Source organism: Drosophila novamexicana, unplaced genomic scaffold (genome assembly GCF_003285875.2).
Source record: "Drosophila novamexicana strain 15010-1031.04,08,12 unplaced genomic scaffold, DnovRS2.1 tig00000817-arrow-arrow-pilon, whole genome shotgun sequence".
Classification (NCBI taxonomy): domain Eukaryota; kingdom Metazoa; phylum Arthropoda; class Insecta; order Diptera; family Drosophilidae; genus Drosophila; species Drosophila novamexicana.
In genome coordinates, this window is record NW_020824827.1 from 848,894 (window position 1) to 970,230 (window position 121,337).

The window sequence follows — 121,337 nt, forward strand, 5'->3', positions numbered from 1 at the left end:
CGACTTTTAGTTGCTCAATATAATGAGAATGTGAGATTTATGCATATAAAATAATTTGTCAAAAATGTAAAATGCGGCAAACTGTTTTTACTATGCCTTTTCTCAAAGCCGATCACCAACAACGACGTATCACGAGAAAGAATATTTCAACATATTTCTATTATTCCGTTTGTCTTTTTCACATGAAAGAAGTCAACCTATTTTGCATTTTCCTCAATAATTTTCAAGTTTATTTAAACTTGGAACCCGCAGGATTTCCCGTCTCGAAAACTGGATGGTAATTAAATATTTGCAAAAGAATCTTGAACGGATATTGCGAACTCTTATAAATTCGCAACATTAATTAATGTGCAAATCCAAGGAGAACACACGCTGACTTCTCTCCAGAGCTTCCAGAGCTGGTTGCAATATAGAGTAGATTATCTAATTTGTTAATCTGTGCGACACGTAACTGGACTCGATGTCAATTACTTGGAAAGCCCCAAGCACGCGTCACAGTTAAAAGCTGCTCGGCTGCTGCCCAATCTTTGACTCCGACTAGAGCAGGTGGGATCTGGTTCTGGTTGTGAGTCTGGTGCTGGCATTGGAGGAGGCATTCAATCAAATGTAACTGTAACGCCATAGCAGTGTCTTCCACAGTTACTGCTACTGCTACTGCGACTGCGACTGTGTTTTGAATACAAATTAGCTAAAGTGAGGGCCGCCCACGACAAGCAGCAGAATCAAATCGACACCGACACGCCTCCAATCAATGCGCAGGACAACAACATTCTTGTCGACGCTGTCATTGCCGAAATCGACTTAATTTAAATTCAAACTAATTAATCAGATGCAGCTGCAGCTGCAAATGCTAATACACACGCCTCCCAGCAGCCAGCAGCCAGCAGCCAGCAGCCTGCTAAGGCACCTCAATGAAGCCATCTGTCAACTAGCTTAACCTGAATAAATATAGGTCTATATATGTGCTATGCAGCATGTTGATTGGGGCTGCGATAACAACTATCGCTGCTTAAGCTAATTAAACGCACAATTTGTAGGTCTGGGGCCAGCCCCATAAAGCTCTTAACATCTACCAAATGCTCAATACCATGTATCAATGTCTCACACCAGGCAGATGCCTGGCCTCGCTGCCAGGCACAGCTCAGGCAATGGCAGTTTCAATGATTTTGTTTAGCTCAGTGAATCGGAGAATTGAGTTCAACACACATACGAGTGTGTTTATGCGAGCGTGTGTGTGTGTGCTCGGCAATGGCACACACGAACGCAGCGAGACATTTGAATGTCTGTCATGAATTGATACCAATTTGCAATTGTTAATGAAACGCTTTGTGCTGTGCCGATTGCATTGCAGCACCACGCCCCCAGGCTAACCCAGGCCCCCAAATAAGTATAACTGAAACACACACACACACACACTCACCCACACGCACAAACATATATATGTGTATGCTGTGCGCCTCTGGCTGCTTAGTTGCACTTCAATCTTCTGCGTTCATTTCACTTTCCTGTGTTTTCTTTGACAGTCGAGTTACATTTTGGCCAAGTTTCGTATGTGTGTGGGAGGCAAGGTTGAAAGTCTCCAGGGATAACCACCTAACCCCCAAGTGTGTGTGTGTGTGTGTGTGTGTGTGTGTGTGTGTGTGTGTGTGTGTGTGTATGTGCGTGTGTGAGTGTGTGAGTGTCTGAGTGTGTGTGTCAGTGTCCAGCGCACTCGTGTGCTTTTGCTCATTTCAATTTTGTAATTGAGATTAGCTCTTGGGAATAATGGAGATCAGATCATTTAATTAACTTTGTTTTCGAGCACATCGAATCCTGCAGCTCCTTTATGCTTCTCCTCCTTTTATTCTTCTTCATATTCTATCTCTGCTTCTTGCTATCACTCTGCCACAGTGTCAAGTGCCTGCAATTGTCCGTGTGGGGGCGTCCTTTCTGCTGTCCGTGCAACTGATTGAAGCTGGCAACGTCCAAACGCAATAATTTTACGACTCCTCCTTGGCAGCTGCTCCTCCACTTGTTGTTGTTGTTGTTGTTGTTGTTGTTGTTGTTGTTTTTGTTGTTGCTGCTCGTCCATCTAGTTGAGAGCTGCCAGTTAATTTTCTGTGGGCCAATTTCATTTGATAATTTGCATTACGAATATTGCAAGCATTTTGTGGCCAATTTTCAGTATGATAATTTGTTAAAAGTACTCGTCTTTTGAATACCCTGTACACTCATTCAATTATTATATGAAGGGTTTGATTAGACTGTGCAAGCATATGTTTATTCTAGTCTAGCTATATCCACTATCATCGGCAGCCTCAGAGGCTATGAGAGCTTTAGCCATTTCGTATGCTGACCATGTTTTTATCCCAGTCAAAAGTGCCTTGTTTGTTTTCCAATCAAAGAAGAAACACAGACAGTTTAGTCGCAAGTTGAAATTTAAAAATACATTTTTAGTCGCTAGAGCCAAGATCTATTTTTATTCTGCAGGATATAACATATTCGTCCTAAAAAGAAAAACGCACAGAATAAGACATCTTCCACCTCAGTGTACATATTCTTGTCTGTCTGTTTCCCTAAAACTAGCTTCTTCTTCTAAAGAGTCGATCAAAAAAATGAGTTTTTGTTGGAAAATATCTGTTTTTCAAGATATATATATATATATATATATATATATATATATAGTATACAGATACAGTTCTACCGTTGTGGGCGTGACAAAGGCAGCCTTTCTTTTTTGCATCATAAGAAAGGACCTGAGTACAGGGTATTTGCTAGTCCCGCTCTGTCGACCCAAAACTTATTATTCGTTTAAATGCACTTCTTGGTTTCCTTTGACATGGGAATGTTGAAAATGTGGTTTGCTAGTTTCAATTAGCACTTGATGTGCTCGTCGAGCTGCTTAAAAATATTTCGGGTCTATGCATCTCATTTACATCGGCTAAGCATTGTATTTTCTCAGGGCCTTTGTTGGCAGAAGCTGTCTCAGTTTTTCAGTGTTATTGTGAGCCGCTTTTCATTCTCTCATTTTGAAATTGCATTCAGCTGTTTGTTTTTAAGCGCTGTCATGGGAATTCAAAACTACTTTTTGAATAATTTTATTTATTTATTTTCACTCCATAGCCTGCTGCAAAAGCAGAAGTTTCCCAAGCACCCAACCTCTATGCGGCCCTGGAGTTGCCTCGACTTTTGCCATTCACTTATTTATTTAGTTTTCCTTCTTTGCTTCTGCTTCTGCTTCTGCCTTTCCGACTTCTTGCGATATGTCAAAAGTACAGTGAAACGTCCCTCCGTTATCCTCCGCCCAGCCAATTGATGTCTCTGTCTGTGTATTGTGTAGGATACATTCTGCCACGGCTTGTATTTTAATTAAAACTGGCTTCACGCTATGGCAAGCATTTGTGCAACACACAAAGGCCCCCTGCAACACAATATAATTTGCAAGCCAAAGGTGCGGATATTTGTTTGCTTTCAGGCCCAGCTTCAGCTTGCCAGCCTCCAGCCTCTCAGCTATCTTTCTGTTGTTAAAAATACCAATTTAATTTCAAACACTCGACTTTATTAAAGCAGTTGGAAACAAATCTGAATAATCGCTGTTAGCTGAACCTGTAGGAGAGCTAAAAAAAACTCGATTTCTGATCTGTGTGGCTGCTGAAGGAGCAAATTTACAAGGAAATAAACTCCACACGATAGTTTCGTCAGCAGTTAGTCGTTCCCAATGCTATCGATAAATCGGAATATTTCTATTGGAAAACTCAACTCGTATCTCTTTTTATGCTAAAAATAATGAGGATCAATAAGCGAATGTTGCACTCGATAATTTCAGTATTCGATAGAACGTTCCAACTAGCACAGCCTGTGGCATTTGCTTCCACTTTTATCGATAAATCTCAAAAAGGTGCCTTAAGATACCTTTGCATCTATTTCTTTAACCATCATTTTTCTTGTTTGAATTAAATATGCAACAATAGATTTTTCTTATTGGGATCGGACGAGTGTTTGGCATTCCCAATGCAATTAATAAAAAAAAGTTTAAATCTGTCGAAGTCCCACCATATTCTCTTACAGGTCCAGACAGAACAGAGTGGAGCCAACAACTTTTTACACTGCAAACTTTGATAAAATGTCTAAAGCATTGCCAGCATGAACTTTGAATACATTTTCAGTTATGTAAAGGACAGCAGTTGGAATAATTATCGATACAGACACAATAGGTATTGAGAGCCAATCGAAAGCTGTGCAACATGCACTGAAATGTTAAGTTAAAATTAGATCATGTGTATTTCGGAGCAGAGACGTGTATGAAATGCGTTTTTATTGCTGTTCAAGGACTCGCTGCACGCGCCACAGATTCAATGTCCTTTGTTAAACAGGCTATTTATCTGCCGGCATTTGGTTAGGCCTCGTTGGAGTCATGGAAAGGGGAAGGCAGGGGGAGGAGGGGGTGTGCATTGGTGTGGCGTTTACAGTTGAGTTGTGCAGTCGAATGCATTTGGCAGATCAAACGAAATGCGATTACGCATACGCAGCGTGCGCCGCGTGCCGCTTTGTGGCGGGGGATGGCAAGTGGGTGGGGGCGGGGCTGGGTGCGGGTGTATGTGTGTGTGTGTGTGACTGTGACAGCTGTGCGGTTAATTAGGCCCTCAAAACGTAGCACGCCATTTTGTTGTCAGCATTTTGTACCTGCAGCGCTGGTTTTTGACAGTTGGCCAATTGGTTGCTCTCAAATTGCACGGCTCATTAAATTTCAATGGGTGCTATCGTTGGGCGCGTGTGATGTGCACTTTGGTGCCTGGCTAGAATTTACCGTTGCCTACTTCCAGGCGTCGAATTGTGCGCGGCGCTCGCGTGCGTTACCTACTTTCGGGGCGGCGGCGGCGGCACGCCCACAGCGCGGCGCGCGACATGCCACTGAGAGAAGGCGCCAAAAAGTTGTCGCAACTTTTTGAATGCCTCTGCGTTAACTTCTTGGCGCGAAAAGTTTGCTGTAAAATACTTTGCGCAAATATTGTTTTCGCATGCTTTTGTTGCGATAAGCGCTCGAGGAAACAGTGTGGAAACCACCCCCCCCCCTCTTACTCCGCTGTAGCCACGCCCCTTGTTGCACAGTAATTCAACTCTCTTGCAACGTAAATTGTATCAATGTGCGTTGTCTTTTTTAAGAGTTTGCAGCAACTTCTTGTTGTGTCTTCGTTGCGTCGCTCTCTCCCTCTCTCTTTCTCTCGTGCTCGTGCTTTTGTTTCCGCCCTAGGTTTTGCCATGTATTGGCATTTTCAACGCTTATTTGTATCGTTTTCGCTCACTTTGTTGTTACTTTTGTTGTGGCTTGAGCTGTTGTTTGTGGCTGCCACTGCAACTTGCAACTTGCAGCGTGCAACGCGCAACGCGCAGCCCTTCTTTGCCACAGATTTTTGCCATTTTGCCTGATGCTCTTTTCGACAATTTCCTTAAAAAGCAAACTTGAAAAACTTGCACGAAATATTTGTGGTGCCCGCCCGTTGCCTTTTTTCTTGTCTTTTCTATTTTCCGAAACTTTTCAAATCAATTGTGGCATCGAGTTTGTAACAATGACAAAAGCCTTTCAAAGCTTCTACTATCTATATGCATCATATTTAATACAACAATTCGTATAACATGAGATCGCATTGTGCAGGGGCTTCACTGTACAGCAAGCTCTAGCGACGGCGCACCACAGGCTTGAGGATGCCCTGGGAGTGATGCAGCCTTTAAATACCTAGGCCAAAGAAATATTTGAATTAAATGCAACTCACATGCGCCCGCTTCAGTATGGAGTCCTTGTTGACATCGTACGGCTGCTGCTTCGAGGGTATCTCCAGCACAGTGGGCACAGGCAGCAGATGCTTGTCGATGGTGGCGCGTATCATGTCCGCATATATCTGATTGATCATTATGATGGCGATATCCTCGCGTGCCACGAAGCGCTTAAAGCACTCGTCTATGGCCGCGGCGCTGGTGTCTGCCAGGCAGAACAACAAGTTTCGGTTTAGTTGGGAAACTCAAAATGAAAATTATTCCACGGCTGCCAAAGTTACCTTTCTCGACAACCATAAAGTTGGACTGACGCTCCTCGTTGACTTCGCCAATGCCGCCAAGCAGAAAGCCAACGCAGGTGTCCTGCAGGAAGAAAGAGATGAAAAAAAAAAAAACGGATTCAGAAAAACTTAAGCGACAAACGCGCTTGGACTGCAGCCACCTCATCGCCTATGACAGCCATTAGTTTACCCTCTTCAAATGAACTATTTGACATTTTAGTTGGATGAATATTTCTCTGCGTACCGAGTAAAAATTGCTTATCTATTTGTACTCAAAGCAAATTCAATGATATGTTGATAATTCCCTTTTTCTAAAAATATTTATATTGAAGTGGGAATTATTTATGCAAAATTAGAGTAGGCTCAATCATATGCTCGAATCCGACTTTTACAAAATTGTAACTATCATTCATTTTATATTGATTATTATAAAGTTTAAGATTTTCAAATTTGTTACGTAATACGATTTTAAGTAATTATATAGGAAACTCTCTTTTTGTAAGCACTTAATTAAAATTAAAAAGATTGAAAATATAATTTTATAAAATATATATCAAAAACGGAGAAATATAATAATGTTATAATATATAATATTTTAAAAATATTAACAATAAGAAGAAAAATAATTTTGATTATTCTGATAATAAAAATGAAAACGAAAATGTTCCAATTTGAGAAATAATAAACTACTAACTAAAACCGCATCATTAAATATTTAAAACAGCTTTTAATATTTGCTGAGCGCGCCTTTTGATAGCTCATAATACTAGTTTCCAATTAGAGCATATGAAAATTTAGATTGATAATTTGCAATAAAACTATTAGCTTTTTAGCAGAAAACCTGCTTAAAGTTCAACAACAAATGCCATAATCCAAAACATAAATTGAATAATCGCCTGGACAGTCATCAAAATGTTGAAAAATGAACAGCATCTATTCAGCGTTGATTTGTGAAACATTTCCAGCGAAATGCGAAACGCGCCATTTCCCAAAAACCCATTTAACAAAAAAAAAAAAAAAAAAAAAAAAACTAAAAGAAAAACAGAAAGGAAAAAAAAAGGCGGGCGTCGCTGCACTTGACAGCTGCGGCGCATTTGATGGCAAATCGTTGGTTGCACTTAGCTGTTGCAGTTGTAGCTGGTGCTGCATTTTTTTTATTACATTTTTTTTTTTTTTGTAGTTTTGTGAAGCGTAAAACAAGTTTTATAATTGTTTAAAATGTTTGCTGCCAACGTCCATTGCAATGCAATTTTATAACGAATTTTGTCAGTTGGTGCACGAAAACTTAATCGAGAGCAGCAGCAGCAGCAGCAGCAGCAGCGGCAGCGGCAGCAAAAACAACAACAAATTGATGCCAAAACGTTTTGCCCAGCTGCCCTCGATGACCCCTCGCACACCCCACCCCACCCGAGCCCCTTACCAAATCCCGCTGGCCGTGCCACGCCCATTGTGCTCTTTACGCAATGCTGCGCTCGAAAACTTTAATGCTGCGACAGCTCCTAATTGGATTAGATAACTTCTCAAAAGGGTTAAACATAACACAGCAAACAACAAAAACACACACACACACACACACACACACACACACACACACACACAGACACACACATACGTATGCGCATTCAGCCACATTACGCATACGCCGCATTGTCTCTTTGGCCAAGTGAATCGCTTAAAATCCAAAGCCGGTTATGTGCACCATTTTACCTTTCCTTTTAGCTGTTGTTGTTTATATTTGTTGTTGTTGTTGTTGCTAACTCATTTGCGTTACGTAGATGCCCAACAACAACAACAATAACAACAACAAACCCTAAAAACCTTTGCGCTACATTTGGCTAATCGTTGTACAAAACTTTCAACAATAACGCTTTGCCCTCTGTTGGCACTTTGTGCTCCAAAATTTTGAACTCCAATCGGTTTTTCAAATCAGCTCTAATTGTTAACATATCATTGGCCAATTTGGTGTTGTTTTCGTTGTTGTTGTTGCTGTCTGGTATTGTTTGCCGTTGTCGTGTGGCATAACTAATTATGATTAATGTATCGCCGTGAGCCCCTGACATTTACAGTTAATTAATAATTGGCCCAAAGTATTGCTTGGCTATAGAGTATTTACATATAAATCGTCGATATGGCTTGCAGTAAATGCATCGCACTGAGGTGCATTGAACCTTTTGACTTGTCAACGCGCTTTAACCTAGCGGCAAATGGACTTTTCAAGTTGCAGACTAGAGACGGTTCCGAATTTTTGGAGGCATTCAATTTTTCAGAAAGAGAGAGACTGAGAGAGGGAAAGAGAAGCTTAAAGAATTTTAATATCGATTTTGCCAACACTTTTTATATATTTTTTTTGTTTGTTTTGGAAGTCTCTTCTATAACAATCTTCGATAGCACAGTCTATTGCTCTGACTGAAAAGTTTACATTTCTGTAACCTGACTACGAATCTTGTTCTTCGTGTTGGAGAGGCTCACAGCAGCACCACGGCACAGGCCCATCTCTATGGCAAACTCAAAAATTGCTATCAATTGGCCGGCGCCATTGCAAATTCAATACCAGCGAGAAAACCAATCGAATGCGCCAATTTTTAGACCCCAAATCCATTTCAGCGCTGGCCGCCTGACCTTTTTTTCTATTTCTTTTCTTTCTATATACCAACAACACGTTGCAGTAGCTAGTCATTCAGCTAACTAGCCAGACTTTGTTGCTGCACAGCAAGCGGCATTTTATGCTACCGGTTTTTGGTTTATTAACTGACAACAGCAGCGAACAACAACAACAACAACAACAATCTGTGACTTTACTGGCTTTTGGTTTTTAAATATGGTCATGGTGACATCTAATATGGTGCTGCCTAGAAAATTTTCACTTATGCCCGGCACGTTTTGCCTATTTTCCTCTTAAGCGCTAAATGCTTTGGGTCAAGCTCTCGAAATTGTTGAAAATTGTGCTGCATATGCCAGGCAAGGGGAGACGGGCAGTTTGGGTAATGTGTGGCGAGGGGTGACGACAACAACATGTTGTCGATGTTTTCTCTTTTTCCCTAGAATAAACATGTGCTAAACGTTGATGTAGAACCGTAACTTGAATGTTTGGCTGGCCATGTTGTTTGAAATAAAATGTATCGAAATACTAAAGTTTAATTTGTTTGTTAATCGACAGGCCGAGTCCTAATAGGCATAAGAGCATCCATTGCATTTTATCGATAAATGATAGCAAATGATAGACAAACATAATATATAAAAATGATAGACAAACACGAATATATATATATATATATATATATATATATATATATATATATATATATATAATGCGTCTTTTCTTCTTTAAAGTATATATTTGTTGTTATTATAAAGCGATATATATCAGTTGAACTTGATCGATAAACGCCCATAGATAAAAGGTAAAGAAAGAAATTAAATAAAAATAAAAACTAATATATTATGCATTGAAGTAATAATCATCGCATTGATAAAGTTAATGAGCTCAATTTTCAATTTTCTTCAGTGTGTGTTCTTCGAGTTATTTTGCAAACTTGGCTCTCAGTTGTTAGGCTGAACTAAGATGAAGTCCTACTAACTGTAATGTGTAGCATTAATATACAAGAGTAAGTTCTGCTTATGAGTAAACCATAATCTAGCTTAAGGTAGTTAGTTTGGCTATTTTCTGCCATTTTCGATGGCTTCCAAGAGATGCAGACGTTTAAACACATTCAAGCAGCCACCTGTTAGCCTCCCCCCCCCCCCCCCCCCCCCCCCCCCAACCACCCACATACAATGCAGTCAGGTTTGGGCCTTCATTCCGGCACATTGCTCTTGTTTGTCTATGCCTTTCGCCCTTTCCTTTTTATTTTTTGAACTTTTAAGGCACACACGCTTGTTATTTATATAGTGCTTGAAAATATCATAACATTTGCGGACTTATATAATACGAGGTACAGCTGCCATGCCAACTGCCTTTGCCTTTGCCTTTGTCGCAGTTGTTGTCGTATGCACATCACGCAAATCAAGTCACACAAAATTCGCAATACGCTTTCTTCTCGAGCCTTTCAATGCGCGTATCACGCTGCCGCTGCTGCTGCTGATGGTTGCTGCTGCTGCTGCTGCTGATTATTCAACAATTTTTATTGAAAGGTAAAGAGGCGTGCAAAACATCAACTACAACAACATTAGCAAGAAAGCAATGAGCAAAATGTCAAATGCAGGCACCGACCAGAGAATACATAACAGCAAAGCGACATTAGCCTCAACAACAACAACAACAACGACAGCCTCATCAATATGAACGGAGATGCCGGCCTGCCATTCACCTGGCAGCTCAGCTAAAGTCTATGTGCGATATACACAGTATTCACCCGGCTTTGTTTTTGCACTTCGATTCAATTGAACTGTAAAATTAGCATAATGACATTAAAATAAACCAACGACAGCAACAGCGACAAATGCAACATTTGGCTAAGTGGGGAAAGGTGGCAGCCGCAGCGGGTAAAACCGTTTTAAAGCCAATTCTGAAGTACAGTAAAAATCCGGTGTGTGGGTGCGTGTGTGTGTGCATGTGTATAGTTAACTGTATAGACATTACTTATGGGTAGGTGCAGTTGCGTGCGTAAGCACATGGAAATCATCTGTAACCGACTAAGCAATACTCTGCTCGCAGTGTTCGACGAGCTTAAAGAATGTCAAAAGACAGCTATTGACTAGGGTTAAGAGAATCTATGTGAATCTAAAACTTTAATACTCAAGACATTCTTTTTGAGTATGGTAGTTTCTCGAAGACTGTAAGTTAGAGTGAATGTTTACAATGTTGCGTCTCTGTACTTCTTAAGATATCTGCCTTGATTATGGCCCAAGGGAGTGAACCCAAGAGTGTCTCAGGAACCTTTTCTCTGAGAAGAACCTTCTGTAATGTGGGTGCACTGATTCTTAGACTGTTAGCCTGATTAAGTGAATCTACAAATAGGACCTTCGAAACATGCTTCTTAACTATGAAAAATTGTATTTCAAGTTAAGTCGCCAGACATTATAAACAAACTGGAATGCCCCTTTATGAGCAGTGTATACAAATTCTGCATACAGCTGGCTGTCGGCCAAAAATTGTGTCAAAATGCATTGAACGCAGTTTTATAATTCGTTGGGTTGATAACCTCAGCACCGTCCAGGGAGTACCGCCCGCCCCGCTCGAGCGACGATTCATTCATTTGGCTGTCGTGTATTTGTCGATTCCATTGACGAACTGGGTCAGCATGTGGCGGTGCCAAACCGTTAATAGAAAATGCATTAAAGCCAGCCAACAAAAATAGGCAGGGAGACATATGCTAAAGCGTTTGTTCCAATTCTGAGAGCATGCCGCACATTAGTCTTAAGTAATGGGGCGCTCTGGCCATCACGTGGCGAATCAAAATTGATCAAAAACGTCACGTAATTACGAGGCAGCCGTCACCAATTGACAAACCTAAGCACAAGCTAGCAGATACAGATACAGATACACAGCCAGAGATACAGATACACACTGCGACTTCTTTTCAAATTCCCAGCCAGCTGCCTGACGAATTCACCAACAGATGCGTTTGATTTGTGTTGTTGCCCCGTGTTGCCGCCTGCCACAGCGTCTTCCACAGATTCTCAACTCTATTGTTGTCGCACACATCGTCGTCGTCGCACAATGTATTGTATCTTATTTTATATTCCAATCACAAAAGGCGTTGTCAAAGCGGCGACAGCAACGCCAAAAGTTGTTGCCAGCTGAAGCCGTACCCGAACCCGTCTTTATACTACGCATGTGTGTGTGTGTGTGTGTGTGTGTGTGTGTGTGGGAGCAGGAGAATCTCAAGAAGTGATCGCCACGTCACTTGCTCTTGGGTTTGGCTGCGTGCGGGGGCGGCTATGGGCACGCACTTGGCAGGGCTCAGCTGCTAATGGAGTGTTTTGCTAGTACGTTGACAGCATCTGGGAGATTGAATGCTTGACGCATTAAAAAGGAAGGTTTAGATAAGCATCATCCTGAATATTTCAGCTACTAAAGAAATTGATAAAAACTATAAATACCCTGTCTATACAAACAATAATGCTGATCCACCTTTGCAAATATCTGATCACATTCCCGATTCAGACCCGGCACGGAATGAGTATCTGCCAGTCAGGCTTTAACGTTGCGTGCACGTTTATCTTATTTATGGCATATTTTGGAATTCTAAGCTATATATTGTACTATTTTTTGCTTCCTCAGATGTGAGTCGATGTGTCTTATAATGAGAAATCACTTAGGCAACCGTACAATATGGGCACGGCTTCAAATGGCAGGCTAAGTATTTGGATGCCGTCAAGTTTTGGCGGAAGTACATTACGTAAAAGAACATCGAATCATGATGTTTCAATTTTAATTAAAAGAACATCGAATAATGAATGTTTTAATTTTTAGTCAAGCTAGTTTAAATGCTCTTAACGCGATATGATTTTTCAATGTTTGGTTGTCAATTGCTCGATTTGTAAAGAAATATATTGTAAGCAGTTGATGCCATAAAAAATCTATCGAAATACCTCGAGGTAAATCTGTTAGTCTTTGCAGCTATTTTTCTAAAAAATAAAAATCTACTTAATGTTGATTTATTGATATCGATGATTCCGATACATAGGGGAGTCGTATTTTTCCTATTCCATCTAAAATATGTATGTTTATTTCAGACTTGCATAACTGGGCATTAAATTTTTTCTCATATTCAAAAAATTAAAAATATATATGGTATCTATAACAAAAACTCGTGTTATTCATATCTTAAATAGACTATAGGAAAAAAAATGCAATTATCTTAAAATATCATCAATATTTGCAACGCTCTTGACAATTTGTTGCGCCTGTTGGCCAAGCCCTGCCGTATACATATTTGTATATATCTGTGTATATCTATTTTTTCTCATTTCAATGCCTCAATTACTTTGACTTTCGATCGGATGACACAGCAGTGTCTGTGGTTTGAATTTTATAGCCCATCGTTGGCTGTCGGGTGTTGGCTGAGGCGCAGCTTACGCTAAACCTTTTTCCAATAGCTGCCGCTTAATTGCCCATTTAAATTAATATAAATTTCAATTTGTGTGCAGCGGCAACACACACGCCCACACTGTTTTTGTCGAATGGCTGGATTGGCAATATGCAAAGCACTATGCGCATACCACATGTTGCCATCGCCGGCTGTCACACCCCCACTCCACTCACTCCCCCACCACAGCACAGCCTCACCTAACCAAGCGCATGGAGCGCGCGCGACATGCGAGCTGTAAAAGAAATGTGAATATCAGCGCTTATAATACGCATGAAAATGAAATAAAATCGCATTTTTGTGATTGATTGAAGCATGAGTAATGAAAAATTGAGCGCGCAGCAGGCGAAAGGTGCTGCCAGCGTGTAGGGGTAGGGGGCAGGTGCGCGACGCGTGTTATGTATATGTCTGCATGACTCTGATTTTATGCACTACATTACCTTTGGATTTCAATTTGAATCAAATCAGGCAGCAATTTACCTAAATAAAAAGAAAATATGACGAAAACTGCAAGCACATGGGATCAACATAAAAACGAGCGGGAGGCCAGAGTTTTCTTTTCCTTTTTTTTTTTTTTTATATGAAAATTGAATAAAACTGAACTGAATTGAATTAACTCTGTCTGTGCAGCTGCAGGCAATATCTTCAGCTGTTGTCTATATACAAATATCTCAATCTAAATACAAATCGCTGGCTGTTGCCTGATGACACGCACGTAAGCTGAAGGCAGGAACAACAAAAGCAACAACATATATAAAAATCGGCACAAACTTCCAACTAGCCAAACAGCAATGACAACATCAATACAAAAGACGCTGGCCAGAAAGTGGGTGGGATGGACTGCGGCTGGATGTGCGTCTAAGCTAAACAAAAGTTACGAGCCATATTAAAATGTCATCGTGTCAATGGTGCAGACGCTTGACCAGCACACACACAGAGAGAGAGAGAGAGACACAGAGAGCCCTGGCAACTCTGGCAGCAACCAGCAACTAACGACGACATGATGAAGCGTAAACAAACATGTTCAACTAGCAGACAGACGGCGGGCTTCCCGAGCTAGGGGTTGGGGCAAGTGTGTGTGTGTGTGAGTGTAAAGTAAAACAAAATGAAATTTTACTTTGCATTTGAAATGATTTCCAGCAGCTGCAGCAGCAACGTCTCTCCTCCACACTCACACACACGCATGCTGCAGATTTTTATTTGTATTTCAAATGTTTTGTGAAAGTGCCAGCAGCATTTGAGGCCAGAGTCCATTTGCTAAACGTACTATGCCAACCCTCCACCCACCCCCTGTCCAACAGTATTTTTTATTTGTGTGATTTTTGCAGGCTCTCAACTCCGACTGCGGCCCAGCCAGACTGCTGCCCAAAACTTACCTACCTAGGGCAACACGCTGCGAAGGCTGAGAAGCTGGCGACTGCTCTGCCAAAAAAAAAAAAAAAATTGAAAAAATAAAAGAGAAAACTGCACAAACTAACATTTTGGGGCGACGCCCAGTGGACACCTAGTGGAAGGGAGCGGCACATGACTTTCAAATGCTGCAAGTTGAAGCAGGAACTGAAAACTGGTAACTGGGCATTGGGAACTGGGAACTGTAGCCGGGAGTAGATGACCCGCATGAAAATGCTGGCCCTGGCATATTTTTATGCCGCAAGCATGCAGGACAAATGGCTGAAATTTTTGCCGCTGCTGCTGCGTCGCTGTTGATGATGATGATGCCAACGACCAGGCAGAGGAGCAACAATGCCACTGGGCAATGGGCAATGGGCAGCAACGTGGCTGCCAACGTGGCTGCCTGCAGTTAGTTCTCCGACATGTGTACGTGGCTGGCCTGCATCAGTTCTCCATTTTGGGGCACGCGCGGCAGGAGTTGAGCAGGCGAACAAACACAAACACACAAAAAAATACTGACTGCTCCTTAGCAAGCTCGGACATATTTTCTTGCTTCAACATTGTCCAGCCCGGGGGGAGAGGAGCAGTGCGAGGGGGCAGTTTAGGCAATGCCCGGCAAAAATATGGAGAAATTGAACAAGTCGTTTGTCGGCGGCCCTAGAATTTATGTGTGTGCAGCGCGCGCCGCTGCCGCTCGAGTTGAAAATTAAACATTGCGTATACGCCTAGGTGCATAATAATTCATGCCTGGTCCAGGCAGGCCAGCCAAGCAGGCTGCCAGGCTGGCAGGCAGGCCACCAGGCGACCAACTGCAACGAAATTGTGTGTAAAATGTTTTAATATGAGCTCATAATATACGAGCCAAAGACAAAGACCACGAGACAGTCAGCCGAGGGGCAGCAGTGGGGTTGGGGCAAACGCAGCTCAATTTCTGATTTATAGGCCAAGCAAACAAAATACATAGCAAAAATGTTGCTACACTTGAGATGCAAGTAAGTGTGTTTGTAGTCGGCTTGAAAAAATGTTATTGTTTAGCTTTTGGCTGTCGCAAGGCCCTCGATATGCCTAAAATGGCTGCCAGCCGGATATCCTGTGGCACACAGCCTGCATGCATGCGATGTCCAATTGAATTTGCATTTGGTTTCGGCTATCAAAACAAAAACAGCAACAAAAATACCAAAAATACCAACAAAAAAAAAATAGAAGAAGAAGAAGCAGAAGCAGAAACCAGAGTATGCTTTTGCATGCAAACAAAACACAAAGCATCGTGTAGTTTTCGCATGTAACTTTTTGACATTTGTTTTTTTAATTGCACTGGCATCTTTTTTTGTTGTTTTTTCTTGTTTTTTTTTTTTTTTGTGTGCAGCAGAAAAACAATGAAATTTTATGATGCTTACTTTATGCATCTGGCCACTTTGAATACTTTTGGCAAAGTCCAAACAAGGTTAACTGCTTTAAATGTGATGAAAATGCAAGCTAAAGAATTTAGAATTGATTTTGTTTGGCAATTAGTTAACAAGTGTCTGTAATTTAATATTTTGGTTTACCTACTTATTAATTTACCTGTTTTTACTAAACATTGAAATATTTTATTATATGCAGGGATTATTACAGCTTCAACATTTCAACAAATTGTCGGTGTACACAGGTTTATGTACTATATATCACATACATACACATATATGTATCATATATCTATTTATATGTATAAAACAATTCGAGTATCAATTATCAGCTGCAGCTTGCTTTTAATTCAATATGCTTTTCTACGTTTTCCATTTCAGGCTTTTCAGCTGCAACAATCACATTCGACGCATTTCCATTTAACATACATATTTTCAATAAATGGCTTGACAAAAAATGCATTTGTGAAGCGTTTTGCAAATATTTTTGAACTGTTGAATAAATACTACACAGCATTCAGGTGGCGGGGGCTGCACCGCCAGCAGTTTGTTCAATTTATGGGAGCAAAGGTTAAAACGTTAACTGGAAATGGTGACCCTTAAAAAAAAGTCACAGCCCCCCCGGTGTGTGTGCCCAACGAAGTGACATTTCAAATTCACATATTTTTTAACATTTTTCTATTATTTGCTCTCTTTTCTTTTTGGGGAAAAGCAGTGGCTGGCAACTACTTTTTCTAAGGGGATCTCAGTGGATATACAACATTTGCTTGCCGAAGTCAAGAAATCAAGATATTATAAAAAAAAATTAATTAATTAATTAATTAGTATGCGAATACCCAGGCTAACATATGGAACTTAAGAGTAGAGATACGCTCTTTGAAAGTAAACGAAAAAGAAGGAAAATATATGGTGTACCCCAATTTTTAGATAATCTCTATAAAATATAAAATTATTATTATTAAAATATTCTAGTCACTTTTCATGCTGTGGCTAATGAAGATTCTACTGTTTCTACTTTAAAATTAAAAAAAAAAAACAAATATATTTGATATTTAAATATATTTTATATCAATTTTGTGCCTTCCGACCTCTACCAAGTGAATAACTTAGGGAAGAATGTAAAGTTACAAGCATGTAACTTGCTTTAACAACTTTCTAAACAGTTCCCGTAAAGCTAGTCCCAACAAAGCAATTGCTGTCAGAAATATCACATGTCCCCAAAGAGCACACCGTAATAGGCCACGGCAGATGAATTCGTTTTGAAAAGCTGTCCGCATCATGTGATTGCATCAATACAAAGATTGGCATCTCATTCTCAAGGCATGACCCATAAATATGCCGACTACGTCTCTGTGTTTTTTTTTGTATCTACACATTGGGGTTAAGAACCCTGCACCAATATCGGTTGCAACAAACATGCCCCTGAAGCCATTCGGCTGGTGGAGTTGGCAATCTGTGCATTGTGTGCACCGCCTGCCGTTAATTACACAAATGCAAAAGTCCGCTGGGCGACCAAATTGGTTGGTAATAAATAAATTCAATTGAATAATTTATTTAATTTATTTGTGGCGCTGCGCAGTTCTGCGACAGAAAAAACAAAAAAACAACTAAACCATGAAAGAGGTTCTAGTCGGGAGCTCCCGACTAGGGGATACCCTGAACCCTCTTCTTCCAACATCAAATGCATATATATATATATTTTATTTTAGAAGCTATATGTCAAGTTTCGGGACTCTAGCTCTTATTATTTACCAGAATTGCCCAAAAAACAGGATATAGATATCGATTTTTATCGATTGCTTGGAAACGGAGTATGTTATCGATTATCGGAAACAAACTCGATCTGCGCGGGAACTAGGAGCAAGTCTCTAGCACTTCAAGTCTCTAGCTCTTATAGGTTCTGAGATCCTTGCGTTCATACATCCGGACAAACGGACGGACGGACGGACGGATGGACAGACAGACAGAAGGACATGGCTAGATCGACTCGGCTATTGATGCTGATCAAGAATATATATGGCATCTTCCTTCTGACTGTTACATACATTTGGATTTTGCACAAATACAATATACCCTTATACCCATTTTTAATGGGTTCAGGGTATAAATATAAACAAAATATTGTTGTTGCTTCCCTTTTTTTTTGCTGCTGCTGTGTGGCAGGTAAAAATGGCTGCCAGGCCAACATTTTCATGGCGGAAGTGTGCAGCAAACTACCGACGAGGTGTTAGAATTTGCTGCAAAAAAAAATAAACCACAAATTTTTCAGCGTCAACAAAAATAGCGACGAGGCGCCAAAAAAAATTTGGTGTGTGTGTGTGTGTGTGTGTGGCAGAGCCCCAAGTAAATTTGTGGCACAAAAAAACAAATCGTTTAATTGGCTCAAACAAAACGTAACCACCAGGTACTAAAGCCACCGACGTAGCCGTTGGTTATATAACACCGGGCCAAGCCAACGCGCGGCCCAAACAATGCCGTTGACAGCAAAGTCGCACTCGCAGTCGCAGCCGCAGTCGCAGTCGAAGTCGAAACCCAAACCCAAACCAGTTTGGTCGATGCCGCTGCTACAGTTACCCGTTTTTTAAGAGCAAAATTGACGCAAGGGTACCAACAGATCACCTCCAGCACCACCGCACCGCCGCACCACATGCACCACCCGTCCAGTCTGGCAACGGGTTTGGCATGTTATTCACTTTGGCTTTCAGTCGGCAGCTCGCGCGTCTTGGTTTATTTTCTAGTCGCAGCCGATTGGCCATATACAAAAATATGGAAAATCTTGGCTCGCCAGTTGGCACATTCGCACTCAGGCCCTGCCAGAAGTCAGTCCAGTTCCAGTCGCAGTCACAGTCGCAATCGCAGTCCAGAGATGAAACTTAACGCCTTGTTGCTCAGCCTTGCCGTGGTGGCAACTGCCACAGTTGGCCAGGTAACTGGGGCTTGTGTCCTTGACGCACCTCAACTGGGAACTACATAAAGGTATTCCTCTGCTCTTCTTTTTTTTTTTTTAGGTCAGCGCCAAGTTTCAGATACGCACTCACGACGATGCCGTGCAGGCGCACGAGGAGTGCCTCGAGCAGTATCATGTGCCCGATGATATTTACGAGAAGTTCCTGAATTATGAGTTTCCCGAACATCGCCGCACGGCCTGCTATGTGAAGTGCTTTGTGGAGAAGATGGGCCTGTTCACGGAGCGCAAGGGCTTCAATGAGAAGGCGATTATAGCGCAGTTCACATCGAACAATTTCAAGGATCTGGAGCCAGTGCGTCATGGCCTCGAGAAGTGCATTGATCACAATGAAGCCGAATCGGATGTCTGCACCTGGGCCAATCGTGTCTTCTCCTGCTGGCTGCCCATCAATCGCCATGTTGTGCGCAAGGTTTATGCTAAAAATTAATTTCATGTGATAACAACTCTCAAAATAAAAATTATTGTTGCCGAACAACAACATACAAAAAACACACAAAAACAAATTATGTTAAAGTGTAGTCGGCAGATGTGTGTTAATTTATCCTAGAGATCCTTAGCAAATTGTTTTGAAGCGAACCGGTTTGGGCCTGGAGTTGCTCAAAATACAGCTGATCCAAAACTGGAACTGAAAAAAGGTGTTTTCTAGGTTTCAAAACGAAGTTAGGGAGAGAAAGAGAAAGGGAGACTCTTTGGGCAGATATCATATATAGTTCACGAGTCCATTATGAAAATGCGTACTACATGCAAAAATTTCATTATACAATTTTTGTAGGAAGGGTGTAAAATCCTAAAAATTTAATAATTCTGGATGATATTCGCAGTACCGTATACGAGTATCTGCTTACAACATTTGTTGCCGCTACTTCTTTAAAGCTTCTTAATACTAAAAAAAAAAGATTTCGATACCGATTTTTACAGATTCTATACATACGGGGCAAGTTATCGATGATTTGGTTGAGAATGTATCTTATCTTATATATCTGGTATCGACGCGATCACGCATCAGGATAATCGAATGGACATCGGCTTGGCTGTAAGCTTTGATTGAGGGCATATGTACTTCAAAGAGTCGGCGGGTTTAACCGATTTTTATCGATTTATTGTTTAATGTATTTTATTAAATAGAGAGTAGTTATCGATGATTTGGCGAGCAACAATAGAAGCTACTTCATTTCAAATGTCTTATATTTCGTATTTAATATCTTTGATATCAACGCGTTCACACAGACGGAAACTCGAACGAACGGACATTGGAATTACTTATAGTTTGATGCTTATTCTTATCGATTATATAAAAGCTGGGCGACTTATCGATGATGTGTATTTTCTGACTGTTGCATACATTTGCACAAAGCAAGTCTACCCATTCCGCCCTTTCCCTTGGGTTTAGGGGGCATAAAAAACGAAAACTGACCTAGTCAGTGCTGGTTCTAGTGGTTCAAGCTCTGCCCTTTCAGTTGCTGCCGCGGCTGGCAAACATTGAACTCGCTTAATCTGAGGACGCAGCTGATAAGCACAGCTGCATGTTTACAGGCTGCGATACGGGCTGAGCGCGGCGACTGGCCGCAGTTGAGATTGTGCATTCCAAGCGTTAAGATGCGTCTGACCGTCAGCCTGTTGGCCTTGTGTGCTGTGGTGCGTTCTACCCCAACCTTTCGAAAATAGACAAAAAAAAAAAAAAAAAAGCAACCCAACATTTTGCAGACCGTAGCCGATCTCACGGGCGATGCGCAGATATTGGAGAAGTGCCTGAGCGAGATCAGCAGCCCGGAGCGCATCGACAGCGATCTGAGGAAGCTGGCACGGTATGCGAACTGGACCAGCGAGGAGCTGCCCTGCCTGATGCGCTGTCTGGCCAGCGAGAAGGGCTGGTTCGACATCCAAGCCAACAGGTGGCACAAACAGCGCCTGGCCGAGGAGCTGGGCGCCGACATCTACAACTATTGCCGCTACGAGCTGCGCCGCAAAACCCGCGACGGCTGCACCTATGCGCATCGCGGCCTGCGCTGCCTGAAGCAGGCGGAGCTGCATGCAGGCAACAGCCTCACGATATTGCTGCTCTGCAGCAGCCAGCTGAATGCCACCAATGTCCAGCTGCTGCAGTACAGCCAGCTGAAACCCAACGAGTCCATACCCTGTCTCTTCCAGTGCTTTGCCGATGCGCTGCGCCTCTACGACGAGGCCGGCAACTGGCGTCTGCTCAACTGGCAGCAGGCCTTCGGACCCAGCCGCCAGGAGCCTCAGCCGGATTACAGCGCCTGCCGCACCAGCGACGAGCAGCGGCGCCTGGCGGCCAGCAAGTGCGCCTGGATGTACGACGAGTATCTGTGCTGGGAGCGACTCAACGGCAATCTCAATGTAACGAACGTGGTTTAATGTGAGCCCCAACTGCAAATCTTCATTTCAGCCCCAAACATGTTTCTCTTCGTACCACACTTTGCACCTCAAACGCTATTTACAGTTTAATAGGCGTAGCCAGTTAAAAATACACTCAAAAAAATAATTGTGGTTTCAACTTATTCAAAGCTCACAATAATATGATAAAATTTCCTAACTTATAAAAGTTTTCATTCACAAATATTCTCTATATTTCTAATACGCTTTAAAACATTTTGATATACGAAAAAAAGTTTTATGCACTTTCCAAAAATTTATATAAAATTATTTTTGAATGCAGTTTTTACAATATGCAATGATATTGCCCTGCAGTCATATATGCATATATTAATTCAGGTATCGTATTTCTTCTTGATATGACCACAGAACGGAGAAAAAAACAATTTCGGGCTGATTCTTTCTATATGATATATGCAGTTGATAATATATGGATCATATGTAAGAAGTGTGAACAAGATGTTATAGCAATTACTGAGATTGATTAATTTATCTTTCGAAATATAGCACCTAAAAAAGCTGAACCTTCAGTAAAAGTTTGATTACCGAAAAAAAACACATAAATAAGAATGCATTAACTATATAGTAATATATTAAAGGATCGCAAAAAATGGAGGACAATACTTCGTTTTAAATATTAAGCATTGTGTGGATTTACTTTCTAAAACGAGAGCTAAGATATTAAAAAAAATTAAATTTTTTTATCAAAATGTTTCATTTGCAATTTATATTTGAAAATTCGCGTTCTTTCAAGTTTTCAAATATTTAAACGTTCGCCTTACTTTGGGATGTGCAGACATGACGCGAGACACACGTTTTATTCGCTCAGTGTAACTAACAACTGCTAATCGGCCAGCACAAAGCACGTGAATTGCTGGTAAAACGTAGCACAGGGATTCCGGCCACGGCGCTGGGCACAGCCAGCCACACGGGCGCCCACCAGGGGCACGCCCAGCACTTGCCGCATGGCCGGCAGACGCCAGCGGCGCGTGCGCTCATCAAAAAGCTGCAGCTGCGAGATGAAGCAGCGCGTGAAACAGGGTATGGGCTCCGTGGGCGGAAACTGGGCGTAGTCGGCAATGCGATTCCACTCCACCTGGTCGACCTGCTGCAGGCATTCCTTCATTGCCGACTTGGCAACGCGCGTGGCATTCGGCATGTTCTCAATCAATATGAATGGATCATTCTCCAGCTGCAAATACATACATAACATCAGCTTATCAGCTGGCTGGCTGCTCGCGGTCACTGGCCCGGCCAGCAGCTCTTATCACTCGACACTCACGCTGACAATGCAGTGAAAGCCCGCATAGGCGTGCTCACAGCTGCTCTGGTTTTGATCCGCGCCCAGCTGAAGCCGCTCTTTGCACGCCTCGTAGACGGCCTCGCCAAAGTGTTGGCGGATGCGGCGCTCCTCGAAGCCCGCCTGATCGTGATAGAAGTCGAACATTTCGCTGAGATAGCACTGCGTGAAGCAGGGCACCTCCTCATAGTTATCCGACCATTGCGTGTACCGCTCCAGACGCTCCGCGTTCGCCGCACTGAGTCCTCCATAGTTGCGCAGACACTTCTCAATGGTGCGCTGCTCGCCGTTCAGCAGCGCCGAGCTCTGCAGCTGGAACGTGTCAACTGATTAGCTAAGATCGGTGAGAACTCGCATTGGAAAGAGGTGCACAATTCATTTCGGGTCCATAAGTCATAGATAATCCTCAAGCATTATCTACAGCAACTAAATCGACAGACATTCAAAATTCCGCATATGATAAATACGGCTGACATAGGAATAATAATTGGCACGTTGAGTTTAAGTAAGGAAAGGAAATATGCTAGATGTTTGTACCAAACTTTGCCAATGCCAAGTTTTTCTTACTACTTTTTCAGTTTTTCCCCCATTTTCCGCTTGTGAGAAATGTAATATTATTTACATACATGTTTGTCAATGTTGATCTCGTGAAAAACAGGAGTTGTACAAATGTTAGGTAAACTTCACAAGTCTCGAAAACACGGGATGAATCTTCAACAATGAAGAGTTTAGAATAGCGAGAAAATTCACCATTTGCTTTTATTTTCACAAACAAACCATTTTTCACGAATTTTTCACTCTTGCAGGTGAAATTAGAAAAATTGAAACCATTAAACGTCTTCGGGCTATGCGCCAGTTATTAATCAGTCAATCAGTTAGCTGAATCAAACTGTTCCCATCAATATCCATCGACTATCACTGACTGATCACTATATTACACATATACTCTCCCATAGTTGCTGTATTGATAGCCAGTTGCATTGTACAGAAAATAAGCATGATTAAGTAATTGATTAAATTTGTTAATTGACGGACAACCAAATCAAATAGTTATTAAATCAAATTAAAGCAACCGGAAGGTCTTTTTAACAACATATAGAAACTTTTCACAATTCTGCTTTCTCCCAGGGTATTTTCACGTCCACTCAATGAATTGCTTTCGCAGCTTCCTCAGCTCTTACCACAGTCAGCCAGAGGCATGTTGCAAGCAGCACTAGACGCATGATCTATTCGGATTTTCGGATTTCCTACACCTTGCAAGTACGAGCAAATACTGAAGCACTGCCAAATTCTAAGCAGCATCCAGCATAAATTTCGGTTTTCTTTTCGCTTCTGCCAGAGCAGAACAGTTGATAACCCAATTTGGGCTGCCTCAGGTTCAATTGAATGATAAGCAAGTCGCAAGTCTATCAGCGCAGCGTCATTAAGTTCAAGTTTAGAGCTTGCGCAAGAGTTAAAAAAGTTGTTGAGAGATTCTCACTGGGATTGCCACAGAGCAGGGCGTGGCTGGAGGCGAGCAGAGAGCGTGCGGCTTACGCAATGGGCCAGGCCCAAAGCTAGTTGCATTTTGTTATTGATCAATTGATCAACACCTGCCAATGAGGCCACAAACAAATCTACCGTTTTTTGTTTTGTGTGTTAATTGATCTGATGTTTATTTTGTTGTGTTTTGGCATTTTGCCCGGCCAGTTGTCAGGCATTTAATAATATTACAGACAGTTGTTGTTGTTGTTGTGCTTTGTTTGTAAAGGAGCGACATCGTCCCACTTTACGCATTTTTGAGCAACCGGATTTCTCGCGAGCTGTTGATGGTTCGCCAAAAACGAAACATGTTTAACACGTCGCACAGTCACTTCTGCCTATCTGCACATGGAGATCTTCATCTTCAATCCTCTTCAATCATCTTCATCATGATGATCATGATCATCTGCTTCATGCGCTACCGTGTCTCGAATAATTGCAATCGAAAAGTGGTTCTGCCACTAAAAGTTGAAGCCACAAGTGCCTCTGCTGACCAATCCTGAATGTTGAATCGCCAGCCACGTTTATTTCAACACTGGGCGAAAAAAAAAACTTGTTGTACAATGGAGCATATTCGATTTCAATGAGGTCTGCAGCTAATTCTGTATGTTCTTCAGCAAAGTATCTATTTACCGCAGTGAGACGAACTGTCGGGCTGAGACGAGCTGCTAGCACCAAGTGTATAGATGTTGAATTGCCATAGCCAAAGCATACATTTACAACAAAGTTGTGATAGTTTATAAACATTTCTATAGCATAAATAAATCGAATGACTGTGCTATAAACAATCAGAATGAAGCGCTACACTCAGGAGATGATTCAAGTAAATGGGTTTCTACATTTATGCAAATGAATGTAACACACTAAACCAGATTTTTAATTACTTTGAAAGGCCAGCTTCATGTACAGAGACTTTTAGAGCCTCTGCATAGCAAATGTGTCTTGATTTTTAGAGCTGCAAACCGATTTTGAATGGAAGATGTTCACGCCCAAAACTGTGAGACCGCACCTAAAACCTAAACAGTTGCTCATAAAACAGCTGAACCGAAATCCGGAGCAAAAAATCTTTTACTCGAAAATGATTCGCATTAAATAAAAAAAAATCTACTTTTTAGCCAGACTTAGCGCCACAGAAGAAATCACTTGTGACCACGGAACTTAACAGAGAATACTTTCGTATTAAATATGTTCGACATGAAACAGTTTCAGAAGATTTCTAAAGTACATGACACACCAAGGTTTGAACCAGAAACTGGTGTTGAGAGTATGGAAAAGCCAGCTTCACGAACTGAACCAACAATCATTAGACCTGGTTTCAACTTGTTTATCATCTGGAGCTTATTTTGTAAATATCTCTTTCATTAAGTTCTCCCCAGACTCGGATACTCTCACTGCCGGTTCTCGATTGTCGCATTCTTCTTGGTGATTCTGCTCAGTGTAAATGTTATTCCACATGATTCCACAATTTCTTTCGCAGCTTGGCCGCTTCGCAATGACCTTGGCTCGTTTTCTTGAGTGTTTTTTTTTTTTCTTTAGCCATTGAAATTATAAAATCCAGTTTTTTATGTTTTTCTTCTTCTTTTTTTCACTCTTTCAGCTCGTTTCCTCTCTTCTTTCACTCGCGCGTTGTCAATTTGTACAAATTTTCGTTATATGGTTAATTGCTGTACGGTTTGTTGTTGCCAAACAACTTTTTGGGATGAATGCAGCTTATGTAGCAATGCACATTGTGATGATGATGATGATGACACCGTGGCTGACTGGCGTCTGGGATGCGCTTGCTGCCCCGCTTGGCTGCGTCGACTCGGCCTGACCTTTGGCAATTTCAAATGCAAGCATCGAGAGGCGGCTGGCCGACCCATTGGAATATTTTTCAGTTTCTGATGCGATTGCGAAACGGCGCAGCCAAACAGAGACTTTGGCTGTTTAGCATTTTAATGGAGCTTAGCATGGATTTGAATATATATATTTACGTCTTTTCTGTTTCTGTTTATTTTATTTATTTTTTTTTTTTTTGTGAGGCTTTCTTTTGATGTGCTGCCCGGCTTTGTGTTGCAGCGTCATGAATTTATTGATAAGTTTGAAATTTTCAACGTTTCTTTTGTGGGATTTCAAGGTTATAACCTAGTTTTTGCCAAAGGCGCGTTCAGCAAAAAAAATCAAAGAAAAAGAAAAAACAATGCATATTTTATGGGTGAGAAATCGATTCGAGTTCGGTTCGTGCATGTTTAATCCATTAAAAATGAAATTGCGAGCGCGCTGATAAAAAGCCAAACGATATGCAGATAACAACAAAATCGTCCTTGATTCACTTTGTGGCAGCTGAACTTGGCCGAAAAACAGACAGGATGGCCAAGCGAAACAGGTGGACACTTTGCATTTATTTCTCTTTTTGATTTTGCGATTTAATTGAAAGCAGGCAAGCCTCGGCAAAATGATGGTAAGCATAATTAAAAATACATCAGCTCATTGGGCAAGCTGTGCGATTTGCAATTTGCGTTTTTGGCCAAAATGGAATATGACAGCTAGCCAAGCCGATTAGTTTTGGCCAACAAATATCAAGTGCTCGAAATGTGCATAATTAAATATACATCTGTGCGTGTGGCAAGTGGATTTTATATGCTGCCCGCCCAATGTGACAGCTGCGGCCAATTGCACAGACAATGAATGGAAGCAGCCGAAAACTGAAACCGAAAGTGGCTTCCACTCCTCCTCCTCCTCCTCCTCCTCATTCACCGTGTGGAAGTCAACAACCTGCGCGTGTTTGTTGCCTTCAATTTTCGAGCCAAACTCATTAACTCAACATCTTCGTTAGTGGGAATTAATTATGCAGATGTATTCATTGTATTGCGATTTCAAGTGTGGTAAAATGCAGCGCTCCATTGTCGTGATTCGATTGGGAACGACGGGCTGGGTCTGGCTAATGGCCACAAGGTGTGGGCAATGATCATCATAATGAGCCTGATGATGATGATGCAGATGATGCTCACAATGATGATAATGATGATGAAGTTAATTGTAATAGCTCTTGTCTTTGGTTATGACAAGCAGCGACAGTCCGGGGCGTTGGCTGTGCCCTAGTTGAGCATAATACACACGTCCCATTAGCTGAGCCGCATTGCAAAAGCTTTTAAAAACATATTTTATGGGCTTAGGTTTTTGTGAGTTTGGGGCCCAATATTATCCACAAATTAATCTAAGAAACGTTTAGGCTTCCGCGAGCAATTTTTTAGTCAACAGAAAAGCTGAAAAGCAGATTTTTGAAATTTTCTTTTCGTTTTTGAAAGTAAATTTCACTGATCATTGACCTCGGACTCTCTGTGTGGTGGTTGCGTGTAAATGCCGTCGTTGAGGCCTGAACGCTTTGGGGATTACGTAAATCCGAAATTAGTTAATAAATGAAAACTGTGAACTGTGAAATGAGAAATGAGAAATACTACTATTGTACAATATATAGAAATCATGCCGTTACGTTTGAATAAAACCCCGCAATGTTGCAGTTCCAAGCTGCAGTTTTCCATTAGCCCAAAGGTTATAAATACTAGCCACAGGGTCTGTTGGCTAAACAACGTTATAAACTTACGTAAATTGTTGTAAACATTATTGTCGTCAATATCTCACCCGTATAATTAGCTTGAAGTGGTATGCTGCACAGTGGTAAAAAGTTTTGAAAAACATCTAAATCTGTCTTAGCCGGGTTGTTCGACTCTGTGGGGACTGAATCAACAAACCAACTGTGTGTCTCGGCAGCTTATTAATATTTATATTAATTGATCTTAAGATTCTCAGTTTAATGGTGCGAAGAGAAACAATCCGCCACATGTAGCCCAAGTTTTCTATACACCCTTCTCAATTATCACTTTTGCCCTGAAAGGAATCTTTTATAGCCAAAAATGAAACTATATTATGCCTATATAACTTTTTCAGATAATATACCAAAGATTCTCATCTACAATGTAATCAAATTAGCATACATCCCATTCTCAAAATACTCAAGCCAAGTTGTTGTCCAAAGAGTTATCATCAAAAGATACATTTAGATTACGGAGCAGACAATAAAGTAGTCTAAATATATCCTTAGTCTTATTTTGGCTGTTGCTATTAACCGGAAATCTTTCTTAGTATCGCATAAATCTTTGAAGAACTAATTAAAACTATTTTTGGCTTAAATGTATAGCACGTACTGACCAAAGAACGCTATCATAGATGTTCATCAGAGACCTCTTTTAAGATTTATTGCTGCTCAAAAACTGTGCATAATAAACTAATGTTATATAAGTTACCTCGTTCTGCATCATGTACGGAATATTTATGTTCTGTTAACAATGTCAAAAAGATAATGTTGGCTTTGGGTATTGTTCGACCGTCTGTCTGAATGAATGACTTTTTTCCATGCTACTTTTAAGGCAAAGAACCCATAATCTAAATGTAAGAGACGAGGAAATCAGCATGCTTCACATTCTCAGAGCTATAGTCTACAGGTAGATTACTAAAATAAATATTTTACTAAGCCTAAAAACCAACAAGACTCAGTTTTTCCTCAAGTCACAGTTCCAATTCGAGACCCTTGGAGTCGGGAGCCTTGAGAGTCACACGCAGACATTTTTTTCGACCAGTTCTTAGCTGTTGTTTCATTGTAGACATAAGACAAAGCAACTATAAAGTATCTTCAACCTATATTGTGTATTTTGACATCAGTTAACAAATGCCGCAAATCTCTTCAGGAGATGGCCCAGCACTTTTCAGTTTGGCCAAGCCACGGGGAAATCAATTGCAACTGTCGAGCAGGTGAACTGCCTAGGCTGGAAGCTGCCGATGCATTTCCTCATACGACTTCTGCAGAAATTGTAGCGATGAGAAAGAGAAGGAGACACAGCCCGGAGCCCGGAACCTAATTTCTTTTGGATACCAAACGCATTTTTTAGACTTTATCCTTGCCTAGGGTACATATTGCCAAACTGTTCCTTTGGTCTTTTGCAAAATGAGAGTTGGATCAATCAACTGCAGCTGGATAATCGTCCAATTGGAGTCGGAGGCAAACTGCATGACGTCTGCTCTACGGCCAGTCAGACAGGCCGAGTATTTGCGAAATTTAAAAACCATGTGCCTTAAGTCTCACAAAACTGTGTTTCTGGACAGACAGACTGCTGCCGAAAGAAAATTGTACATATTGTTATTGCAGGCAGATTTGGCTGGCAGATCCGGCTCTGTGGTCAGACAGAATGTCATAAAATATGTGGCTAAACGACACTCATTCAAGTTTAATAAATAAACGACAAGATCTTGGAAATGAAGAGCTAATAGCGAATTCTAACGATGTTGCTAATCAGCTAAGCGCCATATCTTATAATTAACCTTACGATTCTTGTTACTCTATTAATTTATATTTTACCCCATTTGTTTATATTGCAACTATTTGCATTAATTATGGTCACAGACAAATGATCTTATAAATAGCACAGGCTATGGCTATGGCCTTTGGCTATGGCGAAAACGACAACGCGGCCCTAGTTAAGTTGCTTTAGCCACTCGGGTCACTTGCTAACGAGGTCGTTATTTAATTTAAATATTTGCATTCAGCCTTAATTTGTTAAGTTATTAACGACAACATGTCAATGCTTGACCTTAGCCAGACATAAGCTCAACCTCCCGATTGACTAATTTCCGACTGGCACACAAAAAAATATATAGTTGGCAACACCTTTGCTGCGTGCGGGTGTTGAATGCAATAAAAACCCGTTCTAACGGATTTTGTTTCATATTTTTTATATCATTTACAATTTTTTTTTTTTTGAGCAATGACAAACGAAAGATTCCACGCACGAACCGGCGGCAGCCACAGTTAACGACAAATTACCGTTTCGAAATGCACTTGCTAAATACGAGCTAAGAACTTGCCAACGGCCAAATCGGACGAGCCCCAACTACCGGTCAAGTCTTCAGCGTTTGGCTTAATTGAATGCGACTCACACACACACACACATGCATGCACACATGCTCACATGGTATTCATTGCATGGGTGTGTGCGACGAATCAGATAGCATACGAATGGCATGCATTGAGCAAGGTGAGCGGAATGGGGCGCCCAGCTCGGAGTAGGCCAGTTCGAGCCAAACCAAGCCAAGCCAAGCAAGCCAACTTTTCTTCCGCGTTGCACATGCGACGTCAACGTGGCAGCGCCGCACCCACCCACAAACGGTCGCTGCTAAAGTCAACAATTAAAAACCACACGGCTCACACAATCTGCGCAAAGTGCTGCCAAAGCGCTGGCTGATGCAATTGTTGCATTTTTCAAATACTTGCAAATTTCTTGTCTACAAATTACTATGAGCGAGCGCCTGGTGTTGGCCAATCAGTTTAGTTGGCGACCTGCGACATGAGACTTGCGACTTGCTGGCTGCAAGTATTCTCAACGATTTGGCATTCAATTTAGATTGGACCCCCGTCGCCGCAAACACACACATAACTCGCCCTGGGCAGCACACTACCCGAAATGCCAGGCAAACCAGCCAGGCAGCCAGATCTATAACGGGCCAGACGCCAGTCTGACAGCTGCATGGCAAACAAGTTTTTGGTGCCTTTTTTTTTTTGGGGGGGCTAGCCAAACAAACCCTAAAATTTGGGTGCAACAAATAAAACAAGCAAGACACTTCAGCAATCGGTATGACGAATAATTAATACCCTTTCAAACTGGAATTGTTTATTATGCATAGTAAAGAGACGAACTGAAGATCCTGACTTTAATACACCCGGCTTTTGCTATAAAGCTCATTTGTCTAGCGAGAGGCACCCATATTCAGGTACTTATAGGGCATTTAGGTCAACCGCTACTATTTTGAGTAAAGTCCTTCCGAGAATAATAATAACAAAAATGAGAATAATAATATTAATAAGCATTATAATTTTCATAGTAGTATTATTATTAATAATAATAATAATTATCATAATAAAAACAATGCTAATGCTAATGCTAGTGATAATGGTATTGCTAATGCTAATGCTAATGCTAATGCTAATGCTAATGCAAATGCAAATCCTAATACGAATGATAATGCTCATGCTCATGATCATGCTCATCATTATGATAATGATAATGATAATGATAATGATAATGATAATGATAATGATAATGATAATGATAATGATAATGATAATGATAATCATAATGATAATGATAATGATAATGATAATGATAATGATAATGATAATGATAATGATAATGATAATGATAATGATAATGATAATGATAATGATAATGATAATGATAATGATAATGATAATGATAATGATAATGATAATGATAATGATAATGATAATGATAATGATAATGATAATGATAATGATAATGATTATAACAATGACAATGATAATAACAAAAAGAATCAACAAATTTGTAAGAGTATAATCAAAGTTTTGACTTTTAGATTTTCAGCTCTACGACAATATGTTTTAACTTAAAAAGGCTATAGGCAGTGGCCTTTTATTTATGCGGTATATATACTATTATATGCATGCATACTTCAACTATAAGCAGCAGCAGCAGCAGCGCGGCAGCAGCTACTAACTGCATCAGTGGCAGCTATTGAAAGCGAAAGCATAACTGACAAGGTAGCTTAGTTTGTGTTTTTCTGTTGTTGTCGTTTTTTGCACTTCTAAAACTGGTTCGCTGTCTGGCACTGTGGGCAGCCGCAAGTTTTCTAGAGACCACTTCAATAACACAGTGAAGCCAGCCCGGGCCTGGCCCGGGCCCGGCCACAGACCGGCTCAACTCTTGACTGCAACATTTTTGCAGTAGTCACAAGTCGTTGGCAGCTGTAATTGTTCTGCAAAGCCGCCTCTTGTTGCTGTAGTCTCTGACTGTAATTTCATATTCTTCCTGCATTCCGAAACCTTGAATCACATTTCTTGCATTTAATTGCACACATTTACAACAATTTTTTTTTGTTTTTAGCAAGCGGCGCCGTTGAGTGGCCGTCGTTGACCGCCGCGCTGGGTCAGTTTTAATAGCCGCTGCAGCGGCTGCTGCTACTGCTACTGCTGCTGCTGCTGCAACTGCAACTGCAACAGTGACGGCGGCGACCGCGACGGCGACTGCGACTGGCTGGCCTACCTTTTACTTGCACGCATCGACAGTTGACGGCCTGTTTTTAATGCCAGCCCCGGGCAATGAGTGCGTATTTGTTTATATGCGAGCGTGGCGGCATATCAATTGCATACATTGCACCGGCCACCGGTTGACCATCACATTGCTTTTACATTAAGAAATCATGTTAATTGCATTGATTTACATTTAATATAACGCGCCGAGTCAATTGACAGACGCATTGAAGTCAGCTACATCGGTGGGCCAAAGAATTATTACCCTCCTTGCCGGCAAATGGCCAAACACTTAATATAGAGCACTTTAAGGAGCATTCCTGAGTAATTGATTCGATGAGAAAGTGATTGGACTTAAACAAAAACTGCTTTTACTATAAATATTAATGATCGTCTGTCTGTCAATTCCTACAGCACCAAAGCTTCTTTCTGTTTTTCATTATGTTAAAGACTTTCAAGTTTAGTTTATGAATCTTGAAAAATAAATAGTTAAACATTATTTTAGATCAACGTTAGAATTATGAAGAAATTCGTAATAGATGTATTTGAAGAAGGTTTCTGAAAAGATTTGCTTGTACAATAATTATATTTACGGACTGTTTTTCTATGACAAATGAATAAGAGGTCTCTGATCAGAAAGAACTACATAATGCTGCAGAACTACGGCTCGTCTAGCTATCTTCAAAATTGAGAAACTAGTTTGCACGAAAACAAAATATTCCTGTTCTCCATTTGCCTGTTGAAACTGTTCAATAATATATAGATACACTTTTAGAGTCGTTTATATGTTTGTCTGAGTGTATCATACAAAGCGCTCGCATTTCGTGACCAACTTTTGGATCGCTCTGCAAGGGTATAAAAGTAACATTCTACACAGACAACGCGGCGTATGCGCAATGCGCCTAGAGCTTTTGCTAGAAATGCCAGGCGCATGACTCAGTCGCAAGACAGACAATGCACACGCACACACCCACAAGCACACACACACACAAACAATCTATGCAACCAATGAGGTGAAGTTCAACTATGAAATTCGGCTTTTTTGGGTAGGTAAATAGAAGCCGTGCCCTGAGGCCGGCAGCACTCGCCCAGAGTCCCAGGCCATAATTAGCTACAAGCGTCAACAACAACTCGAAATGGATGCTAGTTGCCTACACACACACACACACACACACACACACACACACACACACACACACACACCCGTTGAACTTTCAGGTATAAAATTCCATTTGCAACCCCCGCCTCAAAGCGCAAAACGTAACGCCGCAGATCAATTGAACGCCAGCCGAAATACAACAATGCTTGGCTAGTGCGACGCTGACGTCGACGTTGGCAGCGCTGCCAACGACGCTGGCGACGCGACAGTGCGCTGCGTGCATACAAAACAAGCAACTTACAGTTAAAAGCGACGCGTCGCTTACAATTACAATTACACGAGCGCACACATAGGTAAAATAGTGTGAGAGCGAGGGAGAGCGAGGGCGAGAGCGAGTGAGCGAGTGAGCCAGCACGCCAGCGAAAGGAAGAGAGATGCCCACGACGCACGGGTGCGACAGAGAGAGAGAGGTAGCGATTGTGAGTAACACACAACAAAGCTGACTGCTATGAGCCCCGCCGCTTGCTGGGGGTACCGTTGCAATCGTCGGTTGTCGGTGAACGTGCGCCGTCGCTGCGAGCGGCGCAGTCAGCGCCAGCCGCCGCCAGCGTCGCTGCCGCCGCCAGCGTCGGCGTTCTCTGGATTGTTCGCGGCTGGCGCGCATGCGCAGCGGTATAAAAAGCTCCCGCAACAGCCACAGCCACACACAGTTTCAAGTCGTCGGTCCAAGTGGTGCGCTATATCAAAGTTTTGTTCAAGTGCTGCGAGCCGCCTGCCTACCCTCCGTCTACATTAAGATTCGGTTACGTTTCGTCGAGCAACGGTTAAAAGCGTTATTACCAAATACACAACAACAACAACAACAACAGCAACCACAACAACAAAACACAATGAAGAAATTTATAGTTGTATTTGTGGCATTATTCGGAGCCGGTATGTATTAACTGTTAGTTATATGATGTTGAAGAGCAAGAGAAAGAAAAAGTCAAAAGAGAAGAAAACACGCTCGACGAGCCCAAACTCTCGCTCACACTCTCGCTCCCACTCTCTCCCTCTCTCTCTCTTACGCAATCAGCGTCGCGCTGAAGGACACTTGACAAAATGCTCAGCAGCGCAGTGTTAAAGAAGAAAGAAAGATACAAAATGTGACTTTTGAAATCGAGTGTGTTATAAAAGCGGGCGCTTGTGCAACAGGTGATCGGGTGGCTATGATCAACTATCCGGCCCAGCTTGGCCCACTTTTACCAACTTGGCCAATAGCAGGCGGAAAATACGAAATGAAAAACCCAAAAAAAAAAAAAACTAAATAAATAAAAAATAGCAAATGCAAACCGTAAGCGTAATCGAGCTGGAGTTGGCCATGTTGCAGCAATTCCCGACTTGACGTTTACTTGCATTTTCTGTACACACACACACACACACACACACACACACACACTCGATTGGTGTATCTATGAGTGTCTATCTGTATCTGTAGCTATTGTGTATCTGTATCTATTGGTTCGCTTCGATTTACCTCATCGCGAGGCGACGCCTTAAAAAGTGCACAAGAAATTACAACAGAGCCACGGCTCAGGGGTTCAGCTTGGCTGCATCGCTTACATCATCAGCATCATCATCATCATCAGCATCATTATCATCTTTGTTATTAATGATCTTTGGGCAACTTTTGCCCACATTTGCATGACATTGACATTGAAATGCTTTTTCAATATTTGCGCAAAAAACTGACAATTTTTGAAACACGTTCCAGGCCGGCTAATTGAAAAGATTGTTGCGCGAGATTATTTTTTTGTTGGCGCAGGAATTTTAAATACGCAGCAGCAGCTGCTGTGGCCACGCCCAGTTGGCCCATTAACAAAACTCGTTTCAACTGGGCCATCAAAGTGATTTTAGCCGCAACATTGTTGACGCTTTTTTCCAACAGGCGAACAAAAGAGCAGGGGAAAAAACGCTTTTGGCCAAATTGCGTGCTATGCATTTTGTTGTTGTCTCACTTTTTTTAATTGGCCAAAAACAATTTTAAAGTTATTAAACTTAACAAGAGCAACATTTAATGGGCCTAAGCAACGCATTGTCAAGTTCAAGTTGTTGCTGTTGCTGCTGTTGCTGTTGCTGCTGTTGCATAACAGCAGCAACTGTTGCTCGGCGTAGCACTCAAAAGCAACTGGCCAAATGGGCAAACACTTGGCCCAAATGTTGCCACAAGCATGCTAATCACAGCGATAAACAATTTAAGCGTTCAAAAGATTTCCGAAAAGCGACGCAAAACACAATAAATTTCCGCATTCGGTTGCGCGACTTTTTTAACCCCCGTTGTTGTTGCTGCTGGATTTTTGCATTGGCTGGCTGCTGCGGTTTAGTATCAGCAGCAGCAGCAGAAAAAGCGTAACAAATGCAAACAATATATATGTGTGTGTGTGTGTGTGTTGCCATTTTGGTATTGCCACACCACAGCAGCGGCAGCAACAGCAACAACAGCAGCAGCAGCAACAGCAAGTCACGCTTGAAAAGTTTTTATTTTGTGGCAACAAAATCAAACGAAATGGCCAAAACACACACACGCACACACACACACACACACAGCTGCGCGAGCTATGGCTTGCATTAGTGGCACAACAAACACACACACACGCGCACACACACACACACACGCACACATTAGCTGGATATCTGCGCTGATTTATGGGGCCAGGCAAGTGTAGCGCGCGGGTTGGCCCAAACAAACTAAAAACAACAACAAATACGAACAGGAAAAAAAAATGTATATATAAATAAAAATACGCCACTCGAAAGTCAATTTGCGTGCCACATTTCTGTATTTTTGCTGCTTTTTTTGGCCCCAGCTCAGGCTGTCGTCGAAGCGTTAAATTTAAAAAATAAATCTATAACTTTTTTGGCGCGCGGCTCACATGGGCTAAGACGGATTTGTGGCTCAGTATGTGACGCGTCAGAAACTATTCGAATATATGACACGGATGACGCACACAAGACACGCGCCAGCTCTCAGCAACAACACACATAACAACAACAACAGCAATAACAACAACTGCAGCAACAACAATCAACATTAGGCAAACAATTGAAAGGCAGATTAACCCACATATGTGGCATGCCGGCAGCAGCTAGGTGGGCAAATATTTAAATATCATTATGGCGCTATAGGGCAAAAACTGTTTTTGGCCAAAAAGAACAAGCGTCCCAAGAAGGCAACAACATTTAGCGGAAATGCCGCTAAAAGAGCTGTTGTTGTTGTTGTTGTTGCTAGGTAAATACCAACAAAGCAGAAGTGGGGCCAAAAACGAAACGAGACGAAACGAAATGAAATGAAACGTGCTTGAATGTCAGCAATTTTCTTGATTTATATGGCCGGCAATGTCTTGGCGCTAGCAGAGCCCAGACAACAATGCCAACAACAACAACAACACAAGCAACAACAACAACAACAACAAGCCCAAATGATAGATAGTTACAAGTGCCACAAAACACCTATTGTTGGTGGTAGCAAAAAAATACAACCAAATACAGCTCTTGCGGCTAACGATTATGAGTCGGAGCACATATCTATATATATATATATGTATATATATATACATACATTGGCAGCGGTCTGGCAGGGAAACTCTCAGCAGTTGGCTTCAAGTGTTTTTCGCTGGAATTTGTTGCCTTTCGAGTGGGTGTGCGTGTGTGTGTGTGTGTGCACTTCTAGTTCATTGAACTGCACTCTGTTGATATTCATATTTATGAGTCAGAACTGTAGCTGCAGCAGTCTGCATGCAATGAAATGCAAATTTGTCATTATTTGTCATGATATCATTTGCAGGACACGTAGCCATAAAAAAAAAAGTGATATGCATCTAGAAGGAAATGCCATAGATGACAGGCCAATTGATGAATGGCTTGATCAAGCCAAGGCTTAGCTCAGACCTCGCTGATCCTTAGCCATAAAATGTTAGACACGCCCAAAGCGGCGGCTGTTTGGCACAGAAAAAAAAAGACAACAAAAACCAAAAGTCGCCAATGTAACCAAAAGTAATTTTGTCTGAGCTCCAATTAATTGAGAAAACATCTTTGCAGCTGTCTGCGATATGTTTTACTAACTGAAATATCGTTTTAGCCTAAACGAATATTAAATTCGACTTTTATTTTTCTTCTTTGGAAAAAGAGTTTGCAGATTTTGCAAAACGAAACAATTGTTTTTTGTGCAGCATATCGAAATTGTTTTCGATTTTTAAATCTTTATACAAAAGAAAGCTCGAGAAGCATTTTTTCAGTATTATGGACTACCCTTAATGCTTGATTCACTGCAACAGTTAAAACTGTGTGGGCATAGACTTGACTGCCTTTCCCATCGAGATCAAAATGTTTCAAGATTCATTCATTTTCTTTTAAAATTCGACTTTAACGAAGCAAGATATATCGCATTTAGATAAAAAGTGCTGAGCAAATCGTTTCAATCTATATTCTCAATACTTTTGTGATATTATAGCATAGGAAAGCTAAAGGATCGAGGCTAATGCCCAGCTAAAGATTTATCGTTAAAAACAAGTGACATAGAAAAGGAACGGATATATATATAGGAGAGGTACAGTGCCTGCAAACTCTGGGATTGGCGAGAGCCAAGCGGGAAAGCCTTGACTCTCCTTGAAAAGCCAAGCATATTTATGAGCTAGAGATCGTTCAGTTCACCTTTCCAAAGGATTTACCTTCATACAACTAAAAACACAAACAAATATATGTGTATATTTATATTATTTTCACCTTGGCTGGCCTGCGATATGACGTACGACTAGTTATTTAAATAAATTGCGCAATTATGACTCTCACTCGCCGCCCCATTTGGGAATTAATTGACTAATGGGCGGGGGTCTGTAATAATAAAGATAATGCTCTGCCATGTGCATATCACATATCATTTGGCATTGTTGTGAAATAATAATGTAGTTGCAAATTGTGAATGTATTCATTGCTTAAGTTAAATTATTCATTTATTTGTATTATTTGCATCTTGACAATGTCTGTCATTTAGGTGAAACATAAATTAATTCAATTTCATATATATATATACACATTTTTTTTGTCTTGCGCTTTTTATTTATTAATTTGTGCATTATGAGGCGCTTTATCAGCCTGTGTGTGTGTGTGTGCGTGTGTAGTTTTGGTTAATTAAATGATTATGTTAATGGACGACCGGATGAACAGCAGTAGATATAAACAACAACAACAACAAGAGCCAGAGGAATGATATGCATTCAACCGACAAGACCAATACAATTGGCGGTTTGACTGTTAAAATGTCAATACAAATTTATTATTAAAACAAACACACACACACACGCACGCAGTTATTTTGTTTGCAAAAAACTGTAAATAAAAAACGTAATTAAGCGCTCAAAATTGATAGATAAAACAATAATTGCAAACAGCAAATTAAACAACATGCAACATGCAACATGCGGCAAGGCAAGGCAAGGCAATCAGTCTGGCCAAGTAAAGCCCGCTAATTTACGAGATTGACCAATTGGCCAGTTAAGGCGTATGCCATACATAAAAAGCAGGGCGTGCCAACCGGAAATGTCGCCCAAAAGAACCCAGACTAAGCACAGCTCAGACACCGGCGAGTGGGTTAGCAGTAGTAAGTATGTGGCAAATGTGCAAATGTGCAAATGTAGCGGATTCTTGTCCAACCGGTTCTCAAATGCGGCCTAGAATTGAGTTGCTTTGCTTTCGTTTTCATTTAGCGGGGCAGCTTCTAGAACGAATTAATTAGCAGTTGAAATATTCCAGAAATGACATCAGTTCTTCTGTCGATTGTTATTTATAAAATCAATCAAGGAAATTCCAAGGCAAATATGTTAAAAATGAAGCAACCAAATTGGAACATGGTTTAATTTAATTTAGAACAGAACCAGAAAAAATAAATATATATTCAGAAGCATTTCCTAATAAAACATAAAATATTTATAGTAGGTGATATTAGATAAATGCAATTTAACACAATCTAATTAAGATAAATATATTTTTGAAAAAAGTAAGAGGTTCTAGTCGGGAGCTCCCGACTAGGGGATACCCTGAACCCTCTTCTTCCAACATCAAATGCATATATATATTCTATTTTAGAATCTATATGTCAAGTTTGGCGACTCTAGCTTTTATTATTTACCAAAATTGCCCAAAAAACAGGATATCGATATCGATTTTTATCGATTGCTTGGAAACTAGGAGCATCTACATCTAAAATTTCAATTTCAATTTTGTTCATACATACGGACGGACGGACGGACGGACGGACGGACGGACGGACGGATCGACGAACAGACAGACGGACATGGCTAGATCGACTCGGCTATTGATGCTGATTAAGAGTATATATACTTTATGGGGTCGGAGAAGATTCCTTCTGCCTGTTACATACATTTGGATTTTGCACAAATACAATATACCCTTATACCCATTTTTAATGGGTTCAGGGTATAAAAAGACTTTGCATGATAGAATGCTTGATAGAATTTCTTGAGAAATAAAACATATAAAAAATAGATGCTTATGGATATTCAAGGACCTTAAGACAAGGGCCAGCACTTAGCGCCCTTTAGCAGCACTCTGATCAATGTCCGCTTTTCTACTTTGGTAAATGTTACAAATATATTGCGTATACGCCAGTTGGGCCAGCAGCTAGCAGCAGCTGCTCAAAGGTAATTGTTTAGTTAACATGTGGTATTTACGCTGCGCGACAAATGCACACACCCCACACACACACATACATAACTGAATGTAATCATCAGTGTGGGCATGGCAGTACAGTGTGTACATATGTAAGCGCATTAGTGCTGCGGTCTGCTGCTGTGGCTGCCACTGTTGCCGCCAGAGGCCATGCCATGCCCCTTCGCCATGACGCATTTCTATTGCCTGTTTGCCTCAGAGGGCTGCCAGTTGTGGCTGGGATTGGGGCTGGGGCTGGGACTGGGGCTGGGGCTGCACTTGGTTTGAATTGCGCTTTTTGTGCATTGCTTCAGTTGTTGCAACAACAAAACTAAATTATTATAACTGTTGGCTGCGTACACTCCGAGAGTTTGGCTTTGTTTGTTAGTTGTTAAATGTCGTGTGTACATATGCGAGAGAGTCCCTCTCTCTCCATCTGCCCCTCTCACTGTGTGCTCAGCTGCTAAGTGCTTGAAAGTGCCTGTTTGAAATGGCATTGCGTTTGCAGGCACACCTGAGCTGGAGCTGGGCAGCAGCAGCATTAGAGCTTCTGTTGTAACCAAAAACTGTGCCCTGAAAATTACTCAACAAGTTGTATGTGCATAAAATCTTTATTATCTTTGGTTTTTCCCAAAACTCATAAACAGGCCAAATTGCAAAAAGTAAATTGTTATTATATTTCACAATAATTGCTGTCCGCCAAACTCTTGTTTTAATAGTTTTAATAGAGCCGCAAAAAGTCTTCGTTTTTCTTTTATATTAAAAACTTAAAAGCATAAAAAACTGGCAAGAATAAATAAAGTTATATGAGATTATTTTACTTTATTTTTACACAACGTTAACATTTTTTTTTGAAAAGTTTTTATTTATTTTGAAGCAAAACTCAAATTTAGAGAAAAAAGGGAAAATAAATTGTTAATATATATATTTTCTATGCTCAGATCTGCTTTAAAATTATAGTAAATTTATATTTTAATTGTTTTCTCCTTAAACAACACTTATGTGGCGTAGTGTTGGGAAATATTGTAAAATAAGTTCATATACAAATTGATTGAAAATTCATATTTTGACCTAAACTCTTGCTAATCATAAAACTGACTACTGACTATAACGAAATATCTCCATAATTAACAATATTAGAGCAAACAAGTGAAGGGTCAGGGCGAGAGAGAGAGGGGGAGTGCATGTTTATTTTATTTTATAATGCAATTGACTAACTGCTCCCAACTGACCCGCTGACCAAAAGTTCAAATAATAAATATAAGCCCAAATTTATCAAGGTATGTGTGTGTGCGTGTGCGTGTGCAGTTGATGAGTGTGTTTACACACACACACACAAAATAAATTCCATATGAAAACAAAGTTTTTAATTAAATTCTGCAAATAATTTGATAATCGCCAACGGTTTTGATTTCTGTTCTGTGCACAACAAACTTTTATGTATATTAAATTTGATATTTGATTAGTTTACACAACATGAAAATTGCATGTTGTTTGGTTTATCAAGTGTTGCCTGAGGCTTAGTATCCTTTTTTTGTCCCCTCCCCCCCCCCACATATATTTATTCATTTATTCTTTTGCCAATCTTTTTGGCCCCATTCATGTGGTGACGCCCTCCTGGGTAGGCGTGGCAGGTGAGGCAGGCTGCACTTCTGATTGGGCATTTGTAGCCCGACCGCAGTTTTGCGGCTTTGCAATTAGATTATCACACAAGGGCGTGGTGCCGGGGAGGTGGAGGAGGCGGCCCAGGACACTTGCATTTGTTCATTTTGTTGCGAATTCGTTTGGCAAATGTTAAAAACGTGAATAATTATTTGCTGGCCGGCTGCTGCTGCTGCCATTTGATTTCGATTTGCAGTGAAACGAAATTAAATAAAATAAAATAAAATCAAATGCATTGCCGAGTGCAGGCTAAAAAAAATACCGCATTAGTTGGGGTATATAAATGCAATTTAGTTCGTTACGCTTTGCGGTTGCACTAAGCTCGGTTGGCGAGAGGGGCGAGGGGCGAGCGAGAGGCGACGATAAGTCCTTGGTGGCGCGTTTCAGGTGCTTCAACCCAGCCGCACAGGGTTCGGCATGGATGTCGATACCGTCGGCGGTGACGCTGTAATTTCATCGCCAAAAAAAAAAAGAAGCACAGAAAACAACAAAAAAGAGAAACAACAGCCAGCGCAAAAAGTAAATGCAGTTGGCCCTGAGCTGTCAACGCAACACACACACGTGTGTGTGTCTGTGTCTGTGTGTGTGTGTGTGTATGTGTATCTCAGATCTCTAGAGCTGTCTGTTGAAAGTTGCCAGCAAGATTTATTGGCAGCCATCGTCTGGGACGACTTTTTAAAGTGAATGCCTTTTGCACAAGTTGACAAATTGTTGTGTGTGTGTGTGTGTGTGTATCATGTTAATATGCGCCTGTATCTATATATATATATATATATATATATATGTTTATGCGTGTAACAATTAGCCGGCCATTTGGCATTGGCCATGCAATTACTCTGGGGGGCCACTTTGGGGCCTATTAGTCGCCACGCCTCGCTCGCATAAATAATGCCAACAAATTGATTTCAATTAGTTTGAAATTTCTATGCACTTTGGTCTAATTTGTGGACTTTCTCCACTCTTTCAGCTGTCGCCCAACAGAGCTTCAAGTGTCCGGATGACTTTGGCTTCTATCCACACGAGACGTCCTGCGACAAGTATTGGAAGTGCGACAATGGCGTCTCCGAGCTAAAGACCTGCGGCAACGGTTTGGCCTTCGATGCCACAGACTCCAAATTCCTCACGGAGAACTGCGACTATCTGCACAATGTCGAGTGCGGCGAACGCACCGAGCTGGGTGAGTTAACACTCAAACAGATCTAGTCCAATCAGAAATTTTAAATGAACGGTTTTTTGTGCAGAACCTCCAATTACCACGCCGCATTGCTCGCGTCTGTACGGCATCTTCCCCGATGAGAACAAGTGCGATGTGTTCTGGAACTGCTGGAACGGCGAGCCATCCAGATACCAGTGCTCGCCCGGTCTGGCCTACGATCGTGATGCACGTGTCTGCATGTGGGCCGATCAGGTGCCCGAGTGCAAGAATGAAGGTGAGTTTGAAAACTGAACTGAACCAACATTTTGTTCTCTTTAACTTAATGTTAAATGCTTGCAGAGGTTGCCAATGGCTTTGCCTGCCCGGCTGCTGGTGAGCTGGCCAATACCGGCTCGTTCTCCCGTCATGCACATCCCGAGGATTGCCGCAAGTACTATATTTGCCTGGAGGGCGTGGCACGCGAATATGGCTGCCCCATCGGCACAGTTTTCAAGATCGGCGACAGCGATGGCACCGGCAACTGCGAGGATCCCGAGGATGTTCCCGGCTGGTAAGTTGACCATTTATTTGTTTTTTTTTTTTTTTGCTTTTTTTATCGACCTTATGCGTGTATACACTATATTAAGCACTTGGGTTTTGCTTGTTTTTTTGTTTTTGTTGTTAATTGATTTTGCTTGGAAACGTTGATTTTGAGTTTCGAGTTTACCTTGCCACGCTTGCACCACAGACCACAGTCCACAACTCAAAGCTGCCTCTCGTTAGCACCCATCACAACAGACTCGATTCTTTCACTAACCTCTTATCACACAAACACACTCAGTCATACACACACACACAGTCACACTCATTTACATACATTTCTCTTGGCCTATTCTCACATATGTCTTTACCTCGTCCCTTTACAATTGCAGCGAAGACTACTATGGTGATCTGGACTTGAAGAGCATCCGCAAAAGCGAGCTTCTAGCTGGATTGAACACTGAAGGTCGCACTAAGAGCGCGCCCAAAACCAAAGCTGCCACCTCATAAACATAACAACAACAACTAAAAAAATAAACCAATTAAAAATGAAAAAGAAATACTATAACAAGAACAAAAAGAAACTACAACAACTACAACAATATCAGCTCAACTCCTTTGCCCCCAACTTTCCTACTCTCACATATCACAAAGTCACCTCTAACAAATTGAAAAAAAAAAAAATTAGAATGAAAAGAAAAGAAATACTCAAAATCAATCTATTTTCTACTATATATCACATCAGTTTTCGTTCTATCCTTTCGTTATTTTTTTTTTGTTTAACCTATTCATGAGTCAAATTGTTGATATATATATATATATATATATACATATATATGTTCGGTGTCTTCCAAATTTTTGAAAATCTTGAGAACATGTTGTGTAATCAAATGTGCGAAAAACAAAAGTGTAAACAACATCGAGAAGAGAGAGAGAAAAATATCTTTCAAATTGAAGAGTAAAATTGAGAGATTTGTACATTTAAGTGATCTTTGTTTATAAGCTTATAATTTTATTTTATACATAAAAAAACAAAAAATATACACAAAAACTAAAAAACAAAAAACCAACAAATTTAGTTATTTTTATGCGACATTTATTTCGTTAGATTGCGATTAAATAGAAAAGTGTTTTCTGGCGTTTTTTATACCCCGAACCCATTAAAAATGAGTATAAGGGTATATTGTATTTGTGCAAAATGCTAATGTATGTCGATCTAGCCATATCCGTCTGTCTGTCCGTCCGTCTGTCCGTCCGTCCGTCCGTCCATCCGTATGTATGAATGCAAGGATCTCAGAACCTATAAGAGCTTGAGACTTGAAATTTTAGATGTAGGTGCTCCTAGTGCCTGCGCAGATCGAGTTTGATTTTTAGATAATCGATAACTGACTCCGTTTCCAAGCAATCGATAAAAACGATATCGATATCATGTTTTTGGGGCAATTTTGGTAAATAATAAGAGCTATAATATATATATGCATTTGATGTTGGAAGAAGAGGGTTCAGGGTATCCCCTAGTCGGGAGCTCCCGACTAGAACCTCTTACTTGTTTTGAATTATTTTATTGATACTGTTTAAGGACTTTTGCCTAAGGCATTATGTAATAGCCAAATTGTATCTGTTACCAAACCTTGTTTTTCTCATATATATGGAGATATTGTTCAGGTAAATACATGAAAGAAGTTATATTTATTCTACTTTTCCTTATTAGAAAATCACACAGAATTTGTATTACTTCTCGAGTATTTAAAGGAGAATCCAATACCCTTATATATATCATCTTCAACAGTTCATGGGCTATGATAGTTATTTCGTTAGGCTATTGAAGTTAAATTGACAGTAAAAAAAAATTTTTTAAGAATCGATATATTCGAACTATCTGAAATGTAGCCTTTAACTTTCATACCACGCATCACACCAACTAGTCCAAAATTTAACAGAATTTGTACTTCTCTCATGATATTTATTTCATGAAAATGCTTCACTTCGGAATATAGAAAGAAGAGTGTGTGGCTTACTAAGACTTTAATTCAAGATCTTGATATTTATCAGCATTGATGGGCTATGAGAGTTATTTCGTTAAGCTGATGCTGTGATACTGAGCATCGAGTTAATAGTACTTAATGTGTTTCCACTCTTAACTTTATCAAATCTCAAATAGAGTCTTTAAGTTTCATATCTATCAACACTTCAAATAATCCAAATCATTGTCATATTTACTAACTGTGCCTCTTGAGGTCCCACTCTGCAGACGTACTGAAAGTAAAACCGAACAGCACCTAGGCCAAAGTTCAGCTGCCCGAGCGACCCCACGATTTAAAGCTCTATTTGAGCAACTAGAAGTCGAACAATTTTTGGCTGGGAAAAGTACGAGCAAACTCGTAAACACTCGTAAATTATTTATAATTTTGCCATTGGGCTGTTGGCATGTGAGGCGGGCTCGGGGTGTTGGAGGTGCTGTTTGGGGGTGTGTCTGGGGGCTGGGGGGCGTGTGTTTTTGCGCTATTTCGTTTGGCTGTGTTTGCCGTCTAAAGTCGTAGAGTCTGCAAATAATAAGTAAACAGAAAAGTTTGCGACGCCAGCCATATTTGTCGCAAATGAAAAGTTGGCAGCTATTTCGACTGCCCAGGAAGTCTTTGCCAACGGGCGTCGACAGCGGCGTCGACTGCGGCGTCAACTGCGGCGTCAGCGTCGTTGACATCTTTTGAAATGCACAAGAACTTTGTTAATTATTCATTAGATTCTATAAACAAAAACGCGATACAAAAACTTTAAATGAATTTTCAAATTATCAACACAATTGCAGGCAGAACCAACACACACACACACACAGACACACACACGCACACACTAGCACGTGGGCAGCGACAGCGAGGCAGGCGGGCGGTTGGTCGCCCCACTAAATCATAAAAGTGGGCAAAACTTTACTATGCCTTGACTTTTGGGTGTGTGTGCTTAAATGTGTGTGTGAGTGTGTGTGTCGTGTGTGTGCATAGCCACACACACACACATTCGCATACACTTGCCACATTTTTGAAAGAGTTTTAAAACTAATTAAATAAAAATTATAAAACTGCAGGAACTCAAGGCGCAGCCAAGGCAAAAGGAAACATTTAGCTAGGCTGTGTGTAATAGTGTGTGTGTTGTGTGTGTGTGTGTGTGTGTGTGTGTGTGTGTGTGTGTGTGTGTGTGTGTGTGTGTGTGTGTGTGTGTGTGTGTGTGTGTGCGGGGGTAGAGCTTACTGGCAAATGTTTAACAGCGCGCGCAAAGGACTGCAACATTTTTGAAAATTAGTACAAAGTGACCGAAATGCACATAATTCGCTGTTGGCGAGAGAGAGAGAGGGAGGGCGAGAGAGAGAGAGAGGGGGGGGGGGGGGGGATATACGCACACAAATCCCGGCAAAGAACAGAACTCTTGTTATCATATTTTGCTTTCACCTGCCTTAAAACAGTCGCATGCAGTTGTTGCAAATCTCCAATTAAAAGTTGTTGCACTGGCAACGAGTCCTTTGCCCTGCCGCTGCTGCTGCAAGCGGAGCAGAATTTTTGTGGCGACGTCAAAATACACCAAGCACATAAAAGTGTTTTATAAACATAAATGATTAAACAAAGTTGGACAACCCCAGCTGCCACAGCAGCAACAGTTGCTCTGCCACAAGCACAAGATATTCCGCAGCAAATAGAAATATAGTCGTGTCCGGGTCTAGGGCTTACAGCAGGACAACTGCTGCTGGATCTACTGCTACTGCTGCTGCTGCTGCTACTGCTTTTGCTACTGCAACTGTTGTTGATGGATAATAAGCGCGCTTTAGCTTTCGCCATCTGTCCGCTTGTCTGAGTCTGTGCTGGCTATGAAAATCCTTTTAACGTTTTGACTCTAATTAATTTTAATGATCTTATAAACGCACAGCAAGCACACAAAACTAACAGCAGCCAACTGCCTGCCAATACTAAGCAGCACGGACCACATAAATACACAATATGCTGGCATATATACAGACCAGCTAACCATGCGAGAGCGCATTAGCTGGAACACAGAATAAACAATGTGCAAAAAAGTAAACTAAAGTATGACCATCTGCGTAAGACTAACGCCGAAGTTTAGATACCCTTTTAGTTAATTGCTGAGCTTGGATATGTAGGAACTTGACTACCGACCGATAGTTTATATGACAGCTATATGATATAGTGCTTCGATTCGGCCATTTTCGACATTTGCACTCTGCCTTCAACCGAAAAGTGAACCTAGGCAGAATTTTATGTTCTAAGCTTGACGAACAGACGTATATCGGCTGATTAATATAAAAACGATTTAACACTTTACTTTACTCATTGTTTGACAAAATTGAAAATACCTCCACGAAATATATTTCAAATTGTTAAACTGTTTTGCCCAAGCTAAGGTTAAACATTGTTAAAAAGCGTTGGCTCATGGATTAAAAGCGAGGTTAAGTTGGATATCAGGAAGGCCAACAGACATTTTCTATCTGACATTGAAACTCGCTGCTGAACACTCTTTTGACATACGACAGATGCATTGTTAAGATCGTAGCTACTGAGTTTTGCTTAAATATATACAAAGTCCAAAAAGTTGTTCATACTTAAAGTTAGTAAAAACATAATATACTGATCTTCTCTGCTTGAAACTGACATATAAACTGCTAGAAATAAAGTGAAACTTTGCCAACTTTCTCAAGAATTGTTATACATATGTATATAGTTTCATATACATATTGTTTATCTTTTCTGCCATGCGTCGCACATGCCTCGACACTATTGTAATACTCTTTAGCCGGAGAGTATAATAAATATATTTTATATAAAAAACAAACAAAAAAACACAAAAAGATGGCCAAACAATTTCCGTTCATATTTTTGTTAGCTTAGAATGCCATGTCCTGGGGTTTTGCCCAATTCCATTTAATTTAATTTAATAGCTTTGCGCATTTTGTCATTTGCTGGACCAGACCACATCGCGCAGTTTCTATGAAGAGCGCTGCGTGCATGTCCTGCTGCTGCTGCTGATGCTGCTGCTGTTGATGCCTGACAGCGTCTGCCCATTGCCGAGTCCGTCGCTTTAAAGGCAATTTGCTGTTTCCCTATGGTCTTTCTGTGTGTCTGTGTTTGTGTGTGTGCGGTTGATGTTGTTGTTATTGCGGGATGCTAGGAAACAAGCGAGCATCTTCTTTTAATCCTTGATGTCCTGTTGCTTTGACCTTGCGCCATCCCATTCATTCAGCTGACTGTGACGCAAATCCTTGTACAGTAGCGTTCGCCTTTTCATCAGAGCCTCGCCACTCACCACTCGCCACTCGCCGCTCTCTTAACAAGTTTTTAACAATATTATTTTTTATAATTATGGTTTTCATAAAAAAAACCTTTTGTTGATTTATTAGACAAAGGACGGGCACTTCAGGCGGGGCATAGCTTTATAAAAGTAGCAATCAGAATGTGCCAGCATGCCACAAAGCGTCGACAAAAAAATATGTACAAAATCCTCTCTCTGTCACTTAAAATAATTTTGGCCAGCTAACCAAACACACACACACACACACACACGACACTTGTGTCAAGCGTGGCAGTCGCAACAGCAGAAGAATTTAATTAAACAAATCAACGCAAAGCCAAACCAAAAATTAGTGCATATTACGTATACGCAGCGTTAAACAAACAAATTTCCTTTCATTCCTTTCTTTTTTCCTTTTTTTTGTTTTAATATTTTGTGTTTTCTTTTTTCTTTATAGCGAGGATTACTACGGCGACGTAGACCTCAAAGCTTTAAAAAAATTGGGCTTTTAAATAATACAAATAAAAAATATTAAAAAAAAAAGAACAAACAAAAAAAACAAAGCACACAAAAGCCAAGGCAGTTGGGCCATCATCCAGAAATCGCGGCGTAATGAGCAAGAAGCCAGCAGCCAGGAGCCAGGAGGAGCCAAGGGAGCGAGAAGCCGCCATAACGGCGGGTTGAAAAGGCTTGCCACACAGCGTTAAGTATGCACAAAGAATATTAAGAAATACTTAGACACACACACTCGCACACACACACACACACAGTTGACTTTAAAGACTGAACAAAAGTAGAGACAGCGAAGCCTTAACAAAATGTTACAGAATGAAAGCCCACAAGCCCGCATAATGAACGCGAATCGAACAACATTAAAGTATTTAGTAACCAAGACAATAGCTTAAAGAATATCTGTACAATATATTATTTTGCTCACATATATTTGGCTTCATTAGCATTCGCCAAGAAACCTCATCCCCCCCGACAAAAAAAAGCATAAGCAAAAGCAAAGTCGTAGTTATTAACAGAGCAAAGCTAAAACAGCAAATGGAAGCAAAGTCAAATTTAAACTTAACTTATTAACCAAATGTCAAAGAAATACATGAACAAATACACAGCCGAAGCACATAATTATTATATGCAATGTATATAGCTGCAATTTATATATTAAGTTTCATACAAATAAAGTTAAACATTAAAATAAATATTGAGCAACGCATTTCTTTTAATTGGAATTTATGATATGTGTAAAAAAAAAAAGAGAATAGCTGCATATGAAATAATTTTTACTGACTTACCGATTGGTAATTGATGCGCATAACGAAAGGAGCTGAGCGTCGGACCAACACGCGGAAAGTCGCCGGTTCAAAGTATGAAAAAAGAGTTTTGCTTTATTTTTGTTTCCTTAATTGCTGATGATTCACAATGAATAATCTATAAAGAATATTTAAATTATTATTAAATATTATTATTATTAAAATATGAAAAATAATACAAATAATAAAAATTGTTGTAGGCGAGGGGACGCTGAGCACAAAGTTTAGGGATCGAGTCGAGTTGTATATCACTTTATCAAAGAAGAATCGATTAGATAAACATATCCTAAATTGGGAGCACATTTCTCATCAAAAAAGGTTTCAAAATATTGAAATTCTGTAAAACAAGATTCAAAAGAATTTTACTTAATCTAAGAAATATTGTAGGTCCAATAATAACCTTTGACACCCATTTTTAGGAATGCAAATAAGTCCTTGAATAAGTATTTGATACCATAGTGTAATCATTTTATATATGCCGCATGCAATACCTGTGCTCAATGGAGTCTTCTTTGAGCCCTTTGAAGTAACAGACTTCACTCTAAACAAAACTTTATATGCAATCGATTCGAAGAAAGCTCGCTCAGCTCTAAATTTGTATGCACAGCTCTTGGGCTAAGCTAGTTGCATGCAACAAAAGTGGAACATAAAACAAATATTTTAATCAGTCGAACAACAAGCTACGCAGATTGCAGCTGTCCAGAGCTTAGGGCGCATAGTATTAGTATCAACGAATGCCAAAGGCTAGGCATACAATTTATAGGCCGAACTTAAAGGCACAGAATATACTGAGAAGCAGTGAGAGCAAACAACCACAACACAGTAAAAACACAACACGCATACGCACTGTTTGCCCAACAAATGCCTTAAACCAAAAAACAAGTAAATAAACAAAACATGCCAGATCTGCACACACTCACACACTCTCACACACACACATACACACACAGGCACACAAATTGATAATTATTGAAAGAAGAGCAGCAGCAGTGACCTCTTCCATAGACACACACGCACACACGCACATGGAGCACACACATGCTGCAAAATTGTAACGATGCACAAGTGTAACATTAGCCAACGAAAAGATTGAATAGCAGCAGCAGCAGCAACAGAAGCCAGAGACGATGCCAGGCAGCGACAACAACAACAGCCACAACTGAATGTTGCATGCCGCACGACTCGTGCAACAATGCAGCCTGCTATCTATAGACAGTCTCCGAGTGTGTGTGTGTGTATTTATACACAAAAGAGACATGCTGTTGCATGTTAATTGAAATCAATAAGTGCAACACACACACTCGCACACCCTGCTCTGTGTTCAATATGTGTGACAGCGGCTTTAATGGCAGCCAGACAGCAGCAGGGGCAACATCAAACTGGTTAGATATCGAAGTAAATGTGGTAAAGTAAATTATTTGCACAACGGCTAATGACAACGACAACAACGACAACAACTGCAACAACAGCAACAACTAGGTCCTGCGGCCAGCATTCGCATATCCTTTTCTATTTATTATTTAGACAGGCGACAGTTAGTTTGCCCATTGCCAGCTGCTGCAGTTGGTAACATTGCCTTGACTTCGGCCAAAACGTAAATTATGCATTGTTATTTTTAGAAAATTTTTACCTAAAACTGACTTTTACTTGCCGCCTGGCAGCACACACACGCACACGTATACACACAGCGTTGCAATGGCAATTACCGTGCCACCAATGGAGGCAACATAGCAATAGCAAATGGCAAAGGCAACGGCAACTGCCGCAATGCAGTCGCATGTACTTGCCGGCTGCAAATGGCTCGTATAACGTGCAAAAACTGCAGCTGCAACAACAGTAGCAGCAGCAACAACAACAACAACAACAGCAGCAGCAACACACACTCGGCTAGCTAAGAAAATTATGCTTGCAATAACATTTACATGCTTGTAAGAGTGTATGTGTATGTGTGTGTGTGTTTGTGTGTGTGTGTGTGTGTGTGCGCTCGAAATTTATACGCCAATTGCTGCTTGTAACAGCCGAAAGCAGAGGTCAAATTTTCATTTCAGCCCCAACGCAACAGCATCAAGTTACTAAAACTTGGTTAATACCAAAAACTGAGCAGCTCAAATTGCAACAAAAATTTATTTCAAATAGAAAGCAGAAGGTTTAAGTAAAAAGCATCGAAATAAATTAAAAAAAAAATAAATGATTTGAATACAAAAATAATTCTTTTCAGAATGCGCATAAATGTTGCCACAACAAATTTAGAAGAAAACTTTATCTTGAATAATGCAGCCTTGAAGTTAAGGAAAAGCAGGAACTTTCTTTTCTTAATTTGAATTAATATTAAATATTTAATATTCCAGAAATAATAAATTGGATTTAAATTTGAGTAGGGGCGAGATTGTAAAAATTTAACAAAATAAAATATATATTCTACAAAATGCATCAAATAAAATATTTAATCATTAAATTCAAATAATTAAGCATGTTCCAAAAAGTCACTAGAATCTGAAAAAAGATTTAGTTAAGATATATGTAGCTAAATTTAAAATGTTGGTTTTTTACTCGGATATGATTATATATATTTAGATCCAAATTATTCACATGAATTTCAACAAAAAGATAGATGGAAAGTCAGCAATAATTGTAAATTCGTAAAATCGGAATTAATAAAGCACTAAATTTGAAATAATTTTGAATTGAAAACAAGAGTAATCTATTTTTATTCGAAAATTACAAATCAATTCTGGTTTAAATGCATATTTTTTTTTTATATGCCAAACAAGTCTGATGCGCAAATAATATGCAAAATGGTCTGGGGCCGAGCCATATTTTCTCAAACATAATAAAATAATTTAGTTTCTGAATGCATTTGAAATGCAAAATCAAGTTAAAGGCCGCATGAAAGTGCAAAATGATCTCAAGCAATCAAATTGGCAACAATAAATTGCTGGAGCAGAGTTTTCTGCAAGCACTTGAGTTGAGACAAAGCAATTGCATATTACGTTGCGTATACGCCATGTGCTCATATAAGCTCTCCTGGTTTCATTTAAAGAACCGCCCACAAGTGAGAGCTGAAAGCCGAGCTTATCAATGTCACAACAGGCCAGAGCCTGGGCCAGCTTCAGCCCCAGCTTCAGCTCTGCAGGGCATAAGCTGTCATTCAAACTGGGACACTTGAGTCGGATGACGCCTCGATTCAATAAAAATTGGCCTCTGCCGGTCATTGTTAAAGTGGCCACTAATGCGCTGCAGCTGGCAAGTGCCTTTCGTACTACTTTTATACATAAGTGGCAAAAGCAACAAAACCAAAGGAGAAATGAGCCAAAAAAAAAAAAATGAAAATAAGTAAAGAAACGAAAGGAAAATTATATTCCACTTGCAGGACTGCTCGGCTGCTGCGAAATGCAATGACAATGTCCAGTGCTCAGCGCTTGATGTTCAATGTGTTACGTGATGATGTCAAAAACAACAACAACAACAACAACGACACCAGCAAGTCAGCGCGCTTAAGTCAAAAGAGGTCGACTGGCAGATACCCTGTAACTATTAACTAATGGCTTTTTTTGTGTAAAATTCTATTTTGAATAGCTTTTGTGAGCTTTATTCTTATCATTTTCAGGTATTTTAGAGCATTCTGATGTCAAAAGCCTTAATTATTCGGCCTTTTTTGTATGCCTATAAGAAATTGAATAGAACAATTTCAGGGCCTCAAGCTCTTGAACTCTCCAAGAAATAATCTACAAGTGGGCATCTCTTTTGGGAGTTTCGCTGAGGGGTATCCATTTATACAATAATACCGGGTATACCCCGGGCTTACCTAAAGAACGTATAAAATAAATAAACAAAGAGCCAAACCTCTAGGAAATCGGATGGACTTTGACCGAGTTATAAGGATTGGAAATTTTGACCTATGTCTATATAGGATATTTTGGTCTACCTTTTTTACATAAATTTCGACCAAGCATAATGTTGTCAGATTTCGATGCCAAATTGATGTATAGGTCAAACCATGAACAAAAAGATAAACCTTATGAAAATAACTTAAGTGTTGACCTAGTTATGTGGTTGGAAAATGTTCGACCTATTTCACGAGAATTTTGAGCAAGAATAATGCTTTCAGATTTAGATGCCTAATTTATCTAGAGGCTCTTGTCCTCTTTGATACATATGAAACCATACGAGCCATGCCACAAGAAGCTGTGCTGATTCTATCGAAATTCTAACTTCTTCAGTTTGGCTGAGAAGTATGCTCAATTGCAGTATGCCCTAGTCTTGAGCATTTGTCGTAGTTACAGGGCATAACAAGAACAACAGCAATGACAAAGCGCGACCAAGCATTGCTTATTTTTATTTGCCTGGCCAGGACTAATGCCCAACACCAACAGCAGCAGCAGGAGCAGGAGCTGCAACAGCAACAAATGCGCTCTAACGCCCTTATCCCTTATTCTTGCAAAGACTTTGCCGCTGCGACTGCTGCTGCGCTTTTGCGGTTGACCGCATTTGCTGTGAAAAAAAACCCAAACAGAAAAAAAATCTGTTGCCAACATAGAATCTGCTGGCGATTGGCTACTGGCTGCTGCCCCAGCCTCTGCTGTGTGGTCCAAGCTGGGAGCTGCTCTTGACCGAGTGGAGGCTATAAATATCTGCGATAGCGAAATGCAATTACGTGGCAACAATGAATACAGCAGCAGCGATTGCTCGCTTGGCCGCTGTTGTTAGCCCCCCTCCCCACTCCACCCCTTTCCCCTTTAGCAGTTACCCCTTAGCCATTGCCTGTGGCCGATACGAATCCAGCTGGCCAGGTTCTGGCCCACATCCGGCAATTGACAATGATGATGTGTACGTAGTTTTTTGTCTTCGCGCTGCTCTTTATGCGAAGTACAGGGACATTGGCCATCGCAAGGGGATCGACTATTGGAGGGGCAGGGCCAGGGGCCACTGTCTATGGCATTTGCGCCACAACATTTTGCTGCATTGTTCGCAGCACATCTCGAAGAAATGCCAGGCACTGGTAGTCCCAGCAGTCCCAGTTCTAGTTTCAGTTTCAGTTTCTGTTACAGTTTCGGGGGCAGCTACATTGGCTACGTTTTGTGAATTTATGTGCGCTTTATGGAGAGTTCAATGGCAGCCATCATAAAATATTGAAAATGACAAGCAGCAGCTGAAGCAGGCGAAGGGAGAGAGGCGGCGAGAATTGACGGGCGAGTGGGGCTGATTCCAAGTAGCATTCCATAGAACTGTAGTTGGGCAGATTGACATAAGAACTGCGAGTGTGCTGTGCGGTATCAAAAGCGAAAAAGTACAGGCTAATCTATGCTGAGATATCAAATAGTTAAGTATTTTATCTAAACAACAAATGTGAATAAAAGATAAGCTTGAATTTGAGAGCTGGCTTTAAAGGTAAGTAGACTTGAATATGCCAATGCTGCAAAGCTATCTTACAAGCTGAGTTAGTGTTTATAAGAGCTGTGAGTTTGTTGTGCAGGATCAACAGCAAAAAAATAGAGATATCAAAAGCCAGTGTTGCAAAACTATCTTAAGTGCTGAGTTAGTGTTGATAGCTGTATTTTTCAGTTAAGTTTTTATATGGATTATTCTACAAACTTTTTCTTACTTAAAAAGCCTTGTCGAAATAAATAATTAATCAATTTTATACAAAATTATTTGAATAAATGACATCAAGGCCATTGCAAGGTTAAATTATTAATAGCTTTCCAACACTATCATTTAAATCATGCAATATTATTGACTGTCAGGATTCTCGAGAAATTCCATAATATATTGTTTTTAAGATAAATCAACAATACTTGACATATAACAGCTATTGACTATTAAAGCCATTGCAACGTAAGATTATTTAGAGTTTTCCAACACTTTATTTAAATTATTCTACGTTATTTGTACAGAACAACTGCTGACTGTCATGACTCTCGCGAAGTTCCATAATTAATAAGCAAAATTGCTTGAGTTAATTAACACTGTATCCATCATTGATAGTTTTCCAACCCTGATATTTAAATTCGACATGGCTCTTCGTGCTTGTAACAAGCATAATTAAGTAAAACTTAATTATATTCTCTGAAAATCGTTTTACTAGGCGAATCGAACACTATTATTATGCAGGCCGTATCATTTGTTTTGTGCAATAATACCCCTTGTGAAACTGTAAATATATGGTATATTTTATCTACAATTTGTGTTAGGTAAGGCAGAGGGCGAACAATGGCGCACAAAGTAATTGCCGAAGGACTCTGCTAGACCAACCCCACACTTACCGCTTCCCTCTAGCCGTTGTCGGGGCAAATAATAAAAGTCGGTTGGCATTTCCACGCTTTGCTATTAACTCAACGCATACCGAAAAAACAGCAGTAGACAAGCTCCAATTGTCGAGCCCGGCGGAGTGGACACATTCCATTGAGTTGGAGTTGGCCCCTCCAGCTCCTACGCTACGTACCATAAAAAGGCAATTTTTCTAGTTGTCAACGGCAATAGCGTGGCTTAAATTACGGGCCCTGCAAACGGATGCCGATTGGCTGACAGTTAACACCCCAGCCGCATAATTACGTACTACGCCGGACTGCCTTTTCGGAATGGTCTCTGGCCTGGCCCCAATCGCAATTGTAAGTCATTTGAAAACAATTTTGATTATATTTTTTCCAAGCGATTTCACAAATCCGTTTTATGCTAAGGCGTACAACAGCAGCAACAAAATTGTGCGTTTGCTTATGGGTAGTTAACAACATGCCCCATAATAATAACATACATTTGCTTGAAACAACACACCCCCAGCCCCCCGCTCATAACCCTCGCCCTCCGCCATCCCACACTAGGCATACGCACATTCCCCGACGAAATGTTTGCTGTAAACGACCTTAAAAAACCGAAGGCAGCAAAACAAACAAAACTGCCTGCACAGTGTATAACATGTAAGAGTGTTCTGTTCGGTAGTATCAGACTACGAAATACCCTGAATTTAGCGCCTATATTATATCAGCTTCCTTCTTTGAATAGACAAAAACAGACGAACACCGAAAGCTATCCACTTGTTCTTCCCTTTCACCCACTTCCATGAATGGGAAATGAGTTCTAGTTGAACTTCGGCGCTTTTTGTCCGATCTCTAAGGCTTACAAAAGAGTATGCATACCAAAGTGCATGGCAGAAGCTCTTATAATTATCGAGCTATGCCTTAAGCAAATGAGAGGAGATCCGGAAAAAAATTAAAATTTTCTGATATATCGGAATACAAAGTTTATATTGCAAGTCTCTAGTTCCTGTTGTCTTTCAAAATCGAAGGCAGGTACAGGCAGACGGCTTGATCGACCTATGACTAATATACCCTTTTAGCTTACTGTCAATGAGTGCAGGGTATGAAAAAAAAAATCAGAGGCTGTTGCCATTGCGGGTCGTTGTTATTGTTGCTGCTGAAGCAAATTGCAAATAACAAGCAAAAGTTCACAGGATCGGGCAAAAAATGTGCGTAGCATTAGCCGTAGTCGACTTGATTTTGATCGCTTCAATGAACATTAATACACTGGCAGAACACCGAAACTGGGTAGGAGGGGACAGGTCTGGGCAGGGCAGGTGTAGCGGGGGGCGTGGCAAGCTGCTTAAGTAGATGCCTGTTAACATGCATATTTGTATTAAGCTTTGGCGGCAGCAACAACAACAGCAACAGCAACTAGTACTACGTAGTTAGCCATGCCCCAAAAATGCCCTGTACTGAAAATGGGCGGGTAGCTTAGGCTGCACTATAGCTAGTTGTATTTGTAGCATCTATAAGTACTGCTCTTTTGTTTTAATAAAGTTTTATTTTATTTTATTTATTTATTTTTTTAATTTATTAATTATTTATATATTTTAAGCTTCTTTGAATTGAAGTTTATGCGCGTATTTACAACAATTAAAATTATAAAAAGCTTTTATCCGGCTTTACTCGGCTCAAATTAATAGCGTTTAAAACGCAGATATTTGTATTGGAATTGAGCTTTTTATCAATTGATTCAACAAAAAAAAACGTATTTTGCTAAATGCTTTTGCTTTCACAGGCAAACGTTTTGCTTTAACTGTCAATAATATATATATATATAAATTTATAACTGACTGAATTCGTCAAAATTTTTATATTCAGGCGAAAAATAAAATATATTTCCCTTCTATACAATTTTATTAAATTTGCAATTTAGTGTTTGCTTGTTAGAAACCTGACGCTTTTTATAATAAATATAAAATGAAATTAAAATTTAGTAAATTTTACAAATTCCAATGCGAATAAAATAACTTAAAATCACAACGTTTTTATGGTACAAAATTTGTTTCATTAATTTGTCAGGATATATGTATTATATTTACAATTCTTGATCATTGTTGAGCATCAACAGTCGAGTCCTTATAAACATGTCCATCTACCCAACACATCTGTCTTTCGCTATGGAAACTAATATTTCAGTTTTCAAGCGATCTACTTGAAACCTAATGTATATTCGTCTTTCGGTTGGTGGTATATATATAAGTATTTATTACATAACTGCACGGATCGGATCACTATACCATAAGCTGTCAATAAAAATAAAAATAATCAGCTTGAAAATATGTGCTAGTAACTATTTTGGTATTTATTTATTTTAGTATGCTTCTAACATAATATAGGAAATATTAATATCGGTATACTTTATCAGATTATATCTCTTTAAGAAGAGTCAGTTGATAAATAAGCTTTTGCACGCAAAAATATTCAGTTTTTCGAAACGTCTTAATCAGACTCAGCATAAACGAGTTTCGCAATGCTGCCTCATTTATCTGCCGAGCTGTGAGTCATATGCCCGCAAGAGTATTTAAGCTATAGCTAGCTGTACTTCCTTGTCATTATATAAATATAACTTGACTTATGGTTATCATACGCCTGATAAAACTGGCCATATTTCGTCATAGGGTATCTAGTAGTCGTGCTTAGCTCTAGTTGTTGCATTGATGTGTGCTGTGCTGTTTTTTTCATTCTTCTTTTTCTCGTTTGCCTGGTAAATGAAGCCTACTTGTAGGGAATCTTGAACTGGCAGTATGTAAACAACACAGAGTCTGTGCCAATGTGTGTGTGTGTGTGTGTGTGTGTGTGTGTATTTTTTGGGCTACTATATGCGGCGCTTATTTCCGGCGTGGCATATCTCGTTTTAGATGCGTGCCAGGGCAATCTCTTTTGTTGGGTTCTGCGCTGCGTTTCGCGTTTTCCTGTCATAAATGTTGCTGAACCTTTGTTATGTTTCCGTTTTACTTTTATTTTAATAATTCATACGGCATTTATGGCATGCACACAGATACTTTTATTTATACACATTTGCTGTTTCTCCACCTTCCTACGAAATGATTCCGGCACCATCAGCACCTGTACTTGCCACCTGCCTGCCCGCCCCATTGCCCATTGTGCAGATCATAAATCTCATTTTTCCGCTTCCGTTAAGCGTCCATTGGCCATTGGCTCTTTGGCGCGGCCCAGCTTTTATAACGTATCAAAATCATTTTAATTAAATATTTGCTTAAATATCTGACTTTATTACGTTAACCCTGGGACATGCCTCATTCGCATATTTGCGCCTCACATTTTGCTGCCCCGTGTGGCAACAAGTGAAAGTCGACAGCAAGAAAACGATTTGAATTACGAGCCACGAAATGTACCATCGAAATTTCCCCTGCGTGTGGCGCACTCTTATACGCACGCTTCCAGTCAGCGCTGTGCCCTTTGCTGCTAAGAGTAAATTTCCCTTTTACTAGCATTCAACTGCCAACAGCTCAGCACAAGCTACAAAATGTACCAAATGCAATTTCCCTGTGCGCACTCTTATACGCACGCTTCCAGTCAGCGTATTTCCCTTGCTGTGCATTTGCTCTTTTTCATTGATATTCACATGACACTCTGTGCTCTCTTTGCTTGTGGTACTTTTGCTCTTCCTCTGTGCATGTTGTTGTTGTTGCTCTGGGCTATTGGCATCGTTTGCGGCCGCCAACAATTGTTTGAGATTTTGACTTTTTAGTGAGTGGGAATTTTCGCCCAATTCTCTCCCCCAATTTTTTTTTGGGCAGGTGAGTGGCAGCCCCACCCGGCCAGGAATTTCAAAATATCTTGACGCTCATTACGCGACTCTCACACACACACACACACACACACACACACAGAGCTGGCCACAAAGCTGGCAGCTAAACGATGTCATTTCCGCTGCCTGTTCAATGGAATCCGCACGGGGCATGCGGCAAATGCGATATATAAAAATAGCAATAGAAATAAATGCCTGAAATCTATTAATTGCTCGACAACTATGCAAATTTTGGCTGCCTTCTCTGGATATGATTGAGTTAAATGTTCCAGCTGTAAGTTTGAATATATGGATAAATAAATAATTCAAATAATGTGCTTATAGATTGGGACATAAACAAGTTATGCGCAAGCAGCAAAAATAGAACATTAAAACAAGTAAGACGTTCTAGTCGGAAGCTCCTGACTAGGAGATACCCTGAACCCTTTTACTTCAACACTAAATGCAATAAATTAATAACAAAAAAACTTCCCTTGGCAGGGAACTACTCAACAGCCACAACAATTATTAATTCTTAATGTGAAAAAAACGAATTAAAATAGCAGCACAGAAAACAATACATTATACCCTCTTTACCCATTTTCAATGGGTTCACAGGTAAAAGTGCGGTCTTCGTCGTGCCGAAGATAGCCTTTCTTTCTCGTTAGCATTAACTTACACAACAGTCAAATTTGTAATGGTAATGGTTAAATTATGTTTGAATTTTCCACGGGGGAAAAATGGGTGGAACATTGATATTTAAAATGTGAATATAATAAAAATACCCTACCTTCTTATATTCCATTTCGCGGTGCCAACGAGCTATCCAGCTCTTCCTAAAAGAGGGAAAATTAGTTGGTATGGAAAGCAACTGCCGGAGCGAGTCTATTTACCGGCTGCTTGTGCTTCTGCATACACCTAAATGTGTACCAATGCTCGTCAATGCCAAGCTGCTCGCCATCCTCCAGTGAACTGGGTAGCGTGCGATCCAGTGTCTCCGGCAGCAGCAGGATCAATCCGGCAAGCAGCAATGTGAGCACGCCTAGAATGATTTCCGGCAGCGGGAAGAAGATTTTACGCATGTTCAAAACGCAATTTTCACATACTACGCTCGCGAAGCTTATGGCATAGAGAGACCCCAATGCCTGACCACGCACACATGTTGGAATCACCTCTAATGCGTACTGTATATTTGAGTCGAAGGAAAGGTAGCTAAAAAAAGCCGCAATAACATAAAACGTAAGCTGCGTTTTGGGGGCTGTGGGCGAGAATACAGAATGTCGGCATAGTTTTGATTGTAGGCAAGTATTGTGAGCGAAACTAAAAAACGAATTAGAATAGCATATACAATCATATATAATATATATATAATCGCAATTGCAATGTTGTTGACAGAATTCAAAATAGACCCGCGTGAATGTGTGTTTGCAGATGTATACAGAAATTCTTGCAATTTGTGCGTGGGCAGCCAAAAGAATATTCTTGTATTCTCAAACTAAGAAGTGCATAAAAATTGTGGCTTTAATTGGTGACAAGTTCAATTGGTGTCTTTTTCGATAACTTTATCGATAGCTTATAAACGGGGCAAGTTATATTTGTACTATTGTATTAAGACGAAGTTTTAAGCACGTGCTATATTAGAAATAAGCTGCTGTATTTAAACAAGCACATGTTATGGCATCGTACACGGATGTCCTATCGACATGTGGCCGTTAACATAAAGACGAAATGGTAATTAGTATGAATAAAACAAACTGGCTCATGCATCGTGCCTGAAAGCAACTATTGAAAACTGTTAAGTAAATTCAACAAAATATACTGGACTTACAGCGATTAGCATAGTGTAAGAAGACGACGCCCTCTACCAAGACGGAAATGCACTTGATGAGTACAATTGTAAAAGCCAACGTCTTGCGTCCGATACGATCTTGCAGGACAATTGCTGTCAAGCTGGAAGGCAATAAGGCAGTTACAGACAGTGAGATAAGTACAAAAGGCGAAATCTCAACCCCGCTCAAACGATAAGTGACGATACTTTTGTAGAAAGAAAATACGAAGCTATGTAGGTGAGCGTATGAGGGCATAGAAAGAGAGTGATGTACATTAGAAAGTTCATTCAATGAGATGTCTACTCACTATTCAAACAACAATATTAACAAGGTCCGGCGTAGGCGCGGCATCCCGAAGAGGTGCAGCAGATTTGGATTGGTCTTCGTATTTTGCTGACTTAATTTGCAGTCCTCAATGAATTCCTCATATACGCTGTCATCAATTTGGCGGCCATTAGTCTTGGCCACACGTCTCAGGGATTCTATAGCCTCGTCATATTTCTGCCTTGAGATCAGCCATTGTACGCTCTCCGGCACAAAATAAAAGAAAAACGGCACCACAATTATTGGCAGCGCTTCGAGAAGCATGAAACGGCGCCAACTACCTGTGAGGATCGCTATCCAAGGTGAAATTATCATGCCCAGACATAAAAATAAACCGTAACAGATGTTCACGCAAACGGTGCGCAAAGAAGGACGCATATATTCCACAACTGCGAGATGTTTGTCGATTAATTAAAGATTCTCTAACGCTGGAATTATTTTGCTCACGAAGAATGCGAATAATCGAAAAGTTGCTGTTGAAGACTAGACCAATAACAAATCGATATATACAAAAAAGTTCCAGACTCATGCCAAAGATTGTCAAAAAGTTGCTCAATATGGTCATGACATTGGCAAAAACAAGCATGGGCACCCGACCCAGTCTATCTGCAAAATAACCCATAACTAGATTGCCTATCACGCAGCCCGCAAAAAACACCGAGCTTCCCACGCTAAGTTTCGACTTTTCATCGCATATCCAGTTCATTTCACTGACAAAACTCTGAAAGCCCATGTAATGCTCATAGTTGTACTTTTTGCAGGTGCCAGAGGTGCTTGAGTTAGTATAGAATGGCTTGCATTCGTCTGCATTTGGTGGTGGAGGCCCCGAGCCCAGCCCATCAGCACACCTGGGTGTTATGAACAGACGTTAAGTATACGCCATGCTTCTTATTAATATTCTCATAAATAGTAGAGCCCTGCTTCGGATACTCAATCGACAAACTTGATCCTTCGACTATTAAGCTAAGCAAATTAGAAAAAGTCTGGATTCACCAAATTTGAGTCGGGTATCCAAAACGGGAATCGATTCAGTCAATGCAGGGCTCTGTTACATACCAATGCTTTGGCACAGTATTTGTAATTGAGTATGATAGGGAATGCAGGGACGATAGTAAACTGATCAGAGAAGAGAGTAGCAGCATGATTAGCTGCTGCCGATGGAAATCGCCGCATTTTTCCAACATTTTGTCCACTTCCAACATTGTGTTATTTACATATAATTTAAGCACGTGCTGAATTCAATTCGTCATACACCTCTGTCTGGACTAGATACTTCCCAGGACTTGCTTCTAGTTAGGCAGTGCACTTAATTTACCGCTACACTATTTCATGAAAAAATAAATATAACAATTTTGGTTTGACAAATTTTTCAGATAACAGTCAGTGTGTGTATAATGCTTGTAAAATAAGATTAATGAATATCAAGTGTATTACTATCTTCCATATGTTTAGATATATGACTTTGTACGGTAAATAACAATAGCAAATATACCACACTAGTAGATCTTCAAATTCTGGTATGACTTTCTGAATACTAGAGGAGATAGTTCTACCCCGTTCTGTACTCTACCACCTACCACCGATTGGGTCTCTTTACTTTTCTATTTGGCAACTGGGTATATATTGGTATTAAAAGATATATATATATATATATGTATATATATACCGACCTTCAATAAATAAATGAAGACTGTAACCGGGGTACAGGTTGGTAACCAAAGAAGATATATTCTAAAAAATAAAAGCATCTCGAATTAAAAGAAATATCCTAATATTGCGAATTTCTTTCAAATATAGTAATCCTTTCATTGAGTGCAGGCAGAACATAAGTTCGCAAATATATAAATATATAATAATATATTATATACATATTATTTAGGAGTTATTTACAAGCATAGACTGTAGTTAGGACACTGGGAATAATAATTTATAGATTTAAAATAATGAGTAAGTATTTTTTAATTTGTTTATATTTTTTGAAGATTTTTAAAATTAATTATAAAATTTCGATGGTTTGATATTGAGGAAAATATTCAAAAAGCAAAAATAAAGTGAAGTTCTTGTTGTAACCACGTTAAAAGTTAACTTACAGGGTATCTGTGCGTCGCTTACACACGCTAATCGCATTTACTGTTATTTTAGCTGTATTTGCATTTATTAATTGGCCTTATTTGCTTTTAAACATGAGCGATTGCCCAGTAAAGTTTGGACTTTTGGATTTGATTTTTTACTTTTGTATACTTAACGGCTGCCGAGCTGGCCGAACGGGTGGCATTTCCGCTCCAGCCAGCCTGCAAAGGGGGGGGGGGGTGGCATGACAAGTGGACAGGCAACCATTTTTAGCGCAACAAAAGAGCAATACAATAAATGATGGACGCAGTTGGCAGCCGGGCAGGCAAGAACAACGGCACAATGTCACAAAAAGTTATGACACACCTACAGCATTTAATCCGCAGGCGATGTCAACTGCTCGACAGTGTATCGAGGCGGCTGCGTGGAGCGGCGGAGTGTGGCAATGCAGTGCGTCCAGCCCAGCAATGAGTGATAACCATCAATCAAGCTGCTTGGCTGAAAGGGAGGCGTTACACATTGGACGCTGGCTTCTCTGCCTAAGACCAGACATGACACGGAGTTCATTTCAATCATTAGCGTGCCGAGTCCAGTCGAGTGAAGGCAGCTCCTGTTGATGCTGTCAAATTAATAAAGAGCCCGCGGGCACAGCCCTGCCAGTTGGCTGCTGTGCTCTGTGCTCTGTTATCTGCGCTTTGTGCTCTGTGCTGGAACTCCATGTTCTGACCAGCCCATGCACTTTGGGGCAAGCGCAATGTTTTGCTCATAACGCCCATAAAAAATTTGTCATCATTAGCTGGCGACGGGCATAGTCGAGGGCATCGTGTATCATTCCAACAAAGGAGCGGGCTTATCTATCAATGTGTGTGTGTCTGTGTGTGCTGGTTGTGTGCGTCTGTGTGTGTTGGTGTGTGTATGTGTGTATGTATGTGTGTGTGTGTGTGTGTGTGTGTGTGTGTGTGTGTGTGTTGTTGTTGTTGCTGGCGACTCTTTAAAAGATTGTGTGGCTGTTGCCTTCGCCGTCTGCGGGTATTTGTCAAAAGCTTAAAGCGCTAAATTGATTGATTGTGCGTGTGCATATGTATGAGTGAATATGTGTGCGTGTGTGTGTTTGTCCGTATTTCTGTATGTGTGCGGACCAGTTAGATAGCGGTCAAGGAGCACGCTGGCTGGCGCCTTTAAGGCTTAAAGCTGCCCATTAAGTTTATTAAAAACTGGCCTTTCGTTTAAGTGCATGTGTGTGTGTGTGTGTGTGTACGTCTGCGTGTGCGTTTGTATTTGTATATGGTGTGTTATTAGAGACGTAATGGATTGCGAATATTAATTTCTTTGCATGACGAAAGGCATCAGCCAAGAACAATGCGCTTAATCTTTATTGACACGCCATGCAAAGAGGGAGAGCTGCGGTGTGCGTCGAACTGAGATAGCAATTGCGAGCGAGCGAGTTGCGCCAAAAATGATAACCGGAAGCCATTAAAGGAAGTTTCAATACAATAGCAACGCACACATGAATACACACACACACACACACACATCCACACACAAAGCTCCTCTACAATAGCACCCAGGCGGCAGCTTGTGGCAAAGAGCTTCGCGCTTCAGCGGGCTTCCTTCCTCTTGTGCTCCCTCTCACTCTCACTGTCTGCCTCTCTCATGTGCGTGCATGTGGTGCAGCGTCAATATTGTAATTTTTATTCCTCTTTCATGCCACAAGCAACAAGAGCCAAAGCCGAGTTGAGTCAAGCCGAACGATAGATTCGCATTGAATAGAGTTTGGGGCAGGCAGACAGGCAGGCAGCAGCGGCAGGCTGAGCTAAGGCCATGCCGACAAAGTCAAAGCCGCACACGCACATTGGAATCCGGATAATGTTTCATCCTAAGCATCTTAAGATTGCCGCACTATAGGCTGCAGTTTGTGCTGGGCAAACAGTCGCCAAATGCGGAAGTCAAGTTGGGCCAAGAGGAGACACAGCAGCAGCAGCAGCAGCAGCATCTGAGGCTTTCCCTCAATGCTCAGGCCAAACAATTGACTTGACACACACACATGTGCACAGTGCCATTTACAATTGATTAAACATCAAATGCACTGACACACACCTCATTGTTACACACACACACACTCCCCGATTGTGGCTGCAAAGTTTTTGGCTTGCATTTTTTACGTGCCGCAACGCAAAATGTTTGAGCACATTATACAAAACATAATGCCCCGGTATATGGTATACATATGGTACATATACATAAGTGCCAACATATAGAATGGCGCTATATGAAATTCCATTGCATTTTATGGCCTCAGCTGTAGCTGGAGTGTGAGCGAGAAAACACAATGGCAGGCACTAAAAACCTGCGCCAGCGCCATTGTGTGGCATAAACAAAAGATGCAGCACGGCGACTGAAGGGCGGACTCGTCGGATCGGTCAGAAAACAGAAAGAAAATATTTAAAAGCCGTAGACCCGACACTCTTTCAGAAAAATAAAGCAAATTTAAGTAATTGAATGTATACTTAGCTACGCAATATTGAAAGTAATCGAATTATGTGTTTATATTTTGATACAAAGATCCAATCGGATCGCAATATCCTCCTAGATCGGCTATATAGACTTCACATTGATTCAGATTAGAAACACATATTCGAGACGTTGGAAAATCAACCTGCTATGCACAGCACAGTCTTGTTGAGCAAGTTATACTTAGTATCCCCTGGCAGAGTATACAAAAACATGCCACACAAAAAATGAAATACTAAAAAAACAAAAAAAAAAACACTAAGCTATTCGAGCGTGCAAAAAGGTGAATCTTTGCGTATTGAACGGGGATGAGGCTTGCGGTGGAATTGGCCGTTAGGAATGTGGCCAAAGTGAAATTTATAGCTTGGAAATTAATAATGATGAGCACACAATGAACTAGCTGTAGAAATCAACTGATGTGTGTGTGACAGAAAATGGCCTAAAGGCTCGACTAAATAACAAAGCGCATTCAACCTGTGTGCCAGGCAAACGGTGCGTATACGTATCGAACAATGCCAGCACACATTGAATGTCATGCGTACCACATGAAATTACATTTTTAATGAATTGCCAAAGGCGGCTAATGCACGGTTCGATACAGTTTATGAGAGCTAGCTTGAACTGACGAGTCTTGGCAGCTATGAAGTCGAATGAATAGACAGCTGATTCCATTAGCTATAGTTGACGGGCTTATCAGTTAGACATAAGTGTAATGCGTCAGAGACAACAGAAATAACAACTATGCAAATCTATAAAGAATTAACAAATATTTAATATTGCAAATATTCTACTGGATTTGAACCTTCGAGATTTGACAAGAAGAAGAGCACATTCAGCACCGACAATTTTTCATTAAAATGTTTTTTTTTGTGGTTTTTACGGCCATGTTTTAATATTTAAAGGATTTAATTTATATTGCAATGCACATTAACCTTGACTGGTAATTAAATGCATATATAAATGTAATAAATGCGATCATCTCTATTAATTGTGCACATCGTTAAAAGAGTTTTGTGCCGCGTCTCGTTACGCATTTCTTCTGGGCAAAACATAAAATTTATCGCATATGCCCATAAAATGTTAATTTATATTTGAAATTCCCGAACCTCTGCCTCCAGTTGTTTTTTTTTTTTTTTTGTGGGGAATATTAAAAGCGCCAACCAAGCCATATTTTATAAACGCGTGGCCCAGAGTCGGCGCTCAGTTTGGTTTGGTTTGGTTAATGTAATAATAACCATTGTAATGTTATAATGCAGTTGTAATTAAGTGCGTTGTTGTTGTTGCTTTTGTTGCTTTTGTTGCCCAATAAACATGGGCAAATATTTTAATAAAATCAACAGTCGAAATGAACTGCAAGCGCAACAGTTTGGCAGCGGCGACTGGTCAACGTCTTGTTGTCCTAAAAGCTTTCAATTTATGAGCATTTCACAGTTCACAAATGAATTCATAAATTATATTTTTAATTATGCCAAAATGCGTTTTGGCATTGTTTTTCCAGCAAAACGTGCCTTGATTAAACTGCATGCAGAGGCTTTAAGTTCTTACGCAGAAATTGCAATTTAATTTTAACTTTTAACCATTGAAAACGGTATATTGGTTTTATATAGAATGTTTGTTATGGTTATCTTAGATCCATTTCAGATCAGCTAGAAAAATCTGAAAACTTCAATATCTTGTGACTATAAATAAAGCAACGTGCCCAGTTAGAGTCGCCTCATAAGAGGTCTGTTCTGCCCCATCTTAAGTCTCTAGTTGAGCATAATTGCCAACTAGGCGTAGCGACAGACACTCAACTCCTAACCACTTTGCCAACACATGCATTTGATATTTGAATCCTATAATAAGCTTTTCCCACGGCCTATGAGCGTGGATGCTGCATCGGTTGGTTAGCGTGGCAGCTGCAGGGCGGCACGAAGTTCGCATTGAACATCATAAGGCCTGACACTTTGGCCGTGAGTGCGGCCCGCCGACAAGTTGTTCTGGGCACACGCCCAATGGGCATCAGAAGTAACGCAATTTGTTTTGCAGATAACAAAACTCATTTACAGCCGGCTGCAAGAAGATGATGCGGAATCGCAACCAGGCAGAACGGACCAGGACTAGGCAGCACCTGGAGCAGCTCTCTCTTGACAACACAACACTTTATATTAAGTGCAGCAGCAGCCGCAGCCGCAGCAGCAGGCAGATCGTCCTGTGCACCATGCAATACATTTTATAATGCTTGTTTTGAATCATATTTAGAGGACAGGCGGCAGGTTGTGGTAAGCGGGGGGGTAGAGCGTCTGCGTCGCCTGCTTGCAAATAAAATAAATTAGTTGCAGTTGAAAGGTGGCTCAGACGCAAAAGTCAACACGCGATGTCGTCGGCGCCGCAAACAAACGCCAGCTGTTGGGCACAGATAAAATGCCAGGCAAACAATCGGGCGACCAAAATGGAAGTGTGCCGTGCAGAGGAGGGGGGCGGGCAGTAGGTTAGGGGGGGGGGGCTGCTGCTATGGCAAATCAGCTGCCAAGGCTGCGCAGCTTACTGGCAAATATTAAAATGCGAATTTTTATGCGCGCTGACATTTACGCCTCGCCTTGTCTCGCCGCCCCCGGCCTCAGCCTCACACACAACACAAGTTTCAAGCATAATTCTCACTATGAAAATGGCGAGTGGCCTTACAGCTCCAAGCTTCTAGCTGCTGGCTCCTGGCGCGTGGCCGTATCCTTTTGCTAGCATTTTCTTTGCGGCGTGCGCACATAAATTAGCTGCCAAGCTAAGAAATGGTTGCGAGCAGCAAAGGTTCACCCGCCTGGCGCCCCATTGTTGCCAGTTGGCGTGTCGTTGATATGGCCAACAGAAGAAGCAGCGGGAGCAGCAGAAGGAGCAGCAGGAGCAGCGGGAGCAGCTACCGCGAACCAACTGCGGTTTGTTGCGCCATGTTTATGCGGGTGGCAAGGTGCCCGAGTTGCCCGCTGCCTGCTGCCCGCCTCCTGTTACCAGCTAACGGCCAACTGCGTCGGGTGCATTAAACCAATAAATCAGCGAGAGCCACTGAAAAACATAGTGTTGTCAGGCGTTTGCTTTTTGAGGCGCCACCGCCGGCAGCAACAGCAGCGTTTGTCAGCTCAACGGCGATCCCTTGAGCGGCTCGGCCGTTGCATATTTAATCAATAGCCAAAGCACAAGACATAAATTAATCTGGCGGCCTTTTTAAAGCGTTTCTCATTTTTTTTGTATGCATACCCTGTAGCCTCTGAAAATGGCTAAATGCGGGTATATTGCAGCTAAGCCAACGTATGCAACAGGCAGGTTCAGCGCATCGTCGAACATGTGAACAGGTCGAGAAATCGATCTGAATCGATCGAATTACGTGCATCTGTCCGTCTGTGAGACATGTCGGAAACTACGCGAGATTGAAATTTTAAATTTTGTATACGCAGCTACGCAGGAACGCACATCCCATTAATAGTGTGGGGTCACGGAAAGAAGCAGCACACACGCTTCACAAAGTGTTGTTGTATGGAAGGCATCTGGAAAACTTTTAACGGTGCGAGGTATTTTCTTGGCCTGTTACTCCCCGACAAGTACAATCTCACTTGCTTCCTTTATTTTTTGGGCGCAGGCATTTTTTAATTTCAAGAAATTTTTTGCGGCCATAAAAGCCTGGCCGGTCAAATCAATTAAATTTAAATTGTATCCCATTAGAGGCGCATTAAATGAGTTAAGTCATTTTGGGGGCCCGAGTACCCAGCGCCCAGGCCCCAGTCCCCAGTTCCCGCGACTCGCAAAGCGTCGCTCGTTACCAATTTTTTTTATGCCGCCTTGAAAAGGGTAAAAATGAATTCATTTTCATTTAATTTTTGAACGCACACACAACTTGACCACACAGCAACGAGGAAGAGGAGGTGGAGGAGGAGTTGGAGGAGGAGGAGGAAGAGTAGGAGGAGGGGGAGGCGGCGCTGGCCAGCGTCAAAGTCGTTGCATTACAAACACAATTAAAATGCCCACGAGCTACTAATTTGGCATGAACCGCGGCGGGTCCAGCAGCTGGACAAGGAATTGCTCAGAACGCTCGAAAGTTTTTTTTATACCCTGAACCCATTAAAAATGGGTATAAGGTGCGAAAGCCAAATGTATGTAACAGGCAGAAGGAAGCATCTCCGACCCCATAAAGTATATATATTCTTGATCAGCACCAATAGCCGAGTCGATCTAGCCATGTCCGTCTGTCTGTCTATCCGTCTGTCCGTCCGTTCGTCCGTCCGTATGTATGAATGCAAGGATCTCAGAACCTATAAGAGCTTGAGACTTGAAATTTTAGATGTAGATACTCCCAGTGCCCGCGCAGATCGAGTTTGTTTCCGATAATCAATAACTTACTCCATTTCCAAGCAATCGATAAAAATCGATATCGATATCCTGTTTTTTGGGCAAATTTGGTAAATAATAAGAGCTAGAGTCACCAAACTTGACAAATAGCTTCTAAAATAGAATATATATATGCATTTGATGTTGGAAGAAGAGGGTTCAGGGTATCCCCTAGTCGGGAGCTCCCGACTAGAACCTCTTACTTGTTTTTTTTGGTTGCGGTCCAAGCCAACCCAGTTGATGGCAATTAATTTGTATTATATATGTTTCGGTTCGGCTCTAAAAACATTTTCTTTTTCTCTGTTGTTGTACGCCATTCAAAGTGTGCTTAATGGACTTTGCGGCATAGAAATGTTTATACAAGCATATTAGTTTGTTGTACGTGAGCAACAACTGGCAGATAAACTAATCTGCACGCATACTTTTGCCTTAAATTAATTGTTGTCGAAAATCCCAAAGTTATTTGCTAATGAGGTGACTTTTTTGCCATGTCTATTTAAATTTATCACGCAGTTTAATATGCAAGAGATTAATTATTCGGCATAATTACGTTTTCTGACAGCAACTATTTCGTCCGAATCAAATATGTGTTGTACATTTTTTAAACTTTTTTAATTGAGCTTAAGCCTGCTACGTAAATGAATTATTTATTACCCTAATACTATTATTAATTTGTAATGCGAACTAGACTGAGGACAAACTAAGCCGATTGCGGTTTCACAATCATGACTTTATTGAAATGTTGCAGTATGATTAATTCATAATTGAGACGAATTAAAAATGTAATGGGTAAAAGGAACGTTAGTTAGATGTGCCTGACTAGAAGCTACCCTAGACTCCAGTCTATTGACCAGTATACAAAATTTCGAATGTAAGTTTAAAATGTTCTCAATGATAGATTGATTAAAATAATAATAAAAAATTGAATTCCGGCTTGAATTTTGGCATCTAAAAATGAACTTAAAATAAGCCTTTATTTTTTCAGGATATTTAACTACTTTCTACTTTTTACTTCAATTTGAGCAAGAAATTCCTCTATTTGCCGCCCGCTCCACCATATAATTATCCATTTAAATTCAAGTTTTTGCCAACTGTGACAGAGATCAACATTTGACAGGTCAGAATATACAACTAACAACAATTGCTGGCCTATATTTATATCAGCGCATGTTTTGGCCATAAATAAATTAGGGCAATCTCGTCTATGTCAATGGGCGTGCCCGTTGACATCATTTATAAGCAACGCCCATATTCTGAACCCGCCGTTGGTCAAAGCTGTCACACGAGATTTGTGGCAACGACATTTTGGCCAAAATCTTTTTGCTCATCGTGCGTTCTGCGTCCTGTATCTTGCGTATCCTGTATCCTATGTCGTTTGTCCTGGCTTTAACTACTGGCAGGCAATTTCTGCTGATGGCGCACTGGCCAAGTAATTATCAGCATCTTCGTGCTGGGGGAGGGGGGACTGCACTCACATTCGGACACGCTGTTGAAATTGGAGTTGGGATTCCCACAGAACACAGAACAACTACCACCAACTGACGTCCCCGTTCGGCAAGTCAGCTAAGCAAAGTCGAAGCGTTAATGCTGCGTGTCGAGCGCAAACTTTGATGGCTTAATCACATTGATAGGAGCCAAGGCAAAAGCAAAGTTTCATTTGCAGACAGTCGGTTTAAAGTGCACGTGTTTACCGGGCTGCGACTTTACAGCTCTTGCAGGCAACCTAAGAAAAAAGAAACCCCCCTCAAGAAGGAGCTACTATCTTTTGATTCATGAAGTTGGAATACCCTAACACTATAATGCTTTACGGGTTTACAGATGTAATTCCGAAATTTGTTGAGGTAATAAGTTGTTGAAATGATTTTATTAATATGCAAGAAGCACAACTAATAAGAGCCGAGATTAACAAGAGTTTTTCACAGAACAACTTAGTTTTCGACCGATCGTTATCGTTATTATAATATAAATGTCCGATCAGAAAAACGAAGCTATGTTATGTTAAAAATTAACACTAGTTTGCATAGAAACAGAGAGACGCATACTATATTGACTCAGCTGCTGATACGAATCGAGAATATAATATATACTTTCTGTGGACGCAGATGTCTGTTTGTTTCTTTATGCGAAAATCTTTATATTATGCACATTTTATGACAAAATCATAATACCCACTGCAAGGGTATAAAAAAAACGTGTCGTGTGGCAATTGCCACAAGGCGTAGCGGCAACTGAAAAGCTGCTTAAGGAGCTGCTGAGCCTTTGCTGTGCAGTCAAAGTCATAAAACCATTTAATTATATTAAACTTTTAATTGCATAGACAGCCAAGAAATACGCACACACACACACACACACACACACACACACGCACACCTAGAGACAACTTCCAGCATATGCAGTGACAGGCAAGAGCTGGCACTCAGAGCTCACACTCGCACACACACACACACTCGTAGAGCAGAGCACTTAAACAGGCAACTTGGTTGTTGTTTGGCGCACAGCAACAACAAAAGCAGCAGGAGGGCGTTAAGGGAGGGGTGTGTCTGGCATGCCCTGCTACTATGTAAATGCAATAATAAAGTTATTAAAAGTGTCATAACAACTCAAGTTGAAATAGCAGAAAGTTAGCGCCAGCTTCTTGTTTTATAGACCAAACTGCTGCTGTTGATGCTGTTGCAACAGTTTCAACTTGCAACACGCTCTTGCTCCACACACTTGCAGCGCGGATGAGGGCTGCAGTACAAAAGGCAGACCCGCAGTTCGACCAGCCGAGCAATTGATGCTTAATTGATCAATTAGTTGGCCTACACAAAAGCACAAAACACACGCACCCACACACACACACACACACACAAGCCCGTATGTCTGTCCCCCACTCTGTGTGTGTGTGTTTGCGATTTCTGGAATTGCCCACATCAAAGCGGCATATAAGTATATTGACGCTCATCAATCAAATTGATTTATGCCAACAAATCATTCATGAGCAATTTCCCAAAGTGATTATCTCTCGACGAGCCGAGCTGTGGCCGATACGACTGTGCCAATGGCAGAGCGAAAGACAGAGAGCGAGCGAGCGAGACAGGTAGAAAGAGTGCGAGAGAGAGAGAGAGTTGAAGCACTGTGAGCTGGCAAACGCAAGAGGCATGTTAACTGACAGGCAGCAGGACAGTTGGGCAGAACAGGACATGCAGACAGCCTGGGAGACATAGACAGCATTCAAGCCAGCTAACAGAGCCAGAGCCAACTACAGAAACAGCGACTGACTGATTGACGCTTGGCTGTCTTCATCACAAGCAATTTGGCCAGCAAATATAGCTGAGAGCAGAGAGCAGCAGCAGCAGCAGCAGTGCTGAGATTGCGTGTCCCTGTCGCAATGGCTGTGCATCAGCTATACAGGAACTTCACTGACAGTTCATAAAATCAAACCAGCAGCGGTATATATGCTGAGCAAGCCTCTAGACACGCCCCCCCCCCCCTCCCCCACACACATACACACAGTTGGCATTAGTCAGTGAAGTGTAGCCCGTCTGTGCAAACAGACAGGCGACAGGGCATACAGAAGACGGGGCATCTCAACTTGTGTCATATTAGCAGTTGCTTATTGCCTGCAATCAAATAAATTTTCACGGCAAACGGTCAAAGGCTGCGCAGCCGGCGCAACTGTGCGACCTCTTGGCCTCAATTTGAAAGCATTTTTCACACATGCAAAGGCCACTTGGCAGCTGAACCAGCAGCAGCAGCAGCAGCGACAGGCATGCTTAAGTCTTTTGATTGATTTGGTGATAAATTGACGAGGCGGCAACTGAAGCGCCAAACAGATTGCTAGCTGGCATTTTGTTGGATGTGCCTAGTGCAAAAAGTAGCTGCTTGCGCCTAATTGCTGCCTGGGCGTGGTTCAAGGCACTATTAACAACTGACTAATTCTTAACGTGGGCGTAGCTTGCTGAAGGGACAACTATTTGTAAACTCAAACCAAAGAAATCGCAAAGCGCACAAATGTATGCTACGAATAAGACACTAAGAGATAGAAAACTTAAATTTTTACAGAATAGTTCATTTGTCTTGAAAGTGGAAATTTCGACCTGCAAACTGGGGCAAAAGAAGGTCAAAGTTTATTTTAAAACACATTAAAAACAACACAACCATAAAAGTGTTAATGTCTGGCAAAGGACTAATTATTCATTGACAATCGTCAATTCTTACAATTTTGTTCGTTTGCAAAGAAAAGAGATAATTAAATTAATATTAAATAAGACAACTAAAATTTAAAAATACTTCAAAATTCAAGGCTTGCGTAGAAAACAATCCTTCGTTTATCTTTTGAGGAGAGCAACATTTAGTAGAATATTTTCCGTAATGTTTCTGAACACTTTATTGAAAGCACAAATATATGGTATACAGTATAAAGTATATTGCACAAGGCAATATACATATATACACTAAACGGAAACAGAGGCGCGCAAAAGTATGCTACAATAAAATTTATGAATATGCCAGCGACATGACGCAAGACTTGATGCCTCAATGAGGCCTGCCAAGTGAGCAATAGAGAGCGAGAGACAGAAAGAGAGAGTTTGATGGCGAATGAATAGAAAAAGATAGAGGCAGTCGAACACACACACATGCTCGCCTTGGCAGCTGTTTGGTCATGATTAATGTTCGCAATTATCCAAACTCCAAGTGTCAAAAATATTTAAATCAATGGCGACGCCAGGCAAATACCAAAAAAGGCAGCAGCCAACACCAGCTCTCATACAAAGAAAAAAAAGGCAAAAATAAACAAGCTACAGCAGACAACTGACAACAGACAACTGAACAAGGGACAGACAGCAAAGTGGGGACGAGAGCGAGAGCGAGCGAGAGATATTAAACAAGACAAGACAACACAATTCGCGCAAATTGAGCATGATGAAGAGCACAAGCTTTTCTTGTAGCTGCTGCGTGTTGTTGTTGTTGTTGTTGTAGCTGTTGCTGTTGTTTTTAGTAGTCAGCAGTGTCAATGCCACAGATGCCTTTCTTTATAGCCGCCCGCGACTCGAGACGACGGCAAACAGAAACTTAAAGCAACGCGACAAAATGACGCAAAGATCTAAAATTGAATGGGGCGTAATGACAGCGGCAACGTGTCAAAAACATATCATTCATTATTTTCTATTATAGCCACACCAGCACACACACCAGCACACACACACACACACACACACAAACACACGCACGCACAACCCTCCCCTGAAGGCCTGGTGCCTGTCAGCAGTTGCATTATGTGAGGCCATCATTTATCATTGCAAGCAAAATGAACTCAGTTGACTCCACTGCATGCGTGCCACGCCCTGCCTCTTGCCTTCTGCCAGCTCCACGCCCTGGCAGAACAAAAGCTTGGCCCTGTTCCACGCTTGAGTGTAGTCCATAAAGTGTTAAGAATTATGCTCACATACATGGCTTAAAGTCGTTTGGCTAAGGAAATTGGTAAATAAAAACAAAGTGTGCTTGAAAGGCAGCACTCATATTTTGCCATGCCAAACACTACAGCAACAACAACAACAATGAGAACAACAACAACAACATGACTGGCACACAATTATGATATGAGCGCAACAACAATTCGAAAGCCTCAATTTGTATGCGGCGCACACGGCGTATGTGTAACAATCGACCAAAAGTTGCGTGAAACGTTTTAACAAAGATTAATGCCAGCGACGACTGATGATTTTTTTGAAGATTAATTATGCGATGATGAGGCACACAAGAACACAAGACAATGACACCATCAGCCAGCCAGGCTGTCAGCCGGGCTGTGGAGTCGTGCGCAAGAGGCAAAAGGCGGAAGTTGCTCGCATCGTTAAAGGATTACAAAATTTGTAAGCGTGCGTGTGTGTGTGTGTGTGCTTGGAAGACTATATGATGCCCGGGCAGACATATACACACACGCACAAACAATAAGTGCAAATATGTAGTTGGTTTATCTGGAAATTATCAAGACAAGGCACACACACACAACAAGTAGATGTTGCTGTTCATAATGAAATTGAAATGTGTATTGCGAAAAGCCAAAGAAAATCGTTAACAGTTATAAAAAATTAAGTCGGATTATGTGCGGAATTAAATGTTTATCAATATGTGTGTGCGCCTAACAATAGCTGAATTTAAGTTGAGTTTTCCAACAATTTAGCTCTTTGAATGAAACTTCCTTGTAAGCTGGCAAATTTAAGAATTATTTATGTAAATAAATGGAAATTATTATATAAACGATTGGACACAAATTGCACTTTATTTAGACTTGGGAAAATGCTAAAATAAATGTGAATTGTAACAAAGGCAATTCCGATTTTGCTGTGCAATTTAATTGGGCAACAATAACTGAGCCATTGTTGTTGAGAAGCCAAAAAAGGAATTCTTACCCAAAAATAAGGTTTTTATTTTTTGTGGGCAATCTCTTGCGTTCTTTAAATAATATCTTGTGCATTTTTGAATAATCTTTTGATATTGTGCAGAATTAAATGGAAACTTTTTTAGGTCTGCCGAGTAAAATTAAATGCTCTTAAAGCAATTATTTGCGTGTCTGCTGACGTTTGTTGGCATACATTTTAACTGTGTTAAATATTTAATTTTATTTAACAATTAATGCAGACTGAACATATACTTTGGTAAAACTCTGCTGCCGTCAAAAAAAAAAAAAAATTGGGGAAATGGTATACACGAAGTATAAAGTTTATAGGATATGTACGTATATTGTAATTCGTATATTATCGTATCTCAATTATTTTCTGGGTTCAAAGCAACCACATAAACAACAACGTAATTCTTTAAGCTAATCTCATTTTATACCCAGTACCCATTAAAAATAGGGTTAAGGGTATATTGTATTTGTGCAAAATCCAAATGTATGTAACAGGCAGAAGGAAGCATCTCCGACCCCATAAAGTATATATATATGCTTGATCAGCAACAATAGCCGAGTCGATCTATCCATGTCCGTCTGTCTGATCGTCCGTATGTATGAACGCAAGGATCTCAGAACCTATAAGAGCTAGAGAAATTTTAGATGTAGGTGCTCCTAGTTCCCGCGCAGATCGAGTTTGTTTCCGATAATCGATAACTTACTCCGTTTCCAAGCAATCGATAAAAATCGATATCGATATCCTGTTTTTTGGGCAATTTTTGTAAATAATAAGAGCTAGAGTCACCAAATTTGGCATGTATCTTCTAAAATAGAATATATATATGCATTTGATGTTGGAAGAAGAGGGTTCAGAAGGGAAGAGGTATCCCCTAGTCGGGAGCTCCCGACTAGAACCTCTTACTTGTTTCTTATAATCCATTGTATGTTCTTCGAGTAAATGAGTTTTGTCTGGATTTCATTTTCAGTTTGTCTGGCTTATTTTCTCAGCAATCATGGATAAATAGATTTAATAGAGGTATAAAATCAATCTCTTAACAGCCCCATCTGCTATTAGAATAGAATGAATATTCTACTTAATATATGCTTTTTCATGTTTTCATGTAACCCTTTTCATGGCTTCTTAAGCCAATTAATTTTTCAAATATGCGACGGCTCCATAAATTGAATGCTTTCACATGCCGGCGGTAAACATGTTTACTCAGAAACCTACCTTCCCTTTTCGATTCCTTGCGGCGATAGCCGAAATGCCAGTTTCAACTTGAGGACATTTCTCGGTTATTTATCTGTTGATGCCCAGATTTGTGTCGCATTTAATGGCAATTCTTTAAAGTTGCGCGCCGTGTTTGCGGCGCATTTTAATTGCAAGCGCCATAACTTTTCATATTAAACGCGCGGGCAATTTATCTATGAATGGCAGGCAGCATGGCGTATGCTTAATATTGCATAAGCCAGTCACACGAGCCGCTCTGCCTCTGGCATCTGGCCTGGCCAGGTGGGCGTGGCGCCGCCACAATGGTACGTCCGTCCATGTGCGTAGTTTATGGCCTGCAAAGAAGCACACACGGATTGGCTTGGGGTCTCACCCGTGCGTGTGCGTGTGCGTTGTTTAATTTATCAGACGGCAAAACTGTTGCACATGGCGCACTACTGACCGTCATATGAAAATGTGAAATGCGAGCCAGCAGTTGGCGCAACAGAGCTGAGTGCTGGAAAATAATATGGGGTGCCGGGGATTTGAGCTGTTGGGACGACAGTTGTGATTGTGTGCTCGCCGTTTTAATGCATTAATGTTGCCCGAATGCAGTCAGCCTGTCGTGGCCAGGTTTTTATGTTCGTTTTTAGCAAAAAAAGCTTTTAACAATTAAAATTAAAAAGTTCAGCATTTATGCAACATGAAAAACCAAAAATACAAGTAAAAAGAGCCAAATGCCAAGCGTGCCATAATCAAATTCTATGTATGTGTGCATGCATAAAAGTTGCACAGCAACAGAGACTGCGAGTTGGTGGGGTAGGGGGAATGGTAGGGTGTAGGGGGTAAGGGCAGAATGACAGCTAGACACCCCTGGACACTGTCCGACTGCAGCATTGTGCGCACTCATTTGTGGTCATAAAGCATAAAACGCATAAAGTGGCGTTACAATTTTATGGCGCACCAACGTCATATTCGGGCCTAGCCAAAAAACCAACCGACCACTAACTAGACAAAGATTAAGCATGTTTGACTATTACATACCCTGTAATATGGCGGCACAGTATTCACTCGCTGGACATAACCCTCTTCTGTATATATATATCTTCTGCATTCTTAGCTTAAGTTTAAAAGCAGGTCCCCCTTCTGGAATCATTCTTTCAATATCGATCAAGCCAAATGTTTCATGCGAATAGAATTTTTGGCACATGCAACTTTAGACCAGAACTGTTTATTTTCCATTTAGTTTGCAACCATATTTAAATTATTTTTCAGCATTGCAAGCGAAACCGAGCGAAAGATAATTTAGCTGCTTTTTATTGTCGGGTTTACCACAAATCGGTGGAGGGTGCCTTCCAGGAATTTTAAAATAGATCTATGAAAATTAGTTTGAGCCTCGCAAGAAAAACCATATTCCATTTTCCACCAATTCACCGAGAATTGGCGCAAACCAAAAAAAGTAACCTCACGTAGCAGCACACATACATATATACTTTTCATTTACGCACTTTATAGTGCTTGAAACGGTTTTCATTTAGATTTTAGCATATATATACCCGTTTCTCATTTTGGGCTGAACGGAAGCTGAAACGGGGCAGCCAACTCTCTGGCCGGCTTTAAGCCGATGATGATGATGATGACGACTGTGTCCGTCGTCTCCGGACAAGCTGCCTGTTGGTATGTCTGTGCAGAGTTTTGGCCGCCCGACCATCAAGCGACAATGTAAATTTTGTGTTGAGCTTTTTAATTGTGAATGCTACAATGGCAGGGCCAGGGGTACGGGCAGGGGACGGACAGAGGGTAGGGCAGTTGGAGACGGGACGCTTGCCGAAGTGCGACGCTCGCTCATACGCGAAATGAACGCAGACCGCAACAAAATTACAACACAGTCGGCTGGGGTGCGGGGTTGAAGGGTTGATGTCCGGATAGCAAGGGGTTGAATTCATAAAAAATAAAGTCCAATACGAGAAAGGACAACTCGAATAGCGGCAGGCAAATGCAAAAAGTGTAAAGTAGTTGGCAAATAAATTGCATGACAGCGGGCGAAGCGAAGTAGCCAAGAGATTTCATGATACCCGCTCACAAAGTGAGAAGAGTATATTCGTTTTGGGTTCTACCTGCTGCCATTTGGTAGCTAGAGTAAAATTGGAATGTGCTCGCATTTTTGTATGGCTTAAGAAACACTCTCACGATAGACAACTTCCAATACATTTCCAACTCTCCGTAACACCATTTTTTTGTTTGTTTTGTAAAGAGATTCTGTTTAAAATATTTTGAGAGATTTGCAAGCCAATCGTACTCAGAGATGCCTGATATTTCTCGACCACAACCGCATATAGCTATTCCCACTGAATAATCGGGAGAAGCTATAACATTTTTTATAAAAGGTTTTAGTATAAAACTTTTCTTTTGCGTTTGACCAGGTTTTAACCATTTCAGGCTTCGCCATGTAAAGGACGAACTCCTACAATTTCAAGGCCAATCATTAAACTTTGCAAGTGAACCTACTGATGAACTTCCCTTAGAGATCGAGGCAAAAGGTGTGTAACCACGAGCCTGCCCGCTAAATATGGAAAATATTCCACAACCTAAGCGTTGAAAGAAATAACAAGTAAGAGGTTCTAGTCGGGAACTCCCGACTAGGCGATACCCTGAACCCTCTTCCAACATCAAATGCATGTATAAATTATATTTCAGAAGCTATATGTCAAGTTTGGTTACTCTAGCTCTTATTATTTACCAAAATTGCCCAAAAAACAGGATATCGATATCGATTTTTATCGATTGCTTGAAAACGGAGTAAGTTCGATTATCGGAAACAAACTCGATCTGCGCGGGAACTAGGAGCACCTACATCTAAAATTTCAGTCTATAGCTCTTATAGGTTCTGAGATCCTTGCGTTCACACATACAGACGGACAGACAGACGAACATGGCTAGATCGACTCGGCTATTGATGCTGATAAAGAATATATGTACTTTATGGGGTCGGAGATGCTTCCTTCTGCCTGTTACATACATTTGGATTTTGCACAAATACAGTATACCCTTTAACCAATTTTTAATGGGTTCAGGGTATAAAAATTGTGTCTCAAATGAGTTCCTGAGTTCCTCCGAAGATCTATTTGAAAGAAGTTTTGAAATTCGTATAGCACTTTTCAAGCTGGACCGAGAGCGAGTATCGTGCAGTCCGTTGCAATCGTCTGTCATATTCTTATTTGTTTTTGTGCTTGGGTGACATTGTTGTTGTCGTAGTAATTGTTCTTGTTGTTGTTGTTCTTGATGTTGTTGTAGTTGGCGCCAACGCTTTTAATGCGAATGCAGCAGAAACGCGGCAGCAAACGCTCGCTTTCTGGCCAAAAGTGCAAAATTGTGCATTTTAATTAAGGTGACCGTTCCATGCCAGGCACAACTGCCAAACAGCAGGTGCCCCCCCCCCCCCTCCCTCCACCACCATCACCCGCTCTCCGTAGACCTAACCATGCTCCTCCTTAGCAACTATTTAAGGCGTGCATTTGCATTTAGCTGGCTCACATCTCGCGTAATTTACAGCTCTTTTAATTAGCTGCATGCCAAGTTTTTTTTCCGTGTGTGTTTTTTTTTTATGAATATTCACGCGTGGCACTCTTTAAGCGACATATTGTTTAATATAAAATGCAAGAAAGCAAAATGCTTGAGGCACGCAGACTCACACACACACACGCACACACACCCACAAATGTGTTTGAGCACAAAGCAGGATATAACAATTGCAAATGGAAATGTGCTAAAGTGCCAGGCAAAAAAGGCAAATGTGAGAGACAGAGCCGAGCAAAAGGATCAGAGCTGCCAAAAAGGGCGGGGCGCGGGGCACAATACAACGCAGGGCCGGCAGCTGCAGCAGCAGCAGCAGTAGCAGTAGCAGTAGCAGTAGCAGTCAAAAGTGCAAGTGACTGAAATGCAAATATTCTCTGTGTGTGTGTGTGCGTGTGTGTCCGATTGTTTGCCAGTGTCTGTGCGAGTGTAACTGTTAAAATGCAAAGCGTAAACGTGGCATGAAAAAAAACACATGACACTGCAGCATGGGCATGACATGGCAGACTAGGGGGAGGGGCACACACAAACACACACACACACAGCGGCAAGGGGCCATCACATGCAATCAAATGTTTTACACCCTGTTTATTTTAGTTAAATACTCGAAATTATGTGTTTGCCTAAGTGTATTTGTTAACACAATGCCAGTGCTTCACGCTGCAAATGTGTGCATGTGTGTGTGTGTGTGTGTGTTTAAATATCTGTGTGTGTTTTTGTGCGAGTGTGTGTGTGTGTGCACATTGTTTGCTGGCATTTGAGTGCTTTGAAGGCTGCTAACAAAACCAGTTGCAACATTAGAGCCTTTACTCATGCAGCCTGCCCCCGGGACAATTGCACGAAATGAATTCGGATTCGGGCCAAATATGTTGTTACATTTAAATGATCTGATTTAATCATTTGTGTAACAACATTCGCATTGCTTGTCAATCGATGCAATACATGCTGTAATTAAACAATTAAATATCCGTTTCGCAATCAGAGAGTGGCTTTTGCCAAAGCACTCTGTTCAATGCCTTTTTATAGTTTTGTCTCGAAATAGAAACATAGAAACATAGAACTCTCCAACCACAAGAGGATATTTATATATATATATATACTTAATCAAATCCCCGGTTTAGGGGGACTAGAACCGACTAGAACCTTTTACTTGTTTTCGATTTATTCTCAACAAAGATATCAAATAGGTCAGAAAGCTTGGAAATTAACTTTTTTGTCGATGCTAATTGATTCCTTGTCGGTTCGTTGATGAAAATTATGAAACAAGCACGTAGGAAAATAAAGAGACCTGATCGGTGGTAGGGTACAGAACGGGGTAGAATCAACACCTCTAGTATTCACAAAGTCGATCAGTCATACCAGAATCTGAAGATCTACTAGTGTGGTATATTTGTTATTGTTATTAACCTTACAAAATCATATATCTAAACATATAGAAGATAGTAATACACTTGATATTCATTAATCTTATTTTACAAGCATTATATACACACTGACAGTTATCTGAAAAATCTGTCAAACCCAAATTGTTATATTTGTTTATTCATGAAATAGTGCACCGGTAAATTGAGTGCACTGGCTAACTAGAAGCAAGTCCTGGGAAGTCCCTAGTCCTGACAGAGGTGTATGACGAATTGAATTCAGCACGTGCTTAAATTATATGTAAATAACACAATGTTGGAAGTGGACAAAATGTTGGAAAAATGCGGCGATTTCAATCGACAGCAGCTAATCATGCTGCTACTCTCTTCTCTGATCAGTTTACTATCGGCCATGCTTAACATATCCTACTTGATCATTTATAGTGTACCAAAGCATTGGTATGTAATAGAGCCCTGCATTGACTGAATCGAATCGCGTTTCGGATACCCGACTCAAATTTTATTGCCTCGATCCGTTTGAGTTGCAGAAAAATATATGTGTCGGTCAACTCGACCGAAAATTCGGCCCAATTAAAGAAATTAGCTCAATTCCAATTTCAATTGAGTATCCGAGTCTGATTTACATGAATTAACCGATGCAGGGCTCTAGTAGTAATAAGAATGTTTATAGCATGGCGTATACTTAACGTCTGTTCATAACACCCAGGTGTGCTGATGGACTGGGCTCGGGGCCTCCACCACCAAATGCAGACGAATGCAAGCCATTCTATACTAACTCAAGCACCTCTGGCACCTGCAAAAAGTACAACTATGAGCATTACATGGGCTATCAGAGTTTTATCAGTGAAATGAACTGGATATGCGATGAGAAGTCGAAACTTAGCAAGGGAAACTCCATGTTCTTGGCGGGATGCTTGATAGGCAGTCTAGTTATGGGCTATTTGGCAGATAGACTGGGTCGGGTGCCCATGCTTGTTTTTACCAATGTCATGACCATATTGAGCAACTTTTTGACAATCTTTGGCATGAGTCTGGAACTTTTTTGTATACTTCAATTCATTACCGGTTTCGTCATTAACGGGAACTTTGTGATTATTCGCATTCTTCGTGAGCAAAATAATTCCAGCGTTAGAGAATATTTAATTAATCGACAATCATCGCGCAGTTGTGGAATATATGCGTCCTTCTTTGCGCACCGTTTGCGTGAACATCTGTTACGGTTTCTTTTACTTTTTAGGCATAGTAATTTCACCTTGGATAGCGATCCTCACAGGTAGTTGGCGCCGTTTCATGCTTCTCGAAGCGCTGCCAATAATTGTGGTGCCGTTTTTCTTTTATTTTGTGCCGGAGAGCGTACAATGGCTGATATCAAGGCAGAAATATGACGAGGCTATAGAATCCCTGAGACGTGTGGCCAAGATTAATGGCCGCCAAATTGATGACAGCGTCTATGAGGAATTCATTAAGGACTGCAAATTAAGTCAGCAAAATACGAAGACCAATCCAAATCTGCTGCACCTCTTCAGGATGCCGCGCCTACGCCGCACCTTTTTAATAATGTTGCTTGAATTGTGAGTAGACATCTCATCGAATGAATAATTATGTCCAACAAACTGTTGTTTCTACGCCCTCATTCGCTCATCTACTTAGCTTCGTATATCCTTTCTACGACAATGTCGTCACTTATCATGTGAAGGGCCTTGGCATTTCTACATTTTTAATGGCCTCACTATCTATAACTCCTCTTCTGCCTGCAAACTTGACAGCAATTGTCCTTCAAGATCGCATCGGACGCAAGACGTTGGCTTTAACAATAGTGATCCTCAAGTGCATTTTCATGTTGATAACGGGCGTCGTCCTCTCATCCGCTGCTAATCGCTGTAAGTCTTGAATTGTTTTGTTGAATCTATTAAGTTTTTTGTGCTGAAGAACAGTTTCCATTATTTTGACAAAGTATTGCAAATTTTCACGCACGATGCATGAGTCAGTTGTTTGCAATCGTATTAATCAAATTATCACTTTATCGTTATGTTAACGGCCACATATCGATAAGTCATCGGTGTTTTGCCAAATACACTTTAATATTGCACGTGCATCAATAGCCGAGTCGATTTATCCATGTCCATCTGTGTGTCCGTCAGTCCGTAACTATGACCGCTAGGATTCTTTGGAATGTACGTCCTCCTAGTGACCGCGCAGCACGAGTTTGTTTCCGACAATCGCTAACTTGCCCCGTTTCCAAGTAATCGATAAAAATTAAAGTCGAAATCCTGCTCTTTGGGCAAATCTCATAAGTTATAAAACCTAGAGTCAGCAACCTCGACATGTAGCTTCTAGAATAGTATATATATACATGTTTTTATCTATTTATTAAATAGTCGTCGAAAACGAGTGTCTTCCTAATCATTCAACATATCAAATTATAAAAATTAAGTGCTAAAAGCATAATTAGAAAACACAATTTTCTAAAAGCATCAGCAATGGAGTTGTTGGCCACGTGGTTGGGGCAGCTAGCGAAAATTGCAGGAGTTTATTTACATGTAGACAAACACAGATACGCGTCATTGTTGAATTCTATCAACTGCATTGCAATTGCGATTGTTTTGTATGTGTTGCTATTTTAATTCGTTTTTTCCGCTGGGAGTCAATTGGCGGTGGCAAGAAGTGCGATCTGTTACAGGTTCGAGTCCCATCGGCGGAAGTTTTTTTTTTCTTTTTTCATTTATTTGACCGTTACCTGCATTTGCTACTACCAAAAGAGGTACTATGCTAGTCGGCAGCTCTCGACTAGATCCTCTTACTTGTTTTATATTGATAATACAAAATCAATGCATATCGCTGGGTAACATTTACTTAGGAAATTACAAGTTATTGGTGCTCAAGTGACAACTAATATTTAGTAGATTAACATAGTAAACCAATTTAAAAACAAACAAATTTTCTTAAATTTTGCATTAAGTTTCGCTTACAATACTTGCCAGCAATCAAAACTATGCCGACTTTGTGTATTCTCGCCCACAGCGCCAAGAACTCTATTTACGTTTTATGTCATTGGGAGCGTTTTTAGTTATCTTGCCTTTTTTTTTAATATTCAGTACACCATAGAGCTTATTCCGACATGTGTGCGTGGTCAGGCATTGGGTTCTCTCTATTCCATAAGCTATGCGTTAGAAATATTCAATGATTGCATTTCGAGCATGCATAACATCTTTTTCCCGCTGCCGGAAATCATTTTGGCCGTGCTCACTTTGCTGGGTGCCTGCTTAGTCTTACTGCTGCCGGAGACACTGGATCGCACGCTGCCCAGTTCCCTGGAGGATGGCGAGCAGCTTGGCATTGACGAGCATTGGTACACATTTAGGTGCATGGAGAAGCGCAAGCAGCTGGTAAATCGACTCGCTCCGGCAGTTGCTTTTTATACCATCTAATTTTTCCCACCCAGGTGGAGCTTGATAGCTCGTTGGCACCGCGAAACGTGATATAAGAAGGTAGAGTATTTCTGTTCTATTCCAATTGCTTTTCTTGAACTTTGAATATCATTGTTCCACCAAAACTCAAACTTGCTTGTTCCCACCTCGACCCCACATATTCTAATTTATCGGTAGGTATGCCTATACCCTCATCCTTATATCTATATATGTATTACCATACATTTTATATAATATTACCATAATTTTTTGTCGGTATCTTGTTCCATTTCCAAAATATTGGATACTAATTGATATTGAGACTTGGTTTTCTAAGTAAAATTCGTGAGCTATAGGACCTAGACATCCCGAATCTGGTATGTATTTGGAGTGTATCTTTTTTGGATATTCCCCCACATATTGAAAATAATAAATTTTTAATGTTAGAGCCTATTGATTTAACTTGACCCACATTTGATAGCCATACTTATGCATTCAAACTTTTATTAAGATCGGACAAAAATAGAGGTTATTCAACATTAAATTTCCAATACTTTTTAATATCGGACAACAATATCATATAGAACGGAAAGATCGGTGGAGAAGTGGGTTCTTATAATGCAAAATATTCTGTTTTCAAAGATACTTCAACAAAATTTCAATTACTGGAAGGAAGGAATGCATCAAATCTTAGGCGTGCTGAAAATATCCTTACTTTCTCAATTTTACCTGATTTTCGATTGAAATAGTCGAGTCGACGACCGACTCAATTTTTTGTCCGCTACTTGATATATTTGAAACCTTACTTGCGCGACAAATATTCTTTCGAATATGCGAAACACGTTTTAGTGTATTCCATGCAGGGCTCTGTGCTGAAAATTATCTCCCTAGCATTACAACACACTCAGACAATTCTCTGTAATACCTATCAAATCTAAATCATAACATTTAGCGGTTTCTCGAAGCGTTAAATGTCAGTCTCTGTTCTTATCACAGGCACACAGCTAGTATAAATGCAGCAGATGCTTTAAACATAAATAAGACGATGTTGGAAGTGAACAAAACAAAACAAATACTCGCTAGTCTGCTGAATGAGATCTTGACCATGCATTACGAATCTTAAGCGATAATCAATGTTGTGGTATGTAAAAGAACCATATTTATTACATGGCGTATACTTAACGTTTGTCAATAACACCCAGGTGTGCTCATGGCCTAGGCTCGGGGGCACCACCATCAAATCGACATTTACCCAGCGAAACGAACTGGATGTGCGATAAGGCGTGGAAACAATCTGGAAGAGTCTTCGCTGTGTGTTAAGCACTCTTGTTCTGGACTATATGGGGGACAGAGTGCTTTGGCTGCCCACTCGTATTTTGGCCAGTCTCAATTCTATGATGGGTACTTTTTGTCAATCTTTGGTACAAGTCTGTTTTCTGGATATTTCGGACTATTCAATATTGTACATTCTGCGTGAGTGCAAGGATAATGGCTTTAATTTTTACTTTCACATTATCCTCCCACTCACATATAAATGTATAAGTGTATCAGGGTATAACTGAGCCCATTAAAAATTGATAACAAGTATGAGGTTCTAGTCTGGAGCTCCCGACTAGGGGATACCCTGAAGCCTCTTCTTCCAACATCACATCACAACATCACAACAAACTCGATCTGCGCGGGAACTAGGAGCATCTACATCTAAAATTTCAAGTCTCTATATCTTATAGGTTCTGAGATCCTTGCGTTCATACATACGGACGGACGGACGGACGGACAGACAGACGGACATGGCTAGATCGACTCGGCTATTGATGCTGATCAAGAATATATATACTTTATGGGGTCGGAGATGCTTCCTTCTGCCTTTACATACATTTGGATTTTGCACAAATACAATATACCCTTGTACCCATTTTTAATGGGTTCAGGGTATAAAAAGGGTATAATATCTTTGCGCAAATTAATGTACAGAGAAATCTGCATTTTTTACACTGTGACATTTGCTTCAAATGAGCCTGATGTTTGCTCCAAATGAGCCTGCGATCAAGGTCGACTACAAGGTAGCGAAGACCGTCTTTATGCTCAAGGAGTTCTCCTTGGAGGAACACCTAACGACGTGTCTCTATCTGGAGAACACCTATTTCTGCTTGTTGATGACAATTCGCCACGTCTCAAACACGTGAAGGCATTTTAGCAGATGGTCTTTGGCTTTGGAGAGGATTGCTGTGTTGTCGGCGAACGTGGCGAGGTTGAAGCTATCGGAATGCTCTAGTATCGTCTGATCTACCCTCGGCATGTCGGCTGTCTAAAGAATGTAGAGCCACGGAGCAAGGACTCTATGAAGCTGTGGAATACTACACATAAAATAGAGTAGGCGGAAGAAAAGTTTTTAGTTTGAGCAATACTCGAAGTTCTCGAAGCTTTCAAGGATTAAATCTCCGATCTCAATGTCTATGAAGACTAAGAATCAATTGTAAGTGTTGCTGTTGAGTAGAGGCGGTTACAAGTAGAGCGGTACATTACGAAGTCGAATCATAATGAGCGAAATAATGTTTTTATTTTTATTTATTTTTGTTTACTGGTGGAAGGGTACAAAACAACACTACTAGTATTAGTCATACCAGAGTTTGAAGATCTACTTGTGTCTACAAAATCATATATCTATAAATATAGTACGTATTTATACATATATAGTAATACACTTGATATTCATTAATCTTACTTTAAAAGCATTATACACACACGACTGTTACCTGAAAAATCTGTCAAACCTAAATTATTAAACTTGTTTTTTTCATGAAATAGTGCAGCACTACAAGTAAGGGGAAGGTTCACGCACGTGCTAGAAATTTATGTAAATAACACAATGTTGGAAGTGGACAAAATGTTGGAAAAATGCGGCGATTTCAATCGACAGCAGCTAATCATGCTGCTACTCTCTGCTCTGATCAGTTTACTATCGGCCATGCTTAACATATCATACTCGATCATTTATACTGTGCCAAAGCATTGGTATGTAATAGAGCCCTGCATTGACTGAATCGATTCGCGTTTCGGATACCCGACTCAAATTGTATTGCCTCGATCCGTTTCAGTTTGAGCAGAAAAATATATGTGTCGGTCAACTCGACCGAAAATTCGGCTCAATTAAAGAAATAAGCTCAATTCCAATTTCAATTGAGTATCCGAGTCTGATTCACATGAGTTAACCGACGTAGGGCTCTAGTATTATTAGAAATGTTAATAGCATGGCGTATACTTAACGTCTGTTCATAACACCCAGGTGTGCTGATGGACTGGGCTCGGGGCCTCCACCACCAAATGCAGACGAATGCAAGCCATTCTATACTAACTCAAGCACCTCTGACACCTGCAAAAACTACAGCTATGAATCATACATGGGCTATCAGAGTTTTGTCAGTGAAATGAACTGGATATGTGATAAGGCGTGGAAAATGAAACTGGGAAACAACATTGCACGTGCGGGCTGCGCGATAGGCAATCTAGTTATGGGCTATTTGGCAGATAGACTGGGTCGGGTGCCAATACTTGTTTTTGCCAATGTCATGACCATATCGGACAACTTTTTGACAATTTTTGGCATAAGTCTGGAACTTTTTTGTGTTGTTCAATTTATTACCGGTTTTGTCGTTATCAGCAACTTTTCGATTATTCGCATTCTTAGTGAGCAATTAATTCCAGCGTTAGAGAATATTTAATTAATCGACAATAATCCCGTAGTTGTGGAATATATGCGTCCTTCTTTGCGCACCGTTTGCCTGAACATCTCTTATGGTTTCTTTTTCTGTTTGGGCATGATAATTTCACCTTGGATAGCGATCCTCACAGGTAGTTGGCGCCGTTTCATGCTTCTCCAAGCGCTGCCAATAATTGTGGTGCCGTTTTTCTTTTATTTTGTGCCGGAGAGCGTACAATGGCTGATCTCAAGGCAGAAATATGACGAGGCTATAGAATCCCTGAGACGTGTGGCCAAGACTAATGGCCGCCAAATTGATGACAGCGTATATGAGGAATTCATTGAGGACTGCAAATTAAGTCAGCAAAATACGAAGACCAATCCAAATCTGCTGCACCTCTTCAGGATGCCGCGCCTACGCCGGACCTTGTTAATTTTGTTGTTTGAATAGTGAGTAGACATCTCATTGAATAAACTTTCTAATGTACATCACTCTCTTTCTATGCCCTCATACGCACATCTAAATAGCTTCGTATTTTCTTTCTACATCAGTATCATCACTTATCGTTTGAGTGGTGTTGAGATTTCGCGTTTTGTAATTATCTCACTGTCTGCAACTGCCTTATTGCCTTCCAGCTTGGCAGCAATTGTCCTGCAAGATCGTATCGGACGCAAGACGTTGGCTTTTACAATAGTGATCCTCATGTGCATTTTCATTTTGGTATCGGGCGTCGTCTTCTCAACCGCTGCTAATCGTTGTAAGTCCTATATATATTTGTTAAATGTATTTTGGCAGTGACGCTGTTAGAGCCTATAGCTTATAAGAAGGGTGTTAGTAGAGAAAATAGAGTAAACCTTACAAAAAATAGGAAAAAGGAAAGAAAGAAAGAAAGTTGGTAATAAAGTAAATAAATTTTAACTAAATATTTAGAATGTTAGGTTAATAGGATAAAGAGATAGTAATTGAAAATCGACGACCTGGTGCGGGAAAATTTACAGCCTGTCCGAAAAGCTATGCCCCTGCTTATAGCTGGGAGTGGTCAGTGAGATCCCGATGGTTTATAATTCCTGGTAGGTCTAAATATATATATCAAATAACTTTCACCACCTCCCCATTACCAGCACATAGCTATAAATCAAGTAAGAAAATCACCAATTTGAATTGGTAAATGTAGAAAATGTCAGCAAGATCGGTAAGAAACACAAAAGTTATTCAAGAAAATGTGTTTTGTGCTGGCCACGTGGTTGGGTCAGTTAGCGAAAATTGCAAGAATTTCTGTATACTTTTAGACAAACAGAGATGCGCGTCTATACTTAATTCTATAAACAGCATTGCAATTGCGATTGTTTTGTATGTGTTGCTATTTTAATTCGTTTTTTTCCGCTGGGAGTCAATTGGCGGTGGCAAGAAGTGCGATCTGTTACGTGTTCGAGTCAAATCGGCGGAAGCTTTTTTTTTCATTTATTTGTATTAGCAGTAAAGCAAACGCGCTCGTACCGTGATCTGCATTTGAGGGTTCAGGGTATTCGCTAGTCGGGAGCTCTTGACTAGATCCTCTTACTAATTAATATAGCTGGGTAACATTTATTGGTGTGCAAGTGAAAATTAATATTTAATTAAAATATTAATTGTGGAGTAACATAGGAAAACAAGTTGAGAACAAACAAATTGTTTTAAATTTTTTATTTGGTTTCGCTTACAATACTTGCCAGCAATCAAAACTATGCCAACTTTGTGTATTCTCGCCCACAGCGGCAAGAACTCTATTCACGTGTTATGTTATTGGGATGTTTTTTCACAGCCTTGCCGTCAACTCAAATACGCAGTACACCTTGGAGCTACTTCCAGCTTGTATTCGTGGTCAGGCATTGGGTGCACTCTTTACCATGGACCTTGCGAGCCTAATATGGGCAAATTGCATTTTCGATATGCGCAAAATCTTCATCCTGCTGCCGGAAATCATTCTGGGCGTGCTCACATTGCTGGTTGCCGGATTGATCCTGCTGCTGCCGGAGACACTAGATCGCACGCTACCCAGTTCACTGCAGGATGGCGAGCAGCTTGGCATTGACGAGCATTGGTACACATTTAGGTGCATGGAGAAGCGCACACAGCCCGTAAATCGACTCGCTCCGGCATGTGGCAAGTTGCTTTCTAAACCATCTAATTTTTTCTTTTTCTTAGGAAGAGCTTGATAGCCCGTTGGCACCGCAAAATAGTATATAAGAGAGAATCCCGCAATATTTTGAATTCCACGTCTCAAGTAGATAGACAATTACAAATTTTACTGGTAAATAAATAAATGCTAAAAATATTCCTCGTCTTCTATGAAAATCATTAGTACGCCATGCTTTTGCCCTCAAAATTGTATTAAGATCGGACAAAAAACAGAGGTTATTCCAATACTGTTCAACATCGGACAACTGTATCATATGCTATAGAATATATGGGTGAAGCTTGAAGCTGGGTTGACAAACAGCGTATCACATAGTCGGGCAGTCTACACTAGAATGCTCGTCGTCTTTTTAGTTTAGGTTTCACTTTCCTGGCAGTCGCACAGCCCACGCACTTTACCTTTGTCTGGAACACCTACGGCAAGTTGGCCAAGAGAACGGAACGAGGCCATTTCTCTGTTTCGGACATGTGCAAAACGGGCATTTAATGTCCTCTGAGTGCGCGTAGCTGCTTGAAAAGCCTTTGTCAGCGCTCGTCACAGGCACACACATTAAAGCTATGCTTAAGGGTGTAGGAAAGGAGGGGGCGAATCGGTGCACCAAACTAACCCGCCGCGCCGCTTTGGCGTTGTCTGCGTGTGCTAACCCATTTGTTAAATGTAGTGTAATGGTTTGTTACGAGTTGCGTTTAGTTAAGTTTCATAGTTTTTCGAGTTTTAGGCAACATTTGCACTAATGACTGCACACGCATGCTCTGCATAAACACATGCTGGAGATATACTAAACTGAACACGAATAAATGAAATACACTTGTAGCTAAAATTTAATCATTTCACACATTTCGAAGAGCATAAAAAAATCTCACACACACACAAGAACAAAGTCAAGATTTCAGCGCGCGCGCGTGTTGGAAGCACATAAAATGATTTTTTTTTCATTCTATTTTTATTTTGCAGAACTAAACACATTTTCAATGCCCCCTGTGTATGAGTGTGTGTGTGTGTGTGTGTGTGTTGGTGAAAAATATATATAAAGAAATAAAAAGAAATTCGCACGCAACTGTCAATGGCTGCGTACTTATTTGCAAGCGCCAACATCTTCTGAAACCCTCCGCCCATCCTTCAGCATAGGAAGAAGAAGAAGCAAAAAGCTCCGCCACCCCACCATCGTAGGCCACCCCAAATGTGCTATCCCCAGTGACAACGTCTGCTTGACTGTTGGGTCTTGGGTAATATTTTATGCAAATTGCAAGTTAAGTGTGAAAATAGTAGTGATTGGTTTAATTCAGCATTGCCAACCAAATGTTCATAGATGAGAGCGGCGGCAAGGGCGGCGGCAAAAGGAAAAAAGGAAGCTGAAAAACTGCAGAAACAGCAGAAAATCAGCAGAGCTGGGAATTCCAAATACTAAAATGACAATTTCCAAACGAAGCACCGAAGCGGCAGCAAAGAAAAACAGACAAACCAATCCGGCAAAGAAGTGCAACGAATTTCTAATACCCTAACCAAAAAAAGAACACTAACTAACTATACAGAAACTTGTTTAAAAATTCTATGAAAATTGAATTTACAGACAGTTAATTTAAAAATGGAGACAACATACAATTCGAATAAGGAATTCTAAAAACAAATAAATACAAGCACGTATAATATGATTATACTTATTATTGTTTTAAAGATTTAAGTAATGTAATCATGCTGGTCAATTAATTCTTAAATCATAATAGATATAGCACTTTCTCAGATGAAGCAATAATTTATGTGGAGAATTTGTAACATAATAATCATACATAATAATATTTTTGCAAATTCATTAACAGCCAATATCTTATCTTATTTGAGGAAAGATAATATTTTCTAAATTAATTAATAAAAAAATTATCAACAATATTAATTAATTTTTTTTAATAATTTTTAGTTGCATTTATTGCTTTCCAACACTTTTAAATCTCCTTCAAATTGCCCAATTCCAATAAAATCATTATATTTATCACATTTATTTTTAGCTGCCAGTTTTTATAAGAGATAAATCACAAATTAAAAGTATCTAACAGTCTAGAAGCTGATGATAGAGTTTAATGCACAAGGGCATCAAAAGGCAGACATACAAATGCACTGCAGAGATTTTCATTGTCATGTAGCAAAGTCAGTGGGCAAGACATACAGAGAAATGGTGTTAAGATGAGAGCGAGAGAGAGAAAGCAAGAGAGAAACGCAGAGAGAGAGAGAGAGAGTGAAATAAGCAGAGAAAGCAACACGCAAGCTGGTTCCATCAGCGCTCAGCGCTGTCGCCGGTCGCTTAGTTTATTTTTTGGCTTTTGTTTTTTTTTTTTTTAAATTTGTACTCTGTTTTTTTTTTTTTCTTTCTGGTATTCCGACTAGTGCGCTTAAGCATTTAGCTGATGTAACATCCCAGGCGAGCCAAGCAAACCGCCACGCCCCCTTGCCCCGCCGCCCCAACGACAGCATGTTGAGCTCAGTATGGCGGAATGTCCTTGTCAGCATTTTGCGCAGTTAAATTTTTTTTCTACAAACTTTTTTTTTTTTGGTAAAATCTATTTTTCATCTTGGATTATGTGAATACATGAATAGAAAGCAGGAACATTTTATTGTCACTGTCGAAGCTCGTTTGTTGTTGCTGTGCAAAACTACTAGACTTCAATTCCCCCCCCTCCCCCTTTGCTTAACCCAAAAACATTAATCAAATATCCGCAATATTTGTTATCGCAGCTAAATGCCCCAATGCTAAAATGCCGCCCAGTTGACCTTCATTCGGTTCCCATTGTGGAATTGGAATTTGCGTGCCGGAGATATGTCAGCTCATTCATTTGTTGCGCATTCGTCCACTGTGAGAATGGTGAGCTAGGCCAAAGCTTTGTGTTTTGCTCTTCATTAGAGGCAGCAGCCACAAATGGTGGCAAGTAGACGCACACACACGCCCAGCAAAGTATGCAATGAAGCATGCGCTGCCAGTGGACATGTTTGAATGTGCAGATATACATGTGCTGGCAGGTATGTGTAGGTGTGTGTGTGTGTGTGTGTGTGTGTGTGTGTGTGTGTGTGTGTGTGTGTGTGTGTGTGTGTGTGTGTGTGTGTGTGTGTGTGTGTGTGTGTGTGTGTGTGTGTGTGTGTGTGTGTGTGTGTGTGTGTGTGTGTGTGTGTGTGTGTGTGTGTGTGTGTGTGTGTGTGTGTGTGTGTGTGTGTGTGTGTGTGCAGCTGCCTGCAATCGTAATTTCAATAAAAGTAGTTACGTGCACGTTGAAATTTTAATTGAAAGCACCAACCACACGCCAAGTGCGACCTCGTTCGCTGCGCCAGCTGTGCGACCCGACCCTCATCAAAACTGAAATCGGAACAAAAGCAGCGACATTTTGCATCCTTTAAAGCTGAAAGGATTACATTTTTGCCGTGCTAGTTGTCCCAATGGCAAACGATACATGCAACCACGAATTCCTTTCTACACATATCAACAAGGCATACTTTTATATTAGGTATATCAGGCTTTAAATGAAGAAAAGAGCAAAAACTTCATTTATTTATGATGCTGTAATTGTGTGTCGACATTTCATTTCTTTCAGAATCATATCAACAAAGTCTAGCTTAGACTTATACTGAAGCTTTACTTTGCTTCGAATGTAAGCCCTAAGACGCGGTTCTAGAACGTTTAAATGACAAGCCCCAACAATAAAATGAGCAGTAGCCGGTTCAACTCCAGCAGCATCTGTAGTTGTTGCAATAAAAATTAATATTATACATATTAATTTTGTTTGTGCTGTTATATGCATTCCTTTGCGGGTTCTATACAGCACAGCACGTACAAAGTTTAGATGAAGGAAGACTAAGCTATACTAAATTGAACACCTTAAGTGAATTAGTTGGAATTTATACAGTTTGAACTGGCAATCGTTGTTTGTACTTCACATTAGCTGCTTGAGTGACAAGCAGAAGCTGTTTCAACTGAGAGAATGGCAGGAAGAAAGGATACAAAACATTGACCGCAAACTAAGTCGTTAAAACAAAGAATTCTACCCAACAACAGCTTAAAGTAACTTTGCAGCACGTTTCTTTCGGCTGCTGTCAATTGCAAGTTTGCATGTAAAGCGCCAAACTTTATGCCAAAGTTTTGCAATTCTATATAAGTGCAGGCGCACAGACAAGCCAACAAGTACATGGTATATAGATATGCATATGCATTCTGATTCCCAAAGAGCGTGCATGCAAATGTTGCCGACAGGCCAAAGGCGCAACTATTGAACAACATTCCGATCGGGCTCAGATGTCGTAAAACTTTATGTGGCAGCAGCAACTCCCCAAATGAGTTGAGTTTTGGGCTAGGTAAACAGCTGGGGTGGTATCGTTAACAGGCCAAAACAGGCCACTCCACAGCCATTTAATCTATTTATCAAGCAATCGTTGCCACAACCCAAGGACATTTATTGATTACATTGATGAAGCTGCCTGCCAACCTGCTGGCTTGCCAGCTTGGCCAAATATTTGCCAATATTGGGCCGATCAGTGAGTGACCCACCTGGCTCTGAATGCTGAAGCCGCAGGCTCTGAAAATCAATATGCGCTGGAACTATGTGCGGCGGCAATCTTTATAATTGATTGCTTAATAAACATGCAGACTTAACCAGAAAACTTGGCCAATATGCAGCAAAAACTTTACGCAGCGCAGCAAATTATGCAAATGCACTTGACTACGGCTGCCTGGCTGCCCGGCTGACTGGACACGGGCCTGCCCCCCTCTCCGCACAACCTCACTGTCTGGCCCGTGCAGTGCTTAATGGTGCAACACGCCCTGCTCAATGGGCCGAGCACATAATTTTCGCACAACGCCCCTGTAAAAACCGCAGCTCATCAAAGTTGGTTCGAACACAAATGAAAGTTTTGTAGCAACTGGCAGGCGCTGCGCCTGCTGCTGGCCGGGCTGCCACTGACAAGCGTTTGGCAACGTTTGGCTACAGTAGCCAGGACGCAGGCTTTATAAAATCAACTCGCCAGCAATCCACACACAAAGGAAGCTGCCAAACGGAGCGAGGGGCGAGTGTGCGGCAAATGAGTTGGCCGAATTGCAAAAGCAAAGTTTTGGCTTCTAACCTCTTTTGTGGCATCACGTTAAGGTGGCGCCAAAGACGTGGCGTGACCAAAAGTTAAGTTTTTTTTTCTCTATACTTTTTAACAGTTGCTGTGACGCTGCCTTTGCCTGTGTACCTGCTCGACTGTCCCAAGCCAACTGGCCGACGCGTTCGCAACAAACATGGCAATTGCGGCAAGTTTTGGCCCAAAAGAACTTTGTGGTCTGTCTGTTTTGGCTGTGTGTTTGGTGCGGGGGTCTGGCCAAACGGCAGCTCATAAATTTCAAAAATTTGAAAACAACAACAAATATTTTTCACGCGCTGACCGAAATTATTTTAAATCACCTGCTGCCCGGCATTTATCATTAGAGAGCAGCCTCAGCCTCTCCCTCTCCCTCTCTCTCTCTCTCTCTCTCTCTCTCTCTCTCTCTCTCTCTCTCTCTCTCTCTCTCTCTCTCTCTCTCTCTCTCTCTCTCTCTCTCTTTCTTTCGCCAGCAAGTCAGACGAGCCGGCGCCCAAAAACTTCCAACTCCCTGGTCCAAGTACAGCATGCTCAAGATTTGCGAAGAGCACTTTATTTTCCGCAGGACAGTGGCACGCCCCCAAACCCTAGAGCAGACACCACGCTCATAATGCTTCTTGCTGCTGCTGCTGATGTTATTTTGCCATTTTCGCGCTTGGTCGAGGAAAAACTGTTTTGTTATCACAGTGATAAATGGAAAATTATTTTGAATCGAGCAACTACTTAAAAGAATTCCCAAAGGTTGTAATAAATTTGTGCACACACACACACACTAGCACTCAAACACAAGGACTACACACACACAAGAAATAGTACATATAGCACTAGCTGGTCGAAGGACATGAACATAATGCTGGCAAAGCTTTGCGGTTTGCTTCGTAATGTCCTGCAAGATAAAAAGGTGATTGACGAACCGAAAGCAAAAGTCATGGCCAAAGCTTTGGCTCAGCAAATGCATTTGTCGTTTGCCCGTAAAACTAGTCAAAATGTGAATGTGAGTGTTTGTGTGTGTGGGTGTGCGACAGTTCGCAGAATAACACATTAAAGGTATTTCAAGCACATTTGCAATGCACTGTCTTTAAGCTTCGACACGCGGCAAATAAAAATTTCCAATTTTTGTACGAATAGGGAATACTCTTCTTCCATCTATACATCTGCATGCAAAAACACACAACTAAACACACACACAAGCAAATAAGCTTTCAGCAAGGCTGTGCTTCTTCTTGCCCAAGTCCCACATTATGAGAAATGCTTTTGTGATTTATTTCGGTTCTTTTTAGTCTGATATTTTTGCAATTTTTAGGGTTTAAAATGGGCATAGAAAAGTGTAAGGCTCCCAAGATCGAATCATTCACAGATGACTGAACTCTTCGCCCTGATCAGGAATATATATGCCGCATGGAATCACAGATACTTTCCTCCGCCTCTTATTTCCAAACTCAACTCTTCGCCCTGACCAGGAATATATATGCCGCATGGAATCACAGATACTTTCCTCCGCCTTCCAAACAGGGTATAATAAGGGACAGACAGCAATCGCTGCCATCCCGCCGTACAGATTACAGCGTTATAAGACGGCAGGTAACATCTATTTTGATTTCATTTAGTAAAAAAATAGCCTCCAAGCTGAAGCTCAAAGCAGTCGTCGTTCGCATTTACTTGCTGGCAGCCAAAACCGCAGTTAAAGTAAACATTTTTTTTTTTTTGTTCATTTCAACGTTTTTCCACTTTCTGTTCTTGGCCATTTCTCAATTAGTTGAGCTTAATTTAAATTTGCTTCGAGTCCTTGTTACACAATTCTCCAATTCTCAAGTAAATGCACATTTAAGGCCCTCCAATTAAAGTTGCTGGCAAGTGCTTTTATAAATTAGCAACGGTCAAAACACTTTTCAATGTGCCCCACACGGCGTATGCGTAATATACGCTGTCTACGAGACTTTAAACAGATTAACATGTGGCCTATTACCATTTTTTAAACTCGAGATAATGCTTTGAACGTAGTTGTATTACATCAGCAAGATATTATTTAGTATATTTGAAGAAATTGCCCAGCATTGCCCGGGTCAAATGACAACGTTTTATCGTAATAGTTCGAAGAGTTTGAAGACATGCCAGATAGCTCAAGTTTTCATGCTTTGCATTTGGCTTATATAATATCACATTAAATTTTATTACCAATACAAATATTTTGCCACTCGATGTGACGGTCGTTTTGATTCCAAACTTCGAGCTTAGGTTTAGCCCTGCCAAAGAAAACATTGCAACATTGTTATTGATTAAATGTTGAATTGAAGAAATATGCTTATAATTATTATGAAGTTTCATCGATTTCTTTGTGGTCTTTTTTATGTTTAACAACAATTAATCCTAACGAGTAATAACTATTTCAAACTGATAACCAGCCGACTGTTAGTCCATTTAACATCTCGTTGTGCTTATTATATTTTATTTAAGATTTACTTTTCTCAGATTCTAGTTTTAGGTAAGCAAGCAGTTAGTGAATATCTATCGAAATTCTGTACAACTTAGCCTTTAGAATGCCGCTTATTCTTACTATTTGATAACACAACAGGCTAGATGCATGTGAACTGTTTCAGAGTTTCCTTTCAATTGTTTACTTTGTGCCCAGTTTCTTCGGGCTTTAGTTCACAAATTTTGCTTACTTTTCGAAGGCCTTGTTACCCATCTTGTTATCCCTTAAATCCAGCATACCATTGCGTATCCATTTTTCAAAGCGTCGCACGCTTAAACTTACGCACAAAAAGTGTAACTTTGGCATTAACTCAAATCTAATTAAGCTCCCAGCACGCCCACAGCTTCGCACTCCATCAATCTGCTCCATCTGTGCCCCTCTCTCTCTCTCTCTCTCACCCGCTCTCTCTCTCTCGCTTTCTCTCTCGACGCTCTGGTGGATTGTTCGACCCACACGGGGGACTCAATTCATTCGAAGGTCAGTTTAAAGAGCACGCTGCTGCGCACGAATGGTCCAATCAGCTGCAACATTGTTGGCTGAAAGGCTGCATTTAAGCAGCGCAGATTTGGGCAACAGTGTCGTCAATTTAATGCCATCAGCATCGCAGCTGGCCGTAAAACTCGGTTTAAGCTGCCGAAGGTGCTGCCTAGTTAAACCGAAACGCATAAACCCATTAGCGCATACAGTGGATAGGGTATATGCATATATATATATATTTTGTTTTAGTGTCCAGATTCGCTCAGTCACAAGCCGCGAACCACGCCCTTTCCAATGTGGCAAATATGGCAGCATGTAATTCAACTTATCAGCGCACCAAGCACAAAACTTTTCTCATCTACTTAACGCAGATAAGCGGCTGGCATTTCTTTTTTGCTGCTTTTTATACCCTAGAAAGGATGCAGTGGGTATAATGGTCTTGGGCAAATGCATGTAACAGGCGGAAGGAAGGAAACACCTGCGACCCTTTAAAGGATATTATCGAATATCGAATTTGAGACATGTTTCTTTAAGCATAACGGGAAAACTATAAGAGCCAGATACACCTAACTTGGTATGTATCTTTTCGTATGGTGTGAAAGGACTAAGACTATGCCATTGATATATACATCGATATCACAACAAAATGTGTAACTATTTATAAGTCCTAAGAGCGTCTTGAGATATAAGATAGGGACACAAGTGTAAACATGTGTGCATGTCATGTTAGAGAGATAAGAGATAGAGAGCCTAAAGGCTCTTCCAATGACTGGACGTGCGCCAGAAATAGGATTAAGATTAAGATAAGATAAGATTAGCTATATAAGATTAGGATTGTACGAAATAAAATCAGTTTAATTGTTGAATACGTCGAGTCTTTGTGTCCTTTTCATCACACTTTGGATGTCTTACCCCTGCTGCTCCAAAATTGAAACAAACTTATTTCTAGACTTTTCACTAGACTGCAAACACTTAAGCTTGGTATTTAAGAGCACATTGATTTCATATCTGGTTGACGAAGAAGCCTATGTATATTCATGTATATATATATATATAAGGACGGGCTTCGAATGGTGGGTATCTGCCAGTTAGGCACTCCCGAGAGCAGCCTTTTCACTTGTGTGTTTTTTTTTTTGCTCTCTGCCGGGTTTACTGACTTCTAATTTGTTGACGCCATTGCACGCACAGCCACACATTCAAGAGACAGTGGTGAAGTGTTGATGGCGTCAACTTAATTTTCAGCAAGCACTCGACTATGCCCGGCTGGGCAAAAACTCCAAAAAGCGGCGCAACTAGGCAAAAAGTGGGCGGTTGCGAATCGAGTCGGGTTTGTTAGCTGGTTTTTGCTGGCTTCTCTTGTGTGAAATAAAATTAACTAAATACGCTCATGAGGAACATTCATAATAAACATTAAGCAAGGCAAGAAAAAAAACTCAAATAAATATAAAAAATAATATTTGCCAGACTCCTTTTAGCGATTATCCTAGGCAGCGCTCCCCTCACCGAACCCCTCGCAAATAAAGTGTGTGGCCAACGTTGTAGCTAGCAGCAAATAAAGAATTCGCGCGGGAAGCAGCGCTGGCAACGAAATTATGGCATAAGTTACTTAGAAGCAAGTTACCCTGTTTGAGTTGCCCCCCACCGCACACACACACACATCTACACCCGTGGGCCCCACTTGGCTACACTTTACTTTTATGTGAAGCGCGCGCGCGAGGAATGTACTTGCAGGCGAAATAAAGATACAGAGATACACACAGAGTGCCCAGATACAAGCACATTTGTAGCGATAAGCGTCATAAAGTTATCGTAAGTAAGCGCCAAAACAGAAGCCAAAAAAATAAGAAAGTAAAAGTGCTCCAGAAGGGTGTTTACCCCTAGGAAGTACCCTGTAATCAGCTTATACTGAAAGCGACATTTATAAGCCCATCTCGGCTCAATCTCACCCCTTCCGATCTCGAACGGAACGTGTACCCGTCCTAACGTTTTAAGTGTGACCATATTACTTAAAAGCAAAATACTCACTCAGGGTTGCATTCGTACTATAAAGACTGCATGTTTAAATGTTGGATTTATAGAACAAATATTCTGTGTTCAAGTCGCTTTCCATCGCCGCGAGTGATTTCCGATCCGAGCTCTAGTCAGAAATCGAATCTGCCTGTTACAAGCCAAGGCACAAAACTATCATACCCTTTACATCGCATTTAACAGAGTGTGACAAATAGAAAGAAGAAGTAGCATCAGCAGAAACGAGAGCTGAAACCAAGTTACAAGGTAAAGCCAGCCATGGTACTTTGACTGGGCTAGCACAACTATGATATGAATGCACACACGAGGAGGGCTTGGTAGCGGGGGCTGTAGCCAGCTGTTTGTTTTTTTTTGTTTTTTTGTTTTTTGTATATTTACTTTTTGGCAAGGCGCCAACAACAGTAAGTCAATTACGCAATGGCCAACAACAAAGTTTCGCGATTTCTTGTTCACACACTATATTCGCAGTAGATTTAATCAAAGTTCTGCTGCTCATCGATGTAAATGTATCTGTAACTATATTTGTATCTGTATCTGTAGCAGTAAGTGCATTTGTATCTGTGTGTGTGCTGCTCGCTTGCTTTTACCTTAATTTAATAAATATTCATTCGCTGCTTACAGACTGAATTTTCCGTTAAACCGAAAGGCCTTTCGAATATTTCAGCTACCTTAATGGTAGCCAAATATCAAGAGCTACTGAGATTGAACAGCAGAAATTACACACGGCGGCATATGGAAAACAAGAGAAATCTGCGCAATTTAATTCACTGGACGGTGCAGCATGCCACGTGTGGCATATACATCACCACGTTGCACTCGACGGGCGATCAAGCGTCGCATATTAATAAAACCAACCAACTCTATGTATATATATAGACCATATATATATATACATATATATATATACATGTGAGCTGGTAAGTGACAAGCGGACATGCATAAGTGACAGTAAAATGTTGCACATGCAGCTGCTAAGGTGTTAATGTATTGGTCTTGGCCAACAGGCAAATGGAGTTCGTTTCATTTTGAGGCGAGAAAGACGTCTGCAATCCGTGCTGCCAAACAACTCTTGGCTTTTAAACTCAATTAAGCTAAGAGCTCAAATGCAGCCTGATTAAGTAGATTAATAGATGGCAGGCGTCTTATTGGTGCATTAAAATAATGATGAATGTGCGCTGATGGTTCTGTCATACGGTCCACTAGATACCCTACTTATATAAATTACATAAGAAAAAATCTTTATTTATAAATAGGTTAACTTTTGACGTTTACGTACTTAAGTTGTTGTGGAAACTGGGCAAAGGGAACAAGTTTTAGATACCAGGCTTTTGCCATTTAAAACTATTTATATATAATATAACTAATACATTAATCAAATATTATATTTTTTCTAAAAACTTGTGAATCCTTTAGGCACATCAAAATAGCATCGATATATGGAACCAAGGGCCCAAGACTACATTTACATTTTTGAGGGACATGGTCGATTTTGTGTAAACAGGAAGAATTGTCAAAGATTTAAACAAGCACGAACTACCGCTCTCGGAGAAACTACTTTCAAAATTTCAAGTATCCATCTCTAATAAGTGCTGATATGAACACATCTATACATACGGTCAGACGGAGAGATGGATGTACTGACAGATGGACATGACCAGAGATCGATTTGGCTATTAATGCTGGTCAAGAATATATGTACTTTATGGGGTGGGAGATGCTTCCAGTATAACCTGTTTAGCCATTTTCAAAGGGTTGTCAGGGTATAAAAAGAACCGCTTTCCACAGAGCAAAATATATACTTTGTTGCAGGCATGATGGTTGGTTTATTTCAAGACTTAGTTATGCCACAGTATTTTTCAAAGGGGAACAAAAATACAAAAATCTGACTTACCGGCAACAGCACGCTTTTCAATTTAAACATGATGACCGTGACAGAAATTGAACTTTGCTGACGATTGGATTTTTCCATAAAACCCTTAAAGTTGCACTCTATTTTGCAAACATGAAGCTTTAATTCATCCATTTGCGAATTTGTCGTGAATTAATGATGAATTTTTCTTCATATTGATGTAATGCTGAAAAAAAGGGAAAATTACAAAATTAACTACATCCTTAATTTAAATAAAAGGTATTTTAGCATATTCCTAAAAGAAATCGTGTACTCGCTGCAAGTGTTTCTAACATTTTAATTGCAAGTAAAAGGCAAATGTAATTCAAATGCAATGCCTCAAGCGGCAATATCAAAAGTGCAACCAGGTTCAAGTTAAGGTTCAACAGTTTTGGAGCTTAGCTCAGTAAGATTTACAAAATCAAAAGAAAGTGATTTGCTTTGCAGCTGCAGTTGCCAATCAACTCAAACTTTGATACATACGAGTGCTCGATTTGACTTCTGCTTGAGAACATATTTTTAATCAGCTGCCAACCTTATGACCTTTGGCTGGGACACGCATACAGTCATTAAATGTGTAGAGAACATGTAGCTGCTCTGTGTTAACGGAGAATGGCATGCATTTCCGCTGGCAAATAGCAATTTTGTAAACATTTCAACATTGGAGTCTATTTCAAGATCGAAGCGTATTAAATTGATTCCGTGCAAACAAGCCAGGGCAAAGCACACCAATCTGGAAAGTTGGGTGTGTGTGTGTGTCGCAATGTAGGCTGCATGCAGACGAAAAACTTTTCACACCAGACAATTAAAGAGTTTTTTTTCATTCTTGACATAAGCTTGGCCAAATGAAATGTCAAAAAATTAAAAGCATTAAACTATGCGGGCGGGCGGCTGTCATCCAAGGACGCTGCTTAACAAAGCACAATCCAAGGGAAACACTCTTCAGTGGAACATTGGCCAGAACGGGCTTAAAAAGGCAAATCTCCTAAGGGCGGCAAACAAACCCAAACCCAAACTCAAAACTAAAAAAAAAAATATATAACGAAACGGAACTAACCTAACGGAGCGGCGTCCAAACAACAAATGTCGGTTGGCAAGGTTGTTCAAGTGCCAGGACAATGTTGTTGTCCTTGTCCGCAACCTAAGCGATGCATGCAACTGACGTGTGTGTGTGTGTGTTTGTGTGTGTGTGTGTGTCTCTGCTACGAGACTAACAAAAAGCGTACGAAAAATTTGCAACTTTAGTTTTTGACATCCGCTCCATTTAGTCAATGGACTGAGCGACGACCTGGCAACAATCAGGCGCATGTCCTGCCACTTTTTATGCCCTATAACCACGAGAAACAGGGTATAATAATGTTGTGCCCATGCATGCAACTGGCCCTCTGTCCAACTGTACTTTTGTCGAACGCACGAACTGTAGACACACTGTAGACACATCAATTAGAGAGCTGATTCCAGATCAAGTTTGATAAGTATCGGAGAGATATTTGTATGATATAAGAATATAATTATGTGCTACCATCCCAGCTTAATACGGGGTATCTCCAGATCGGGCATACCCAACACTTGTATGTTGCTGCTATTTCTGTTACTGCTATTGCTGCTGCTGTTGTCGTGCATTTTAAAGCACTTTCAACAAAAGTTGATTTCTCTTTTGACCCATTATGAAATTGCTCTGGCAATTTTTGCATAAACAAAATACAAAACAAACATAAAAGGTTGACCCTTCCACATACACACCCACACACACACACACACCCATACACACCCATACACAGACATATATTAAAATAGATAGATATGTACATACAGACGGTCTGAGGTTGGCATGTCGCCCAGACATTGAGTCAGTCAGTTAGTAAGACTAGTTTTCTGTCCGTTCCCTTTTCCTTGATGCTGTCTTTTTTGGTTTTTTATTTTGCCTGTTTGCATAGGATCAAGGAGAGGCAGCAGCACGTGCATCCCTGGGCGCTTTTATTGAGCCCTTTAAGTTTTTAGTAAATAATACAAAAGCGTACAAAAGGCGTCGGCAAATTGCCAATGTACAATTGTAGCCGTAAATGTTGCTGTGATGCGTAACATTTGGATGATCAATGGTCAAGGGACTGGCCCAGAGCTGAGACAGAACTTCTAAAGAATTTGATTTCCATTAAAACCCAACAACCGGAGACGCCTTTTTGTTAGTTCGGACTCTCAAGTTAACAACCATTAAACCAGTTTGCCATGCTAAATGATGCAAGAAGTTTCTGCTAAGGATTTCGCATAGGCAAAAATCAACACGATGAGCTCTCCAGGCATGAAAAAAGATGAAGAAATGTATATATATATATATGTATGCATATATATATAGAAGTGGAAAAGGTCACCCAGTGTCAGTTTTGGCCAGGTCTTCAAATAATGATGTAGCCAGAAAATGGATTCGCATTCAAAGTCAGTATTGAATCAGTGATAAAAAATTACTTTCATTTGAAAATGTATTTATAAGCGGCTTAAATGTTTGTTTTAACTTTTTGGTCCCACTTTAAAATCATCTATATTTAAAAAGGTATTTCGGGAACTACATTATTCATAGCGCGTACTTTTAATGACGAGAGTTAAATGTACTTCAACCGGGACATGGCATGATTCTCCTCCAATAATGTCACATTTTTAGCAATTTATTGTATCAAAATACATTTGTTCTTCACAGATCAAACATCTTAGTAGAGCTTTGAAATTTAGCCTTACGTTATTTGCTTGAACATGGAACAGTGCTGCAGTCGGGAAAGGCCGACTAGGAGATATCCTAAGCCCAACGTCAAACTCATCATCGTCATTACAATCTCTTTTCTCCTAAACATTGCAAATTGTCTGCTTCTTTCATTAAGCCCACACTTGTGGGCTTTGTGTTTATTGTCCAATCTTTTTGTCCGACCTTTACTCAGGGCTTAAATTATATAAATTTATATATAATTGCCTTTAAATATGAGTATTTTTCCAATATTAAAAAGAATAGGAGAAGGTAATAATTTTTGATATGGTTATGCTTTAGCAGAAACAATAACTTTGGTTCTCATAATTCACGAGCTATATTTAGGGAACAAAATCATAAAATTGATGCCTATTTATACTATGGAGACAATATCCCACAACGCATGTCTATTAAAATAATATTGGAAACTAAACCTCAGTATAATATGGAACAAGAAACAGATATAAGAATAAGGCATCATACGAGTTATATATTTTAAGTTTCATGTCTATAGGTTTTTATACCCTGAACCCATTAAAAATGAGTATAAGGGTATATTGAATTTGTGCAAAATCCAAATGTATATGTATGTATATAACAGGCAGAAGGAAGCATCTCCGACCCCATAAAGAATATATAATCTTGATCAGCACCAATAGCCGAGTCGATCTACCCAAGTCCGTCTGTCTGTCTGTCCGCCCGTCTGTCTCGGTCAAATCTCATCCGATTTTCATAAGGTTTGGCTTTTTGTTCATGGTTTGACCTCTAAATCAATTTGGCATCAAAAACTGGCAACAAATTTTTTTGGTCAAAATTCATGTAAAAATGTACCCTCTAAATACTTATATAGACATAAGTGAAAATTTCCCAACCCCATAACTGGGTCAAATCTCATCCGATTTTCATAAGGTTTGGCTTTTTGTTCATGGTTTGACTTCTAAATCAATTTGGCATCAAAATCTGGCAACCGTATTTTTGGTCATAAGTCATGTAAAAATTGTACCCTCAAATATCCTTATTAGACATAAGTCTAAATTTCCCAACCCCATAACTGGGTCAAATCTCATCCGATTTTCATAAGGTTTGGCTTTTTGTTCATGGTTTGACTTCTAAATCAATTTGGCATCAAAAACTGGCAACAGTATTTTTGGTCAAAATTCATGTAAAAATTGTACCCTCAAATTACTTATATAGACATAATTCATGTAATAAATGTACGCTCAAAATACTTATATAGACATAAGTCAAAATTTTCCCAGCCCCATAACTGGGTCAAATCTCATCCGATTTTCATAAGGTTTGGCTTTTTGTTCATGGTTTGACCTCTAAATAAATTTGGCATCAAAAACTGGCAACAGTATTTTTGTTAAAAATGCATGTACAAATTGTACCCTCAAATTATTTATATTGACATAAGTCAAAATTTCCAAGCCCCATATCTCGGTCAAATCTTATCCGATTTTCATAAGGTTTGGCTTTTTGTTCGTGGTTTGACCTCTTAATCAATTTGGCATCAAAACCTGGCAACAGTATTTTTGGTCAAAATTCATGTAAAAATTGTACCATCAAAATATCCTAATTAGACTTAAGTCAAAATTTCCCAACCCCATAACTGGGTCAAATCTCATCCGATTTTCATAAGGTTTGGCTTTTTGTTCATGGTTTGACCTCTAAATCAATTTGGCATCAAAAACTGGCAACCGAATGTTTGGTGAAAATACATGTAAAAATTGTACCCTCAAATATCCTATATAGACATAAGTCAAAATTTCACAACCCCATAAATCGGTCAAATCTCATCCGATTTTCATAAGGTTTGGCTTTTTGTTCATGGTTTGACCTCTTAATCAATTTGGCATCAACAACTGGCAACAAATTTTTTTTCGTCAAAATTAATGTAAAAATGTACCCTCAAAATACTTATATAGACATAAGTCAAAATTTCCCAACCCCATAACTGGGTCAAATCTCATCCGATTTTCATAAGTTTGGCTTTTTGTTCGTGGTTTGACCTCTTAATCAATTTGGCATCAAAAACTGGCAACAGTATTTTTAATCAAAATTCATGTAAAAATTGCTCCCTCAAATTACTTATATAGACATAATTCATGTAATAAATGTACGCTCAAAATACTTATATAGACATAAGTCAAAATTTTCCCAGCCCCATAACTGGGTCAAATCTCATCCGATTTTTATAAGGTTTGGCTTTTTGTTCATGGTTTGACCTCTAAATAAATTTGGCATCAAAAACTGGCAACAGTATTTTTGTTAAAAATGCATGTACAAATTGTACCCTCAAATTATTTATATTGACATAAGTCAAAATTTCCAAGCCCCATATCTCGGTCAAATCTTATCCGATTTTCAAAAGGTTTGGCTTTTTGTTCGTGGTTTGACCTCTAAATCAATTTGGCATCAAAAACTGGCAACAAATTTTTTTTCGTCAAAATTCATGTAAAAATGTACCCTCAAAATACTTATATAGACATACGGCAAAATTTCCCAACCCCATAAATCGGTCAAATCTCATCCGATTTTCATAAGTTTGGCTTTTTGTTCATGGTTTGACCTCTAAATCAATTTGGCATCAAAATCTGGGAACAGTATTTTTGGTCAAAATACATGTAAAAATGATACCCTCAAATATCCTATATAGACATAAGTCAAAATTTCCAAGCCTCATAATTCGGTCAAATCTCATCCGATTTTCATAAGGTTTGGCTTTTTGTTCATGGTTTGACCTCTAAATCAATTTGGCATCAAAAACTGGCAACAAATTATTTTGGTCGAAATTCATGTAAAAATTTACCCTCAAAATACTTATATTGACATAAGTCAAAATTTCCCAGCCTCATAATTCGGTCAAATCTCATCCGATTTTTATAAGGTTTGGCTTTTTGTTCATGGTTTGACCTCTAAATCAATTCGGCATCAAAAACTGGCAACAAATTTTTTTGGTCGAAATTCATGTAAAAATGTACCCTCAAAATACTTATATTAACATTAGTCAAAATTTCCCAGCCTCATAATTCGGTCAAATCTCATCCGATTTTCATAGGTTTGGCTTTTTGTTCATGGTTTGACCTCTAAATCAATTTGGCATCAAAATCTGGCAACAGTATTTTTGGTCAAAATTCATGTAAAAATTGTACCCTCAAATATCCTAACTAGACATAAGTCAAAATTTCCCAACCCCATAACTGGGTCAAATCGCATCCGATTTTCATAAGGTTTGGCTTTTTGTTCATGGTTTGACCTCTTAATCAATTTGGCATCAAAAACTGGCAACAGTATTTTTGGTCAAAATTCATGTAAAAATTGTACCCTCAAATATCCTAATTAGACATAAGTCAAAATTTCCCAACCCCATAACTCGGTCAAATCTCATCCGATTTTCATAAGGTTTAGCTTTTTGTTCATGGTTTGACCTCTAAATCAATTTGGCATCAAAATCTGGCAACAGTATTTTTGGTCAAAATTCATGTAAAAATTGTACCCTCAAATATCCTAATTAGACATACGCCAAAATTTCCCAACCCCATAACTGGGTCAAATCTCATCCGATTTTCATAAGGTTTGGCTTTTTGTTCATGGTTTGGCCTCTAAATCAATTTGGCATCAAAATCTGGCAACAGTAATTTTGGTCAAAATTCATGTAAAAATTGTACCCTCAAATTACTTATATAGACATAAGCCAAAATTTCCCAACCTCATAACTCGGTCAAATCTCATCCGATTTTCATAAGGTTTGGCTTTTTGTTCATGGTTTGGCCTCTAAATCAATTTGGCATCAAAATCTGTCAACAGTATTTTTGGTCAAAATTCATGTCAAAATTGTACCTTCAAATTACTTATGTATATAGACATAAGGCAAAATTTCCCAACCCCATAAATCGGTCAAATCTCATTCGATTATCATAAGGTTTGGCTTTTTGTTCATGGTTTGACCTCTAAATCAATTTGGCATCAAAAACTGGCAACAGTATTTTTGGTCAAAATTCATGTAAAAATTGTACCCTCAAATATCCTAATTAGACAAAGGTCAAAATTTCCCAGCCCCATAACTGGGTAAAATCTCATCCGATTTTCATAAGGTTTGGCTTTTTGTTCATGGTTTGACTTCTCAATCAATTTGGCATCAAAATCTGGCAACAGTATTTTTGGTCAAAATTCATGTAAAAATTGTACCCTCAAATTACTTATATAGACATAAGTCAAAATTTCCCAGCCCCATATCTAGGTCAAATCTCATCCGATTTTCATAAGGTTTGGCTTTTTGTTCATGGTTTGACTTCTCAATCAATTTGGCATCAAAATCTGGCAACAGTATTTTTGGTCAAAATTCATGTAAAAATTGTACCCTCAAATTACTTATATAGACATAAGTCAAAATTTCCCAACCCCATATATCGGTCAAATCTCATCCGATTTTCATAAGGTTTAGCTTTTTGTTCATGGTTTGACCTCTAAATCAATTTGGCATCAAAAACTGGCAACCGTATTTTTGGTCAAAATACATGTAAAAATTATACCGTCAAATATCCTATATAGACATAAGTCAAAATTTCCCAGCCCCATAACTGGGTCAAATCTCATCCGATTTTCATAAGGTTTGGCTTTTTGTTCATGGTTTGACTTCTCAATCAATTTGGCATCAAAATCTGGCAACAGTATTTTTGGTCAAAATTCATGTAAAAATTGTACCCTCAAAATACTTATATAGACATAAGTCAAAATTTCCCAGCCCCATATCTAGGTCAAATCTCATCCGATTTTCATAGGTTTGGCTTTTTGTTCATGGTTTGACCTCTAAATCAATTTGGCATCAAAATCTGGCAACAGTATTTTTGGTCAAAATTCATGTAAAAATTGTACCCTCAAATATCCTAACTAGACATAAGTCAAAATTTCCCAAGCCCATAACTGGGTCAAATCGCATCCGATTTTCATAAGGTTTGGCTTTTTGTTCATGGTTTGACCTCTTAATCAATTTGGCATCAAAAACTGGCAACAGTATTTTTGGTCAAAATTCATGTAAAAATTGTACCCTCAAATATCCTAATTAGACATAAGTCAAAATTACCCAACCCCATAACTCGGTCAAATCTCATCCGATTTTCATAAGGTTTAGCTTTTTGTTCATGGTTTGACCTCTAAATCAATTTGGCATCAAAATCTGGCAACAGTATTTTTGGTCAAAATTCATGTAAAAATTGTACCCTCAAATATCCTAATTAGACATAAGTCAAAATTTCCCAACCCCATAACTCGGTCAAATCTCATCCGATTTTCATAAGGTTTAGCTTTTTGTTCATGGTTTGACCTCTAAATCAATTTGGCATCAAAAACTGGCAACCGTATTTTTCGTCAAAATACATGTAAAAATTATACCCTCAAATATCCTATATAGACATAAGTCAAAATTTGCCAACCCCATATATCGGTCAAATCTCATCCGATTTTCATAAGGTTTAGCTTTTTGTTCATGGTTTGACCTCTAAATCAATTTGGCATCAAAAACTGGCAACCGTATTTTTGGTCAAAATACATGTAAAAATTATACCGTCAAATATCCTATATAGACATAAGTCAAAATTTCCCAGCCCCATAACTGGGTCAAATCTCATCCGATTTCATAAGGTTTGGCTTTTTGTTCATGGTTTGACTTCTCAATCAATTTGGCATCAAAATCTGGCAACAGTAATTTTGGTCAAAATTCATGTAAAAATTGTACCCTCAAATTACTTATATAGACATAAGCCAAAATTTCCCAACCTCATAACTCGGTCAAATCTCATCCGATTTTCATAAGATTTAGCTTTTTGTTCATGGTTTGACCTCTAAATCAATTTGGCAGCAAAATCTGTCAACAGTATTTTTGGTCAAAATTCATGTCAAAATTGTACCTTCAAATTACTTATGTATATAGACATAAGGCAAAATTTCCCAGCCCCATAAATCGGTCAAATCTCATTCGATTATCATAAGGTTTGGCTTTTTGTTCATGGTTTGACCTCTAAATCAATTTGGCATCAAAAACTGGCAACAGTATTTTTGGTCAAAATTCATGTAAAAATTGTACCCTCAAATATCCTAATTAGACAAAGGTCAAAATTTCCCAGCCCCATAACTGGGTAAAATCTCATCCGATTTTCATAAGGTTTGGCTTTTTGTTCATGGTTTGACTTCTCAATCAATTTGGCATCAAAATCTGGCAACAGTATTTTTGATCAAAATTCATGTAAAAATTGTACCCTCAAATTACTTATATAGACATAAGTCAAAATTTCCCAACCCCATATATCGGTCAAATCTCATCCGATTTTCATAAGGTTTAGCTTTTTGTTCATGGTTCGACCTCTAAATCAATTTGGCATCAAAAACTGGCAACCGTATTTTTGGTCAAAATACATGCAAAAATTATACCGTCAAATATCCTATATAGACATAAGTCAAAATTTCCCAGCCCCATAACTGGGTCAAATCTCATCCGATTTTCATAAGGTTTGGCTTTTTGTTCATGGTTTGACTTCTCAATCAATTTGGCATCAAAATCTGGCAACAGTATTTTTGGTCAAAATTCATGTAAAAATTGTACCCTCAAATTACTTATATAGACATAAGTCATAATTTCCCAGCCCCATATCTAGGTCAAATCTCATCCGATTTTCATAAGGTTTGGCTTTTTGTTCATGGTTTGACCTCTAAATCAATTTGGCATCAAAAACTGGCAACCGTATTTTTCGTCAAAATACATGTAAAAATTATACCCTCAAATATCCTATATAGACATAAGTCAAAATTTCCCAACCCCATATATCGGTCAAATCTCATCCGATTTTCATAAGGTTTAGCTTTTTGTTCATGGTTCGACCTCTAAATCAATTTGGCATCAAAAACTGGCAACCGTATTTTTGGTCAAAATACATGCAAAAATTATACCGTCAAATATCCTATATAGACATAAGTCAAAATTTCCCAGCCCCATAACTGGGTCAAATCTCATCCGATTTTCATAAGGTTTGGCTTTTTGTTCATGGTTTGACTTCTCAATCAATTTGGCATCAAAATCTGGCAACAGTATTTTTGGTCAAAATTCATGTAAAAATTGTACCCTCAAATTACTTATATAGACATAAGTCATAATTTCCCAGCCCCATATCTAGGTCAAATCTCATCCGATTTTCATAAGCTTTGGCTTTTTGTTCATGGTTTGACTTCTCAATCAATTTGGCATCAAAATCTGGCAACAGTATTTTTGGTCAAAATTCATGTAAAAATTGTACCCTCAAATTACTTATATAGACATAAGTCAAAATTTCCCAACCCCATATATCGGTCAAATTTCATCCGATTTTCATAAGGTTTAGCTTTTTGTTCATGGTTTGACCTCTAAATCAATTTGGCATCAAAAACTGGCAACCGTATTTTTGGTCAAAATACATGTAAAAATTATACCGTCAAATATCCTATATAGACATAAGTCAAAATTTCCCAGCCCCATAACTGGGTCAAATCTCATCCGATTTTCATAGGTTTGGCTTTTTGTTCATGGTTTGACCTCTAAATCAATTTGGCATCAAAAACTGACAACCGTATTTTTCGTCAAAATACATGTAAAAATTATACCCTCAAATATCCTATATAGACATAAGTCAAAATTTCCCAACCCCATATATCGGTCAAATCTCATCCGATTTTCATAAGGTTTAGCTTTTTGTTCATGGTTTGACCTCTAAATCAATTTGGCATCAAAAACTGGCAACAGTATTTTTGGTCAAAATACATGTAAAAATTATACCGTCAAATATCCTATATAGACATAAGTCAAAATTTCCCAGCCCCATAACTGGGTCAAATCTCATCCGATTTTCATAAGGTTTGGCTTTTTGTTCATGGTTTGACTTCTCAATCAATTTGGCATCAAAATCTGGCAACAGTATTTTTGGTCAAAATTCATGTAAAAATTGTACCCTCAAATACTTATATAGACATAAGTCAAAATTTCCCAGCCCCATATCTAGGTCAAATCTCATCCGATTTTCATAAGGTTTGGCTTTTTGTTCATGGTTTGACCTCTTAATCAATTTGGCATCAAAAACTGGCAACAGTATTTTTGGTCAAAATTCATGTTAAAAATGTACCCTCAAATATCCTAATTAGACATACGCCAAAATTTCCCAACCCCATAACTAGGTCAAATCGCAGCCGATTTTCATAAGGTTTGGCAACTGGCAACACTATTTTTGGTCAAAATTCATGTAAAAATTGTACCCTCAAATATCCTAATAAGATATACGTCAAAATTTCCCAACCCCATAACTGGGTCAAAACGCATCCGATTTTCATAAGGTTTGGCTTTTTGTTCATGGTTTGACTTCTAAATCAATTATCATCAAAAACTGGCAACAGTATTTTTGGTCAAAATTCATGTAAAAATTGTACCTTCAAATTACTTATATAGACATAAGGCAAAATTTCCCAACCCCATAAATCGGTCAAATCTCATCCGATTTTCATAAGGTTTGGCTTTTTGTTCATGGTTTGACTTCTCAATCAATTTGGCATCAAAATCTGGCAACAGTATTTTTGGTCAAAATTCATGTAAAAATTGTACCCTCAAATTACGTATATAGACATAAGTCAAAATTTCCCAGCCCCATATCAAGGTCAAATCTCATCCGATTTTCATAAGGTTTGGCTTTTTGTTCATGGTTTGACCTGTTAATCAATTTGGCATCAAAAACTGGCAACAGTATTTTTGGTCAAAATTCATGTTAAAAATGTACCCTCAAATATCCTAATTAGACATAAGTCAAAATTTCCCAGCCCCATATCTAGGTCAAACCTCATCCGATTTTCATAAGGTTTGGCTTTTTGTTCATGGTTTGACTTCTCAATCAATTTGGCATCAAAATCTGGCAACAGTATTTTTGGTCAAAATTCATGTAAAAATTGTACCCTCAAATATCCTAATTAGACATACGACAAAATTTCCCAACCCCATAACTGGGTCAAATCGCATCCGATTTTCATAAGGTTTGGCTTTTTGTTCATGGTTTGACCTCTAAATCAATTTGGCATCAAAACCTGGCAACCGTATTTTTCGTCAAAATACATGTAAAAATTATACCCTCAAATATCATATATAGACATAAGTCAAAATTTCCCAACCCCATATATCGGTCAAATCTCATCCGATTTTCATAAGGTTTGGCTTTTTGTTCATGGTTTGACCTCTAAATCAATTTGGCATCAAAAACTGGCAACCGTATTTTTGGTCAAAATACATGTAAAAATTATACCGTCAAATATCCTATATAGACATAAGTCAAAATTTCCCAGCCCCATAACTGGGTCAAATCTCATCCGATTTTCATAAGGTTTGGCTTTTTGTTCATGGTTTGACTTCTCAATCAATTTGGCATCAAAATCTGGCAACAGTAATTTTGGTCAAAATTCATGTAAAAATTGTACCCTCAAATTACTTATATAGACATAAGCCAAAATTTCCCAACCTCATAACTCGGTCAAATCTCATCCGATTTTCATAAGGTTTGGCTTTTTGTTCATGGTTTGACCTCTAAATCAATTTGGCATCAAAATCTGGCAACAGTATTTTTGGTCAAAATTCATGTAAAAATTGTACCTTCAAATTACTTATGTATATAGACATAAGGCAAAATTTCCCAACCCCATAAATCGGTCAAATCTCATTCGATTATCATAAGGTTTGGCTTTTTGTTCATGGTTTGACCTCTAAATCAATTTGGCATCAAAAACTGGCAACAGTATTTTTGGTCAAAATTCATGTAAAAATTGTACCCTCAAATTACTTATATAGACATAAGTCAAAATTTCCCAACCCCATGTATCGGTCAAATCTCATCCGATTTTCATAAGGCTTAGCTTTTTGTTCATGGTTTGACCTCTAAATCAATTTGGCATCAAAAACTGGCAACCGTATTTTTGGTCAAAATACATGTAAAAATTATACCGTCAAATATCCTATATAGACATAAGTCAAAATTTCCCAGCCCCATAACTGGGTCAAATCTCATCCGATTTTCATAAGGTTTGGCTTTTTGTTCATGGTTTGACTTCTCAATCAATTTGGCATCAAAATCTGGCAACAGTATTTTTGGTCAAAATTCATGTAAAAATTGTACCCTCAAATTACTTATATAGACATAAGTCAAAATTTCCCAGCCCCATATCTAGGTCAAATCTCATCCGATTTTCATAAGGTTTGGCTTTTTGTTCATGGTTTGACCTCTTAATCAATTTGGCATCAAAAACTGGCAACAGTATTTTTGGTCAAAATTCATGTTAAAAATGTACCCTCAAATATCCTAATTAGACATACGCCAAAATTTCCCAACCCCATAACTGGGTCAAATCGCAGCCGATTTTCATAAGGTTTGGCTTTTTGTTCATGGTTTGACCTCTTTATCAATTTGGCATCAAAAACTGGCAACACTATTTTTGGTGAAAATTCATGTAAAAATTGTACCCTCAAATATCCTAATAAGATATACATCAAAATTTCCCAACCCCATAACTGGGTCAAAACGCATCCGATTTTCATAAAGTTTGGCTTTTTGTTCATGGTTTGACTTCTAAATCAATTATCATCAAAAACTGGCAACAGTATTTTTGGTCAAAATTCATGTAAAAATTGTACCTTCAAATTACTTATATAGACATAAGGCAAAATTTCCCAACCCCATAAATCGGTCAAATCTCATTCGATTTTTATAAGGTTTGGCTTTTTGTTCATGGTTTGACCTGTTAATCAATTTGGCATCAAAAACTGGCAACAGTATTTTTGGTCAAAATTCATGTATAAATTGTACCCTCAAATATCCTAATTAGACATAAGTCAAAATTTCCCAACCCCATAACTCGGTCAAATCTCATCCGATTTTCATAAGGTTTAGCTTTTTGTTCATGGTTTGACCTCTAAATCAATTTGGCATCAAAATCTGGCAACAGTATTTTTGGTCAAAATTCATGTAAAAATTGTACCCTGAAATATCCTAATTAGACATACGCCAAAGTTTCCCAACCCCATAACTGGGTCAAATCGCATCCGATTTTCATAAAGTTTGGCTTTTTGTTCATGGTTTGACCTCTTTATCAATTGGGCATCAAAAACTGGCAACCGTATTTTTGGTCAAAATACATGTAAAAATTATACCCTCAAATATCCTATATAGACATAAGTCAAAATTTCCCAACCCCATAATTCGGTCAAATCTCATCCGACTTTTATAAGGTGTGGCTTTTTGTTCATGGTTTGACCTCTAAATCAATTTGGCATCAAAAACTGGCAACAGTATTTTTGGTCAAACTTCATGTAAAAATTGTACCCTCAAATATCCTAACTAGACATAAGTCAAAATTTCCCAGCCCCATAATTCGGTCAAATCTCATCCAATTTTCATAAGGTTTGGCTTTTTGTTCATGGATTGACCTCTAAATCAATTTGGCATCAAAAACTGGCAACAGTATTTTTGGTCAAAATTCATGTAAAAATTGTACCCTCAAATTACTTATATAGACATAAGTCAAAATTTCCCAACCCCATAACTCGGTCAAATCTCATCCGATGTTCATAAGGTTTGCCTTTTTGTTCATGGTTTGACCTCTAAATCAATTTGGCATCAAAATCTGGCAACAGTATTTTTGGTCAAAATTCATGTAAAAATTGTACCCTCAAATATCCTAATTAGACATACGCCAAAATTTCCCAACCCCATAACTGGGTCAAATCGCATCCGATTTTCATAAGGTTTGGCTTTTTGTTCATGGTTTGACCTCTAAATCAATTTGGCATCAAAAACTGGCAACAGTATTTTTGGTCAAAATTTATGTAAAAATTGTACCCTCAAATAACCTAATTAGACATACGCCAAAATTTACCAACCCCATAACTGGGTCAAATCGCATCCGATTTTCATAAGGTTTGGCTTTTTGTTCATGGTTTGACCTCTTAACAATTTGGCATCAAAAACTGGCAACCGTATTTTTGGTCAAAATTCATGTAAAAATTGTACCCTCAAATATCCTAATTAGACATACGTCAAAATTTCCCAACCCCATAGCTGGGTCAAATCGCATCCGATTTTCATAAGGTTTGGCTTTTTGTTCATGGTTTGACCTCTTTATCAATTTGGCATCAAAAACTGGCAACAGTATTTTTGGTCAAAATTCATGTACAAATTGTATCCTCAAATATCCTAATTAGACATAAGTCAAAATTTCCCAGCCCCATAACTGGGTCAAATCTCATCCGATTTTCATAAGGTTTGGCTTTTTGTTCATGGTTTGACCTCTTAATCAATTTGGCATCAAAATCTGGCAACAGTATTTTTGGTCAAAATTCATGTAAAAATTGTACTCTCAAATATCCTAATTAGACATACGCCAAAATTTACCAACCCCATAACTGGGTCAAGTCTCATCCGATTTTCATAAGGTTTGGCTTTTTGTTCATGGTTTGACCTCTTAATCAATTTGCCATCAAAAAGTGGCAACAGTATTTTTGGTCAAATTTCATGTATAAATTGTACCCTTAAATTACTTATATAGACATAAGTCAAAATTTCCCAACCCCATAACTGGGTCAAATCTCATCCGATTTTCATAAGGTTTGGCTTTTGTTCATGGTTTGACCTCTAAATCAATTTGGCATCAAAAACTGGCAACAGTATTTTTGGTCAAAATTTATGTAAAAATTGTACCCTCAAATAACCTAATTAGACATACGCCAAAATTTACCAACCCCATAACTGGGTCAAATCGCATCCGATTTTCATAAGGTTTGGCTTTTTGTTCATGGTTTGACCTCTTAACAATTTGGCATCAAAAACTGGCAACCGTATTTTTGGTCAAAATTCATGTACAAATTGTACCCTCAAATATCCTAATTAGACATACGTCAAAATTTCCCAACCCCATAGCTGGGTCAAATCGCATCCGATTTTCATAAGGTTTGGCTTTTTGTTCATGGTTTGACCTCTTTATCAATTTGGCATCAAAAACTGGCAACAGTATTTTTGGTCAAAATTCATGTACAAATTGTATCCTCAAATATCCTAATTAGACATAAGTCAAAATTTCCCAGCCCCATAACTGGGTCAAATCTCATCCGATTTTCATAAGGTTTGGCTTTTTGTTCATGGTTTGACCTCTTAATCAATTTGGCATCAAAATCTGGCAACAGTATTTTTGGTCAAAATTCATGTAAAAATTGTACTCTCAAATATCCTAATTAGACATACGCCAAAATTTACCAACCCCATAACTGGGTCAAGTCTCATCCGATTTTCATAAGGTTTGGCTTTTTGTTCATGGTTTGACCTCTTAATCAATTTGCCATCAAAAAGTGGCAACAGTATTTTTGGTCAAATTTCATGTATAAATTGTACCCTTAAATTACTTATATAGACATAAGTCAAAATTTCCCAACCCCATAACTGGGTCAAATCTCATCCGATTTTCATAAGGTTTGGCTTTTGTTCATGGTTTGACCTCTAAATCAATTTGGCATCAAAATCTGGCAACAGTATTTTTGGTCAAAATTCATGTACAAATTGTACCCTCAAATATCCTAACTAGACATAAGTCAAAATTTCCCAGCCCCATAATTCGGTCAAATCTCATCCAATTTTCATAAGGTTTGGCTTTTTGCTCATGGTTTGATCTCTAAATCAATTTTACAGAACCTATTAGAGCTCGAGACTTGAAATTTGTAGGTGCTCCTAGTTCCCGCGCAGATGGAGTTTGTT

At 39.9% G+C, this 121,337-nt stretch overlaps 7 protein-coding genes across 18 annotated transcripts; 4 read left to right on the forward strand and 3 right to left on the reverse strand.

The window, feature by feature from the left end:
- Positions 1-5,546: 5,546 nt before the first annotated feature.
- LOC115764013 (V-type proton ATPase subunit F) lies at positions 5,547-6,320 on the reverse strand. 2 transcript variants are annotated; one of them, XM_030706841.1, is made up of 4 exons: positions 6,277-6,295; positions 6,033-6,114; positions 5,751-5,956; positions 5,547-5,687 (listed from the first exon to the last, which is right to left on the reverse strand). In XM_030706841.1, exons 2-4 carry the CDS (start codon positions 6,046-6,048, stop codon positions 5,655-5,657), a joined length of 255 nt encoding a protein of 84 aa, XP_030562701.1. In that variant the 5' UTR covers positions 6,049-6,114; positions 6,277-6,295; the 3' UTR covers positions 5,547-5,654. The 2 variants fall into 2 exon arrangements, with proteins under 2 accessions (XP_030562701.1, XP_030562700.1); XM_030706840.1 differs by having other exon boundaries at positions 5,548-5,687; positions 6,194-6,320.
- An 11,953-nt stretch (positions 6,321-18,273) lies between these two features.
- On the forward strand, positions 18,274-21,857 carry LOC115764012. Of its 2 annotated transcripts, XM_030706839.1 has the most exons (3): positions 18,274-18,784; positions 18,867-19,235; positions 20,531-21,857. In XM_030706839.1, the coding sequence occupies exons 1-3, from the start codon at positions 18,506-18,508 to the stop codon at positions 21,200-21,202; spliced, it is 1,320 nt and encodes a 439-aa protein (XP_030562699.1). In that variant the 5' UTR covers positions 18,274-18,505; the 3' UTR covers positions 21,203-21,857. The 2 variants fall into 2 exon arrangements, with proteins under 2 accessions (XP_030562699.1, XP_030562698.1); XM_030706838.1 differs by lacking the exons at positions 18,274-18,784; positions 18,867-19,235 and adding an exon at positions 20,419-20,461.
- Positions 21,858-22,064: 207 nt separating this feature from the next.
- Positions 22,065-24,086, reverse strand: LOC115764198. The gene is made up of 3 exons (XM_030707086.1): positions 24,057-24,086; positions 22,503-22,832; positions 22,065-22,412 (listed from the first exon to the last, which is right to left on the reverse strand). The coding sequence occupies exons 1-3, from the start codon at positions 24,084-24,086 to the stop codon at positions 22,065-22,067; spliced, it is 708 nt and encodes a 235-aa protein (XP_030562946.1).
- Positions 24,087-33,969: 9,883 nt separating this feature from the next.
- Positions 33,970-49,707, forward strand: LOC115764011 (protein obstructor-E). Of its 2 annotated transcripts, none has more exons than XM_030706836.1 (5): positions 33,970-34,171; positions 42,570-42,779; positions 42,844-43,032; positions 43,098-43,308; positions 49,024-49,707. In XM_030706836.1, exons 1-5 carry the CDS (start codon positions 34,129-34,131, stop codon positions 49,076-49,078), a joined length of 708 nt encoding a protein of 235 aa, XP_030562696.1. In that variant the 5' UTR covers positions 33,970-34,128; the 3' UTR covers positions 49,079-49,707. The 2 variants fall into 2 exon arrangements, with proteins under 2 accessions (XP_030562696.1, XP_030562695.1); XM_030706835.1 differs by lacking the exon at positions 49,024-49,707 and adding an exon at positions 43,670-44,088.
- Positions 49,708-49,884: 177 nt separating this feature from the next.
- Positions 49,885-63,460, reverse strand: LOC115764008 (solute carrier family 22 member 3-like). 5 transcript variants are annotated; one of them, XM_030706830.1, is made up of 7 exons: positions 63,142-63,460; positions 62,533-62,933; positions 62,069-62,474; positions 61,761-61,990; positions 60,826-61,190; positions 60,723-60,768; positions 49,885-50,000 (listed from the first exon to the last, which is right to left on the reverse strand). In XM_030706830.1, exons 1-6 carry the CDS (start codon positions 63,285-63,287, stop codon positions 60,727-60,729), a joined length of 1,590 nt encoding a protein of 529 aa, XP_030562690.1. In that variant the 5' UTR covers positions 63,288-63,460; the 3' UTR covers positions 49,885-50,000; positions 60,723-60,726. The 5 variants fall into 5 exon arrangements, with proteins under 5 accessions (XP_030562690.1, XP_030562691.1, XP_030562689.1 ...); XM_030706831.1 differs by lacking the exon at positions 49,885-50,000 and adding an exon at positions 58,667-60,225 and having other exon boundaries at positions 61,761-61,882; XM_030706829.1 differs by lacking the exon at positions 49,885-50,000 and adding an exon at positions 58,669-60,225.
- A 20,221-nt stretch (positions 63,461-83,681) lies between these two features.
- LOC115764033 (solute carrier family 22 member 6-like) lies at positions 83,682-88,518 on the forward strand. Of its 2 annotated transcripts, XM_030706868.1 has the most exons (8): positions 83,682-83,998; positions 84,267-84,667; positions 84,726-85,131; positions 85,211-85,440; positions 86,582-86,946; positions 87,003-87,048; positions 87,964-88,108; positions 88,170-88,518. In XM_030706868.1, the coding sequence occupies exons 1-6, from the start codon at positions 83,853-83,855 to the stop codon at positions 87,042-87,044; spliced, it is 1,590 nt and encodes a 529-aa protein (XP_030562728.1). In that variant the 5' UTR covers positions 83,682-83,852; the 3' UTR covers positions 87,045-87,048; positions 87,964-88,108; positions 88,170-88,518. The 2 variants fall into 2 exon arrangements, with proteins under 2 accessions (XP_030562728.1, XP_030562729.1); XM_030706869.1 differs by lacking the exons at positions 87,003-87,048; positions 87,964-88,108; positions 88,170-88,518 and having other exon boundaries at positions 86,656-86,833.
- A 796-nt stretch (positions 88,519-89,314) lies between these two features.
- Positions 89,315-92,952, forward strand: LOC115764041 (solute carrier family 22 member 3-like). Of its 4 annotated transcripts, none has more exons than XM_030706878.1 (7): positions 89,316-89,443; positions 89,776-89,982; positions 90,254-90,654; positions 90,712-91,117; positions 91,196-91,425; positions 92,421-92,785; positions 92,853-92,952. In XM_030706878.1, the coding sequence occupies exons 1-7, from the start codon at positions 89,418-89,420 to the stop codon at positions 92,892-92,894; spliced, it is 1,677 nt and encodes a 558-aa protein (XP_030562738.1). In that variant the 5' UTR covers positions 89,316-89,417; the 3' UTR covers positions 92,895-92,952. The 4 variants fall into 4 exon arrangements, with proteins under 4 accessions (XP_030562741.1, XP_030562738.1, XP_030562740.1 ...); XM_030706880.1 differs by having other exon boundaries at positions 89,318-89,443; positions 91,304-91,425; XM_030706881.1 differs by lacking the exon at positions 92,853-92,952 and having other exon boundaries at positions 89,315-89,443; positions 92,470-92,659.
- Positions 92,953-121,337: the final 28,385 nt, after the last annotated feature.

Bases quoted from the DNA above. Each gene is read 5' to 3' on its own strand.
- LOC115764013 (XM_030706840.1), bottom strand. From the start codon at position 6,247: ATGTCAAATAGTTCATTTGAAGAGGGTAAACTAATGGCTGTCATAGGC. The intron at 6,115-6,193 runs GTGGCTGCAGTC...TTCTTCCTGCAG, and splicing joins TGGCTGTCATAGGCGATGAG to GACACCTGCGTTGGCTTTCT. The intron at 5,688-5,750 runs GTGAGTTGCATT...CATCACTCCCAG, and splicing joins CCATACTGAAGCGGGCGCAT to GGCATCCTCAAGCCTGTGGT.
- LOC115764033 (XM_030706868.1), top strand. From the start codon at position 83,853: ATGTTGGAAGTGGACAAAATGTTGGAAAAATGCGGCGATTTCAATCGA. The intron at 83,999-84,266 runs GTATGTAATAGA...CATAACACCCAG, and splicing joins TATAGTGTACCAAAGCATTG to GTGTGCTGATGGACTGGGCT. The intron at 85,132-85,210 runs GTGAGTAGACAT...TCATCTACTTAG, and splicing joins TTAATAATGTTGCTTGAATT to CTTCGTATATCCTTTCTACG.
- LOC115764011 (XM_030706835.1), top strand. From the start codon at position 34,129: ATGAAGAAATTTATAGTTGTATTTGTGGCATTATTCGGAGCCG. The intron at 42,780-42,843 runs GTGAGTTAACAC...TTTTTTGTGCAG, and splicing joins CGGCGAACGCACCGAGCTGG to AACCTCCAATTACCACGCCG. The intron at 43,033-43,097 runs GTGAGTTTGAAA...AAATGCTTGCAG, and splicing joins GCCCGAGTGCAAGAATGAAG to AGGTTGCCAATGGCTTTGCC.
- LOC115764008 (XM_030706830.1), bottom strand. From the start codon at position 63,287: ATGTTGGAAGTGGACAAAATGTTGGAAAAATGCGGCGATTTCCATCGG. The intron at 62,475-62,532 runs GTGAGCAAAATA...AACATCTCGCAG, and splicing joins TTCGATTATTCGCATTCTTC to TTGTGGAATATATGCGTCCT. The intron at 61,991-62,068 runs GTGAGTAGACAT...TCACCTACATAG, and splicing joins TTAATATTGTTGTTTGAATA to CTTCGTATTTTCTTTCTACA.
- LOC115764012 (XM_030706839.1), top strand. From the start codon at position 18,506: ATGCACCACCCGTCCAGTCTGGCAACGGGTTTGGCATGTTATTCACTT. The intron at 18,785-18,866 runs GTAACTGGGGCT...TTTTTTTTTTAG, and splicing joins CAACTGCCACAGTTGGCCAG to GTCAGCGCCAAGTTTCAGAT. The intron at 19,236-20,530 runs GTTTATGCTAAA...AACATTTTGCAG, and splicing joins ATCGCCATGTTGTGCGCAAG to ACCGTAGCCGATCTCACGGG.
- LOC115764041 (XM_030706878.1), top strand. From the start codon at position 89,418: ATGTCTATGAAGACTAAGAATCAATT. The intron at 89,444-89,775 runs GTAAGTGTTGCT...TTCATGAAATAG, and splicing joins ATGAAGACTAAGAATCAATT to TGCAGCACTACAAGTAAGGG. The intron at 91,118-91,195 runs GTGAGTAGACAT...ACATCTAAATAG, and splicing joins TTAATTTTGTTGTTTGAATA to CTTCGTATTTTCTTTCTACA.
- LOC115764198 (XM_030707086.1), bottom strand. From the start codon at position 24,086: ATGCAACTAGCTTTGGGCCTGGCCCATTGC. The intron at 22,833-24,056 runs GTAAGCCGCACG...GACACGTTCCAG, and splicing joins CTTTGGGCCTGGCCCATTGC to CTGCAGAGCTCGGCGCTGCT. The intron at 22,413-22,502 runs GTGAGTGTCGAG...ATGTATTTGCAG, and splicing joins GCTTTCACTGCATTGTCAGC to CTGGAGAATGATCCATTCAT.